This window comes from Peromyscus leucopus, chromosome 18, assembly GCF_004664715.2.
Source record: "Peromyscus leucopus breed LL Stock chromosome 18, UCI_PerLeu_2.1, whole genome shotgun sequence".
Taxonomy (NCBI): Eukaryota; Metazoa; Chordata; class Mammalia; order Rodentia; family Cricetidae; genus Peromyscus; species Peromyscus leucopus.
Window position 1 is genome coordinate 3,192,962 of NC_051078.1, and position 128,635 is coordinate 3,321,596.

At 53.5% G+C, this 128,635-nt stretch overlaps 9 protein-coding genes and 1 long non-coding RNA gene across 28 annotated transcripts; 6 read left to right on the plus strand and 4 right to left on the minus strand.

Annotated features, from left to right (window-relative positions):
• Positions 1-507: 507 nt before the first annotated feature.
• On the plus strand, positions 508-16,590 carry Mars1 (methionyl-tRNA synthetase 1). The gene is given in 23 exon segments (XM_028886246.2): positions 508-543; positions 545-632; positions 1,409-1,499; positions 1,645-1,723; positions 1,801-1,935; positions 2,659-2,734; positions 2,972-3,150; positions 3,306-3,412; positions 6,479-6,595; positions 6,701-6,904; positions 7,762-7,963; positions 10,417-10,491; positions 11,859-12,029; positions 12,163-12,258; positions 12,351-12,468; positions 12,791-13,004; positions 14,330-14,461; positions 14,900-15,004; positions 15,085-15,271; positions 15,808-15,879; positions 16,068-16,091; positions 16,179-16,271; positions 16,375-16,590. Coding segments are annotated over 23 exon segments (2,733 nt in total). The 5' UTR covers positions 508-522; the 3' UTR covers positions 16,522-16,590.
• Ddit3 (DNA damage inducible transcript 3) lies at positions 16,532-21,541 on the minus strand. The gene is made up of 4 exons (XM_028886247.2): positions 21,398-21,541; positions 19,141-19,188; positions 17,340-17,497; positions 16,532-17,102 (listed from the first exon to the last, which is right to left on the minus strand). The coding sequence occupies exons 3-4, from the start codon at positions 17,475-17,477 to the stop codon at positions 16,737-16,739; spliced, it is 504 nt and encodes a 167-aa protein (XP_028742080.1). The 5' UTR covers positions 17,478-17,497; positions 19,141-19,188; positions 21,398-21,541; the 3' UTR covers positions 16,532-16,736.
• A 1,366-nt stretch (positions 21,542-22,907) lies between these two features.
• Positions 22,908-24,437, minus strand: LOC119086180 (serine/arginine repetitive matrix protein 1-like). Its single transcript, XM_037196705.1, has 2 exons — positions 24,370-24,437; positions 22,908-23,365 (listed from the first exon to the last, which is right to left on the minus strand). The coding sequence occupies exon 2, from the start codon at positions 23,352-23,354 to the stop codon at positions 22,929-22,931; it is 426 nt and encodes a 141-aa protein (XP_037052600.1). The 5' UTR covers positions 23,355-23,365; positions 24,370-24,437; the 3' UTR covers positions 22,908-22,928.
• Positions 23,038-30,249, plus strand: Mbd6 (methyl-CpG binding domain protein 6). 6 transcript variants are annotated; one of them, XR_003736316.2, is made up of 14 exons: positions 23,279-23,362; positions 24,367-24,430; positions 24,614-24,750; positions 25,028-25,130; positions 25,256-25,418; positions 25,636-26,706; positions 26,841-27,499; positions 27,684-27,837; positions 27,957-28,126; positions 28,242-28,658; positions 28,742-28,794; positions 29,113-29,176; positions 29,279-29,448; positions 30,038-30,249. XR_003736316.2 is itself a non-coding variant. In XM_028886252.1 (13 exons), exons 3-13 carry the CDS (start codon positions 24,638-24,640, stop codon positions 29,351-29,353), a joined length of 3,039 nt encoding a protein of 1,012 aa, XP_028742085.1. In that variant the 5' UTR covers positions 23,038-23,362; positions 24,367-24,430; positions 24,614-24,637; the 3' UTR covers positions 29,354-30,249. The 6 variants fall into 6 exon arrangements, 5 of the variants coding, with proteins under 5 accessions (XP_028742085.1, XP_028742082.1, XP_037052599.1 ...); XM_028886252.1 differs by having other exon boundaries at positions 23,038-23,362; positions 28,245-28,658; positions 29,279-30,249; XM_028886249.2 differs by having other exon boundaries at positions 23,190-23,362; positions 29,279-30,249.
• Position 30,250: 1 nt separating this feature from the next.
• On the minus strand, positions 30,251-44,493 carry Dctn2 (dynactin subunit 2). 3 transcript variants are annotated; one of them, XM_028886254.1, is made up of 16 exons: positions 44,190-44,493; positions 43,148-43,216; positions 40,018-40,026; positions 37,845-37,850; positions 35,088-35,184; positions 34,900-34,961; positions 34,215-34,313; positions 33,541-33,701; positions 33,293-33,440; positions 32,906-32,971; positions 32,717-32,755; positions 32,479-32,556; positions 32,318-32,389; positions 32,063-32,165; positions 31,888-31,979; positions 30,251-30,808 (listed from the first exon to the last, which is right to left on the minus strand). In XM_028886254.1, the coding sequence occupies exons 1-16, from the start codon at positions 44,223-44,225 to the stop codon at positions 30,722-30,724; spliced, it is 1,224 nt and encodes a 407-aa protein (XP_028742087.1). In that variant the 5' UTR covers positions 44,226-44,493; the 3' UTR covers positions 30,251-30,721. The 3 variants fall into 3 exon arrangements, with proteins under 3 accessions (XP_028742087.1, XP_028742088.1, XP_028742089.1); XM_028886255.1 differs by lacking the exon at positions 40,018-40,026; XM_028886256.1 differs by lacking the exons at positions 37,845-37,850; positions 40,018-40,026.
• A 3,606-nt stretch (positions 44,494-48,099) lies between these two features.
• Positions 48,100-86,378, plus strand: Kif5a (kinesin family member 5A). Its single transcript, XM_028886258.2, has 29 exons — positions 48,100-48,696; positions 66,388-66,475; positions 66,568-66,641; positions 67,057-67,161; positions 67,585-67,633; positions 68,314-68,369; positions 68,490-68,577; positions 68,994-69,118; positions 69,391-69,495; positions 69,795-69,943; positions 70,077-70,225; positions 71,070-71,245; positions 73,156-73,224; positions 74,023-74,229; positions 74,501-74,647; positions 76,160-76,348; positions 76,833-76,950; positions 77,277-77,341; positions 77,489-77,598; positions 78,203-78,304; positions 78,995-79,055; positions 79,295-79,366; positions 79,491-79,595; positions 82,068-82,284; positions 82,479-82,632; positions 82,943-83,022; positions 83,534-83,561; positions 83,969-84,080; positions 85,600-86,378. The coding sequence occupies exons 1-28, from the start codon at positions 48,568-48,570 to the stop codon at positions 84,045-84,047; spliced, it is 3,096 nt and encodes a 1,031-aa protein (XP_028742091.1). The 5' UTR covers positions 48,100-48,567; the 3' UTR covers positions 84,048-84,080; positions 85,600-86,378.
• LOC119086181 lies at positions 81,584-83,947 on the minus strand. Its single transcript, XR_005089401.1, has 2 exons — positions 83,781-83,947; positions 81,584-81,886 (listed from the first exon to the last, which is right to left on the minus strand). It is a non-coding gene; the product is annotated as an uncharacterized LOC119086181 (long non-coding RNA).
• An 11,831-nt stretch (positions 86,379-98,209) lies between the features above and the next one.
• On the plus strand, positions 98,210-113,291 carry Pip4k2c (phosphatidylinositol-5-phosphate 4-kinase type 2 gamma). 2 transcript variants are annotated; one of them, XM_028886271.2, is made up of 11 exons: positions 98,398-98,489; positions 98,692-98,829; positions 101,021-101,118; positions 103,612-103,708; positions 104,464-104,607; positions 109,120-109,266; positions 109,443-109,481; positions 110,009-110,122; positions 110,495-110,762; positions 110,931-111,034; positions 111,185-113,291. In XM_028886271.2, the coding sequence occupies exons 3-11, from the start codon at positions 101,054-101,056 to the stop codon at positions 111,263-111,265; spliced, it is 1,059 nt and encodes a 352-aa protein (XP_028742104.1). In that variant the 5' UTR covers positions 98,398-98,489; positions 98,692-98,829; positions 101,021-101,053; the 3' UTR covers positions 111,266-113,291. The 2 variants fall into 2 exon arrangements, with proteins under 2 accessions (XP_028742102.1, XP_028742104.1); XM_028886269.2 differs by lacking the exon at positions 98,692-98,829 and having other exon boundaries at positions 98,210-98,489.
• A 1,068-nt stretch (positions 113,292-114,359) lies between these two features.
• Dtx3 (deltex E3 ubiquitin ligase 3) lies at positions 114,360-119,590 on the plus strand. Of its 6 annotated transcripts, none has more exons than XM_028886277.2 (6): positions 114,657-114,764; positions 116,123-116,183; positions 116,356-116,426; positions 116,781-117,532; positions 118,357-118,574; positions 118,916-119,590. In XM_028886277.2, coding segments are annotated over exons 3-6 (1,047 nt in total). In that variant the 5' UTR covers positions 114,657-114,764; positions 116,123-116,183; positions 116,356-116,425; the 3' UTR covers positions 118,992-119,590. The 6 variants fall into 6 exon arrangements, with proteins under 6 accessions (XP_028742105.1, XP_028742107.1, XP_028742109.1 ...); XM_028886273.2 differs by having other exon boundaries at positions 114,723-114,768; positions 116,800-117,532; XM_028886272.2 differs by having other exon boundaries at positions 114,360-114,768; positions 116,800-117,532; positions 118,357-119,590.
• A 121-nt stretch (positions 119,591-119,711) lies between these two features.
• Arhgef25 (Rho guanine nucleotide exchange factor 25) lies at positions 119,712-127,389 on the plus strand. 6 transcript variants are annotated; one of them, XM_028886266.2, is made up of 17 exons: positions 120,152-120,251; positions 120,306-120,320; positions 120,368-120,482; positions 122,769-122,983; positions 123,113-123,208; positions 123,804-123,880; positions 124,042-124,108; positions 124,286-124,389; positions 124,620-124,689; positions 124,796-124,885; positions 124,974-125,066; positions 125,197-125,247; positions 125,428-125,505; positions 125,738-125,950; positions 126,071-126,251; positions 126,523-126,734; positions 126,959-127,389. In XM_028886266.2, the coding sequence occupies exons 1-17, from the start codon at positions 120,195-120,197 to the stop codon at positions 127,064-127,066; spliced, it is 1,842 nt and encodes a 613-aa protein (XP_028742099.1). In that variant the 5' UTR covers positions 120,152-120,194; the 3' UTR covers positions 127,067-127,389. The 6 variants fall into 6 exon arrangements, with proteins under 6 accessions (XP_037052602.1, XP_037052601.1, XP_028742096.1 ...); XM_037196707.1 differs by lacking the exons at positions 120,152-120,251; positions 120,306-120,320 and adding an exon at positions 119,712-120,098 and having other exon boundaries at positions 125,365-125,505; positions 126,523-126,638; XM_037196706.1 differs by lacking the exons at positions 120,152-120,251; positions 120,306-120,320 and adding an exon at positions 119,715-120,098 and having other exon boundaries at positions 125,365-125,505.
• The last annotated feature ends 1,246 nt before the right edge of the window (positions 127,390-128,635 follow it).

Consider the following 128,635-nt stretch of genomic DNA (forward strand, 5'->3'; position numbering starts at 1 on the left):
GGACTAAATGCATTGCCGCCAAGCTTGGGCCACCCCGACGGTCAGCCGGACTCCCGGAAGGCGTCCTCCGGCCCCGACACGCACGCAGTGCACGCTCCCATCTCCCCGTGCACACACGCATTAAAACAAACGAAAAAAATCTTATTCATAACGTGAATCGGCGAGTGCGAGCAGCAGCAATCGTGACCGCCACTTTATCGCTCACACCGAGGTCAGAAAACACCACCCCGCGGGGCCCCTCGCGTCGGAGCAGCCGGCTCGCCCCGAAGGCTCGCCGAGCGCCGGACCCAAAAGCGCCGCGCCAGCCCCCACCGCTGGCTTCCGGGTCTCGTCGGTCACCGCTTCCTGTTTCTTAAAGGGTGCATGCTGGGATCAGTAGTCCACGCCCCCGGAGCCGGCCGCGGGCGTCGGGCCGACAGGGAACTCCATTTCCCGAGGTACCTAGCAGCGGGGGTGGAGGGAGAGGCGATCCCGGAGGCGGGAGGCCGGTTCCGGTTGCATCAGCGTGGGCTCCGGGGCGAGATGAGACTGTTCGTGAGCGAGGGGCTCCCCGGGGAGCCTGCCAGTGCTGGCTGCGGCCGCGAGGGCCCGGGGCCAGGCGGAGCTGCTCATCAGCACCGTGGGCCCGGAAGGTACTCGAGTGGCTGCTGGGGGGGGGCGCGGGGCGTTCGTCTCACGGGTGTCCGCCCCACTCCAGCGCCCGTCCCCCCAGTCCCCTCCCCGTTATTGATGGCCACGCCACCCCCTTTCAGTCCTCGATCCTTCCTAAGTTCCTTCCCATGGTGATGACCCTCGCTGCATTCTTCCCGTCCTCGTCTTCGCCTGGTTTCCCACGCTCCGGTCTCACTCCGTGGTCTCCTTACCCTTCCCAACTACCGCGCAGCTCCCTCAACCCGTGCACTCGTGATAACCTCCAGCTAGCTACCGCTCTGTCGGCTTGTCAGGGACCCCCCTCCCTCCCTCCCTCCCTCTTTTAGGGCCTCGGCACAGACATATGCACACCCGGTTTACCTCTGATTCCCAGCCAGTGATTGGGGTGACTTTTTAAGAGTGAGTTCTCTTGTCAAATCCTCTCCCGCTCTCCTCGTGCCGGGCTCCCACTGTGAAGCTCAGGTCAGTTCCGGCACCGCTCTGTTGGGCACTACCTCCTCGGGGTAGTTCCCACCTGTTGTTTCCAGTTGGCGGTCTCAACACTTGCTGGCCTCTCCAGCGTGCTCCAGACCCACCCCCTTCTAGTGTGGCTGTCTTGGAAACCACAGATTGACGCTGCGATCCTCCCCCTCCCCCTACACACACACACACACACACACACACACACACACACACACACACACACACACACACTGTAAAGTTGTCGAATAATGTCTTTCCTTAGCCCTGTTTTCACTCATTTTTCCTCTGTCTCAAGAGTGTGTGGTACCATTCCTGACCCGGCCTAAGGTCCCCGTCTTGCAGCTGAATAGTGGCAACTACCTCTTCTCTACTAGTGCGATCTGCCGGTCAGTATTGGTTCTTGGTGTGGGGAGGTGGCTTCACTGACCTTTGTGTGACCTTATTTGCAAAAACACTGTTTCACTGAGGGTTCATACATGAACAACACAAAAGGACCCCTTCGATTTTAACCTCTATTCTCTCCCTCGGCAGGTATTTCTTTCTGCTTTCCGGCTGGGAGCAGGATGACCTTACCAACCAGTGGCTGGAGTGGGAAGCCACAGAGCTGCAGGTGAGATTCACGGGCCGGGGAGGGCAGGCTGCTCTTCCTCCGTATGAACCTCCTGACCCGTGTCCCCTGCGTTTTAGCCGGTGTTGTCCGCTGCCCTACACTGTCTAGTGGTTCAAGGGAAGAGAGGGGAAGATGTCCTTGGCCCGCTTCGGAGGGCCCTGACTCACATTGATCACAGCCTGAGTCGTCAGAACTGTCCTTTCCTGGCCGGGGTGAGTTGGTTTTGATGTGTGGTTTGTTGAAGGGTTATGGTGTAGGACTTAGAGGGGAGATGGTATTCAGACCCCAGTTATTAGCAGTGTAACACTGACATATCACTTAACTCTATAATCCTTATTGTTTTTCGAGATAGGGATTCTCTGCATATCCCTGGCTGTCCTGAATGGGACTTGATCTGTGGACCAGGCTGGCCTGGAACTCAGAGATCCGCCTGCTTCTGCCTCCTGAAAGCTGGGATTAAAGGCGTGCGCCACCACTAATCCTTGATTTTTTTTTTTTATTCATTTGTGAAATGGAAGTAATAGTTTCTAACTTTATTTAGAGTTAATGTGAGGCTCATGTTAGAAAACGTGCATTGTCTCACCCAGTACTTGGCACATAGAAAGTACATGCTGCATGTGGTGGCACACACCTGCACTCCTAGCTCTTGGGAGGTAGAAGCAGGAGGATCAGAAGTTCAAAGTCATCCATAGGTTCAAGACCCTCTAGAGCTATGTGAGACCTTATTTAAAAAAAAGAAAGAAAGTCGTGGTGGTGGCACGCACCTTTAATTCCAGCACTGTGGAGGCAGAGGCAGGAGATCTCTGCAAGTACCAAGTCAACCTGGTCTACATGTCCGTGTTTCAAAAAGAAAAAGAAAAAAAAAAAGCACGCATTTGCTATTACCATTGGGGAATACATGAGTGCTTCAACTGTGTACTTTTCTCTTTCTCTAGGACACAGAATCTCTAGCTGACATTGTTTTGTGGGGAGCACTGTATCCATTACTGCAAGACCCGGCTTACCTCCCTGGTGAGAACTGTACATGTCACTTCATCCTCCAACCCCAGAAGTTCGGTACAGGGCTGTAGAACAATAGGATATACTGAGTATTCACTTCAGGGTACTGTTTCCCAGGGAACTATAGCAGAGTATGACCAAAGAGCCGGGGAGTGCCCCTGGAGAACCCTTCAGAGGGGAGAGGTCCACGCCTGCCTGCCTGCCCAGTCGCGGTCCTCAAGTTTGTTCTTTTTTTTGCTATGCCTACAGAGGAATTGGGTGCCCTCCAAAGCTGGTTCCAGACGCTGAGTACCCAGGAGCCATGTCGGCAAGCCGCAGAAACCGTGCTGAAACATCAGGGGGCCCAGGCTCTGCGCCCCTACCTCCAGAAACAGCCCCAGCCCCAGCCCCGGCCTCCCGAGGGGAGGGCTGTCAGCAATGAACCTGAGGTATGGAACGGGGCGGGGGCACCTCAGCGTCTCAGGGCCTGAGGGAGGAGGGGGCGAGGAGGTGGATGTTGACTGTCCTCGGTAGAGAACAGGAGGTGAGTTTCTCTACCCTGGGGCCCCCTCATGTGGCAAGGGGTTCTCTTCATTCTTCGTAGGAGGAGGAGCTGGCTACCCTGTCTGAGGAGGACATAGTCATGGCTGTGACTGCTTGGGAAGAGGGTCTGGGAAGCCTGCCCCCACTTCAGCCCCGGCCCCAGCCGGTGTGAGTAGACATCAAGGATGGGGTGTGGCTCATAACGGGAAACGGTTGCTGGGGGACAGCAGGCATCCTCTGTGCTCATGGAACGTTGGTTCCAGGAGGGTAGAGAGGTGTCCCCAAAACTGCTGCAAGTTGTATATTTATGAATTTTAATGAAGTCCCAGGAAGGAAAAAAACAGGACACTGTGAGGGGGAAAAAAAAATCATGAAACCAAAGACCTCTCTGTTTTTGAATATTTTTTTAGCCCAGTCTGTCCTCAGACTCATTGTGCTGAAAATGACATTGAACTCTTTATTGTCTGGCCTCTCCCCTGGGTGCTGGGACGACGACAGTGTACCACCACACCAAGCTAGGCCCCTCTTCTAGCTGAGGGCCCAGCGGGATGGTTTGGTGGGTAAAGCACTTTTTTGGTTTTTGTTTTTGTTTTTTTTTTTTTTTTTTTTTTTTTTTTTTTTTCGAGACAGGGTTTCTCTGTGTAGTTTTGGAGCCTTTCCTGGATCTCACTCTGTAGCCCAGGCTGGCCTCGAACTCACAGAGATCCGCCGGGCTCTGCCTCCCGAGTGCTGGGATTAAAGGCGTGTGCCACCACCGCCCGGGGGTAAAGCACTTTCTGCACAAGCCTGATGACCGGGGTTTGACTCCCAGAACCATATCAGGTGGAAGGAGAAAACAGACCACACGCAGTTGTCCTTTGACCTCCGTGTGTGCTGTGGCACTCCGGCCACACTCCAAAAGTAATCTTTCAGATTTATCTATTTTATTTTATGTGTCCAGGTGTTTTGACTGTATGGATACCACATGCATGCATAGTTCCTATGGAGGTCAGAAGAAGGTATCTGATGTCCTGGGTCTGGGGTAAAGATGGTTATGAGCCACTGTGTGGGTGCTGGGAATCCATCCTAGGTCCTCTGAAAGAGCAGCACACACCTTAACCCCTCATCTGTCCCTCCACGCCCCTATCCCCTTCAAGACAAGGTTTAGCCTTGGCTGGCCTGGAACTCACTGTGTAGACCACACTGGTCTGGAACTCACAGAGCTCTGTCTCTGCCAGGATTAAATATATGTGCCACCATGTCTGCCAAAAGATAAACCTTTTCACATGTTTGTACTGGCTAAGTGTTTAAATGCCTAAACAGAAGCGGAGCCAACCGGCATCGGCCTAACCTGTCATCCCAGCTACTTGGGAGGCTGAGGCAGGAGCCTTTCAAGCTCAAGACCAACTTGGGCAACTTAAGTAGACCTTGTCTGAAAAGGTGAAGCCAGGGCTGGGAGCCAGGTGTGCTGTCCTACGCAGATTAGTCCCAGCGGACAAGGGGACCAGGAGGTTAGGCCGGCCTGGCTGTGTAGTGACCCTGTCGTTCAAAACCGGTTATCCCCTGATCAGACAGGCCCCGGCGATGTCCTCAGTACTGCACAAATAGACTTCATAAGCCAGTTAGGTTGTCTTATTACTTGTGTGTGTGTTGTGTGTGGGAGAGGGAGGGTGCAGGTGTGGACGTGTGTGCTTGGCTTGCTCTGCTCCAGCCCCTGCTGCGTCTGTTCCATTGTACACTAACCCAGTCAACAGCTACACACCAAATTCCTTCTGAAGTTCTGCTGCCAAAGTTTTGCCCAGGTCTGAAAAATTTTAATGGAAAAACTCTGGACATATCCATCCACAAGTCCCTGGCTGTCCTGGAACTTGCTTTTTACCACAGAGATCCGCTTGCCTCTGCCTCCTCCTGAGTACTGGGATTAAAGGCGGGCACCACCACCGCCCGGCCATCCCTGAGTTTTAGATAACTTTTATTAGAGCATGTTGTTAGAACTGTTAGATTGTTAGGTTTATTGACACTGTACGTGAGCTGTGCCAGTTTGCTGTCCTAGGTGAGGGGGGAAGCTAGTAGCTGTAGGCTTGGTACCGCTCGTGACATCAGATTGGAAGTACTCCAGGAACAGGGAGGACAACTGGATAATAGAACCAGGGCACGCTTGTCTGTCACAGTAGCTGGAACACCCGTGAGAAGAGGAGTTTAAGGGTGATGCAGAAGGACCTCTCCACAGCCTGGTGCAGAGTGTGTTTAAGGACCTGGGTTGCCGCAGAGACAGCAGGACCAGTTGTTAGGGAGGGTCCCTGCAGAAGATCTGTAACTTGACCTTCAACAGCTGACGATCCAGTTATGGGAAGACAGGCCAAGAAATGGATGAGAGAGACGATTCTGTGGAGGCAGTCAGCTGTGCAGTGTTCCTGGCAATAGACAGACCACCCGATTGGTGTGCTGCCTCCGCTGGGAAGAACAGTGCGGGCATCGGGACCAGCGATCATGGAAAGAAAGTGCCAGGGGGTGGGGCTGGGGATGTGTGCAGCTGAGCTGCCAAGGGGGGTGGTGAAGCAGTAAAGGGTAATGAGTGACTTCCGTCGGCACACTGAGTGGCATGACTAGAAATGGCTTTGGAAAAGAGAGAGTGTCTGAAGACAGTGTTGGTTCTGCGGGCGCGAGTGCGTGTGTGTGTGTGTGTGTGTGTGTGTGTGCGCGCGCGCGCGCGCGCGCGCGCATGCATGTGTGCATGCGTGGGTGAGTGATGTCTTCCTTGATCATTCTCCGTTTCGTTCACTGAGACCTCAGGGTCTGCTGGTGACTCTGGAGTTCTCTGGTTCTGGCCAGTCTAGCTAGTGAGCTTGACCCAGGATCCCCCAGCTCTACCTCTATGGGGCTAACAAGCTGTAGTGGCTTCAGCTAACGAATAGGGGTCCTAATAACAAAACTTGGTAAGAAGAGGTCAGTACTGGGAAGCTTCTTGGGAACAGTGAATGGCAGGCAGACACATGCTGGGAAGTTTGAGCCTGAGAAGGAGTTCAGGCCATGCGAGTGAAGAGAGACAGCTGTTGGAATGCGTATACGCAGTTCACAGCGCGGTTCGTGAACCTCGCTGACTGAGCAGGGTCCTTACTAGCAACCCCAGGATTCTAGTCCCCTGTGAAGGAAGACTTTGGTCTGGGGCACCTAGTCTGTCGGTATTCTGTACACTTTGCTTTTTATGATATTTGCATCTCTGCTGTGGACTAGTCTCTTTCTCCTTTTTACCAGGTTGCCTGTGGCTGGGGAAAGGAATGTGCTCATCACAAGTGCCCTCCCTTACGTCAACAATGTCCCCCATCTTGGAAACATCATTGGCTGTGTGCTCAGTGCTGATGTCTTTGCGAGGTAGAGCCAGTTGCTGGAGGAGAGCTCTCCAGAGGGAGGCGTGGACCCCACGGGAGTAGGATGGAGGGGCTGGAGGAGTCCTCCCATAACCCTGTATCCTTCTAGATACTCCCGCCTCCGCCAGTGGAATACCCTCTATCTGTGTGGGACAGATGAGTATGGTACAGCAACAGAGACCAAGGCTATGGAAGAGGGTCTGACCCCCCAGGAAATCTGTGACAAATACCACGCCATCCACGCTGACATCTACCGCTGGTTTAACATCTCATTCGATACTTTTGGTCGTACCACCACGCCTCAGCAGACCAAGTAGGTTCCCCACCGTGAGGCGGAAACGGACCGGAAGCTAAGAGCAGGGGTAGTGAGAAGAGACAGAGACAGGACCAGGGTGGCAGACTAGGGACCAGGCTGAGCTTGGGTTCTGACCATTGCCCTGGAATGTCCCCTGGGTGGTTTTCAGGCCTCGAGAAGGTCCCTTGTTTACAGGAGCCCAAGCAGGGCCTGGGGCCTGAAGGAACACCTGAGGGAGGGGAGAGAGGACTTCCCTGCCTTCTGTCCACTGCCTTCCATCCTCTGGCTGACTAGGGGTCTTCCTAAGACAGGGTCTTACTGTGAGCCTAAGCGGGTCTCGAACTTGTGGCAATCCTCTTGCCTCAGATTGTAACTCTGAGGTTGGGAGGGATTACAGGTGTTTGCCACGAAGCCCAGCGTGGAGTCTGTTATGTTTATAGCACATAAATCCATTCTTTCTCTGCCTGGTGAAGTCCTCACAGAAGCTGCAGACAGATGGACAGTTGACGTTGCTGAGCACGTCAGCCCTGAGTACAGACACGGGGGGCTAAGCTGGCTGTGGCCAACCGCTGTAATCACAGCATTCAGAGGTGGAGGCGGGGGACCAGGAGGTCGCAGTAGTGTCAGTGTTGGCCCGGTGAGACCTGCCTCAAAGCCAGATGAAACCCAAACCAAAGAACAGATCTGTAAACAGGAAGTCAGCCCAAGTGAGCTCCTGTGCAGTGCGGAGGGCAGCTGGAGATCCCAGGGCGCCCTGGGCTCTGCGTAGGGAGAGGCGGCCCGCCCCGACGAGTGTGGGTGTCTGCTTAGAGCAGCAGAGGGGGACGGGTCCCCACCCCGGCCCCTCTTCTCACCCTGCTCCCTGACCTGGCCAGGATCACCCAGGACATCTTCCAGCGGTTGCTGACGCGGGGTTTTGTGCTGCAAGACACCGTGGAGCAGCTGCGATGTGAGCAGTGTGCGCGCTTCCTGGCCGACCGCTTCGTGGAGGGAGTGTGTCCCTTCTGTGGCTACGAGGAGGCCCGAGGTGACCAGTGTGACAAGTGTGGCAAGCTCATCAATGCCATTGAACTCAAGGTAAGAGGGAGATCTCAGGGGCCCCAAAGGAAACAAACAACTGTTTATCTCTTCAGAAGAACAGGAAAAGGACACTCAGTTTCGTTCTTCTGTGGGAGTCGTGGGCCCTGGTGGGCAGGCTCCATCCTGGTGGGCAGGCTCCATCCCACCGTGCCCTTGGAGCCGTGGGCCCTGGTGGGTACATCAACTTTTTGGGTTTTTTTTTTTTGGGGGGGGGGGAGTTTGAGACAGGTTTTCTCTGTGTAGCTTTGGAGCCTGTCCTAGAATTTGCTTTGTAGACCAGGCTGGCCTAAAAGTCACAGAGACCCGCCTGGCTCTGTCTCCCGAGTGATTAAAGGTGTGCAGCCACTGCCACCCAGCTTACTCAAAATTTTTAGTTTTATTTATTTTGAATCAGGGTTTCACTGTGTAGCGTGGCTGGCATGGAACTCTCTCATCATATATTAGGCTTCTCTGGAACTCTCAGAGATCCACCTGTTTCTGCTTCCTGAGAGCTGGGATTAAAACTGTGTGCCACCATGCCTGGCCAGGGTTTTAATATTTAGTACCCAGGATCTCATGCTAATTTCTGCGTGGGCAGTTCCTCTGTGCTTAGCACAGTGCAGGGCCATAGACAGACTTAGTTTAGCTTTTGGCTGTCTGACGAGTGCTACTTTAGATGAGTCTTTTTTCTCTCTCCTCATGAGACGGGGTCTCTACGTAGCTCTGGATGTTTTAGAACTTGCTCTGTAGCCCGGGCTGGCCTCCAGGAATGAGCCTTTGGCTCCCAAGTGCTGGTATCACCTGACAGGTTATTCTTTTCTTCGTAAATACTGCTGACTTCTAGTTGTTGATTTACTTATTATTCAGTTATTGAACAAATGTTTTTGAGTCCTTTTAATAGGCCAATTCTAGACTGGGAATGGACAAGACAGGCTTTTATCTCACATGGGGACACTGAGGAAGACATTGAGGCAGTTTAGATATTAGTCTAGTTGAGTGGGAAGCTGCTGTGTGGAAAACTGATGGGATGGAAGAAAGAGGAGTGAGGAGAAAGCTCTGGAGGCTGGACTACAAGAAGATGACGTTAAACTAGTTACAGCAGGTCACTAGTACCAAGAAATGGGGAGAACAGTGGCTTTGGGGTGTGTGTTAGAAAGCAAGCGCTGGATAGTCAAACAAAGGATAGCTTGTTGGAGGTGTAGTTCAGTGGTGCAGTACTTGGCTAATATGAGGGAGATCCCGGTTTTAGGGGGCTTGGGTAGATGGTAGTGCCATCTGTGTACACAGGCAAGATTAAGAGAAGGAGGCTTGGAGCTGAATGCAGCAGTACCGTTTGCTTTTGCTCCACTTAGGTGCCTGCAGACGTCTTAAAAAGCAGTTGGGAAGAGATGTCTCATGTTGAGAACTACAGGTCAGGGTTGGCAGGATGGCTGAGCAGGTAAAAGCGTTTGCCGCCAAGCCTGGCGACCCAGAACTCCATGTGGTGGGAGGGAAAACAGTCAGGAAAGTTGTCCTCTGAGTTCCACATGCTCACACTCACACACCAGATAAATACATCAAAACAGAACAACCCCTTAGATCCGCCATGCAGGGTGGCACACACCGCCGTCCCAGCCCTCAGGAGGTGGATACAAGGCCATTTGGAGTCTGAGGTCAGCCTCTAAGACCCTGTCTCTCAAACAGCACTAAAGAGCTGGGCATGCCTTCAGTCCAAGCACTTGGGAGGTAGTGGCCAGTGAGTCTCTGTGGACGTACCAGATGCAGCCTGGTCTACATACCGCCTTCCAGGACAGCCAGAGCGACCTAGAGAGACCCTGTCTCAAAAAACCAACCCAAACCAAAGAACCTTAGATCAGATTAGCTTCTCCTCTTAATTCCTTCCCTCTGCCGCCATTTTTCAGTGTCTGTGTAGTCTTATACTACAGAATTATCTCTGGCCATTTGGCTTTATAAAGGCCCATGCTTATAAAGGCCCTTTATAAAGGTCCCAGGCACACCACCTTTCCCTTATTGGTTGTAACCTCAAGGAGAGGGGCTGTGTGTCTTTTCCTTTTTCTTTACACAACTGAGTAGCCAGCCTGTGCTAAGAATGCTCATTTCTCTATGGAGTGAACAGTGCAGTGCTCTGTGGCTAACCTGTGCTAAGAAAGCTCATTTCTCTATGGAATGAACAGTGCAGTGCTCTGTGGCTAACCTGTGCTAAGAATGCTCATTTCTCTATGGAGTGAGAACACAGAGACCAGAGTCTCGGGAACAAATATTGCTACAGTGTCTGTGTTGCAAGGAGGCCACATACTGGGGGGGTGGGGGGGGTGGGCTTACTGTGAGCTGCGATGCTAGTCTAGAGGGCAGCTGAACGGTCCCTCCCTGCATGCCCCTCAGCTTGCCTGCCAGTTCCCCCTCACCTCGGCTCTGATCCTACCTGCTCCCCCCCCCCGGGATTACACCCTCTCTGGAATTTATCTTTACAGAAACCTCAATGCAAAGTCTGCCGGTCACGCCCTGTGGTGAGGTCCTCTCAGCACCTGTTCCTGGACTTACCTAAGGTGAGTCAGTCGGTCTTCGCCTCAGTCTGCTTTTCAGGGGTCTTCTTCAGCTCCCTCTGCCTCAGCCGCACTGATAGCCATCCGCTCTCAAGTGGTTTTTGTTTCTTTTAATGTTTAGGTATCGTCACCATGCCCAACTTTTTATTTTAGTTTTTTTGTTTCTATTTTGTGCCTGTGTGTGTGTGTGTGTGTGTGTAACCGAAGAGGGCGTCAGATCTCCTGGAGCTGGAGTTGTAGGTAGTTGTGAATCACCCAGTGTGGGTGCTGGGAACTGAACTTGGGTCCTCTGAAGAGTATTTTCATTTCTAGTAAACCTTTTATACAGAATGACTATTTGGGAATTAATCTTTTTTAAAGACTGAGTGTTTCTGGACCTTACATATTGTAAACCCAATAGCAGAAAACAGTAGGAGGGTCAGGATGTCAAGTCCATCTTCACTTGTATAGTTTGATACTACATCAGTGAGGTCCTGTCTTGAAAAACATAAAACAGTGTTTAGAGAGCTGGCTCACCAGGTAAAGACATCTGCCACATGTCCATGACAACACACACACACACACACACACACACACACACACACACACACACCCGTATGAAATAAAGAAAAATGCTGGGTATTGCTGGGCATGATGATATGTATACACCCCATCACTATGGCAGGCATAGGCAGGAGGATTATGAGTTTGTGGCCAGTCTGGGGTGCAGAGTAAGTTCAAGACCAGCCTGCTCTAAATAATAAGACTTTGTCTCAAAAAATGCAAGGGCTTGGTGCTGGAGAGATTGCTTAGCCCTTAAGAATACTGGCTGCTCTCTCAGAGGGCCAGCATCTGCATGGTAGTTCACTCAGCTGTAACTCCAGTCCCAGGGCCTCTAAGGCTCTATTGTGGCTTCTCTAGGCACTGTGGGCACATGACACATGGATATACATTCAAGCAAATACCCATATTCATAGACAAATAACTTAAAAAGAAAATCCACTAAAAAACAGTCTTGAAATAAATCTACTCAGCATAGAGTGTGTGCCTAGTGTTCACAAGTTCCTGACTGTTCTCTCCCCTGTGCCGCCTGAGTAGCCAGAATTATCAAAGTCCATGCTGCCATACTCAGTTTAGAGAATTATCGAAGTCCATGCTGCCATACTCAGTTTAGTTTCCATATATTCTTGCTTTCACAGACAATATTTATGTATCCATCTTAGCAATCTTTTTGTTGAGTAAGTTTGTTGATCATTTCCTAGATGTCCCTGGTCATGAATCTTTTAATTTTAGCTGTATTTATTACCAACTATTGACAACGTTTGTACTCACTCACTTGGTGCCAGCCCCTTTGGGACGGTCCTGAGTCATCTCCATTTCTCTCGTCTCAGTTGGAAAAGCGGCTGGAGGACTGGCTGGGGAAGACGTTGCCTGGCAGTGACTGGACACCCAACGCTCGATTTATTATTCGTTCTTGGCTTCGAGATGGCCTCAAGCCACGATGCATAACCAGAGACCTCAAATGGGGAACCCCGGTGCCTTTGGAAGGCTTTGAGGACAAGGTAGATACCTTTCTCCTTTGGTCATGGTTTAAGTGCTCAGTCAGGACTGAGTCTGTGGGCTGGCAGCTTAAAAGGCTGATGATGCTTCCTCTCAGCTGAGACTTGGGGCTTCACTCCTGTGTCCTTCCTCCAGGTATTCTATGTCTGGTTTGATGCCACTATTGGTTACCTGTCCATCACAGCCAACTACACAGACCAGTGGGAGAGATGGTGGAAGAATCCAGAACAAGTAAGCAGCCTCAGCCCGTCTGTGGGGACAGGCTATGTGAGAGGTGTTAGAGGTGGAAAGTCTCAGGCTGTCTCTTCACTGCCTTCTCCTAGGTGGACCTTTACCAGTTCATGGCCAAAGACAACGTTCCCTTCCATGGCCTGGTCTTTCCCTGCTCAGCCCTAGGAGCTGAGGACAACTACACCTTAGTCAAGCACCTCATCGCTACAGGTAGGTGCCTGGCAGAGCACAGCGGTGGTGTTCCTAGGCCTGAGGCAATACTTGGAAGAGCCTGGAGAGGGGCTAGGTTTTAGGTTGGATTTGACATGAAATAGGAAATAATTAAAGCATGAGAATTCCATCCAAAATAGGGAAAACAACTTGAAAGCAAAAATCTAAAGCTAAAACTATTATAAGCAAGAATGGAGGCATGGAACTTGGTGACCCGTGTAAGCTATTGAAGGAAAGGCGTTTTGGACGCTCACCATTGAGAGAAAGGGAGAGAGGCAGTGGGTGAGTGAGGGATGTGATTGGAATCCTTCTCTTTGTCCAGAGTACCTGAATTATGAGGATGGGAAATTCTCTAAGAGCCGGGGGGTAGGAGTGTTTGGAGACATGGCCCAGGACACAGGGATCCCTGCTGACATCTGGCGCTTTTATCTGCTGTACATTCGCCCTGAGGGTCAGGACAGTGCCTTCTCCTGGACAGACATGATGACTAAAAACAATTCTGAGCTGCTTAACAACCTGGGCAACTTCATCAACAGGTAGGAAGGGATCGGTGGAGAGTTCCACCCCAAAGTGGAGAGAACTGCTACATGGGAGAAGGCTGATAGAATGGGAATGGGGAGCCAGGCAACGGTGGGGCGCACGCCTTTAATGCCAGTGCTCAGGAGGCAGAGGCAGGCGGATCTCTGGGAGTTCGAGGCCAGCCTGGGCTACAGAGTGAGTTCCAGGAAAGGCACAAAACTGCACAGAGAAACCCTGTCTGGAAAAACCAAAAAAGGGGCTGGAGAGATGGCTCAGAGGTTAAGAGCACTGACTGCTCCTTCAGAGGTCCTGAGTTCAATTCCCAGCAACCACATGGTGGCTCACAACCATCTGTAATGAGATCTGGTGCCCTCTTCTGGCCTGCAGGGATACATGCGGGCAGAACACTGTGTACATAATAAATAAATAAATAAATCTTTAAAAAAAAAAAAAAGAAAAGAAAAAGAAAGAAAGGGAAGGGGGAGTTGTTGCCGTGGACTGGGCTGGCTGCCACGCCAGCACACCAGACTGTGTTCTTGAGGCACGCCAGCAGTTAGATAGGTGGTTGGGCAGAGCTGGTCATAGAGCAGACCCTTGGGCCTTGTGTATTCTGATGTGTTTTTCTTTTCTTTTTTTTTTTTTTTTTTTCCGAGACAGGGTTTCTCTGTGTAGCTTTGCGCCTTTCCTGGAACTCGCTTTGGAGACCAGGCTGGCCTCGAACTCACAGAGATCCGCCTGCCTCTGCCTCCCGAGTGCTGGGACTAAAGGCGTGCGCCACCACCGCCCAGCGAGAATGTAGATTTAAGATTTATTCGAGTTTGAGGGGCCAGGAATTCTCAGGCTTGCACAGGAATGCCACAAGAATGTGGGTTTTTTTTTGGTTTTTTTGTTTGTTTGTTTGGTTTGGTTTTTGGTTTTTTTGAGACAGGTTTCTCCGTGTAGATTTGGTGCCTGTCCCATATCTTGCTCTGTAGACCAGGCTGGCCTCGAACTCACAGAGATCCGCCTGCCTCTGCCTCCCCCGCTCCCCCAGTGCTGGGATTAAAGGTGTGCGCCACTACCACCCAGCTGTAAGAATGTTGTGTTTTGGTTTTTACATTTGTTTGCTGTGTGTGAGGGGTATAGTTGACACACTGTGCAGTGAACAACATGTACAACCTCTTGAGTCAGTTCTTCCTTCCACCATGTGGATCCAGGAATTGAACTCGGGTCACTGGGCTTGGTGGCAGCCTTTATCTGCTGAGCCATCTGGCTGGCCTGAGCTCGAAGAGTTATGGAAGCGGGATGAAATTTCTTGAAGGAAACTGGACAATAACGTTGTCTTTTCTCCCCCGACCCCAAGGGCTGGCATGTTTGTGTCCAAGTTTTTTGGGGGCTGTGTGCCTGAGATGGTACTTGCCCCCGAGGACAGACGCCTGCTGGCCCATGTCTCCTGGGAGCTCCAGCACTACCACCAGCTGCTCGAGAAGGTCCGGTAAGTGACTTCCGGCACAGTCCTGGCAGCTGGGCGCTGCTGTGGGGACAGACAGACAGACCGTCCTGGCGGCCGTGAGCTGCTGTAGTGACAGACAGACCGTCCTGGCGGCCGTGGGCTGCTGTAGTGACAGACAGACTGTCCTGGCAGCCGTGGGCTGCTGTGGTGACAGACAGACTGTCCTGGCGGCTGTGGGCTGCTGTGGTGACAGACAGACTGTCCTGGCGGCCGGGCACTGCTGTGGTGACAGACAGACCGTCCTGGCAGCCGGGCGCTGCTGTGGGGACAGATAGACCGTCCTGGTGGCCAGGCGCTGCTGTGGTGACAGACAGACTGTCCTGGCGGCCGGGCACTGCTGTGGTGACAGACAGACAGACCGTCGTGGCAGCCGGACACTGCTGTGGTGACAGACCCTTGTGCTCTGCCTCCTCCCCCCAGGATCCGGGATGCCCTGCGCAGTATCCTTACCATATCTCGACATGGCAACCAGTACATCCAAGTGAATGAGCCCTGGAAACGGATTAAAGGCAGTGAGGTGGACAGGTGTGTTCAGGAGCTCTGGCTGGCTGTGGAGTCCAGTGGCCTGCTGGCCTCTCGGTGGCCTGACGTCTCTTTTTCCTCAGGCAGCGGGCAGGCACAGTGACAGGCGTGGCAGTGAACATAGCTGCCCTGCTGTCCGTCATGCTGCAGCCTTACATGCCTACAGTCAGCGCCACCATCCAGACCCAGCTACAGCTTCCACGTCCTGCCTGCCATGTCCTCCTCACCAACTTCATCTGCACCTTACCCGCAGGTCACGAGATTGGCACAGTAGGTCTCGTTGATGGTGGCGGAGCTGGCCAACCCAAACTCTTGTTTTTACAGTGCTGCCTTTGGGGTGAGGCCAGAGACCTAAGCATCTCTGGCTTTGAGACAGGGGGCTCTACAGCTGTTCTCAAAATCCCTCCGCAATTCTGCACTTGGGCTTTGGGGGCGGGGGGCGTTCTGAGACAGGGTTTCCCTGTGTAGTTTTGGTGCCTGTCCTGGATCTCGCTCTGTAGCCCAGGCTGGCCTCGAACTCAGAGATCCGCCTGGCTCTGCCAGCGCTGGTATTAAAGGCGTGCCGACCGTGACGACCTGCTCTCTTGATGTTACCAGCCGTTCTCTGACTCTGGGTGATAAGTGTGTACTCGACCCTCTTCGTCTCCTTTGTACCCACTTCCCTTCCACCCCACTCTGAACTCGTCGGGAGCTCTGGGCATTGTCCAGTGCCACACTCCTATTGCTTGTAAAAGTGTCAGAGGGGGTGGGGCGTCTCTGTGCGGTGGTAGAGGTCATCAGTGATTAATTCTGATGTGTTTCCCCAGGTCAGTCCTTTGTTCCAAAAACTGGAAAATGACCAGATTGAAAATTTGAAGCAACGTTTTGGAGGGGGCCAGGTGAGCAAACTAGACTGTGTCCTCCCTTGGCCAGCATGGCAGTGCCACCTTACTGTCCCCATGTCCTCCTCACTGTCCCCTCCCACCTTGGGCCTTGCTCCACCTTACTGTCCCAGCATCCTCCTCACTGTCCCCTCCCACCTTGGGCCTCGCCGCCTCCTCACTTAAGTCTTTCTTTCCTGTCTTAGCTAGAAGAGTCCTTGGAGTTACAGGTAACCATTTCCTCTGAGCTGTTATGTCAAAACTGGGCACCAGAGGGGTTCATGGCAGCAAGGAATAAATGCACTGCTCTGTTCCAGGCCAAAGGATCCCCCAAGCCAGCAGCTGTGGAGGCGGTTACAACAGCTGGGCCGGTGCAGATCCAGATGTTGATGGAGGAAGTGACCAAGCAGGTGTGAAGCTGGTGGCCTCTGGGGACTGACTGCAGGTGTGGGTCCCTGCACGGCTTCTCCAGGCCTCACTGTGGTTCCCTCACTCCCACCCACCCCTCTCTAGGGCAACATAGTTCGGGAGCTGAAAGCCCAGAAGGCAGACAAGAACCAGGTTGCCGCTGAGGTGACGAAGCTCTTGGATCTAAAGAAACAGTTGGCTTTGGCCGAGGGGAGACCTGTGGAAACCCCTAAAGGCAAGAAGAAGAAGTGAGAGGAGGGTGTTCATAGAAAGTCATTTTACTGGGTATGGACAATAAAGAATGTACACTATACATGTATATACACACACACACACAGCTGAGGCCCTTTGTTCTCCCTACTCAGCATGCAGTGGAGGGTCCACCCTCGGCCTTGGTGGGGTGGGGTTCGGTACGCTCCAGGAGAGCCGGGAGGTGACCCGAGCTGGGGAACCGTGGCCCCAATTGTTCATGCCTGGTGCAGATTCACCATGCGGTCGATGAGAGCCCGGCGAGTGGCCTCCACCTCCCTGGTCAGGCGCTCGATCTCCTGCTTGAGCCGTTCGTTCTCCTGGGCCAGCTGGGCCACCCTCCTCTCGTTCTCCTGTTCCTTCTCCTTCATGCGCTGCTTCCCAGCCCGGGCTGGGCACTGACCGCTCTGTTTCCGTTTCCTCGATTTTCCTTCCTCCTCCTCCTCCTCCTGAGCCATAGAACTCTGACTGGAATCTGGAGAGCGAGGGCTCTGGGAGGTGCTTGTGACCTCTGCTGGCCCTGGCTCCTCAGTCAGCCACGCTAGGGATGCGGGGTCAAGAGTGGTGAGGGTTTTCGATTCTTCCTTTAAGGAGGCAGAGAAAGGGAGATGGGCATTAGTTGAGGAGAGGCACACACACTCCCCAGGTTTGTGGAGTTTATTTTATTTTGCTTGTCTTTTGAAGCAGGCTAGACTCAACCTCACCAAGCTTAGGCTGGCCGTGAGGCGAGCGTCCTGCCTGCACCCGGCAAGTGCTAGGACTCCAGGTGTGCACCACCACCACACCTGCTTGCCCACTTTGAGACCAGCATCCTCACTCACCTCCTCATTCCCAGGGGATGGAATGTAGGGACCCCCATTGTCATCCGAGGACAGCACCTCCTGCAGATCCTCATACCAGGCTTCCAGCTCCCAGCTGGATACCGCCTCCAAGGCGAAAGGCAGGGACTCAGCTGCCATGTCTGTGGTTGGACTGGGTTCTAGAGAAGAGCATACAGGGTAAAGGTCCCATGCGTCACGGCTGGTGAACCGGTCTCGTGCCTATTTTAACACATAGGATTTAAAATGTACTAGTCTTGCAGGTCAGGTAGGGGCGTGGGCTGTCGATCTTTGCAAGCCACATTGGTGGGGATGGGAAGTGGAAAACCATTACCTACAAGTTGTTCTCTGACCTCCACATGCACACACCATCAATGAATGTAGGGCAGAGAGACAGCTGAATGACTAGAACTACCTGTCACCAACCAAGCCAACAATCAGGGTTTGATTCCTTAGTCACCTAGTAAAGGGAAGAACTGGTCCCCCAAAATGGTCTAGACCTTCACGTGCACACCATGGCCAGCACCCCCACAACACAAAAATAAATGTAACTAAAACAAAAACAAAAACTAACTAAACCCTCCAGGCAGTGGTATTTAATCCCAGCACTCTGAGTTCGAAGCCAGCCTGGTCTACAGAGTGAATTCTAGGATAGCCAGGGCTACACAGAGAAACCCTGTCTTGAAAAACCAAAATAACAACCCGTAAAATCAATAAATGTAAACAAAATATTTAGTGGCCTTTCTACTCTTGTTTCTGTAACAAACAAGTTTTATGTGTACGCATCTGCTCACGTGAGTGCAGCAGTGTCTTTGGGGGGGGGGGCAGAGGATGGGGGCTGGTGTTCAGCAGCTGTGAACCACCTGAAGGGCACACTGGAACCCAGTTCAGGGCCCCTGAAGAGCAGCAGGGGTGCAAACTGATGAGTTTCCGAGCCTTGTACATGTGCTAGTGGGGCACACTACAGGACTGAAGGAAACACGCAGTACATTCTTGTGTGTGATTCTCGGGGTTAATCACACCTAGTGCCTCACACACAAATATTGAACCCCAGTCCAGCCGGAACATACATTCTTTTTTCAAAAATGTATTTATTATTTGTATATGTATGTGTGAGTACCTTACATGTATGTAATTTCTATGTGCTATGTGTGTGCTTGGTGCACATGGAGACCAGAGAGGCAATGGGTTCCCCGAGAACTAGAGTCATAGATAGTCTTATGCTGCCATGTGGGTGTTGAGAATTGAACCCAGGTCCTCTGCAAGAGCAGCCAGTGCTCTTGACCACTGACCATCTCCAACTCCTAAGAACACACTTTTTATTGAGATAGGGTTTTACTGTAGATAGCTCAGGCTGGCCTTGAACGTCATGATCCCCTTGTCTCTGCCTGTCAAGTTCTGAGATTTACAGGTATGAGGCATTATGCTTGGCTATGCACATATACTCTTACGGGATTACAGTAAAAGTATTCATCTCACTTGGGAACACCACTGGTAAATTCCAGGGGCAATTACCAAACCATCTGTCTTCCTTTCTCCTGGGTGGGAAGCTTGGGCAAAAAGTCCTTGGGGTTTGTCTAACCTTGTGGACTGTGAATCAGAAAGACCAACCAATCGCCATTGTTGAGGTGGCTGAGAGCCAGCTTTCAATTGGGCTGTGCTCTAAAAATAACGTTGTGGGGACAGAGCAAGACATGGTGTGACAGCGAAAGCCTGTTCAGATCAAAGCCTCTTCTGGTACTGTCCCAGCAAAACAGCCCTAAGCCACGGGGGTTGACTTTGACAAGGGGCTGGTGAAGGTTACCTGCTTTCAGGTATGGTGATGTATGAAGATACACTTCCTTCTGGAACACTGTGGAGAATAAAGGTAAATGTTTACTGTTTGAAAGGGAAAGGAACAGGTTCTTTACCCCCAGCCTCCTGCCCTCGAGTCCTCCTCTCTCTGTAGTTCTGGCTGTGAAACTAGCTCTGCAGACCAGGGTATAGTTTTTCTTGAGACACACACACACACACACACACACACACACACACACACACTCCTGAAGCCAATTCCAAGGATAGAGGCAAGCTTGATTTTATTTTTAGTTGCTGACATTTGTAGTCCCGATTACATAATAGCACCGTTCTAGCCAACTAAGCTTTCTCTAAATTCCATATAGACCTCAAATCTGCCAGAGTGAGGGTTAACCTACAGGGAAGAGAAATACAGCAGCAGCACTTGCTACACTCCATTCTCATATTGGCAGCCTCCAGTCTAGACCTGTCCTGGGACCTCCAACTCCAAGTCTACCCGCTATCTCCTTCTGCATGCCCCTTTAAAACAACCTCCCGATGGCCTTTCCTTTCCAAGGTTGTATCCTTCTAAGTGGCTTAATGCCAAAGAAAAAAAAAAGGGCATCCTTCCTTCCTTCCTCCTCTCACATCCCACAACTCAGTCTAAAGCACTGGCAACTTGAAAATATTATTTTTTTTTTTTGTTTTTTTTTCAAGACAGGGTTTCTCTGTGTAGTTTTGGTGCCTTTCCTGGAACTCGCTTTGTAGACCAGGCTGGCCTCGAACTCACAGAGATTTGATTGCCTCTGCCTCCCGAGTGCTGGCATTAAATGTGAGTGACACTATGCTTTAGTGAGACTTGTCTTGTATTACTTTATTTCTGGGGTTGACCATAGAGTCCTCTATATAGTAGGCAGGCAGTCTGCCACTGAGCTACATCCCCAACCCTTTATTTGTGTAGTTACTTATTTTGAGTTAAGGTCTCACTGTGTAGCCCTGGCTGGCCCTGCCTCTCTGAGTGTTGGGATTTAAACACGCGCCCGCCGTGACACCGGACCTCCTCTGCTCAGACCCCTCCAGTGGCTTCCTGTTTCGTGACCGTTAAAGACTCACATCCTGAGAAGGGCTTGCAAGGTTCTACACGGTCCACCACCCTCTCATGTCCACTCCGGTCCAGCCCACTGTCCTGTCCTGCCCTTCTGCATGGCTCACACACTTGCCTTCTTTGGGTCTCTCACTTAAAATCCCATAGGTAATCCCCGACACAGAGCAAAGCCCTAGCCACAGTCCTGAGCGCCCTAGTCCTCTGCATTTGTTTTTCCATGGCACTTCTTTTGCTTTCTGCAGAAATATAAACTGTATTGAGAGCAAGACTTTTATCTTTTGCTCCTAATATACCCTGGGTCCTCCAATGCTTGGCACAGAGTCCGGGCTTACTAAGCATTTGTCAGGAATGAATAGGCAAAAAGCCACTCCCCCAATTTCCCTCACAGAGAATGGAGGACTCAGCCCGGAGGCAGAGCCGGAGCGGCCTATCTCTGGGGACTGGAGATGCAATATTGCCCTGAGTGTTTCTCTGCAGGGCTGTCGTCCTCTGGGGGAAACTCCCTTGGTCTTCCAGTGTGTGGGACCTGGCTTTCATCAGCAGTGGAGCCCCAGGCCAGAGGGCGCGGAGAGGCAAACAGTGGGCTAGCCTGATGCAATGGTTACAGAGGTTAGTTGGGAGACAGGACTAAGAGGCAGAGATCAGTCCTGGGAGAAGCACAAAGGCCCTGGAGACATCCCAAATAATTTCCCACAGTTGAAGGAGCCAGGCTGCTCTCTTGTGCAGAGACCTCTGCGGAAAAGGGGAAAACCCTCACATGCTCCTCCCCCAGCAGCCCCACTCCAAAGGCCTGTCAGACTTAGGGCTCTCCTAAACTTAGGGTCAGCGACTAGAGTGGCCATGCTGGCCGGAGGCGCTGCTGGAGAAGAGGTGGACGCGGCCAGGGTCCCCCGTTGGGGGTGTGTCCCGCGGCCCGCCTCTCCCGGACAGGCCTAGGACGGCCGCCCGCCCGCAGTCCTCCATCCAGAGAACGACTTTCCCAGGGCAGCCAGACCCCCCCTGCCTAAGGCGCAGAGCACAAACCAGCTCGAGACGGGGCAGGGAAGAGGGGTCCCCGCCGTCACCCCTCCCTCGGTGCTCAAGCTCGCTATGGAGGGGTGGGGCGACATCCCAAGAGCGGCCGCCCCAGCTTTGTGGGGTGGCGACGCTGGGAAGGGAAGGGGCAGACGGGGTCGGTACTCGCCTCTCGCCTCAGGTTCCGGCTTTTATTCTGGCTCTGCCGCTGCCACCCGTTCATCTTCAACACGATGTGATCGACGTACTAGACTGGAGCTACTGACCTCCGCGGCGCCCGGCGAAGATGCTTTATGCCGGCCTTCCCCTCCCCCTCGAGGGCGGGCCCAGGCGCCTACCAATCAGAAAGCGGCACGCTGGCACTGGCCCCGCCCCGCCCCTCACGCCCGCCACTCAGGAGCCCCGCGGCCCCGCCCCCATCGCGCCCGGGGGCCGGAGGATGGACGTTGCCTCGGACCCGGAAGTGGCTCTGGGTCACGAGGCTGCGCGGAGGAGGTGAGTCATGCGCGCGCGCGCGCGCGGGGAGGAGGAGAGCGCGGCCGGGGCGGGGCGGGGATGATGCAATGTTTGGCAACCGGTGTCTGCGCGCGCACGCGCGGGGGCCCCCGGCCGAGGGCGGTGGGAGGTGCGCGGGGTGGGGTGGGGGGGAGAGGGGCGGAGCGCCGGCGCCGGCCCCAACGGCCGCAACGGCCGTCCTTCCCGAACTGGTCCGCCCGTCCGCCGGCCCGCCCGGGGTCCCTTCCCGGCCCCCGGGCCCCCGGCCCGACGCCCTCCCGAGTCTGTTAACGCAGACCTCCCCTCCTGTGCCCCCCTAGCGCCTCCCAGGGGCCGGGGTGCTGCACTTAGTCCGCCCGCTCTGCCCAGACGGCACCTGTGACGTGGGCGCCGGGTCGTCCACCCGTGCGCCCCCGACCCCGACCCGTGCGCCCCCGACCCCGACCCGTGCGCCCCCGACCCCGACCCGTGCGCCCCCGACCCCGACCCGACCCCGGGGCGCCCCCTCCCCGGCCGGCCCCGGGAGTCGGGACCTCTCGTGGGGACCGGGCGTGCGTGCATGCCCGCCCGTGCGCGCATGGCTGCCCCGCGCTGGGCTTCGGGGACCCGGGGTCCGCGCATGGCCGCCCCGCGCTGGGCTTCGGGGACCCGGGGTCCGCGCATGGCTGCCCGGCGCTGGGCTTCGGGGACCCGGGGTCCACCCTCCTCGTCCACCCGCTTGCACACTCGAGAACTGCGGTCGGGGGGGGGAAAGGGCAGCGCGGGGCGGCCTGGAGGACGAGCCGGAGCGCCGTGCAGGGCGTCCCCGGGCCGCGCTGGGGCTGGGCTCGGCCAGATGGTCCCCGCCGGGCAGTGACAGGCCGGGGCCACGTGACCGGCGGGCCCAGGCCGTGTTGTGACACGCTGACCCGGAGAAGGCGGGTCAAGGCCCGGCGCACAGCCCCGGGGAGCCCGCGGGGCGGGGCGGGGCAGGGCGCGACTTTCATCTTCCCGGGCCCTGGCATTCCTGGCTCTCCACCCCCACCCCCCCCATTCCCCGTCCCCGCAGACTGCGGCCCCGGCGGGGGGCCCCCTCCCCGGGGAGGACTGGGATTGGCCGCCGGTGGCCTGGGAAGAGGCCCAGATCCTTCCGCCGGGCGGGCGGGCGGGCGAGCGGGCGGGGCGGCGGCGGCGGCGGCCGCGTGGGGTGTTTGTTCTCCTGGGGATTAATGGGGGGTGGTGGGGAGGGGCGCGCGCGCTCCCGCATGCGCACTGCGTCCCCTCCTGTTGGCTCGCCGCGGCCCGCTGGGCGGGGGCCCGGCCCCGCCCCTCTCCCGTCCGGGCAGCGGCGGCGGCGGCTGCGGCGGTGGCGGCGGCGGCAGCGACAGCGACGGCGGCGGCGGCGGCGGCGGCGGCGGTAGCAGCCTGCGCGGTGCCTTCTGGGAACGGAATCCCCAGGGCTGCCCCTGGCCCCTATGGCGCATGCGCGGGAGGCCGCTCGGTGATCCGCGGCGGCGGCGGCGGCGGCGGCGGCGCTTCCTGCTAAGACCGGCCGGGGCCGTACCGGAGGCTCGGGCTCCACCGACCCACCTCCACCCCCTCCCACTCACCCTCTGGGCCGCGACTGCGCAGGGCGGGGCCAGCCGAACCATGGGCCGCGGTGAGTGCGGGGCCCGGCCCCCCCGCCCCTCCCCCTCCCCGCTCTCTCCTCCCCTTCTGTCCCTACCCTCTGCCCCTCCGCGTCCTCCCGGCCCCTTCCCCGGCCCCATCCGCGGCCCCCACCCTCACCTGCCCCCGCCGCCTCTCCCCTCCGGGGCCTGACTTCTGCCTCCCTGACCTCCCTCCCTCCAGCGCTTCGCCCACCCTCCACCCGCCCTCTCCCCAAGTTCCTTCCTACTTCGTGCGGCCGCCTTCCCCTCCTCCCCGAGCTGAAGGAAGCAGTCTGGGTGACAGGGCGCCTTGTTATGAGAGGGAAAGTTTGGAAGCCGTCAGTGTGCGGTGGGAGCGATGGTGAGGTCGGTGAGGATACCTGCAGGGTTAAGGGTCGTCCCCACATGTCAGAGAAGACTTGTTGTTGCCTATTGGAGATGGCGAGCCCCCTTTTCTTCGGCTTGAGAGAGGACCGGGAGCCTCTCAGGATCCTGGAGGAAGACAGAGCTCTGGTTCCAGCCTCTCCCGAGCTCCAAATGAATTAGATCTGAGGTGGTCTGGTGGGGTGGGCATGGGGGGTTTCTGCTGGTACCACCCTGCCAGGCAGTTGGGCAATTGCTTGGTGACCTGTAGGGCACTCTACTTTTTATATGATCTTCCTGGGGGAGGGGACAGCAGTGGCCAGACACTGGGAAACTTCCTAGTGGCCTGGCATTATGGGAATTAGCCCACACTCCTTGTTGAAGTCTTCTGTCCCTAGACAAAGAACTAGCCTTTCATATGTCAAGAAATTAGGGTGTGATTTTGTGGTCCTTGGGAGTGGAGGTGCTGGACTCCTCTGGTTCCTAGGGACTGGGCTTGGAGAGGACAGTTGTGGACATGGCCAGCAGATCTCTGAGGTGCTGTGGGCACGGCGTCATGTTATCTACGGGCCTTTCCTTGCGTGTTCTGGGCTCTGGTGCTTTCTTGAGTGAGGTGGGTTCTGGAGCGGCCTTCCCTCTCCTTGTGTTGCAGGTGTGGGCTAAGCTGGTGGCCCCGGCTCTAGACTGGACCCCACAATGTTTGCAGAGATGTTCAGGTAGCCATGGTGGTGTGGCGGAGGAAGATTCCTCCTCCCCAGCTCTCCGAGGGGGTCCCTTTGCCACTCAGGAAGCCTGAGTTTCCTTGGGTCTCCCACCGCCTTTGCCTCCCTGGAATTCTCCCTCAGGTGCCCAGCCCAGTTTAATCGTCCTGGTGCCCACATGGATGTCTGTGTTATCAGGCGCAAGGGAGCCGATCACACACAATGAATGGGGGCAATGAGACCAGTGGAGCAGACAGAGCTGGGGGCCCTGTGGCCACATCTGTCCCCATCGGTTGGCAGCGCTGTGTGCGAGAGGGTGCTGTGCTCTATATCAGGTATGGCGATTCAGCCCGGCGACCTCCTGCTGCCCGGGGTTGCCCCCCTCACCCCTGCTCTCAGAACTTCAGTTCCGGGGACCTGGTTGCGCCCCCCCCCTCCTTCCTAGGCCCTTTTGCTCTTTATCCCTGGGTCTCTGAGTCCATTCGGTCCTCTTTGTTTCTTCTCGCATCCCTGTGCCTTGCCCGTCCCAGGAGAGCATTTAACTGTCCTTTAGGAAGTTTCTCCAGATTGGCCGACAGTTAACGCCATACCCATGACCCTGTTCTCTCCCAGCCCAAGTGGCACAGAGCTGTCTTCCTTGGAGCAGACCCGGAGCTACCTCCTCAGCGATGGGACCTGCAAGTGCGGTCTGGAGTGTCCACTCAATGTCCCCAAGGTCAGAGTCCTGGGGATGCCAAAAACTGTAGGCATAAGCCAGGAGACTTAATCCAAATGACTGGCCATGGTCCCTTCCTAAGAGTCCACCCCTCAGTGTCCCTGCCCATGCTTTTTACCTTACAGGTTTTCAACTTTGACCCTTTGGCCCCGGTGACCCCGGGCGGGGCTGGGGTGGGGCCTGCATCAGAGGAGGACATGACCAAGCTGTGCAACCACAGGCGGAAAGCTGTTGCCATGGCAACTCTGTACCGCAGCATGGAGACCACCTGCTCACACTCTTCTCCTGGTGAGTTTTCTGCCACTTTAGAGAAGAATGAGGGAAACCTGGGGGTCTGGAAGGCGGAAGGTGGGTGCTCTCTGTGGGAAAGCACAGGGTGGCGTTGGGGGGACTGCTGCTGGGTGACGGACATCAGCTTGGGGACTCGTGGGAGCTGGGACTGGAGAGGACAAGAGCACTCATGGTGGGACCCACAAGCTGACCCTCCATTTCTCATTTATTGCAGGAGAGGGAGCAAGCCCCCAAATGTTCCACACTGTGTCCCCAGGGCCCCCCTCTGTCCGCCCTCCTTGTCGAGTTCCCCCTACAGCTCCTCTTAATGGGGGTCCTGGCTCCCTCCCCCAAGAAGCCCCCTCAGTTCCTCAGTCCTTCCCCCTTCTAGCAGGCCCTGCAGGGCTCTTCCCACCACCCCGGCCTCCTGATCCAGTTCCCTCTGGGGGTAGCAGCAGCCCTTGTTTCCTCCCGAGGGGCAATGCTCCCTCCCCAGCCCCACCTCCTCCACCTGCTATCAGCCTCAATGCCCCCTCCTACAGCTGGAGAGCATCTCTCCGGTCCAGCCTGGTGCCCTCCGACCTGGGCTCTCCTCCAGCCCCTCACGCCTCCTCCTCCCCACCTTCCGACTCTCCTCTCTTCCACTGTAGTGATGCCTTAACACCTCCTCCCCTGCCCCCGAGCAATAATCTCCCTGCTCCCCCTGGTCCCCCTGGTCCCCCTGGTCCCGCCACTCAGCCACCAGTGTCTTCAGCCACTATGCACCTGCCCTTGGTCCTGGGGTCCTTGGGAGGGGCCCCCACAGTGGAGGGGCCTGGGGCACCCCCATTCCTTGCTAGCAGCCTACTCTCTGCAGCGGCCAAGGCACAGCATTCCCCGCTGCCCCCTCCCAGCACTTTACAGGGCCGAAGGCCCCGTGCCCAGGCACCCTCAGCTTCCCACTCATCACCCCGTCCCTCGCAGCGTCGTCCTCGCCGGCCCCCAACTGTCTTGCGATTGCTAGAAGGGGGAGGAGGCCCTCCAACCCCTAGACGGAGCCGTCCTCGGGCCCCTGCTCCTGTCCCCCAGGCCTTTCCTCTCCCGGAGCCTTCCCAGCCATCCCATCCTATCCTCCCCTCTGTGCTGTCCCTGCTGGGACTCCCCACCCCCGGCCCTTCCCGCTCGGACGGAAGCTTTAACCTTTTGGGGTCAGATGCACACCTTCCTCCTCCCCCAACCCTCTCCTCAGGGAGCCCTCCCCAGCCCAGGCACCCCAGTCAGCCCTCTCTGCCTGGGACCACCAGTGGCAGCCTCAGCCGTGTGCCAGGTAGGGGGTTCTCCGCTTGGCTGTAGTCATCCAGGGCACGGTGGGGGAGGTTTGGGAGAGCTGCTTGGAGGTTTGGGGGTTCGTGTTGGGGAGGCTGGGTCTTTGCCTGGAGCTGGATTTCTCTTCTCTTGCAGGTGCCCCTGCCCCACCAGCTGCCTCCAAAGCCCCTGTGGTGCCCAGTCCTGTGCTTCAAAGCCCATCTGATGGGCTGGGGATGGGGGCGGGCCCAGCCTGCCCTCTGCCTCCCTTGGCTGGCGGGGAGGCTTTCCCTTTCCCCAGCCCTGAGCAGGGCCTGGCACTCAGTGGAGCTGGCTTCCCAGGGATGCTGGGGGCCTTGCCTCTCCCTCTGAGTCTGGGACAGCCCCCCCCTTCTCCATTACTCAGCCACAGTTTATTTGGTGTGCTGGCCGGGGGAGGACAGCCTCCTCCTGAGCCCCTGCTGCCCCCACCAGGGGGACCTGGCCCCCCCTTAGCCCCAGGCGAGCCCGAAGGGCCTTCGCTTCTGGTGGCTTCTTTGCTTTCTCCGCCCCCTTCAGACCTCCTCCCCCCTCCTCCTGCGCCCCCCAGCAACCTTCTTGCTTCTTTTCTGCCCCTGCTGGCCCTGGGCCCCACAGCTGGGGATGGGGAGGGATCTGCAGAGGGCGCCGGGGGCCCAAGTGGGGAGCCATTTTCAGGTTTAGGAGACCTGCCCCCCCTACTCTTTCCCCCCCTCTCGGCCCCCCCGACCCTCATAGCTTTAAATTCTGCGCTGCTGGCTGCCAGCCTGGACCCCCCCTCGGGGACACCTCCCCAGGTAAGGCCTAGGGTGTGAGTTGGTGGGGCAGATGAGAAGTCAGTCAGGATGGGAGCTCGTCCTTGAGGCCCCTAAGGAAGGTTTCCTCTTGGCTGGGGTAGGGTGGGTACGGAAGGGAGTCTGTATCTAATAAGCACGGCCTACCTCACTCGAGGCTTCACCATGGCTGTGACCTTCTCCACAGCCCTGTGTCCTGAGTGCCCCCCAACCTGGACCACCTACCTCCAGTGTCACCACGGCAACTACTGACCCGGGGGCCTCCTCTCTGGGCAAGGCCCCCTCCAACTCAGGGAGACCCCCCCAACTTCTTAGCCCTCTGCTGAGTGCCAGCCTGCTGGGTGAGTGGTAGGACACGCAGAATTGGGAAGAAACTGGGACCGTCTCGTCGTCGTCGGGCCGAGGGACTGGGCCAGCTCAGCCTGCCTAGGGCGAGTCCCTGACCCGAGTCTCTCAACAGGTGACCTGTCTTCACTGGCCAGCAGCCCTGGAAGCCTCCCCGGCCTGCTGCAGCCTCCTGGCCCTCTCCTGTCCAGCCAGCTGGGACTGCAGCTCCTCCCTGGGGGGGGAGCGCCTCCCTCCCTGTCAGAGACTTCTAGTCCCCTTGCCTGCCTGCTACAGAGTCTCCAGGTGAGCCAGTGGGTGGCTCTCTGTCAGGAAGAACAGCTTTGTGAAAACTGGGAAGGTTTTCTGAGTACAGACGAAGACTTTGGTTGAAATGGAGATTATTTTTTTTTTTTGCCAGCAGATCCCTCCAGAGCAGCCAGATACCCCCTGTCTGCCCCCCGAGAGCCCCGCCTCAGCCCTCGAACCGGAGCCTGCCCGGCCTCCCCTCAGTGCCTTAGCCCCACCCCACGGTTCTCCTGACCCCCCAGTCCCTGAGCTGCTCACTGGGAGGGGGTCAGGAAAACGGGGCCGGAGGGGAGGAGGGGGGCTTAGGGGCATTAATGGTGAGACCAGGCCAGGCAGAGGCCGAAAGCCTGGCAGCCGCCGAGAGCCTGGCCGACTGGCCCTCAAGTGGGGGACACGTGGTGGCTTCAATGGACAAATGGAACGGTCCCCAAGAAGGACCCACCACTGGCAGCATAATGGGGAGCTAACTGAGGGGGGTGCTGAGCCCAAGGATCCACCCCTTTCTGGGCCCCGTTCTGAGGACCTTAAGGTAAGTGCGACGATGTACGGTTCAGCCTCTGCACCCTGGGACCCGCTTCTCACTTCCCCACGTACACTGTCATCTTTCCTCAGGTGCCCCCAGGGACAGTCAGAAAGTCTCGTCGTGGCCGGAGGAGAAAATACAAGTGAGTGTGAGGCCACCCCTGTGCCATCTGTCTGTTGGGACTCTAGAAATGTCCACATAGTGGCTTGGTGTCATCTTATTGTTGTGGTGTTGGGGATCAAACCCAGGGCTTTGTGCATGTCAGGCCAGGTGTTCTACCACTGAGCTATATCCCCCCCTGGCCCCAAGTAGTGGCTTGGTTTTCAAAAATGGCAGCTATTTGAATATGAATAAGGATATTATGCCTTTACTATCCAAATGTAGACAGTTTCTCACCCAGCCTTCTGAAATTCACCTGGTGCTTGGGAGCTGTTCCTGATCATCTGTACCCTTATTGCAGCCCTGCCCGGAACAGCAGTAGCTCCCGCCAGGACGTCACCTTGGAACCCAGTCCTACCACCCGAGTAAGTGTGGGCTTGGGTAGGTGTGGGCTTAGAGGCCGGAGGAGCGAGCCAAGAGGGAGAGGACTCCTGTTACCTTCGCTAATGGTCACTTCTCTCGTACAGGCGGCTGTCCCTCTGCCTCCCCGGGCCCGCCCTGGACGTCCTGCCAAAAATAAGAGGAGGAAACTGGCCCCATAGCAGCCATACCTGGAGCTGGATCTGACCCTGCCTGGGGAGAGCTGAGTGCTGAGCCTTGGGAGCCCCTGCCGGCCACGCGCACCTGTGGACAGTGGGTGGGGGCACAATTCCCCACTCAGAGCACAAATGCAACCCCTTCCCCTACAAATCCCATCCTGAGCCATTGCAGGGGGTAGGGAAGCTCCCCCTCCCCCCCAAAGCCATGTCACTGAAGAGGCCTGGGGGGGGTGGTATATGGCCCTCTCCCCATCAGGCGCTAAGGGGAACACCCCTTCCCCAGGTCTTTTATTTGTTTAAGTTATTTTTGCACAAATGACTCTTTTATATTTAATTGGACTTCATTGCCTCCCTTCTTAAAGCCAGCAGGCTCAGTTTACAAGCCTGTGAGCTACTGTTGGCTGCTGCCCTCCTTCCCAGTGAAAGGTACAAAGCAATAAGCATCATGCATCTTCCCTCGCCCTCTAGCACCCCTCTGCCTCTGGCTCAGGTTGCTCAAAGCACAGATCCCCTCTTACCCCTGACCCCAGGATTGAAACACATAGCCTCATTTCAAAGTGTAGCCAGGTTCCCTCTGCTTTCCTCTGGGATATAAAAAAGGGGGTAAGGGGGCACAGAGGAAGGACCTTGTGGATCTCTCCTCCCATACACACTACACTGCCCCTTCTCCCCCATCAAAACGCTCAGAGACATGCGATGATGCGACTGAGGATTATGCAACGTGGTCCAACCGGAGCGGCCAGCATGACCAGCTGTCCAGGGGCTGCCTCCTGCCTTTTTTTGTAAAGACAAGACCCTTGGGAGTTTTAATTCTGTTTTGTACTTGCCCTGTGGGGCCTCCACTGCTTTTCTATGGGAGACACTCTTAATTTAACAGATGAGAATATTTTGAAACTCTGGTTCTGGCTCTGTATCATTTTTATTTAGTTCTTTGGTAAGAACAGATTACAACTGAAATAGTCTCATAATAGTGTGGCTTGGACTGTTAGGCTCTGCATGTCTGTCTCTGCTTCTTCTTTGAAACCCAGGAAACAGCAGAGGCTACACAGTACAACAGCATTTAATGTCAGAAACAGTTGTACAGTATCCTAGTCGGCCACAGAAGCTGTTAGAGGACAGGATCCAGTCCTCCCCCACACCAGGCAAGGAGTCATTGGACAGGAGCTGGCCTGTGGCTGGGCCTGAGGACAGCCTCCCATCTAACAGCCCCAGCTACCACTCGGTTGTCAGGGGAGGGGTCTACACCCCACATGCAAGACCCCTCCCTCTGTCAAGTGGGATGGGGCTGGGGGTTATGGTGAAGGGGAAGCCCCGTGGAAGCCTCTCACAGAGCTCGGGCACGGGTTACCCTGTTCTCAGCTCTCCACACGCTCACTTCCCCAGCCTCCTCATCCGCTCATCAATGCTGGCAAAATTCCCCTCAACCGTGGCCAAGTTCTCACGCATAGTTGTCTGCACCTACAAAGGGGAAGACATTGGAGATGAAGAGCACCCAGAAGAAATTCTCTTTAAAGGAAAAAGAGACAGCAGCTAAGACAGATCTCAGTTGGTAGAGTGCTTGCCTAGCAAGCACAGACCTGGCACGGTGGCCCACGTTTATAAGCCCAGCACTTGGGAAGCAGAGGCAGAAGGATTTCTTGAGTTCGAGGCCAGCCTGGTCGACAGAGCGTGTTCCGGGTCACAATAAAAGAAACAAATGGAGGCACAGCTTTGGCGCTCTGGCTTTGAGAGGGCTGGGTGGGTGGGTGGGTGGAGGGAACGTTTGTAGCAGCAGTTTCCACACTCTCCTCGAAGTACTATGGACTTAGGTCAGGGTCTGCGTGACCAAGAACTATTCACCTGCCTTCAGAACTGCTGACTATGGAAGGGAAATTGACATGGAAAACTGATGGAATCAAGTTTTCACAGTTCAGAATTTTAGGAAGCTACAAGAAAAATTACAAAATACTTTATTTTGTTTTGATACAGGGTCTCTTTCTACATAGCCCTTACAGTCCTGGAACTAGCTATGTAGCCCAGGCTAGCCTCAAACTCAAAGACCCTCTTCCCCTGCCTCCTGAGTGCTAGGATTAAAGGTGTGCACCTGGCTTTTTCTTTTCTCCATTTATTTCATTTATTCTGAGACTAGGTTTTATGTAACTGTGACTGGCCTGGAACTCACTATGGTGACCAGGCTGACCTCAAACTCAAGAAATGGCTGCACCTGCCTTGGAAGTACTGGGATTAAAGGCTTTCACAGTCAAGCACGGTGGCACATTTCTGTGACCCCAGCACTTGGGAAGAAGGTGAAGGAGGACTGCCACAACTCTGGGGCCAGCCTGGTCTACAAAACAAGTTTCAGGCCAGCCAGAATGAGACTCGGTCTGACATCCCCCCACCTTCTGCCACCAAGCCCAAGGTTAGAGAGAAAGGTTAGACTGGGCACAAAGGTCCTACAACTATGAACACAGAATGACAGTCACAGCCCTAGACAAAACCCTGCGAGGAAGGGCTGGAGGACCTCTGGGGTCTGCGACGGGAGCAGAAGATTGGCGCACCTGGCTCAGGAGAGCGGTGTTGTCCTTAAGGGAGGCGGCGATCATCTGCTGCGTGGTGTCCAGGTGTGTCAGGAGCTGACCAAACTGCATAGCTACAAAAGAAGAGAGGCAGGGCTGAGAGCAGATCCAAGGTGACGAGGACAACAGGCCCCACGCCTAGGGACCAGCCTCACACCTTGCTCATGGAGCTGCTTGATGGTGACGAGTCTCTGCACCAGCTCGGGGAGGGTAGAGGCAATGGGGCTCCAGCGCTGTATGGTTTCATAAAGCTGATGCACCTGAAAGAACATGGCGGCCCAGAAAGGACGGCTCAGGCTGCAGACCAGCGCCCTGCCTTTCTCTCACACCCAAAGACCCGAACCTCTGTCTCTGCACTCAGAGGATCCCGGGGGAGCACAGGGGCAGAGATAGGAGGGAGGCTCTTCCTGACCTTGCTCTGCGTGTCTGCGTCCTCCACAGAGGCCTTGTGCTTGGCGATCTCATTCACCTTTCCCAGGACACTCTGAAAGCAAAGGTGTTAAGGGTGAGAGGGCACCCAGGGCTTCCCAAGTCCCAGGCCACTCGGGACCCGAGAGGCACTCCGCTTAGTACCTGCAGCCGGGCCTCTACTTGGTCCAGAACTGCGAGGTCCAGGGCGCTCACCTTGGCCTGCAACAGTTCTACAGTTTCCTAGAGCGTGGGGAAGGAAGGGTTTGGACAAGTGTCACCAGGAAAGAATCCGACTACAAAGAGGTCCTTTACATTGCCCTGGAGTTAATGATGTCCCACTCTACCTAAAGTAACTGCCACACGAAACCCACTCCCTAACTAACCTCCCTTTCACACTCACCATGAGACAGGCTCCCTGCAGACCTGCAGAAAGGGGATTCTGATGGGAAACGGATGAAGGAGAGAAATCAGCGGTCTTCGTACCTCCACAGGATTGACCACCTGGCACCCACTAACCCACCCCTCCCAGATGCTGGGGAGCACTGGACCTGAGAGCTCAGGGTGTGGCTGAGCACAGGCGAGCCCTGACCTGAGCATCCTGGTCACAGCGGACAGTGGCCTCCAGCTCCGTCAGGCGCTTCTCAAGTTCTGCAACCTACAGGGCAGGAGGAGGTGAGGTTTGCCACCCCCACCCCCCCTCTCCCGTTCCGAGGGACTCCTTTCCTGGAACACATCCCTAGCCACATCCTAAGTTTAAATTCCAATTAGATGGAGCACTTGGGAGGTCGAGGCAGGAGGATCTGGAGTTCAGAGCCAGCCTAAGCTACATCTTGAGTCCAAACTAGCTTAGACTACAGGAAACCCTGCCTCAAAAAACAGACATGCAAGGGAGGCGAGGACAGCGAGACCCCAGGGGAGTCAAAGCCTTCCCGGCAGCACCCCGTCCCCAGGCCTGATCCTCCAAAAGGACACTTACTTTGGCAGCCTGTGAGAACTTGTCCTGCTCAGGCCGAGAGTGGAGTTCGTAGGTGACAAGGCTGCTCTCTGGGGGGGCCCCGCCTGTGGTCCTTCCCCCTGAAGTCCCTTTGCTGTTCCTTGTTGCTTCCAGCTGCAGCAGTAGGCGCCTGGGTCACGAGAACAAAGCAGCATGAGCTGGGGTGAGGACCACAGGATGGAGAGGCTGCCGCCCGACTTGGCGCTGCTGTCCCCGAGGAGGGCACTCACTTAGCCAGGGCTCCGTCCGGGTCAGTGAGGTTGATGGCAGCATCGGGTCCCAGCAGCTTCTCCAGGTGGGAGGCGACCAGCTGCTGCTTAAGGGCAGCCAGCTGCTTAGCCAGAACCACAGGGGTCAGCTTCTCCTCGGTGGCTGCCTCCTTCACTGTGGTCTGACGGACAAGAGGTGGGCAGTGAGGGTGGCAGGAACAGAGCGAGAGAAGAGCACGTCCTCAGGGAACGCTGTGGGTGTTGTGACTGTGTGTATGTCTGTGTAGCGCGGCAGCTGGAGTTACAGATGCCGTGAGGACCCGGTGGGGGCTGCGAACAGAACCTGGGTCCTCTGAGGAGGAGCAGCCTGTGCTTAGTCTCTCCAGTTCCCACACATCCCAGGACGGAGTCTAGAACAGCAGACTAGGAAAACTGCTTTACATGTTCTGTGCACTGGTGGTTTCCCTGCATGGGTGTCTACATGAGGGTGCCGGAACCTCTGGAACTGGACCCACCCATAGTTAGCAGCTGCCATGTGGGTGCTGGGAATCAAACCCAGGTCCTCTGGGAGAGCAGCCAGTGCTCTAACCACTGAGCCATGTCTTCTGCCCCCAGCAGACTGATTCAACAGCACTAAATACAGACTTGCAGCCCCACACTCTGAAGGCAGAGCTGGCAGAGAGGCCGCTAGTTACCTTGATCCTCTCCACCTCCGTCGTCAGCTCCTGCACTTCGTGCAGCAGTCGCTGGTACTTCTGCTGAGGCGTCTCCTTCACCCCCAGACCCTCTCCAAGCTACACAGAGAGAGAACACAGAAGGTGTCACAGCTCCCATTAGAGGGAGCCTCGAGAATTTGTCCAAATCTCGGACCTAAGTCGTAGGAATCTCTCCAAACCCTGAATCCTCAGCGCCCTAGGACAGAAGAGAAGGAGCCAGAGGCCTGGAGACTCCAGGGCAGGAGCGGGGGGCAGAAACCCCCAACTGTATCCTGCTTGGCTCCTCAGGAAATCAACCAGATGAACCCAGAACAAGACTATCTCCCCAAGCTCAGCACTGGGAGCACTGGCCGCTCTCACAGGAGGCCTGAGTTCAGTCCCCAGCACCCACATGTGGCTCACAACCGTCTGTAACCCTCTTCCTAAGGGATCTGATATTCTCTTCTGGTCTCTCCAGACATCAGGCACACGCATGGTGCACATACATACATGCACAAAGTACATACATACATACATACATACATGCACTCATGGTGCACATACATACATGTACTCACGAGTACAAAATAAAAATAAATAAACCCCAAAAAACAAAACCGAACACCCCTCCCTCTCCAGCTGCATGCCTGCTGTGAGCTCACCACCCGCCCATCCACACACAAACCATCTCATAGTCTCCAGACTCATAGCCCGTCCTCTTGGTTTTTCCAATGCGATCTGAGAAATCTGCCAAGAAAAGAATAGAGACTGAGTGGCCTGGCCTAGGCTCACTGCAGTCACACCACCGAGTGCTGGGACAGGAAACCCTGGTGCTGTTCTCCAGTACTCCCACCCACCGCAGCCCAACCTTACCGAGTCCCTTTGTTCCCACTCTCTTGTCCTTGAACTTGTCATAGGCAGCGTTGGGGTTGACAATGATGTGCTCCACACTCGTGCTGGTCAGCTCCTCCTGAGGGAACAGGAGTCTAGGTCAGGGCAGCCCATTCCCACCCTAACATTTCACTGTCCCGTAAAATCACATAAACCCCCAAGCTACTAAGGCACTGGGCCCTATATTCCAAGGAGAAGTAAGAGTGGTTCCATTCCAGGCTGCCCACACAGGCTCAGGCCAGGAAGAGAAGCTTCCTGGTGAAGCTGGAGCCTCGGCAGTATAAATATTAACGCCCTGGTTGAGCTGGGGAAGAGGCAGCGTGACCCCGCCCCTCTGCACAGACACCTCCCTCTCTCAGGCACACGCCATGCACTCAGGGAGAGACACCGTCCTGACCTCTCTTAACTGCCTCCCCACAAACACAAGTCTCCTTCCCTGGCTGAGCAAGTCCACAGCAAGCTGACTCCCCATCCTTGCTGGAAGGGAGGGAGGAAGGAAGGCAGGCCTCCAGCGGGGCCAATAATCTGAGTGTAAACAGCAGGCTTCAATCCTGCTGAAGGTAAGACACCAGCTCTCGGATGTAAAAGGAGGTTGGCAGAGAGTGTGCCTAGAAGCCTGGTGTCTGGTTCCCGTAGGGTGGGACAGCTCAGGGCGAAGCGGCAAGGCTCGGCGGGTTTCTAAGGGACACCTTGCAGGTAAGGCACATGAGCTGCTGCTTCCCTGGAACACCTCAGGGAAGGGCCACACGACACGGAGAGCCCGGCCCTCTCACAGATGTCTGCTCTTGTCCCTGAGCTCTCCGCTGCACTCGGGGAGGGACTGGCGGAGGGGAAACAGTGCCCCAGAACTGAGGTAGAGGCTCCCAATAATTACATCAAGACAGCACTCAGGATGCAGGTCCCTGCTCCAACCAGGGGAGGCCACTAGGGTGCTGAAGGGAGGGAGGGGCCCAGCAGTGCTCTTTTTTGTTTAGGGCGTTGAACCTCTCTACTGCACAGCAGGAAGACAAGGCCGGTCCTCAGTCCTGAACCCAGGCAGATGACTCTCCACTCCAGCTGCACATTAGAGTTACTTAGAAAGCTGTTCCCTCTTCTAGCACCATCTCTTAGGTGCTCATTTAAATGAACTGTTCTGGGGTGAGGCTAGCTGCCCAGGCAGTCCCATCTGCATCCAGACAGAACCTCTCTCTGCCTGTGTGTGGGTACGTGGGGAGCAGGGAGGAGGAGAAACAGGACGGGAGAGCAGGCAGCAGCCAGAGGCAGGCTCCATCCTTCCCTCCACTCTGAGTCACAGAAGGAGCCGAGTGGGCGGCAGCTTTGAAGACAGGACGGGAGAAGGGTGACTGGGAAGGAAGCGGCGGCCCCTTCTCTCCCTTTGCTTCAGGAGTCTCTCGGAAGGGAAAACAGGAGGGCTCAGTGGCCCGTGCAAGTCCTGTGGGGAGGAGACCTGGGAGTCCCAGCCGCCCTCTTTGCCTGAGGCCCAGGTGCCGAGCAGCTGTGTGGTCTCTGGCCTCTAGACTGTCTGAGGACTCCACCTCCAGCAAGGGAGGCCCCTCCTGTGAAGCAGACTCCTGGAAGCACACCGCCTCTCTCCACAAAAGCCAACAAGGCAGAAATGTCCTTTTTAGACAAGCACAGAGGCATGTGCTTGTAATCCCAGCACCCAGGAAGATAACCAACTCCAGCTAGACTGGAGAATGGTACAGCAGAAGCCTGTCTCAAAAAACAAAAATAACGCCAGGTAGCTGGTGGTACGCACCTTTAATCCCAGCACTCAGGAGGCAGAGGCAGGCGGATCTCTGTGAGTTCCAGGACATCCAGAGCTACACAGTGAGACCCTGTCTCAAAATAAATGAATTAATAAAATAAAAAGACAAGCTGGGCCTGGTGGCTCACACTGTAATCCCAGTACTTGGGAGGCTCAGGAACGGGGGTGAGTTCCAGGCCAGCCAGGGTCACAAAACAAGACTCTGCTCAAAAACCAAAACCAGACCAAAAAATTCTTAAAAAAAAGATGGCCAGATGTGGTGGCACATGGCCTTAATCCTAGCATCTGGGAGGCAAAGTCAGGTGATCTCTGTGACTTCCAGGTCAGGCTAGTCTACACAGTGAGACCCCACCTTAATTTAAAAATGAGAGGAATGGAAGGCTGATGTAACTGATGGCAGAGTACCAACCTACCATGCTCAAGCCCCTGAGTCTGACCTCTGGTATCACATATAGGTAATAGAAAAGAGAGAAAAAAAGAAAAAGGTAGGGGAGGCGAAACCTGAAGAGTAAGGACAGTCAAATCACAGCCCACATGCACTCAGCCCTCACAGATGGATGCTCTGCAGGGGAATCTACGTGCTGACTTCTGCTCTTAAGCAGGGAAGATGGGAGCAGCCAAGGGTCAATACTAAGGAGGAAAGTTTCAGTGGTTCTGAGCGATGTTCTGCTGCAGAAGCAAGGCCTGGGCAGGAGGGCTACCCAATGCTGCATCTTCTCAACATCTCAACATCTGGAGCAGTGGCCCCAGGAGGGTCAGGATGGCTGCACATGCTGGTCTTCAGATAGCACCTAGTCCACCAGTATCTCAAAGATCTGCCACAGCACCACAGTGACTTGCGAGACAGGAAAGGGTGCCGGGAATGGGGCAGACTAGGAAGTCCCAAGATTCAGTGGAGACAGAAGGACAGAGAACAACTGCCCACCCCAGCACACCCCGTTAGAAAGCAGACCAAAGGTAGGGCTTCTTACCAGCTCCTTGTGGGTTCCCCAGAGGTGAGAAAATCAAGAGTTAAAAAGGAAAAGGTGTGGGGGAATAGGGATGAGGGAGGGAAAAAAAAAAGACAAAATTGTTATTAGCAATTGTCACATGCACTACATGACAGTCTTCAAACACTGCACCACAGGGCCCCAGGGGAGCCTAGCAAAATTTGGGGGCCAAGAATTTTAGCTGAGGTCAGAATATGCCCCAAGAGAAAGAAGACCATGAGACCCTTTCCTCTCTGGTGGTGAAGATGTCATGAGGCTTAGCCATTTAGCAGTGGTCATGGAGGAGTGTTGGGGCATGAGGAGTTAGATGTCACAAGCTGGTGCAGAGCAGGAAAAGTGCAGGAAGAGAAGGCCTAAGTGGCAGGGCGGCTGCAGAAATGGCAGGATGTGAAGCAGAGAATGTGGAGATGCTGAGGGCCTGTCACTGACTGAGGGCCCATTAATTCCCAAGGGGGGGATCTCCCTCACTAGTTTACAGGGTTGGAGCCTGCTTTCTCTAGGTGACTGACTGGCAATTCATTCTGTGACAGCTCTGTCACAGGGGACTCTGCCACTATTCGATAGCACAAGAGCCCAGAGGATCCCGAGATCCACAGCCACCAGCCCTGACCACAAGACTCACAGAGCTGGACATGGAGAAGGTTGAATGCACTTCAAAGAAGTCTTACTTTAGCCCAGGCCACAGAGACAAGGCCCTGTTTCCAAGCATGACTGGTGGGCTCTGTCCTGCCAGAAGGGAAACTCTAACGGCGTGCGTGCTCTGCCCTTCTAGCTCTGTTGATGGGTGGGCCGACAGGTGGAGGCTGACCGCCATTGTAAGTATAGAAAACTCAGGGTAAAGGACAGCGTGTGCCTCCTTCCTAACAGTTCATCCAGATACACGGGACAAACCCAGAATCCAACCCAACCACGCTCCTCTTTCATTTTAGCCTCTCTTTTAGCCCATGTTTGAAGTGACTCTGGGCCCTAAGATGTCATCCACAGGTGACATGTGCAAACACAAGAGAAGCAATGGGTATTACACCTGTCTCTGATTTTGGTCTCACCAAGCTCAAAGCAGCATGGGAGAAACTCAAGGACGGGGGGAGACCATTGGCCGTGAAGTTGAGTTCAAACCAAGAGGGAAGGGCATAATGGAGAAGAACAAAAACCAAACCAAACAAAGAACAAAACAAGGATGAATAATGGTACAGACAGTATTATCAATCTATGCTATGAGTAGGTTGAGGGATGATGTTTAGGGCATTAGCTCCTATAATATGGAGTAATACCAGTTACCACAGAAATATACCACAGAAAATTAGAAAATTCTAAGTGCTCTGACCCTGGGTACCAGCTGACCTGGCCCATGACTCCCACTCCCTCATTAATGGTTGTTTAGCTAAGTGGCTGTGCCTCAGAGAACAAGACCTGAGGTTCTCAATCAGACAGGAAAGGGGCCACCTCTCGGGATCTACGCCAATACTTCAGCCAGGGGGACTTCGGACCCATGGTGACAAGGAACACCGCGAGAGCTGTAGAATAAAACTGTCCAGGATGGGCCAACATGATGCTGACCACCCATCCACTTCTAAAAGAGGAATACAGAAACAGAAAGGCTCAGAAAACGCAGATAACCCAAATTATCATCCTAAAATTGCATACACCACCTTCCACCCTGCTTTTCTCCAAGGCTTAGCACAGGAGAATATTCAAATGAGTGCTTTCTCTTCCAGTTATCCACCAACAACTAGGAAATGGGGTTTGCCCTTCCCCTCTGTCCTCCACCTCTATGGAGAATGGCTGAAGGCCAGTTCATAAACCTCTTTCTTGCAACCCTTCCAAGTCTACCCCGTCCCGTCTAAAGGCCTCCATGTTTCTATTCCCTCCTTCATTCAGTTTTATTCTGCAGACCTCACAAGGCGAAGAGACAATGATGATTCATAGTGATTCGTGCACCACAGCTGCGATTCTACTTTGATTAGTGATCTTTAAACAGGAGGCCGCCAAGGCCCAAACGGGACTCATTGGAATTTGAAACAATCAGCTACAAAGATGGCAAAGTGACCGAGCACTGAAACAATTAGCTACAAAGATGGCAAAGTGGCCGAGCACGAGCACCGCATGCAGGAGGACAGACGGACACAGCATGCAGAGAGGAGCGTTGAGGCCTTACTTGTGCAAACTAGCGTCCAGGCAGGGTGGTGAGGAGGGAGGAAGGGGAGCGTTAGGAGAAACTCGGGTAAGTTCAAGTGTGCCAACAGTCAATGATCACATCAAGCACATTCTATGATACTCTAAACCTCCGCCAGTCGGGGCCCCACCCCACTAGACCCAGGAAATCTTCCTTCACCCGGCACTGGGAGTAGTTAGTTCTATGACACAGGAAAAGCTGGGTCCTCTTCTACTGAGGCTTTCTTAATTTTCTCTGCTTAAGCCATGAGCAGAATGCTTTACTGACCCAAGGCAGGCTGTGGCCCAGGGGAGGGCATTCCATTTGGGAAATAGCTTTCCAAACATTGTTTTAACCAACCCAAGAGTGGCTGAAATGCATATTTTCCCATACTGTGAAGGGAAGGGCTGCTGTTTTCCTGTCCATTCCTGGTAAAGTAGTTTACATCCTGCTAAAATTGTTCTAAAGGAATATAAGAAAAATTGCGATCATCTGGAAAAAAACAAACAAACCAAATCTCCTACTTCTTTCCTGCCCCACCTTTCCCACTATGGGAATCATAATACTTTAAGTTAAACTAGCAATCAAGGTCTGAAGAATATTATTTCCTTCTACATGAAATTCCTTTAAAGGAACACCTGGAATTAAAGGCATGGTGGTAAATGCCTTTAATTCCAGCACTTGGGAAGCAGAGAAAAAGACAGGTGGATCTCTGAATTCCAGGCCAGCCTGGTCTACATAGGGAGTTCTAGGCCAGACAGGGTGAAATAAGATACCTTGTCTCAAAAATAAAATAAAAAATAAATTAACATTTGCAGATCTCCCAAATTGTTTACAACTTGGCCATACTGGTTGTCCCCAGAGAAGAGAACTGAGTGGCAGGCAGTGGTGGAGACTTTCTTACTACACAGCCTTAAATGTTTTTTTTTTTCTTCCATGCATGTATGACTTAATTTAAAAACAAATAAAATTAAAGTTGAAAACAGTCTGGAGATTCCAGCAGAGGCTGAAGACCTCAGGCTCAGCCACAGGAGATGAAGTGGACGGCCCCAGCCAGCACGCAGGCCCCCCAGTCCCAGTTCTAGGTGGGTGAGGCCCATAGCTGCAGTGCTCCTCAGGGTGCACATTTAGGTCAGGGTTATGGGCGGCAGCAGAGCCATTATGCAGCTCACTTCCCGAAAGCCGCCTTCCTAAGGCCCACAGGGACATGAAGGGGGCCAGAGACATTAGCTGACGTCAGGAAACAGCTCTCCGGGCTCTCCGGGCTCCTGAAGAGCTGCTGACGGTCTCCACATACACTCCTCCACCAAGTTAGCTGAGCCACGGTGAGGAGAGCAGCTTCACATCACCGGTGTTGACCACCCAGCTTCCTGGGTGATATGCTGCTGCTGGAAACCAGCTCTCTGGGTGTCCTCCCTCCACAGCCATGAGCTGCTACATCAATAGGCTGCTCAGGCCCAGTGAGGACAAGGGGCCAATGGGAGCTTCATATTTAGGCTCCACATAACGGGGACCATCTTCTTGTTATTAAGAGCTACCTCTGTACCTCCAAAAAGAAAATGATGATGCATTTGTTTGTGTGGAAACAGGGTTGCTGTGGTACTGTCCACTAGCAGCACAGTGAGTGAAAGGGAAAAGGGACAGAGTTCCACTCACCATTCCCGACCAGGGCTTCTGTAGACCAGGCTGGCCTCGAACTCAGAGATCCGCCTGGCTCTGCCTCCCAAGTGCTGGGAATAAAGGCGTGTGCCATGTCGCCCAGTGAGGGCTTGATATTTTATAGGCAGGTTTTAAGCCATCTTTGATTGATGCAGGACAGGAATTCCTCATTATGTACTATGCTACTCTATGAGGACAGGGTTAACTAAGATACCTCTTGGAGTGACAGGTTTACATTTAAGTATTTGGGCTATGACATTCTGCATTATCTCCAGATACTCAAGCTTGAGGGAGGAGGGAGAGGTGGACTGGCATGCCAGCAAACACAGAAGCCACGAGGAACACTGTTGAGAGAAGGGACAGGCAAGCCATCCCACAACGCAGGAAACGTTCCCACAGGGGAAAACAAAATAAGTGAGTACGCCAAGCCATGTCATTGTAAGCCAGCCACCACCGCTGCCCAGAACTAACCAGCCCCACAGACACGGCCACAGGACTGACAGACACACAAACCGGGCCTGCTAACAATGTCCCCATGGCTTTCTGGCCACACCTTCTCTGAAATCTCACAGCATTATTGTGAGCCAGCTCAGCTTTCTTCGGAAATAAGAAAACAAGATCTATACCAGGCACTGCTGGGCCTTTGTCCCCATATAGCACTATACTGACTTTTCTGTTCCTTCACTTCAGGCTTCTTCTCATGTTACCTGCATGTATCCTAACTCTTCTAGTTCCTGTGTGCATGCAATTGCCACAGTGGTCAAGGGCTCCTTAGGGGGAGGGATGTATGTCTCTTCCTCTGCACCGGGCAAAAATCAAAACAGAATGAACATATTCTGTTAAATGATACAAAATAACTCCCTTCCTGCTTAACACGTGTCCACATCAACTCCTCAGAGCTCACCGAACAAACCTAACATATTACCACGGTCTCTTCGCGCCGCTGATTATAAGATTTAGGCTTTTCCTCCAAATGACTTTGGTCTAACTAGGCCTCTCTGAAGTCTCCAAGTCATTCGTTTATTAATGTCTACTGACAGTTCAAATTCAAGTGCTTGGCAAATACTAATGAGAAGGCACTGAGTGACATGTATTATAACACAGAAAGCCCGACTTCAACCTTAAGCAATTTATTCATGTTCAAGCTTTCTAACTCAAATTAGAACCCAGGGGCCTAATTAATCACTAACCCAGAATGTAACTGTTTTGAGATATCTCGAGTGTATTTAGAAAACCTAAGACTTGGGTTTCGCTAGCAAGTCTAGCTAACTCTGGTCCCACTGGCTTGACCCGCCTTCCTGGCACTGTTCATTGGTGGCTGCTGGTGCAGCAAGGCCTCTGAAAGCCCTGAGACCTGCGTACCACCCAGGCTGGGGTTGGCATACCCACTTATTGCTGTGGCTTGCTAGCTGAGGGGGTGGGGGGGGGGAGTGGTCAGAGTCCAGAGGGATCCTGAGGCATCCCATGGTCTTACCGCATCGAACTCTGCTTGATCGTCCTCAGGTAGGTCGCTGGTTTCATAAACATCTGGCTCGTTCCTGGCCTGCAGGTAGAAGCAGTGACCATGCAGTCTCACTACCCCAGCTTTCGCCTCTCGCCCCCGCCCCAACCCCACCCCGCTTCCTTTGAACAGGCTAAGGCAAAAAGCAGACTGTGATTCAAGGATTCTGTCGGTCTTCCGCTCCCCCTGCCCACAGTATATGTCAGCTCCCGTAGCTCAGTGGGATAAACTCAGGTACAAACTGGGACCTGGGGTGATGATAAATAAATGACCAAGGTGAAAAAGAGAGATGTTACCCTGGACATGGCTCAGAGGCCAGCCCTTGGTATAACTATTTTGTCCTAAGCAGCTGAAGGTCCCTGGAGTCAGGCCCTGCACTAACCACTTCCACGGCTACAAGGGTGGAGAGTGACTCAGGTCCTGTGCGCCAACCTCCCGACCCTGAGAATGCGGACGGAGCAGCAGCGCGCACGGAGCGTTAAATGCCGGCTCGTGCAGGGGGGGCAGGCACCGCTGCTCCCGAGGGGCAGAGCTCCCCACGGGCCGCAAGGAGCTCAGCGCGACCGTGACCTCCTCCCTGGCGAGGTGAAGGCCACCATCAAGTGGCCTAGTGAGCTAGCTAGGGCTGGAGGAAGGATGCGCGCGGGGGAGGGGGGGGGACGAGCAATCGGGGCATGGGGGGCGACAAGGGCAGTGTTGACATGGGCGGCATACACACTCGGGCGCAAGTGGCAAGCGCCCGGGGGCGATCTCTGGGCGGAGGAACCGGCTACTGCCAGAAAAGGGGGGGGGGGGGCAAGACGCCGAGTCCAAAGGCCCGGCCCGGCCCGGCCCGGTCGGGTCGGCCGTCCAGCAGGCGCTGCAGCCGTGGATGGGCGAGCGGCGGTAACCCTCGGGGCGGAGAAGGGGCGGCCAGCGGGAGGGGTCGCGGGCGGGCTGGCTTCTGCTGGGGGGTGGGGGTTCCTCGGGAGGTCGGGGGCGCGGTCTGGGGAGCCGGGCCCGGCCCTGTACTCACAATGCCGGGGAGGTCGGCGTACTTAGGGTCCGCCATGGCGGCGGCGAGGCGGGGCTGGGGGGCCGAGGCCTCGGCGGAGCCGGGGCCGGTGAGCGGGTTGGGCGGGGGGTGGGGGGAAGAGGCTGGGTCCGGGTCCCCGGCTCGGGCGGCGGTACAGGGAGCGGCGGAGGAGGAGCGGGAAGTCTCGCGACAGGAGCAGCGGCCCGGCAGAAGCGGGAGGGGGGGTGACGGACGACAAGCAGAAGTCGCGAGGACGAGGCGGCTGCCACACCCCTGGAGCGGCTGGGATTGGTGGGAGCGACGGAGAATGAGGTCATGGCGAGGGGACGCCGCCTAGCATTGTGGGGTTTGTAGTCCCGGCCCGCTGGGGCTGGGAGCGACAATAACATACACACCTTAGGGAGCTATTTCATGCAATTTACTTTCTTTCTTTTTTAAATAGTCCGTGAAAGGGGGTTGCATAATTCCTATGTTCGAACATCTAGGAAGGAGGGGCTAGATGAAATCAACAACAGCTCGGTCGCGTTGTGAATAACAGTAAGATTTAGTAAAAATGTTTTGTTGTTGTTGTTGTGGTTTGGTTTTTGGTGTTTTTTTTTTTTTTGTTTTTTTTTTTTTGAGACAGGGTTTCTCTGTGTAGTTTTGGTGACTGTCCGGGATCTCACACTCTGTACACCAGAGGCTGACCTCGAAGATTTAGTAAAAATGTAAGGAATGGAAAAGTGAAGCGGCCTTTTCAGATTAGGGCTGCCGGACAAAATAGAGGGCTTCGGGTTGAATTTTAATTTCAGCAGCTGGAGAGATGTTTTCAGCGGTTAAGAGCACTGGCTGCTCTCGCTGGACCCGGGTTTGATTCCCAGCACCCAGATGGTGACTCAGCCATTTGTAACTCCAGTTCCAGGTGATCCAGTGCTCTCCTCTGACCTCTGAGGGCACCAGACACACTCGTGGTACACAGACAGAGATGCAGGCTAAACGTCATATACATAAAATACATAATAATAATAAATATTTTAAAGTGAATTTCAGGTAAACAACTAGCAATTTTTAGTATGAAAGCATGCATCTTATATTTGTGATATACTTATAGTAATCTGAAATACAAATTTTATCTGGGTATGCTATTTATGGATTTTTTTTTTTTCAAAACTTGGAAATCTAAGTGATGGATCCAAGTCTGACTGAACACTCCATGGTGGTTATCATCTCATCAATAGTCCACAGAAATTAGGAGGAAGGAATTCACACAGGGTCTCAAAATGTAGCCCAGGGTGGCCTGGAACTCACTTTTCAGTGCTGGGTATTGAACTCAGGGCTTTGCACATAGGATTTTGTGTCCAGGCTAACAACAAACCCTTCTGGAGAATAGACATAGTATAGGTACTCTTTTCACTTTCCCAAGTAAATATATGATAATAGAAACCCTAATTTAATTTATTGAATTTATCTATTTGTGTGTGTGTGTGTGTATGTGTGTGTGTGTGTGTGTGTGTGTGTGTGCGCGCGCGCGCGCGCGCTTGCGCGCGCATTCAAGTGCCTCTACATGAGTTTGGAGGTCAGAGGACAACTGTTACTTGTCTGTTTTCTCTTCCCACCGTGAGGGACCTGAGGATCAAACTCCGGCCATGGTTTGTTGGCAAGCCCCTGTACCTGCCCAGGCATCTCACTGACCCATTTTTAAAACACAAGAGAAGCCGGGCATAGTGGTGCTTGCCTTTTATCCCAGTACTTGGGAGGCAGAGGCAACCAGAGCTACACAGAAACCCTGTCTCGAGACAACAGCCGAAGAGGAGGAGAAGGACGGACAAACAGATATAAAGCCTACTGTGTACTGTTGCCATCGTTATCTGGTAGAGAAATACAAAGACATACCCAGGATAAAAAGTTCTCAAGCCAGACATGGTGGTGCTCACACATACTCCCAGCGCTTGGGAGCTTGAGGCAGGAGGAATGCAAGAACAGCCTGGACTACACACATACCAAGTTTCAGGCTAGCCTGAGCTACATAGAGAGGACCCCACCCCCACCCCATCTCAAAAATTAAAATAAAAGAAAGTTCTTTGAAGATTGATGCAGCTACATAAGAACTTATGGGGGGGGGGGATGTGCGTACCCACTGAACTTGTCTCTGACCAGGGAGCCTCCTTTTTGGTTTTTCCAGGCAGGCTTTCTCTGTGTAGCTTTGGTGCCTTTCCTGGAACTCACTCAGTAGCCCAGGCTGGCCTCGAACTCACAGAGATTTGTCTGCCTCTGCCTCCCGAGTGCTGGGATTAAAAGCATGCGCCATCACCACCAGACTGGACTGACATTTTTTTTTCTTTTTCCTTTTTTTCTTTTTTTTTTAAAGAAGAGAGAAAGAGAGGTCGAGGGGTACACACATGGAGGGAGGGAGGGGCGGGGGAAGGGAGAGAGAGAGAGAGAGAGAGAGAGAGAGAGAGAGAGAGAGATAGAGCCTGGCAAGGGGCAGGATCAGAATATTAACAATGTATGGTTGCAGGCCAGAAGCAGGCGCCAGATCTCATTACAGATGGTTGTGAGCCACCATGTGGGTGCTGGGAATTGACCTCAGGACCTCTGGAAGAACAGCCAGTGCTCTTAGCCATCTCTCCAGCCCCTGGACTGGCATTTTTAAAGCCATTTCACTAAGGATGCCACTTTTTTTGCTTCTAGAGGCTGGATGTTGGTATATTTCCTGAGCTGTCCAGATGCTGCAACCCTCAGAAATAGTGCCAGACAAGGGACCGTAGAGTTCCTGAGTTAGGACTCATCGTCCGTCATTCTCGTTCCTGGCTTGTGCCCAAGCCTTGGCCTCTGTCGCCATGATCCCGAACTCTCCTATGCGGCCTCTGACTCCTTTTCTTTGGTTCCCCTGAGAGTCAAGGTGTCTGATGGTGGAGGCCCAGCTCAGGTGGTTCCTGGCCGGTGAGGGTTTGTTTGTCTAGGCCACTCGTCTCGCTCCTGCCCCATAGTGCCTAACTGACCCTAGACACTGGCCAATTTCTGAGCGAAGGCCTCCACCCCCTCCTGCCTTCTCCCATCACCCCGCTCCTCCTCTTGGCTAAAACCTCAAGTCCCGCAGCCTCCTTCTCGGTTGGCGAGCGGAGGCTGTGACATTGAGCAAAATCAATTTGGCCGGCTCTGGACGTTTCTGTTCAGGGGCTGCAGTGGAGCTTGACCCGACGGGAGGACGGACAAGAGCTCTCTGGGCCTGGCTTTTTCTTTTCTTCTCTTTTTCTTTTCTGACCAGGAAACTGGGAGAAGAAAAGACTGGCCTGAGAAAGGGACTGGGTTGTTTGGAGTCTACCCAAAGGGAAGTAGGACAGTAAATACACACAGATACCTAAGCCCGTCTGAGACCCAAGTGTAGCTGCTTGCCCTGGAAGATCCTAGCACAGTACCTCTGAACTTTTGTTCTCCTCATCACCCTTCCCTCAGGCTTTTAGACTCCCTTTCTCTTGTGAAAGCTACCCCTGCCGGTTGGTATCCCAGCCCCAACCTCAAAGGCATCATTGAGGACTCCATCTGCCTGTGAATGCTGATGGCCCAGAAGATAGTTTTAGCTTCACTCTATTTGGGGACCTGATTATCACCAGACGGTGGCACTTTCTGTGAAGAAAGGGAAGGGAGTAAACTAGACCTTCCAGCCAAGGGATGGGACCTGGACACCATTTCCCCAGACGCACGCCCAGAAAGCCTGGGAAGCCTGGCTGGCTCCTGTGTACATCTGGGCAGCGGGAAAGAGGCGGGGGTGGGGGGGGGGGGGGTGGGACGATGACAGGTGTGATTTAAATATGGAAAGAGGATTGTAATGGGTCTGGGGGGGATGCTCTGGAATAAAGGGCGTGCAAGGCCTGCTGGTGCTCTTCCCCAGGCAGACCACAGGTCCACCTTAGTCTCCTTATCCGTTCCTGTAGGTGGGGTCTGAGAAGGAGCACTCGGGGTCGCCTGCCGCGGGGGGAGTTGTGCAGGGACGGGGTGAGGACCTGGTTGTCCGCGATCCTTAAGGACCGAGGACCCAGGTGAGCCAAACTCCACCTTTGGGTGGGTCGCTGTCCAGCGTGGATCACCCCCTGCGAAGGAAACCCCGCCCCCGCTGCTCCTGCGCGCCCCGCCCAGGCCCGCAGCGCGGCTGCAGCGCGAGGGGCGGAGAGGCACAGCGCGGCGAGAGGACCAGACGCCCAGGTCGCCCGCCCGCATCCACTGCCGCAGGAGACCCAGCGCGCGCCTTCGCCCGGGCGTCCCGGCTGCTTCCTTGGCCCCCGCGACAGATCGCCTGCCCTCCGCCTCGACCCCGGCTCAGCGCTCCCTCCCTCCGGAGCACACGCTACACCCCGTGCAGCCCCAAGACCTGCCCCCCAGCCCCTCGTCGGCGACCACCATGGCGGAGACCAACAACGAATGCAGCATCAAGGTGCTTTGCCGATTCCGGCCCCTGAACCAGGCGGAGATTCTGCGGGGGGACAAGTTCATCCCCATTTTCCAAGGGGACGACAGCGTCATTATTGGGGTGAGTGCTGCCTGCATCCGGAGGAAATTAGAGGAGGGGGGCGGGATGCCAGCATCTTTTCACCTTCCAGACGTAGCCCCTTACGCCTGCCATTCTGCAGCAGCGGCTCCGGGCTGCTCACCCTCCATCCGCCGCAGCCCCTCCTCTCTCCCCTGCATCAGGATGGCTGGGTGTGGCCTGCCTAGGCCCGCAGCCAAGTCTCTGCGGAGTGGGAGGGGGCTCCTTCCTCGTCATCGGGAGCCCCAACTTGTCTTTGCCACTCTCTTGGAATGTTCCCACCCCTTAGAGCCAGTTCCCTGCTTTGGGAATGTTTTCCCCCTCCCAACCCCCCTCTCCCCCACCCCACCCCCCGCGGGAGAAAGCGCGTTTTCCCTTTGTTATTGGCTGGCATCTCTACCCTAAGCTCCACCAAGGGAGGGGAGGATTAGTGGGTGGGCTAGATCAGAAATGGGAAGTCTAGGGTCTCCATGGAGGAATGGCCGGGAGTGGATTCTAGGACCAGCCCCTTCATCATCACCTGAAGTCGTCGCTGCCTGGACTTGGGGGGGGGCGGGGGAGGGTGCAGGTCTGATGAACGGTTTTCTGGGAGAGAAACACATCGATGCCACACCCAATCGAGGAGGTAGCCTCTAGAACCCTAAGGACTCGTCTGCCTTTCTATCTCAAGTATAGTGTCAAGAGAAATTCAGACTCCCCAAACCCTGAGCTCATTCATACTTGCTTGTTCGTCTCAGTCTTGAAGATCCAATAAGATGTAGTAGTTGACTGCTACCTCATCATGGCGGCCCTTCTCCGTGGAAATCTTCAGGAGCATTAATACTTACGGTGTACTTGGTAGTCTGTGTTTAGTGCTGAATTCTCAAAACTGTAGTCTGAAGTAGTGTTCATATTTCCATTTTACAGATTAGGAGATTGAGGTCCAAGGAAGTTGAGTGACTTTCTCAAGGTCATGCTGAGAACCCATGGTTAAGTCTACAGAACTGGACTCAAGTCTGTGATTCCAAAACTCACATGATTTCCCTTTGTGCCTGTCACCTTGCCTCCCCAGATTTCTGTTCCAGACCATTGTCTGTGATGGCCCAAAGGGACTTCAGGCTGTGAGTGGGGTGAGAGGCTCTGGGGCTGAGTTCTGCAGGGTTTTTCAGGGTCCTGAGCCAAGAAACCGTGGCTGGTTTTGGAAGGGAGGGGGATCCATGAGGGCACTCTTCAAGGTCAGGGTGGTTCTTCTGCATCTTAGTCCACGGTGCTGGGCGTAACGCAACCAGAACGGCGGCAGACACCTGGACCTTCTGAGTTCGGGAAAAACATGTTTCTGAGGAGGCCCCAAGCTCCTACACTAGCCTGTCATCCTCTCATCACACAGTGAGCTCAGCTGGCCACTTTCGCTGCAGGAGGGCACTCTGTTTGTTTTGCCTTAGGGACCTAGGCTTTGTTTGGTCAGTGTGGCCAGGTTAAAAGAAAGCCCCGATCAACTCTGGGGATCTCTCTCTGTGAGTAACCTGGCCAGCAGGCTTTTGGGGGGGGGGGCTTTGCACTCTGAGGCCCCTTTAAGTTGTAAAGACAGGAGGGGGTGGTCCTGGGAAGCAAATGCACTAAGGGCATCTACTTTCAAGCTGACTTCATTGTTGTGGGTTTATCCATTATACAAAGATGGACTCCTTAGGTTCTGTGGGCCATCTTGGTGTGTAGGGTGGGGTCCTGGCCCGTGCGGTCGGGAGGAAGGGTTGAGGAGATCATCTGTCCACTTAGTCCAGCGAAACAGGAAAGACACCGGGAATGGGGAGGGAGAGAGTCAGGCGAAAAGAAGTCCGTGGTCCCCTGGTAATGCAGATTCTAGCTCAGCCCTGGAGCTGGCCTCCTCGCTGGCCTGCTGATGCTGGTGGGGCTGCACCTGTCTCCTTCTGAACCCTCCCTTGCCCAAGCCCTCCTGCTACAGCCTCTTACTCAAGACGTACGTTCTCACGGGGGGGGGGGGGGCATTTTGTCTGAGGCAGCCTGCCGAGAGCTGCTGGCCTTCTGGACTTTAGTTCTTCACCCTGCCGAAGGATGGTTTATCGGGGAGGGGATTCCGAGGAGGCCCTTGGAGGTTCCAGTCAGGCAATGGCAACTCCCGCCCCTTATTTTCTCCCCTAGCTCTCTTTGGGAGCCAGTGTGTGGGGAGCAGCCCAGAGATCAGTGGAAGAAGCCACTTCGGAGTGTCTGGGGAGGTGAGGGAAGGCAAGTCGGGTTGGCTGGGAGAGGATCACTCCCGAAGCCAGCGGCCTCTGCTCGCTCCTGTGCGGGTCTCCTCCCAGCACTCCAGCTTGCCCTGGGCTTGCTTGCCCTGGGCTTCCGGGGCCCTTCTGTCCCTGGGCTGCTTCGGCTTGCGGACGGACGGTAGAGCAGCAAGATGGAGACAGTCCCGTGGGCCTTGTCTTTGCCCCCCACTCTGTACTTCTCTGGGGAACCTCGAGGGTGGGATTCGAGAGTCAGCAGCCTGAGTCACAGTAGGAGGGTGCCTGGGGTGCGGCCTCTGCTCTTCTGCCTTGTTTTGTTCTCTTCACACTTAGAATCCAGTCTGACTTTTTTTTTTTTTCACCTGAACTCATTTAGGTGTCTCTCTGGCTTTTCTGGTCTTTGTTCCAGCCTGGGCCACTGCCAGATGTGGGGGGAGGGGAGGGGGTGACGGCAAGGGATCAATCAGTTTCAATCAAAATCTCTCTCTCTCCTTTTCAACTGTCCAAAGCTTCTTTCCTCGGGCCTCCCAAAAGTTAGGTGAATTCTGTGTTCTGTTTGTTTGTTTTTTGTTTTTTGAGACAGGGTTTCTCTCTGTAGCCTTGACTCTCCTGGAACTCACTCTGTAGACCAGGCTGCCCTCAAACTCAGAGATCCACCTGCCTCTGCCTCCCGAGTGCTGGGATTAAAGGCGTGTGGCTTGTTTGTACTTTTTTTTTTAATGACATTATTTATTTTGTGCCTGTGATGTGGTGGTGGCTGTGAGTATACCACAACACACACCGGAGGGTCAGAGGACAGCTTTCAGGAGTCGGTGTCCCGTCCCCATCCCCCATCCCGTGCCCCCCGTCCGTCCGTCCCCCATCCCCCTGTCGTTTCTGGGGGTTGAACTAACACCAGACCTGGCAGCACCGTCACCCACTGAATCATCTCCCTGACCCGGTTCTGGTTTGGTTTTGGTTTTGGTTTTGTGACAGGCCTCCCTATGTGTCTCAGGATGGTCTGAGACTCTAGGTATATTCCAGGCTGGACTCAGGCTCTCTCTCCATCCTGTCTCAGCCTCCTGAGCGCTGAGATTGCAGGCAGGTACCACCATCATGACTTTGAGGGTCCTGTGGTCTCTGAAGGGAAAGCAAGGATCTCTTTAGCTTTGAGGGGAGGGTCATGAAGGAAAATGGAGAGCTGAGGCGATGTTCACTGTGGCTAGTGTCTCTCTCAAGCATTGCCATGGCAACAATACCCAGGGGTGTCACTACAGAATAGGGCTTCAAGTTTGGGTTCTACCGGGTGCTTTCTTGACGACTGAACAGGTCTTGGAAGCCCTAATCTTGTGCTCCCCATGAGCATCAAACAGCACATGTGATGGGAAACCATAGCGAGGTGCTGGGACCTCTCCTGGGCCGGCTGATGAAGGCAGGCTCAGAGTGGGTTCCGAGACAGCATGGAGCCCTGGCTGTGGGACTTTGCAGGGAGAGCCCCTGGGGAAGGAAGGCTAGGAGGAGCCTGCAGGGCTGGGAGAGAGCAGCTCAGAGGTGGAGAGACTTCTGCAGGGGTATTTCTAACGGAGTGGGTATTTGGCTTTGGAGGCTTTGCCGTTAGCCGAGTGTGCAGTTACCTGGAGGAGGAGAGGGGAAAATGGCGCTCTGAAAGGATTCGGGGGAGAAGGGCTTCTGAAATGGGGTTGAGGTTGGACAAGGGGGTGAGGAAAGGCTCCAGTTCTACTTGAAAACACTTTGAGAAATACAGACCGGGAGAGCCTGAGGCAGTAAGGGCAGAGCCATGAGGAGGATCCAACGTGGGGATGACGTTTGCAGTTCCTTGTCCACTTTGGGTACGGGTGTGCAGTCAGAACGTGTGGGTTTGAACCCGTGCTCCCTGGTTCATAGCTGTGTGACTGTGGGCAAACAGCTCTGACCCTCAGTTTCCTCATTTATAAAGTGAAGAGAATAAACACTTACCTCCAGCTACCCCAGCCGGGCGGTGGTGGCGCATGACATTGATCCCAGCACTCGGAGGCAGAGGCAGGCGGATCTCTGTGAGTTCGAGGACAGCCTGGTCTATAGAGCGAGTTCTAGGACAGACTCCAAAACTACACAGAGAAACCCCATCTCAAAAAAAACATAATAATAATAATAATACCTCCTAGGATTATCAAATAATACCTCCTAGGATCATCATATCCATTATTTTTAAATTTTTATTTGGGGAGTGGGAGTATATGTAGTATATGTATGTGTATGTACAAATATGTGTGTGAGTGAGCGAGCTTGCACATTTGTCCACACACAGAGGCCAAAGGAGGACAGCTGTGTCTTCCTCTGTTGCAGGTCACCTATTCCCTTGAGACAGTCTCTTCCTGAACCTAAAGCCTACCATCAAGGCTAGGCTGGTGGCCAGTGATGCCCGGGGATCCACCTGTCTCTGATTACTAAGGTCACAGGCACACACACACACACACACACACACACACACACACACACACAGCCACGCCCAGGTTTTCTGTGGGTGCCAGAGCCATGAACTCAGGTCCTTGCACAGCGAGTGACCTTCCTGAGTCACTCCCCAGCCTCTGTTCCTATCGTATTTTAAAATCACGCTGACTTATTTGCGGGGCAGGGCACACATGCCAGAGCACACCAGCGCAGGTCAGACATTTGCAGCTCTTTCCTTCCACCAAGTGAGTCCTGCACATGGCACTCAGGCCTGGCAGCAGACGCCTTTATCCGCTGAGCCATCCCACCAGCCCGTTCGTTATTTTTTGAAACAGCTTTTTACTGTGTGTCCCTGGCCGGCCTTTTAACTCACTGTGTGGTCCAGGGTGCTTCAAGTCCAAACTTGAGGAAACCTTCATGCGTTAGCCTCTTGAGTGGTATTGCAGGTCTGTGCCCCTGTGCCCCAAATAAACTCCTGATAACAGTTAAAAGTTAGCCGAACACACCCTGTGGTACACACCCTGTGAGTCCTAGCACAGGCAGGAGGCAGGAGGATTGAAAGTTTGAGGCCAGCTTGGACTCCACAGAGAGACCGTGTCTAAAAAAAACAAGTGGGGAAGGGCATTGCTGGAGAGATGGCTCAGAGATGAAGAGCACTAGCTCCCGTTCCGGGGAATCAGCTGCCCTCTTCTGGTCTCTACACGCACTGGGCGTGCACGAGGTACACATACATACATACATACATACATACATACATACATACACACACACATGTAAACACTCATACACACAAAATAAAAACAAATCAAAGATGTTATCTTTACGCATTTTTGTCTCTGCACAGTGAAATTTGAAGCGCTAAGCACTCTGCCCTCTCATGGGTGGATTCATCCAAACCACTAGTATCTATTTCTCAGCAGTATCTGTTTATTCAACAAACATAAAAAGTAGCTTGTGCTCCAGAGACTTCTGTTTGGCGTCGGGGTGGTGACATGCAACTTAAGGAGGGGCCGGGGCGGAGGCAGCAGTGGACGTCAGGAATGGTTTTCCAGCAGAAGCATGGTTGCCATGGTTCTCATTACAGCGCTTGGAAGACTGGAGGCCGGAAGGAGGACTAGCCTGGGCTACCTAGCAAGGTCCTGTCAGAAACAAACATGGGGCTTTTTACCAGCTCTGGGCTTCCTTACTTTCCGATGACTGTCCTTTATTACACACTACAGGGTAGGGGGGTGCGTTCAGGGAGCAGGGACAGGCAGAGCTCCACGGTGGAACCCTGCTCAAAACAAAACAAAAAAACAAAAACAAAGCCCCACAGCATGCACACGAAAACGATACGTAGCTCAGATTGACTTCAAATTCTTGGTGATCCCCCTGCCTCAGGTGCGTAAGCACTGAGATTGTAGGCATGGACCACCGTGGCTAGTTGACGAAAATCTTAGGATTCGGCACTTAGAAGATGCATTCAGGAAGATTGGCAATTTGAGGCCAGGCAGGGCTACTGGGCTACATACAAAACAAAACAAAACAAAAACCCAAAACAACAAAAAGAGAGCTAGAAATTGGAGTTGATGTGGAGCTGAGGGCCCGGACAAGAATAAGGAAGCAGCCGGCAGCAGTGGCCCACACCTTTGAGCCCAGCGCTCAGGAGGCAGAGGGCAGGCAGATCTCTGAGTTCGAGGCCATCCTAGTCTACAGAATGAGTTCCAGGACAGCCACCAAAAGCTACACAGAGAAACCCTGTCTCGAAAAACAAAACAAACCAAAGAATAAGGGAGTCATGAAACTATAACATACGTCATGGCTCATCACAGGAATGGTCAATGCACCCATTTCTTAGCTCTTCTGTCCTCACAGACCCAAGAGCCCCTCCCATCCTGGACTCGGGAAAGAGGGATCCCAGGCACTCCTCGGCTTCAGCACTTGGAGAGCGCCCTCCATTTTATCCATCCAGCGCTTTCTGTAATCCTACCGCTGGGAATGTTTTGAATGGAGTGTGTGTAGATTTGAGTTCCGGGGGTGAGGTGGGGGGTGGGGGGTGGGGGGTGGGTGGGAGGGGCCAGGCTGGCTGGAGGGTTATATTTAACCCCCTTGGCTGCGTGCCTGGCTCTAGGCAGCATGGCCAGAGATCATTGGTGGAGAAGAGAGGAGCGTCATTGGTCTGAGGTAGACAGGCTTTGTTTCTGTTTCTGGCCGCTGGGTGGGGGAGACATGGATGTGCGTTACAGTTAAAGAATTAAGGTAGATTTTTTTTTCTTTAGTAACATTGGAAACTATATAACAATAAGCCTAATACATTGTAACTGTTGGCAAAGTTACAAAGAAGAGCTCCGCATAGAGAAACACCCAATCTTATTAACATTCTAAAAAAAAGAATAACTATTTGACGTTTGTTTCTATTTTTTTTTTTTTTTTTTTTTTTTGGTTTTTCGAGACAGGGTTTTCTGTGTAGCTTTGTGCCTTTCCTGGATCTCGCCTTGGAGACCAGGCTGGCCTCGAACTCACAGAGATCCGCCTGGCTCTGCCTCCCGAGTGCTGGGATTAAAGGTGTGCGCCACCACCCGCCCGGCTGTTTCTACTTTCGTTATTGTTGTTCTTTGGTTCCTTTGCTTTTTATTTTTTATTTTTTTATTTTTTTTTTTTTTTGCTTTTGTTTTGTTGTTTTAGCTTTCTAAAAACGTTTCAGTTACATTTTAGTTTTATTCTGTGTGAAAGTGTGTGTAGGCCTGTGTCTGCATGCCACAGCAGCCAGGAGGTCAGAGGACCACTGGCGGGAGTCAGTTCTCATCTCCTGGGTGTGTCCCGGGGACCGAGCTCAGATGCTCATGTTAGCGGTGTGGCGCATGTCTTCACCCAGGGAGCCAGCCCGTTGCTTCCCCGCCCCCACCCTTGAGAGGGGGTCTCCCTCTGTAGCCTGGGCTAACTTCAGGCTCACAGAGATTCTTCTGCTGCAGCCTCCTGAAGGGCTAGGATTAAAGGCATGGGCCACTATACCCAGGATTCCAATTATTCTTGGCATACATATATATGTAAAGTTTATTAAAATTGTATCATAAACTGTATGTATTTATATATTTTTGGAAGGTGCTAAAGACTGAGTCCAGGCCCTTGCACATTAAGCTTGCATTCTACCCCAGAGCTATACTCACAGCCCCGTTAAATATTTCACATAACTTTTTAATCATTTTACAACAATTGCTTTCATTTTTATTTCTTATTTTTCAGACCACCTTAATATGTAGCTTAGACTGGTCTTGAACTCATGGCAAGCCTCCTAGCTCAGCCTCCTGAGTACTGGGGTTACAGGCGTGTATCACCATGCCTTATCATTTTTTTCCGCTCAAGACAGGGTTTCTCTGTGTAACAGCCTTGACTGTCCTGGATCTCGATCTATAGACCAGGCTGGCCTCGAACTCACAGAGATCCGCTTCTTCTTCCTCCCGAGTGCTGGGATTAGAGACAGGTGCCGCCACACACATGCTCATCTTGTGTTAATTAAACCTTTCAATAAGTCTTACAGGAACATGTAACAGACTTCAAATAATAGAAAATTTACAATGGAAAGTAATCTTTGTACTTCTTGTCCATAGACTTCTTCTTTCAGAAAAATATCACTGCCAGTTTCTGTGGACACTTCTTTTTTTTTTTTTTCCTTTTATTTTATTTTACAATACCATTCAGTTCTACATATCAGCCATGTGTTCTTCTGTTCTTCCCCGCTCCCACCTCCTTCCCTTCCCCCAGCCCACCCCCATTCCCACCACGTCCAGGGCAAAGCCCGCCCCCCTCCGAGGACTGCGATCAACCTGGTAGACTCAGTCCAGGCAGGTCCAGTCTCCTCCTCCCAGACTGAGCCAAGCGTCCCTGCATAAGCCCCAGGTTCCAAACAGCTAACTCATGCAATGAGCACAGGACCTGGTACCACTGCCTAGATGCCTCCCAAACAGATCAAGCCAATCAACTGTCTCACCTATTCAGAGGGCCTGATTTCTGTGGACACTTCTAAAAACATTATATATGCTTAAAACCAAGTACATGCATACATGTATGCATTATATACACTTACAACCAAGTACATGTATACATGTATGGATTATATACACTTAAAACCAAGTACATGCATGCATTATACACCCTTACAACCAAGTACGTGTATACATCTATACATTATATATACATTATATTCGCTTAGAATCAAGTACATATGTACAAGCATACATTATATACATTTACAATGAAGCACACATGTACATGCCTACTGTCTTAATTAGAGTTACTATTGCTGTGATGAAACACCATGACCAAAAGCAAGTTGGGGAGGAAAGGGTTTATTTGGTTTACACTTCTGTATTGCTGTTCATCACCGAAGAAAGTCAGGGCAGGAACTGAAACAGGGTAGGAACCTGGAGGCAGGAGCTGATGCAGGGGCCATGGAGGGGTGCTGTTTACTGACTTGCTCCCCATGGCTTGGTCAGCCTGCTTTCTTATAGAACCCAGGACCACCAGTCCCGGGACAACACCACCCACCATGGGCTGGGCCCTTCCTTCCCCAACAATCACCAATTAAGAAAATGCCCTACAGGCTTGCCTACAGTTGGATCTTATGGAGGCGTTTTCTCAGTTGAGGTTCCCTCCTCTCAGATGACGGTGGCTTGTATCAAGCTGACATAAAACTAGTCAGCACGTATACATTTTTCACACATATGCTAGTATATCATACATGCTATTTTGTGCTTTTTAAAAAATTACCTTTGAGCCTTGGAGATCTTTCCATATCAGCACATTAAATTCATTTCATTCAACATGTAAGCAACTGTGTGTTTGTTGTCTGGGGAGAGTCTGGGAGGGGGGCCTCTCTCCGGGGCACTGAAACCTCTCCCCCGTGTTGAAAAATAAGGATATTAATCTCTTCATTTAAAAACTTCAGATTTTCTGGACTGTGTGTGGTAGCTCACACCTTTAACCTCAGCACTATGGAGGCAGAGGCAGGAGAATCTCTTGAGTTCAGGACCAGCCTGGTCTACATAGTGAGTTCCAAGCCAGTCAGGACTACATAGTGACTGTCTCAAAAAATAAAAACAACAAAACCCTTAGATTTTTCTGGTTTAATATTTTTAAACCCTGTCTCAGAAGAAAAGAGAAAAAAAAAAAAGAGGTCTTTTTATTTTGGAAGAAGTTTCTTGTTGTAGTTGTTGTTATTGTTTAGACAGGGTCTTACTATGTAGCCCTGGCTGTCCTGGAACTCACTCTGTAGACCAGGCTGGCCTCGAACTCGCAGAGATCCACCTGCCTCTGCCTCCCGAGTGCTGGGGTTAAAGGCGTGCGCCACCACCCTGTACAACTGTAGAAGTTTTAAGTCAAAAACCAAACAGCAACAACAAAAGCCAAAGCTTAAAATCAGTGATGCATGGTAGCTGCAGTCCCAGCCTCCTGGAGACCGAGCCAGGAGCTTGCCATGAATGCTGGCTAGTCTGGACTACAGCGTGGAGTCCTCTGCCCCCCAAACAATCAAGTGAAACAAAAACCCGTACGGACCGAGGATAACTACTGTTAGCATGTTCTCCACATGCTGCATATCCTGTGTTTATACCCACGGATATTGACAGAAATAAAACCATTCCTACATAGTGTTTATTTTACACTGGTATTTTTACTTTCACACACACACACACACACACACACGCACGCACGCACGCACGCGCACGCACGCACACACACACACACGCACGCACACGCACACGCACACACACACGCACACACCACACACACACACACACACACACACACATGCACGCGCACACACATACGCACACACACACACACACACTTTTTTTGTTTGTTTGTTTAGCGGTATTTTTGTGCTCACTTTCTCATCACTGCGTATTCTCCTGTACCATTGTCTTGTAGATGAATTTTTCTTTGGGTTGCCAGCTCACACACACACAAAAAACCACAGAGACTTATTGATTACGAAAGCTTGGCCTATAGCTTACGCTTGCTCCTAACCAGCTCTTATAACTTAAATTAACCCATTTCTATTCATCTGTGTTTTATCACGTGGCTTTTTACCTTTCCTTGATTCCGAACCTCCGACTCTCTCGGTGTCTCCTTGGTGTCTCTTCTGTGCCCCGATTATCTCCTCCTACTTCCTCTCTCTGCCCGGAAGTCCCGCCTATACCTCCTGCCTACCTATTGGCCTTTCAGCTCTTTATTAAACCAGGCACAGCAATATATCTTCACACAGTGTACAAACACCCCAAAATATCATCTATACTTTTGTTTTCATTTTTGAGACAGGGTTTCTCTGTGTAGTTTTGGTGCCTGTCCTGGAACTCACTTGGTAGCCCAGGCTGGCCTCGAACTCACAGAGATCCGCCTGGCTCTGCCTCCCGAGTGCTGGGATTAAAGTCATGTGCCACCACCGCCTGGTCTCATCTATACTTTCATATTTTTAATTTAACCTGTAGTTAATCAGTAATGGTTCCATTTCTGGCTCTTTTATTTCCCTCCTTTGTTTCCTCCTCCTCTTCCTCTAGAGACAGGGTCTTATATAGCCTAAATTGACCTTGAACTTACTGTGTAGCTCATGTTAGCCTTGAATGGGCATCCTCCGGCCTCCACCTCCCCAGCACTGGGATTCATCATGCTGGCTTCCATATCTGTTTTCTAAAGCTATTCTATCTATATACTCTCCTGACCCCTACAAGACTTAGTTTTTGTTACTGCACAAAAGGCACAATCTCCCCACATTTTATCTTGCCTACCTTCTCTCTCCCCACCCCCAGAGAATTGTACATGGTGTTTAGGGAATGACTAGGAGGCCTTTGTCCCACATCTTACCCACAAGCGGAGCCCCAGCTCACACACACTACTTGGTAGAATTCAGCTTGGGGGAGGGGCCGGGTGTATAAATCGTGCACAGATTTGATTTCATTGTCAGGAACGGAGCAAGAGAGCCGCTGTCTCCTAGGGACCACAGCAGATGCCGTCTGGCCAGTAAAGATGGCAGGCCAACTCACACTCAGCAGTCATGGGGGTTGGGATTATAAAGGCCTGTGACATCTGATGACCTTCCAAGAGCACGCTGCCAAGGAGGCGGAGCCCGCTGTGATGAAAAGCACACCTTCAGTCATGGCTTGATGGGTCTGCTTCACCGTGTCTCCCACACATCACGCGCACACCACACCCACCGTGGCCACAAGCATTGTCAAAAAGCCTGCTGTCTTCAGGGCCCAAGTGGACTTCACGGCCATGGGCAGGAAGAGCACGGACTGTACATTGGCAGCTCAAGAAGCAGGTGCTCTGAGTGACACATTCCATCCACAGCCCCTGGCACACAGCTCACATATGAGCTCATCCGTCATAGATCTTCTTTAAAAATGTAATCTCAATCGACAGTGTGTGTGTGTGTGTGTGTGTGTGTGTGTGTGTGTGTGTGTGTTGCTTGGGACTGAACTGTGTCCCCAGCCCCGTGATAGACATTTTTATTTTTTCAGTTAAGCAGTCTTAGACATGTCAATATATAGAAACTGTATGTTGTTTGTTTTTGTTTTGTTTTTTTCTAGACAGGGTCTTACTATGGATCCCTGGCTATCGTGGAACTCACTCTGTAGACCAGGCTGGCCTTGAACTCACAGAGATCCACTTGTCTCTGCCTCTCAAGGGCTGGGATCAAAGGCGTGCGCCACCATACCTGTCCCAACATCCCTTGTTTTAACGGAGTTGTACCTCACCTCCTCCTCCTCTTCTTTGATAAAATGACATGCATCTGTTTATGGGTGTGTGCACTGGTGTTAGCATGCCAAGGCACACACACGTGTCAGAGGACAAGTTGTGGGGTCACTTCTCTCCTTCCACCAGGTGAGTCCTGGGGACCAAACTTAGGTCAGGTGTGGCATCAGAAGGTTCACCTGCCAAGCCATCTAACCCAGCATCCCTTCTTCCTCTCCCCTCCTTGCCCGCCCTCTCTTTCTTACTGTCTGTACCGAGGATTGATGGGAACTCAGGGCCTCCTGCACGCATGCGGAACACACTCTCCCAGCCACAATACAACTTGCCATTGCCCATGTTCGACACTTTCTTCTGTTTTTTTTTTTTCTTGAATACAAACCACTGAAGTGAACGTTTTTTTTGCTTTTTGATTTTTTTTTTATATCCATCTTTGATCATCACATCAGTAAGTGTTTTGCAAACTGCATTCCCAGCCCCGGAATCTTGGTATGGAGTATAAATATTTAAGTACTTAATGGAATAGAATGACTTGCTAAAACCGGTTCAGCGCACCCCATTAAGGAGTTCCTTCCTCACCTCCTTTCCTGTGTGAATCCTGTTTCCTGGCTTTATCTTTTTAGTGTAACTTAATGCTTTGTTGATTGGATCAAGCCCAGGGCTTTGCCCGGCTCTGCAGGTGCCCAGCACAAGCGTCTGTCCTCACCCCGGCTGTTTGGGCTCTGGATTAGGGAGAGACCAAATAAATACTTCCAGCTGGTTTTAACCAAACCCCAGATTTAGTTAAAAAAAAAAAAAAAAAAAAAAAAAAAAAGATTTTTTTTATTTTTTTATTTTTTTTTTAGTCCAGAGTCCTTGGCCTTGAAGTCTTTAAGCTGAGGATGACCTTGAGTTTCTGACCCTCCAGCACCCCCCACCCCCACCCAGGGCTTTGAACACGGTAGGCAAGCATTCCACCCCACATTTCCCACCTTAATTTAAAAATTAATTTTATTATTAACGTGTGTGGGTGTTTTGCTTGCATGTATGTCTGTGTGCCCTGTGCATGCCTGGTGCCAGCTACCATGTGGGTGCTGGGGATTGAACCCAGTCCCAAATATATGTGTATATATATATTTGAGACATGATCTTAGTATGTAGTCCTCAAACTTCCAGAGTTCCTTCTACTTCTGCTGGGATTAAGGTGTGCACTGCCACGTCCAGCCTATAGTTTTTAATATCTTTAAGAAAAAAATGAAATAAAGGCCAGCCTGGGCTACAGAGTAAGTTCCAGGAAAGGCCCAAAGCTACACAGAGAAACCCTGTCTTGAAAAACCAAAAAAAAAAAAAAAAAAAAAAAAAAAAAAAAGTAAGGAAAAAGACATTATGTCACTTTTGAAAGTAATTTTATCGCTTTTCTTTCTTGAGAATGTCAAATGGTCAAATGCCATACATGTACACAATTTAATAGAATCATATCTATCCTCCACTTCCCTCCTCCAACTCCCCCGTCTGCCCCCCTCCCCCGCCCGTCTCCCTCACATCTTTTGGTTGGTGGTGATGGTAAATTCAATTAGTCCTGGTCCAGTGGAGCCTGGGAAAACCTGCCTGTGGGGAGACCCTTAAAGGAGACTGATTCGCCCTTCCCCGGCAGCTCCCCAGTAAGGGCTGGGGCCTGGAGCGCCTCCCCCATCCACGCTGGAGTGGCCGGCTCGAGCTTCTGTGGGTCTCGTGGTGGTAAAAAGAGCTGTGTGAGTTCATGAGTGAGGCATGTTATGTCCAGAAAACAGTATTTCACAGCACTCCTTCCTGCCTCCAGCCCGTCTACCTTCTGTCCCCTCTTCCTTGAGGTTCCTTGAGACGTGTGTGTGTGTGTGTGTGTGTGTGTGTGTGTGTGTGTGTGTGTGATAAAAATGTCCCACTTTAGGCCGGGATGTGTATGGTGGAGCCGGGGTTGATAAATATGTCCCATTTAGGGATGAGCATTCGGTCGCCTTTTCTTAGTACTTTGATTATACACCTCTGCACTAACTGATGCCCACTGCAAAAGGAAGACTCTGTGGTCAGGGCTGGGGGCAGCCCAGGTCTATAGGTGCAAATGTAAACCTTTAGGACGCAGTTGAAAACATGTCCACTGAGCAAAATAACGAAAGAGGTTTCACCCTAGTGCCGTGGTTCCCAGCCTTCCTAACGCTGCGGCCCTTTAACACAGTTCCTCATGGTGTGCTGACCCCCAACCATACATTGCTACTTTTAACTGTCATTTTGCTCCTGTTATAAATTGTAATATAAATATCTGATATGCAGAATAACTGATTTGTGACACACACCACCCAAAGGAGTCTCAACCCACGAGTTGAGAACCACTGCCTTGGGGTCTCACTCTGTAGCCCTGGCTGTCCTTGAACTCACAGAGATCCGCCAGCCTCTGCCTCCCGAGTGCTGGGTTAGCGATGAGCTTTTGACTGGGAGGATTTCTGTATCAGGTGTGAAATCCACTCCTGTGGAGTAGGCCCCACGTCCAGTCAGAAAGTAGTTGTGTACCCGGTGACAGCTGTGCCCTACTGCTCCAGTGGACACACGTTGCCTGGCAGATCAGAATTGTAACATAAAAGTTCGAGTACTGGGTAAGAAACTGAGGTCTTTTCTCCTCCGGAAGCCCACATAGAGCCTTCTATCACAAGAGCCAGCTAGCGGGGAGGAAGTTTCCTGCACGGTTTGAGGTTGATTTCTCTATGTTCTGCAACCAAAGTGTGCTGTAGGGTTAGTATGTAGTTATGAGACATAAAGACATTTCAAGTTAAAAAATACTTTTACAGCCGGGCGTGGTGGCGCACGCCTTTAATCCCAGCACTCGGGAGGCAGAGCCAGGCGAATCTCTGTGAGTTCGAGGCCAGCCTGGGCTACCAAGTGAGCTCCAGGAAAGGCGCAAAGCTACACAGAGAAACCCTGTCTCGAAAAAACCAAAAAAAAAAAACCAAAAAAAAAAAAAAAACAAAAAACTTTTACATTAAAGAATATAGAGCTGGCCCGGCGGTGGTGGCGCACGCCTTTAATCCCAGCACTCGGGAAGCAGAGGCAGGCGGATCTCTGTGAGTTCGAGGCCAGCCTGGACTACAGAGTGAGTTCCAGGAAAGGCTCCAAAGCTACACAGAGAAACCCTGTCTCGAAAAACAAAAACAAAAACAAACAAACAAACAAAAAGAATATAGAGCTCAGTGGTTTAGAATATATACTGCTCTGGCAGAGGACATGACCACATCTCAAAAGCCCCTTAACTCAGCTCCAAGGAACCTGATGCCCTCTTCTGGATTCTTTGGGCACCTGCACTCACAGGTGCGCCGCGCGCACGCGCGCGCACACACACACACACACACACACACACACACACACACTTAAAAAATAAAAATAAGGGGGCTGGAGAGACGGCTCAGAGGTTAAGAGCGCTGGCCGCTCTTCCCGAGGTCCTGAGTTCAATTCCCAGCAACCACATGGTGGCTCACAACCATCTGTAATTTGATCTGGCGCCCTCATATGGTGTGTAAGCAGAATACTGTATACATAATAAATAAATAAATCTTAAAAAAATTAAAAATAAATCTTTTTACTATTGTATTTTATTTTTTTGAGACAAGGTTTCTCTGTGTAGCCCTAGCTGTCCTGCAATTTACACTGTAGACCACAGAGATCCTTCTGCCTCCCCCCTCCCAAGGGCAGATATTACAGCTGTGTGCCACCATGCCGGGCTAAAACAAATCTTTTTTTTTTAAGAATATAATCAAGGTTATGCTTTGTAATCCCAGCACTCGGGAGGCAGAGGCAGGTGGATCTCTGTGAATTCAAGGCCAGCCTGGTCTACATAATGAGCTACAGGCCAATCAGGGCTTCATAGTGAGACCCTATCTCAAAAATATACATCAAAAAGCCGAAATATCAAATAAACAAGACCATTGGTGACAAAGAGCAAACAATAAAAAGTGTCCTCTCTCCCTGTTCCTCTTACGGAAGTAACCACAGTCGACTCTGATGCCGTCCTTCCCAGAGAGTCATGCCGAGCACGCAGCGCTGAGCTACAGAACGGTGCTTACGGCTGAGGGACTGACTCCCGCCACCTTGCCTCCCTTTTGGTCGAGGTGGTAGGGCTTCCTTTCATTTGTTGAAGCTCGCCTCCCAAACTCCGCCACGGGTGGATCTCGAGGCTCACATTTCAGCCGGACATGGGCAGACCCTCGGAAAGTAATCCAACAGATAGGTCTGATCGGCAGGGAGACACAGCCGAGGCGTCCGTCACTGACGGTGGCGGCGGCAGAGAACAGACCCTAAGTGCGATTAGAAGTCCTTTGCTTAGCTCCCTGGATTTTAGACGGTTGACAGTATGTTTTGCCTGGGCTAGGCCGAGTGCTTGTGGGTCTGCCTCAGTTTCTTCTGCTGTCCTTGGCTTCGTGTACCATAGACACGTGCTCTCCCACCGAGCTGTGTTCCTTAAAGGGGCACCCCCATTTCTGATTTCATATATTTCTTTCAAAACCAGGGGGCTGTGCCAATGTTTTGCAGACATGTCTCCCTCACACCCTGGGGGACATTCTAACCTGTGTTACCAATTTTGCATCTTTCATTTAATACGTCTTTAAAATAAGTTGTTTTTTTTTTTTTTTTTTTTTAATCGGTATATGAGTGTTTTGCTTGCATGTAAGTGTACTGCGTGTGTGTCTGGGGTTGGGAGGGGCCAGAAGAGACGACCAGATCCCCTGGAACTGGAGTTAAGGTCTCTTGTGAGCTGCTGGGAACCGAACTCAGGTCCTCTGCAAGAGCAGTATATAGATATACACTCCTGGCTGCCCAGCCATCTCTCTAGCCCCTTTCTTGGCATGTCTGAAGAAGTTCTCCACCAGACATTCATCTCTGCAGAGGGAGATATTTTTAAACTCAGGTTCTTGTCACTGATAATGAATAATTCCTCACTTTCCATTTTCCTTTTGTCTTTTTCTGTCTGGCTTCCCAGGAAGGCGTTTGGGGTTAGCGGAATGCTAGAACCTCGCCTCCAGAACGGGGACCCCCTTACATGGCCTCACTGTGCAAGACCCCTTAGTGACACTCTGTCTCACCGCTCCTCTTCCGCTGTCGGATGTAAACTGCTTCTCCCACTGTCGGATGTAAACTGCTTCTCCCACTGTCGGATGTAAACTGCTTCTCCCGCCGGGCTCTCTCATGTCTCAAACACCCCGGGTGTTTTCCTGTCTACAGAGTAGGATGCCTTTTGCAGGCTGATGGAGAGGTCTGCGGCGTTCCTCTTCTATCTCACACTCTGCGGACGTCTAACGTGTCTTATTTCCCCCTCCAGGGAAAGCCGTATGTCTTCGATCGCGTGTTCCCCCCGAACACGACTCAGGAGCAAGTTTATCATGCGTGTGCCATGCAGATCGTCAAAGGTCAGAGACTCCTCTCCTGCATGTATTTTCCCAGGTTCACCATCCCCCACCCCCACCCCCTACCCAGTCTCTTTCTCTGCCTTCTCTTCCAGACGTCCTTGCTGGCTACAATGGCACAATTTTTGCATATGGACAGACATCCTCAGGGAAAACACATACCATGGAGGTGAGGGTTCTGACTCGGGGGGGGGGGGGGGCGCTGAGGGATGCTAGGAAGGTTCACAGAATAGCAAAGGCTGGATCCAGGAATCTGAGGGTGGGCGGAGTCGGCGGCAGATGGGTCTGGAGGATGAGCAGCAATGTGGTAGGGGAGGTTTCGAGGAATCCCTTTAGCCTGCCCACATTCCCTCCCTCTCATGACCCCAACTGTCCTCCCTCTCGTGACCCCGGCTGTCCTCCTTTGATCCATAATAGCGTCATCAATGGAAACCCAAAGGCTGCTGCTCAGTTATCAGCTTCCCTTCGAAGGCAGACATACATGGCGGTGACCACCTCCTAACTGAGGGTGCTCTCTCTGTGTCCCCTGCCTGCCTCCGAGTGTCTCACCGTGAGCCTTACTCTGCTCTGCCTTCTCTCCTCAGGGAAAGCTGCACGACCCTCAGCTGATGGGAATCATTCCTCGGATTGCTCGAGACATCTTCAACCACATCTACTCCATGGATGAGAACCTCGAATTCCACATTAAGGTGATCAGCACAGGACTTCTGGGGGGACTTAGATGGAAGAGCCTAGAATGAACCAGCCAAAGCTTACTCTGCCCTCTGCTTACCTCAACTTGTCACCAAGATGTCCTCCCCTGCATTTTCCCAGCCACCACCCTCCTTGAGCCTGTGTTAAATTTGAGATCACCCTCTTGGGGCTGGAGAGATGGCTCAGAGGTTAACAGCGCTGGTTGTTCTTCCAGGGGACCTGGGTTCAATTCCCAGCATATACATGGTGGCTCACAACCATCTCTAACTCCAATTCCCTGGGATCTGATGGGCTCCATACATGGAGCTTCTTGCACCATACATGCACATGATAAACAGACGAAACACTCATACCCATAAAAATAAAATTAAAATAACAACAACAGAACATCTCACCTCGTCCCCTTTCTTCCCGACCAGGTTTCTTACTTTGAGATTTACCTGGATAAGATCCGAGACCTTTTGGACGGTGAGTGCTTGGGCTTGGCGGGTAAAGGTATGTGAGGAGGCTGGGCAAAGAGAAACCACCTTTATCCAGGGTCTGGTGGCAGACGGGCATCCAGGACATGTCTCCTCTTCACACCAGAGTCCTCTGGCTCTGCTCCTCAGGGATGGTGGTGCTTGCCTATAAATCTAGCTACTCAGGAGGCTGAGGCAGGAGGATTGTGATTTCTGAGGCCACCCTGGGCAACTTAGCGAGGTTGTGTCTCAAAAGGAAAAAAAATAAAAAGGGGTGGGATGGAGGAGAGTGGTGGAGCCTGCCTAGCGAGAATGAGGCCTGATGGCCAAACCCTAATCAATAGGGCAAAATCAGAGACCGGAGGAGGGAGGGGGTGGGAATAGAGGGCAGGAATAAAGAATAAAGGGCTTTCCTGGCATGAATGAGATTCTGCGTTCAATCCCCTAGACTACAGAAACAAACAAAAACAAAAAAGAAAAAAAAAAATTCCCCAAAGACGAGCTTAAAGGCCGTTACACATTATGGAGCCAGAAAAGAGCGGGAGCCCTGTGGGGAGGCGTGAATGGCACCTCCCTGCGGACGTGCCTTTGGGTCCCCCCCCCCCCGGGAGTCTTCCTGCAGGATACCCAGGGTGGGTGGGTGGGTACGGTGGGCACTGGCTTCTCTCACCCGGCTCTGTCTCGATTCAGTGACCAAGACAAACCTGTCTGTGCACGAGGACAAAAACCGGGTGCCGTTTGTCAAGGTGAGAGCCCTGTGGGTTCCCGCGGGCGGTGGGTCACCTCCTGACAGATCGCGTGGGTGGCATGTGGGCAGCCTACCCTGGGGACCAAAACGAGTGGTGCCTGCTGTTTGCCTCCCGCAGGGCTGTACCGAACGCTTCGTGTCCAGCCCGGAGGAGATTCTGGATGTGATCGACGAAGGGAAGTCGAACCGTCACGTGGCCGTCACCAGTGAGTGGGGGGGGGACGGGGACAAACAGCTCTGGGGTCTGGAGGTCTTCTTGCTTCTCTTCTGTGCGCCCTGAGGGCGAGCAAGCAGGGCGGGGGCTCCAGCCTGTTAGCCCAGTGCCTGGGAGATGTGGTCGGGAAGCCTTTTCTCGATCGGTGGGCGCCGTGGCCTGGAGTGTCCGCTAGTGGGCGCTGTGGCCCGGGGTGCCTGGAGTGTCCGCTAGTGGGCGCCGTGGCCCGGGGTGGCTGGAGTGTCCGCTAGTGGTCGCCGTGGCCCGGAGTGGCCTCAGTGTCCGCAGTGTCCGCAGTGGGCGCAGTGTCCGCAGTGGGCGCCGTGGCCCGCAGTGTCCGCTGAGGCCCAGGCTGCACTCCGCAGGGGTTGGTAGGTAGAGGACCCGCGTTTCCCTGCTCTCCCGCAGACATGAACGAGCACAGCTCTCGGAGTCACAGCATCTTCCTCATCAACATCAAGCAGGAGAACATCGAGACTGAGCAAAAGCTCAGCGGGAAGCTGTACCTTGTGGACCTGGCCGGGAGCGAGAAGGTTGGGGATCTCTGGAGGAAGGTGGGGGGTGGGGGGGAAGGTTTGCCTTTTTAAAAATTAAATTTGAGACCGGGCGGTGGTGGCGCACGCCTTTAACCCCAGCACTCGGGAGGCAGAGCCAGGCGGATCTCTTGAGTTCGAGGCCAGCCTGGGCTACAGAGCGAGCTCCAGGACAGCCGGGGCTGCACAGAGAGACCCTGTCTCGAATAAGCCAGATGAGGTGACAGCGGTTGCGGCTCCCCCTGACCCCCTGTTCTGTAACCCTCTGACAGGTCAGCAAGACTGGCGCGGAGGGGGCTGTGCTGGATGAGGCCAAGAATATCAACAAGTCGCTGTCGGCCCTGGGGAACGTGATCTCCGCCCTGGCTGAGGGCACGGTAAGTGATCCCCGGGTTTCTCACCATGCCCCGGCCCATGGCTGCCCAATCCCTAGTGGGAACCAGGTACCCTCTGCTTCCCACCCTGTTGAAGGGTTTTCTTTTGTTTTTTAAGATTTATTTATTTATTATGTATACCAAGAGGGCACCAGATCCCATTACAGACGGTTGTGAGCCACCCTGTGGGTGCTGGGAACTGAACTCAGGACCTCTGCAAGAGCAGTCGGTGCTCTTAACCTCTGAGCCGTCTCTCCAGCCCAAAGTAGCTTTCCTCATTCGCGGTCTGCCCCCTGCTCTAGAAAAGCTACGTGCCCTACCGCGACAGCAAGATGACGCGGATTCTCCAGGACTCTCTGGGAGGGAACTGCAGGACAACCATGTTCATCTGCTGCTCGCCCTCCAGCTACAACGACGCCGAGACCAAGTCCACCCTGATGTTCGGGCAGCGGTCAGTGTCAGGGTCCCCAGAGGGATCCCGGGGGGCCCTGCCCCTGCCTCATCATCCCTTGCTACCACCCCCCCCCCCCCCCCATCGCCAGAGACCAGCCTGAGTCTCGTCTTCGCCTTCTCTCTTCACTCAGGGCAAAGACTATTAAGAACACTGCCTCGGTGAACCTGGAGTTGACTGCTGAGCAATGGAAGAAGAAATACGAGAAGGAGAAGGAGAAGACCAAGGCCCAGAAGGAGACCATTGCGAAGCTGGAGGCCGAGCTGAGCCGGTGGCGCAATGGTGAGAGAGGGGACCCCCCCCCATGGGAGTAAGAGGTGTGGCTTAGGGGACGGCCCTGCCTGGGAGTGTTCAAGGCCAGCAACAGTCTCGAGGGAGCCGGGCTGTGTTTCTGGAAGAAGTGCAGAGGAGAGGCCGTGAATAAGCCGATTGCCGCCCGAGGTCCCCCAAAGGCGGGGGAGTTGAGGTCCCGGAGACCCTCGCTCCGAGGGGTCGGGAGGGTGGACTTGGGCATGCAGCTCCCTCTTGTCCACCTGCAGCCGCTTTTCTCAGGGCGGTGACGTGACTCCTTAGCTAAAGCAGCTTAAGGGTGAACGTCTAAGGTGTCTCAGTCTGAGGGTGCAGGGGCGTGGTGGTGGTGGCCGTGGTGGCCGGGGCCGGAGATAGCTGCTCACATTCCACCTACAGTCAGTAAACAGATGAGGGCCGGTGTCCCACTCATTTCCTCCTTTTCTTTTTCGGTTTTTTGAGACAGGGTTTCTCTGTGTAGCTTTGGAGCCTGTCCTGGATCTCGATCTGTAGACCAGGCTGGCCTCGAACTCACAGAGATCCGCCTGCCTCTGCCTCCCGAGTGCTGGGATTAAAGGCGTGCGCCACCACCGCCCAGCCATTTCCTCCTTTTCATTCAGTCTGGACACCAGTCCAGGAAATGATGCTGCCCACATTTAAGGTGGATCTGTCCAGTGGGCCCACATTTAAGGTGGATTGGCCCGCTTGAACCAACTCAGCCTGGAAACCCCCTCGTAGACCCCCTCCAGAGCTTTGTCTCCTGGGTGAGGCTGGATACTGTCCCCTTGATAAGATCAGCCATCACACTGTCTTTCCTCTCCGTCTGTCCCTCTGTCAGGAGAGAACGTGCCTGAGACCGAGCGCCTGGCTGGGGAGGATTCAGCTCTGGGATCTGAGCTCTGCGAGGAGACGCCCGTGAACGACAACTCATCCATCGTGGTCCGCATCGCCCCGGAGGAGAGGCAGAAGTACGAGGAAGAGATCCGTCGCCTCTACAAACAGCTGGACGACAAGGTGAAGGCAGCTGGGCGGGGCGCTGAGGGCCGCGAGGTGGCCAGAGCTGGCGTGGGGCTGGCAGGATGGCGCAGTGGCAGGAACAGGTGGCTGCTGCCAAGCCCGGTGACCTGCACTGCGTCTCCAGGGACGAGAACCGACTCCCACAGGTTGTCTTCTGGCCTCCGCGTGAGCCCCGCATGCACACCCCACACAAACACATGCACACTGTGGTTTTTTTTTGTCCCATAGATCCAGGGAGGCTACACAGCAGGGGGGACCCTAGGATGACTATGGCTTATAATAAGTTTTGGTTTTTCTCAATCACTGGGCAAGCTTCAGCGAAACATTTCACTATTAGGATAAGAATTTGTACTGTATCAAGCTGATAATAGAAAAAAAATTAAAAAATAAGACAACCCCCCCCCCCCAAAAAAAGTTCCAGGCCAACCTGGACTATATGAAGAGAACCTGCCTCAAAAATAAATGTAGTGTCTGTTCTTAAAAAAAAAAAAAAAAGAGGGGCTGGAGAGATGGCTCAGAGGTTAAGAGCACTGGCTGCTCTTCCAGAGGTCCTGAGTTCAATTCCCAGCAACCACATGGTGGCTCACAACCCTCCATAATGAGATCTGGCGCCCTCTTCTGGACTGCAGGGACACATGCAGGCAGAATATTATATACATAATAAATAAACAAATCTTCTTTAAAAAAAAAAAAGAAGAAGAAGAAGTTGGTTTGTGCTGCCATTATGCTGAGGAAAATGAGTTTTAAAAGCAGAAGAAAATGGAAGAGATTGGTCAACTATCACTAGATGTAACACTGTTAACGTTTTACTGTTCTTTGCACATTGTGCAACTGAGGTATACAGGAGAGGTAGTTTGCATCTTATTTTTCCTTTAAAAAAAATTTTAATTTTTTTTAAGATTTATTTATTATGTATACAGTGTTCTGCCTGCATGTATGCCTCCAGGCCAGAAGAGGGCGCCAGATCTCATTACAGATGGTTGTGAGCCACCATGTGGGTGCTGGGAATTGAACTCAGGATCTCTGGAAGAGCAGCCAGTGCTCTTGACCTCTGAGCCATCTCTCCAGCCTCCTTATTTTTCTTTCTTATAGATAGTCTCGTATTTTAGGTGAGCCCCAAACTCCTGGCTCTCCTGCCCCAGCTGTTGGGGTTACAAGTGTGGCCACCCTGACCGACTCCAGTTTTTTCGGTTAGCATTACATTACAACTAGTTTTAACAGTTCTTCATAAAAAGGTCTGTTTAGGGCTAAGGGCATAACTCAGTTGGTAGAGTGCCTGCCTGGCATGCACAGAGCCCCGGGTTCAATCCCCAGCACCACGTAATGCCAGGCATGGTGGCACATAGCTGTTATCCTAGCACTCGGGCGGAGACAGCCACATCAGAACATCAAGGTCATCCTGAGTCACATGGGGAGTTTGCAACCAGCCTGGAAACTGTCTGGAAAACGAAAAAAGTTTCTTTTAAATAGATGCCTGAGAATCCATTTATCAAAATGTATTTGGCTGTTATGAATAAACATTCGCTTTTGAGGCTGGAGAGGTGGCTCAGTGGTTGAGGCCACCGGCTGTACCCCCAGTTTTTAATCTGATTTTTTTTTTTTTTTTTTTTTTTTTTTTTTTGCTTTTAAATGATTTGGCTAGACTGGAGTGCTAATGTGAGAGTTCTAGGCTACAGGGTACAGATGTGCAGACTTTTGTTGTACACTGCCATGGTGGTCCCAAAGGAATTTAAAAGTGACATGCTGCAGTCCCAGAAAGAAGCCGGGGACCAGGCTTCCTTTTTATATGTGAGCTTTTCCAACTCACAGCAGCACTCCGATTTTTTGGGGATCTTGCTTCTTCCTCTGGTCCCGGCCCTCTAAAATGGGAGAAGTAGCCCCTCACCACCCGCTCTTGCCTCGGACAGGATGATGAGATCAACCAGCAGAGCCAGCTCATTGAGAAGCTGAAGCAGCAGATGCTGGACCAGGAGGAGGTAACAGCCCGAGGGAGACCCCAGATGACGCTTTGCTTGTCTTCCTCCCTGCCAATCAAAGCAGGCTTATTTAGCCCAGTGGGGGAGGTGCCGAGGAGGTTGGCAGAGTGTGAGCGTAGCATGCCCGAAGCCCTGGGGCTGATCCCCAGCACAGCATAAACCAGATGTGGTAGCACATACGTGTAATCTGGTCACGCCTATAATCAGGATTGAAGTTCACACGTCGTTCTTGGCTACAAAGACTTGGATATATGAAACTTTATTCAAGAAAAAAAAAAAGTGCATGGAAGAATGGGCATGCTACCTACTGGCTAGTGACCCACGAAGACCTTTACAATCTGGAAACTTCACTTAGGAGGTTGAGTCAGGAAGATCAGAGTTCAAGGCTAACCCGGGCATGATAGTGCACGCCTTTGATCCCAGCACTTGGGAGATAGAGGCAGGTGGATCTCTGAGTTTGAGGCCAGCCTGGTCTACAGAGTGAGTTTCAGGATAGCCAGAGCTATACAGAGAAACCCTGTCTCAAAAACAAACAAACAAACTAAAAAGAGTTCCAGTCTATTTGTAGCTACACAGTGACTGACCAGGTTGTTCTTAAAGTCCCGGATGACTGAGTCTAGGTGCTTTTACATTCTAGTTAGTGAAGCCTGATGCTCAGGTCCCTTTGACTTGTACTTCAGGCATGTGCCGGGGGTGTGGGGGTGGGGTGGGGGTGGGGGTGGGGTTGGAGCTTAAGCTCGCACAGACCTGGGGGCCCAAGAGGCGGAGTGAGGTCTCGCGTGCCCTGCCTCTCCCCAGCTGCTGGTGTCTACTCGGGGAGACAATGAGAAGGTCCAGCGGGAGCTAAGCCACCTGCAGTCCGAGAACGACGCCGCCAAGGACGAGGTGAAGGAAGTTCTTCAGGCTCTGGAGGAGCTGGCCGTCAACTATGACCAGAAGTCCCAGGAGGTGGAGGAGAAGAGCCAGCAGAACCAGCTGCTGGTGGACGAGCTGTCCCAGAAGGTGGTGAGTGGCCGGCGAGTGGCCCGAGGGTGCCCTAACCTCGGAACACCTCCGCTTCCTGCCGCGGCTGCACTGCTGTCCAGTGAGTCGCCCTCCCCTGCCCGGCCCCTGCCCTCCCCTGCCATGTGCCCCTTCTCTCTTCCAGCGGCTTCTGCAGGGTCTGTATTCTCTCCATAGAAGCCCCCAGAGTCTTACCTGATATGAGAGAGAGGCTCTGCTCAAGCTGGGAAGGGGAGCAGGAGGCAATGGTAGTGACCTTGGGGGCTGTCTCTAGGCCACCATGCTGTCCCTGGAGTCCGAGCTACAGCGACTCCAGGAGGTCAGTGGACACCAGCGAAAACGGATCGCCGAGGTACTGAATGGGCTGATGAAGGACCTGAGTGAGTTCAGTGTCATCGTGGGCAACGGTGAGATTAAGCTGGTAAGTGGCGGGGGGGGGGGGGGGGGGGGGGGGGGCACTCTTGCTCTGGGCACTGGAGAGGGCGGCGTGGTGGGACAGTCCATCCTTTTGGGGTACGGAGAAAGGCAGGCCAAAGAGCCAGGAAACATCCCCTACAAGAGCCAGATGTGCTACCTCACATCTGTAATCCCAGCATTTGGAAGATCAAGGCAGGGAAAACAAGAGTTCTAGGCCAGCCAGGGCAAGCAAGATCAGTTTTGTTTTTCTTTTTTTTTTTTAAGTTAACAAAAAAGGAGGGGGACCGTGCCTCAGATTAGACACAGAAAGACAGATTTGTAGGAACAACCGAGGGGACACATTCTAAAGGGGAGAGAGAGAGAGAGAGAGAGAGAGAGAGAGAGAGAGAGAGAGAGAGAGAGAGAGATATTCCTGTGGCAAGATCTAGAGGTGGCACAGGGTAGGAATGATATCTGTGCATAAGAAAATGACCTACTGGAGGCTGAGCAGTAGTGGTACACACCTTGAATCCCGACACTCAGGAGGCAGAGACACGCAGATCTCTGAGTTTGAGACCAGCCTGGTCTACAGAGCAAGTTCCAGGACAGCCAGGGCTACACAGAGAAACCCTGTCTTGAAAAACAGTCAAAACCCAAAGCAAAACAAAAAGAAGAGGAAGAGGAGGAGGAGGAGGAGGAGGAGGAGGAGGAGGAGGAGGAGAAGAAGAAGAAGAAGAAGAAGAAGAAGAAGAAGAAGAAGAAGAAGACCTATTGGGGTTACCAGGCAGAGCTGGTCTATCTGCAAAAGGAACTCCATCGGGGAGTAGGGTGCAGCTGTAACCCCAGTCCTCAGGAGCTGGGACAGAAAATGCACCCAGGGGTTTGGCACTGGCATGGGCAATATCGCAAACAAAAGAAGACCCATTGATTTTTAAGGGGAAGGCTATCAGCATCCAGTATCTGAATGTCCACAGAGGCTTTGAAGTGAAATGTTAGTTGACAGGAGCGTGTCTTGTTAGGGCTACATTGCTGTGGTGAAATACCAGGACCAAAAGCGACTGGGGAGGACAGGGTCTATTCTGCTGGCATACTCCAAGTCACAGTCCGCCGAGGGAAGTCAGGGCAGGAACACAAACCTGGAGGCAGGAGCTGATGCAGAGGCCGTGGACGGGTGCTGCTTCCTGGCTTGCTCCCCTTGGCTTGCTCAGCCTGCTTTCTTATAGAACCCAGGAGCACCAGCCCAGGGATGGCCCCGCCCACCATGGGCTGGGCCCTCTTCCATCAATCACTAATTAAGAAAATGCCTACCGCTGGATCATATGGAGGCGTTTTCTCCAAGTTCCCTCCTCTCAGATGACTCTAGTTTGTGTTAGGTTGACAGAAAACTAACCAGTACAAGCTGACAAAAGGCGCTCGGGAATTGCCCGCCTCCTTGGGTCCCTTCGAAGGGGTGTGATGCAGGCGGAGGGTGAGGGATGTAGGCACGCGCTGTCTGCCTCAGAGAGAAGCAGCTCTCACTTCCTCTGCCCACCCTCAGCCAGTGGAGATCAGCGGGGCCATCGAAGAGGAGTTCACCGTGGCCCGACTCTACATCAGCAAAATCAAATCGGAGGTCAAGTCTGTGGTGAAGCGGTGCCGGCAGCTGGAGAACCTCCAGGTGGAGTGTCACCGCAAGATGGAGGTGACTGGGCGGGAGCTGTCGTCCTGCCAACTGCTCATCTCACAGGTGAGTGTCTGAGGAGGAAGACCCCGAGTGTGAGAAAGGCTGGTCTGTGGATATAGAAAATCTCCCGGCTGGGTGGTGGTGGCGGCGCAAGCCGGGTGGGTCTCTGTGAGTTCGAGGCCAGCCTGGTCTACAGAGTGAGTTCCGGGACAGACAGAGCTACACGGAGAAACCCTGCCTGGGGAAAACCAAAAGTCAAAACAACAAAAACTTCCCAACACCCACCCTGATGTCAGTGTCTTGGGTCAGTGGAGATCAAGGACTGGAGAACCAGGGTGATAGGGGGAGGATCCAGGCCAAAGACGTGAAGCTCAGGGGGGTACTGTCCTCGGACCCGATTGTCTGAAGGGAGAGTCTCCGTAGCAATGGCCTCTGGCCTTGTATCCTCGTGGAAAGTGCAGCAGGAACGGCATGGGAGGGAGCTGCAGTTTACCGTGCTAGATCCTGGTACCTTGTCTCCTTTGTGCCATGGCCCTTCCCTTACCAGCATGAGGCCAAGATCCGTTCGCTCACGGAATACATGCAGAGTGTGGAGCTGAAGAAGAGACATCTGGAAGAGTCCTACGATTCCCTGAGCGATGAACTAGCCAAGCTTCAGGCGCAGGGTGAGGCTTCCTCAGGTCTATCCCAGCCCTCCTTGGAGCTGAGGTCCCAGACGGGACTGGAAAGGAGAGTCACACACATCGGAAGAAAGGTCCTGATAGCGTCTTGCTTAGCATCGGCTCGAGTCCCGAGGGTCAGCTCATAGGCTACTTAACACGGAGCCTGGCTTTTGCATGTAGCTCATTTTTCACGAACCATAGACCCTGGGTTGTTCTCCATCCCTGGTGAATCACATGGGACTGTCCCAACCCAGGACATCCCCAGGCACCCGTCCCCTGTGGCCTGGAGCTCTGGGATCATGGAAGCTGTCTTCCTCTCTTTCACTTAGAAACTGTGCATGAAGTGACCCTGAAAGACAAGGAGCCAGACACACAGGATGCAGAGGAAGTGAAGGTGAACTGGGAAGCTGCGTGGCGTGCTTGGTGGGGCGGGGCCGGGGCAGGGGCGGGGCGGGGGCGGGGCGGGGCGGGGGCGGGGCGGGGGCGGGGCTGGCTGTCAGCCTGGGCACTGGCTCTGAGCATGGGTTTGGGTTGTTTGCAGAAGGCCCTGGAGCTGCAGATGGAGAATCACCGTGAGGCCCATCACCGGCAGCTGGCCCGACTCCGGGATGAGATCAATGAGAAGCAGAGGACCATCGATGAACTTAAAGAGTAAGGGTCCCAGAGGGCGGTGTCACCTCCGCCCTTGAATCTCACGATGGCCACTCCAGTGATCCTTCTGGATCTTTAATGTCCAAGGTCCTTTCCTCAACAAGGACACACGTTGAAGCCCAACTTCAAGAGACACGGGGAGGGTTGGAGAGGCGGCTCAGTGGTTGAGAGCACTCGCTGCTCTCACAGAGGACCTGGGTTCGATTCCCAGCACCCACATAGTGGCCACAGCCATGTGTAACTCCAGTCCCAGGGGAATCCAACACCCTCTTCTGGCCTCCTCAGGCATCAGGCACACATGTAGCGCAAAGACATACAGGCAGACAAAACACCCATGCACATAAAAAAAAAAAAAATTAATGGAAAAAAAAAAGAGACAAGAACTTAGAATTAGTCCTGTCCTTGGGGCTTTTATAATTGGGGTGCTCAGGGTCCCATGTTCTCATGAAAAAGGGAGTGGGGTTTATCCCTGATACCTGAGGGCAGACACATCAGGTCTCACTGGAACACCCTCTTCGGAGCGGGCTCCTATGTAAGGGGCGGGGCTGCCTCTTCTCCGTTCAGTGCCCCTTCACCTCTTGGGTGTCCCCCCTCTCCTCCCCAGCCTGAACCAGAAGCTGCAGCTGGAGCTGGAGAAGCTTCAGGCTGATTATGAGAGGCTGAAGAACGAGGAGCATGAGAAGAGCGCCAAACTCCAGGAGCTGACGTGAGTGACGCTAGCCACCGGCAGACTGGGAATCTCTGGGAGGGTCACTGGAAGCAGGCTTGAATGGGGTGCGAGGAGCAAGGAAAAGAGACCAAATGACTGCCAGGCTGGGCGTGGTGGCGCTCACCTTTAATCCCAGCACTCGAGAGACAGAGGCAGGGGGATCTCTCTGAGTTCGAGGCCAGCCTGGTCCACAGAGGGAGTTCCAGGGCAGCCGGAGCTGTCCAGAATGGAAATCAGATTTTGAAGTAGTGTCGGTGGTATGGTTTCAAGAAGCTTTGTATGTGGCTGTGCATAAAAAAGAGGTGGCAAGGATGGCCACCTGTAGATCATAGAATCGTGGCCTTTCATAAAATGTCCTGAGCTTGCCTTTCAGGATTCCGTTCTGATTACTTCATTGCAATACCTCAAGTAATTTGTATAATACACACTGATGGGCTGGAGAGACGGCTCAGAGGTTAGGAGCACTGACTGCTCTTCCTGAGGTCCTGAGTTCAATTCCCAGCAACCCCACGGTGGCTCACAACCATTTGTAATGAGATCTGGCGCCCTCTTCTGTATACATAATAAATAAATAAATCTTTAAAAAAAAACCACACTGGTAAAGTAAAGATAAAGGAATGGTAGGGAGGAGCCTCCTGAGGGGTCTGTCTTTCTTATCCGTCTCTCCCCTTCTTTCTCTTGCTGCAGATTTCTCTACGAGCGACATGAGCAGTCCAAGCAGGACCTCAAGGGGCTGGAGGAGACAGTCGTGAGTGGTTTCCTCCTGTGCCACATTACCACAGTAGGGGGCGCTTCCCCACCCTCCTCAGTTCCTCCTAGTCTGTGTCTCCCGCCCTCTTACTGTGCGTCTGTGGCTCGGCCGGGGCGCGCCTGTTCATCGGGAATCCCAGACCCACTTGGCTATGTAGCCTGAAGGTTTCGATGACTGTGCAGGGGGAGGGCAGACCCGGTATCCAGCCGTCCCCAATTCTGAGTGACTCTTTGCAGGCCCGGGAACTCCAGACCCTCCACAACCTTCGCAAGCTGTTCGTTCAAGACGTCACGACTCGAGTCAAGAAAGTGAGTGGCGTCCTCCAGCCTTGCCCGCTCCCTCTCCCCCTCAGGGTTCTCCAGCCTGTCGTCATCCCCGTGGGGTTGGTTTGGTCTCGGACAGCCATGTCTTTCTTCCCTTCCCTCTAATCAGAGTGCAGAAATGGAGCCCGAGGACAGTGGGGGGATTCACTCCCAGAAGCAGAAGATCTCCTTTCTTGAGAACAACCTGGAGCAGCTTACTAAAGTTCACAAACAGGTGCGCGTCCAGGAGGGGGCGGAGAGAACCCGAGGCCAGGACCCTGCGGTACCCAAATCCCGAAAGGCCCCTCGGATTTGGGAAGAGCTAGCTGCATGCGGTCCTTAGCTTTCTCTTCTCTTTCACTAATTCCCTTCTTGGTACCTCATCTGGATCCACGTGCACACTGATCTTTGCTCTGTGAGTGTTCTGCATCCCCCCCCCCTTTTTTTGGCCTTTATTTTTAAAGATTTATTTATTCATGTATATGGGTACTTTGTCTGCATGTACATCTGCACACCAGAAGAAGGCATCAGGCAGTTGGGAGCTCCCATGCGGGTGCTGGGAATTGAACTCAGGACCGATTGGAAGAGCAGTGAGTGCTCGTAACTACTGAGCCATCTCTCCAGCCCCTCTGTTCTCCCTTCTTCAAAGGAGCCTGTCTTTGCTTAAAGTGGAAGTCGCCAGCCCTACCTCAGAGGAAGAGGTTGAGATGTGTGGGAGTTGTGGAGACACTGGAACTGTAACCACAGAGGAGGGCTGTGAGGCCACTCAGTGGCAGAGCTGACCTAGCCTGCACAAGCCCTGGGGGGCAATCTCCAGCACTACAGTGGGGTTGGGGTGTAATAGAACCAGACTTCAGATGGGATGTAAGAAAAACAAGGGAACTGGGCTTTTTCTTAGCAAAAAAAATCTCCACTTGCCTCCCTGGGGCAGGTGTGCGGGACATTAAATGATGTTCTTCCCATGAGCCACCCAGGCCCTAGTGGGGACCCGTCAGAACCCTGCCTTGAGTTGCCGCCTCTCTGTCCCCTCTTGCCGCCGCCGCTGCGCCGTAGGTGGAAGACTGGGTTTCAAAGGTCTGGGCTGCTTGGGTGAGAGCGCAGCCCAGAGGACGGAGGACAGGAAGTGTTTGGTGTCCGCTGCAGAAGTGTCCTCATCCATGCCAAGGAGCCAACACGCTCCAAAGCCTGGCTCTTCAGTGGATTCCTAAAATGAGCCCCTCCCGGTCAAGTCCACCTTTGGATTCCGTCTAGACTCATTCTCCCTGGCCGAGTTCACCTTTTCCTCCCAGCCTGATGCCCGTGGTGCCATAAAGATTCAGTGTGCATCCTTCTGAAAACTTACCAAACCTGACGGGTCGTAGCCTGCTGGGTTTGTGTTCTTTGGGTCTGCTGAGGCCTTAACTATTATCTTTCCTTCCTTCTCTGACTATGAAATGGTATAACATCTTCACCAAAAAGTTGAGTGACAGCTAGGAAATAAAAATAAATAAATAAGTAAAAAAGGCAGGCCGGGGCAGGGGCGGGGGCGGGGTGGGGTAGCCTAGTTGAGCGTACTTGTAGAGTCTGCACAAAGCTCAACCCCAGGACACATCAGACTAGGGCCAGGCATGGCGGCACACGCCTGTGATCCCAGCACTTGAGAAGCTAGAGTTTGAGGGCAGCCAAGGCTAGAGTTCTGGGCCAGCCTGGGCTACATACATAGTATGACCCTGTCTTTTCATCCTTCCTTCCTTCTTCTCTCTCTTCTCCCCTGCCTTTCTTTCTACTTTCTCCCTTTTCCTTTCCTCAAAGCCTGTACTTCTGTTCTAAATCCCACACCCCAAAAAATTGCTCCCCTAAAGGACAGACAGGATAAGCATGATGTCCTACCTGGAAGACACAAGTCTATGAAGGAAACAGGGTTGTTGAAAACTCAGCATTGCCCCAGTTAACCTAAACCGGGACCCCCTCCACACACTGTGTTCTCTGCTGTGCTGATCAGCCTGACTGCCCCCCTCCCTCCTGGCCCCCAAGACCTTGCACCTTAGCAGTCTCAAGTGCCCCAGTCCTTGTATGGACCCTGCAAAAAGATCCGTGGGCCTTTTCTGTCTGCGGAGTGGTTGCTATCACACTCTAGTTTAATTTAAGTGGGGGGTGGGGGGGGGTTGGGGAGGATGGCCCTGGGAGGTCCTTGGACGTGAAGGTAATGAGCACAAATGTTTGTACGATCCGATGGCAAACATTTTCTTTCCTTCCTGGGAGGCTCCGTGTGTGGCTGCGAGGGGGTCCTGGGTTCCAGCTTCTGCTTTGCACGGGCCCACTGCACTTCTCAGCCGTGTCCACCCCCTGACCGTCATGCACCCCCCTCGCATGCTCACACAGCCATCTCATCCCCCCTGGGGCCTGGAGCTGTCGGTCTGGCTGTGACGGCAGTGGAGGGCGTGCCCAGGTGGATGGAGCCTGAGACAGGGCTGGCGGTAGAGGAGGTTTTGCTGCTGAGGAAATGATGGCGGGAGCCGGAGAGAACTGGACAGAACTGCATATTGCCTAGAAGGGAAGGGAAGGTCTCTCAAGGAAATGCCACGATCCTAATTTTCCTTTATTCTCTCTCTTTACTCCCACCCCCCACCCCCCACTCCGCTGGGTGACTCTATTCTGGGTCACCGGCTTTTCTTTCGGCGGCGGCGGCGGCGGCGGCGGCGGCTTCTGTGGCACGCGCTCCGAGCAGCTGGTACGTGACAATGCAGATCTGCGTTGTGAGCTTCCAAAACTGGAAAAACGACTTAGGGCTACGGCTGAGAGAGTTAAGGCCCTGGAGGGTGCACTGAAGGAGGCCAAGGAGGGCGCCATGAAGGACAAGCGCCGGTACCAGCAGGAGGTGGACCGGATCAAGGAGGCCGTGCGGTACAAAAGCTCCGGGAAGCGGGGCCATTCCGCCCAGATCGGTGAGTGGATGTCCGTAGGTGATAACCTGCACCAGATCCAGCCGGGTCCTCCGTGCCAGACAGCTCGATCCTTGCTTCTGGCCCCCGCCCTCCCACCGAAGGACGATGAGGTCATTGTGCAAGGGGACCTTAGGGACCAGGGGAGACTCAGGGTAACCAATAGCTTTCTCACGGCTGTTTCTTCTCTTTCATAGCTAAGCCTGTGAGGCCTGGCCACTACCCGGCCTCTTCGCCCACCAACCCCTACGGCACCCGGAGCCCCGAGTGCATCAGTTACACCAACAACCTCTTCCAGAACTACCAGAACCTGCATCTGCAGGCTGCACCCAGCTCCACCTCAGATATGTAGTGAGTGACCGTGGGCGTGGCTGGAGTTCCGGCCCGAGGCCGTCTGGGCCCTCGAAGGCACAGGGTGGTGTCAGCTCTTGGCTTATTTAATTTTTCTTTCCTAAGTCCCGCGGCCTCTAACCCTTTCCTGGGCTTTCCGCATGTGATTAGGAGATGGGTGCCCTCTTCCCCGTCTTACCCTCTCCCCCGTCTCCAAGGTTACCGGTTTCGTTCCTGGGGATGGACGGGATGAGGGGCAGGGAGGAGTGTGGGCGTGGCGGTCCCCAGAACGGTTAGAACAGAGGCTGCCTCTCTATTCTGTTCCTCTCAGCTTTGCTAACTCCTGTGCCAGCAATGGAGCCACATCCGGCGGCCCCTTAGCTTCCTACCAGAAGGCCAACATGGACAACGGTGAGCGACAAAGATCGGGGTCCCCGGGGCAAACTGAGAGGGGTTTATGGCGGACGCTAACAGAACCTTTCTCCATGCCAGGGCGTCCAATGCAAAGATAATGTCAGGGGTGGGGCTCACTGGCAGAGCACTTAGTCTGGTTGCTGCCCTGCGTCCTAGCCCTGGTTCAGGGTAGGGAAGGTGGGGGAGGGCAGGGTTACACCCACATGGGCCCACTGACTGAGCCTTAGCCTGATGTAGATGTCCAGCCTGGACCAGGCTGTCCTGGAATCCCTCAGTAGCCCAGGCTGTCCTGGAACTCAGAGATCCGCCTGCCTCTGCCTCTGAACGCTGGGGTTAAAGGTGCGCACCACCACCACCTCTGGCCCTGCTGGCACAGCTTTGGGGAGCTGAGGATAGAGCGCCCGGGTTCACCCGGGTCTTAGAGGCGTTGGGACGGGAAGGGTTTTGTGACGTCCGCTCCTCACACCAGCCTTTTCTGACCGAGTGCTCTCAACGGTGGTCTCTTTAGGAAACGCCACAGACATCAACGACAACAGGTACCCAGACACCACTGACCCGGGGTTCTCTTGGTGGGGCCGGAAGAAGTGACCAACGTTTCTCCACTTGGGCTAACTGGAGCCTTGTGGGGAGGGAGGAGCCAAGGAGGCTCACCGTGGTGGTCACTTCATGTCATGTCATGTTCCCCCTCCCCCACACCCCCTGCATCTCCCCCGCCCCTCCCCCGCCTAAGCCCTTCCCCATTCCAGTCATGATACCTGGGGGAGAGTGCCATGGGTGTTTGATATTTTCTCTCCTACTTTGGGGGACTTTCTGACCTTGGGCAAGGCCGTAGTTTTCGGAGAAGCATGCATCTTCTCTGCCCTGCCCTTTCTTATCTCATGGGCATGCTATCAGAGCATGCCAGGCATGGAACTGACTGTCCTATGTCTCTTCCTCCTCCCAGGAGTGACCTGCCATGCGGCTATGAGGCTGAGGACCAGGCCAAGCTTTTCCCCCTCCACCAAGAGACAGCAGCCAGCTAACTCCCATGCCTGGCTACGTATCTGCACTTTCAGGTAGCTGCAGGCAACTTCTGTCTCTGGCCCTGGCCTCTTCTGTTTCTTTTCTCTTTATCGTGTGTGTGTGTGTGTGTGTGTGTGTGTGTGTGTGTGTGTGTGTGTGTGTGTGAGAGAGAGAGAGAGAGAGAGAGAGAGAGAGAGAGAGAGAGAGAGAGATGCGCACACACGCACAGGCCAGAGGTTGGTGTGTGTGTCTTCACATAACACTGCACCTTATCTTTTGAGACAAGGTCTCTCTCTGAAACTGGAACTTGGTGTTTTGGCTGGCTGGCTGCCCACCCTGCTGTTTGCCTGTTTCTGTCCCCCAGTGCTGGGGTAACAGACAGACAGACTGGCTGTTATGTGTGTGCTGGGGATCTGAACGTAGTCCTCAGGCCTGTGCAGAAACACTGTATGACTGAGCCATCTCCCTGGTCCCAGTACCCCTTTATTTTTTTCTTAAACCATCTCAAAACCTTTCAGCTCCTGCTTAGCCGGGTGTGGTGGCACATGCCTCTATAATCCCAGCACTCAGACAGAGGCAGGAGGATCATGAGTTCCAAGGACTCCTGGGTTAGTGAGACCTTGTATCAAAACCAAACAAAAACATTTACTAAGAACCCCAAATCACACATCAGCTCAGGCTCTCCATTATGGAAGCTCCACCCAGCCCTGACCTCCCATGCACCCTGACGCTGGGGCCTTTGGGGCTGGTGGTAACCACAGTACTGATTTCCACCACTAGGGGTCACTGTCACACAAACAGCTAGGGCCCACAGGTCACAGACCTTGGGTACCAGGAGAGCGAGGGAGAACATCCCATCCCGGCCTCTACCTCCACTATAAAATGATCACAGATACGTGGAGATGTTTTGAGCCAAGATGCCTCGTGTAGAGGTGATGATCTCTGCCTTACCGTTCCCAGATCTGCCTATGCTACCAAAGACGATGCTGTCGTCTGACCCTTGGTCCCTCTACCTAGTGGCCACAGTCCTCTCTGTACCGTGCACTGGAAATGAACATGGGCTGCCTCCCATCTCCAACCCCTCCGGCTTCCACACCTCCCTCTTGCCAAGTCCTTGGCAGCGGCAGGGGACACCTCCCCCCCTCCAGCCTTCCTTCCCCCCTCCGCCTTGTGCCTGGTGTCCCCAGGCTTCAGGCTTCTTGTCATGGTTGCTTTAGACCCCAGGTGGACAGTGGCACCTCTTTGGTTGCCCACATTAGATCCTTGGCTGACTAGGATCAAGAGAAAATAGCCAGTCTCTCGCTGGGCCGAGCCCCTCCCAGGCTTTTCCCGGAGAGTGGTCCAGGCCGAGAGGCATGAGAAAGAGAGACCTGGAAAGGGCGAAGAGGATGCTGGGAGGATGTAGGGTGGAGAAGCAGGGGTTGGACTGGCTGGGAGTTGAGGGGTGGGGTAGGCTTGTCGGTGTTCAGGGAACAGAACTGTAAGCCAAAGTGTGTGCCTGTGCTGTGTGTTCCTGCACAGAGCCTGGGCTCCGGCTGCTTCCTCACGCCTTTCTCTCTCTTTCTTCCCCAGTTTCTAAGAGGGACTGAGGCCTCTTCTCTCAGCATGCTGCACACCCTGTGGTCTCTGACACTAGCTCCCTCTCCAGCCTGTGTTGTTGGACTGTCGATGTCCTCCTCCTCCTCCTCCTCCTCCATATCTTTGTACTCTGTATCTATACACGAGAAGCTGCTGCTGTGTCTCCCTCTCTGTCGTCCTCTCTGAGTACCTGGTGATGTAGGTAGCGGTTTTTATGCCTAGCCTCCCCTCCTCGTTCGGTGTTAGGGAGGAGGGGAATGTCTTCTTCTTTCTCCCATACACTCGTTTCTTACACCGAGTGATGTTCGTCACCGAGTAGAGGTCACAAGATGATAAAGGAAAAATATGAGCTAGGAGGCTGTGATCCTTCTTGCTCACAAACACACACACACACACACACACACACACACACACACACACACAGTGTACATACAAAGCCTTAAGCAGAAGAATGTCTTAGCATCTACGAAAAGAGAGAAACAGAACCCCCCCCCCCTTTACAGAGCACAGAGGAGGACCCAGAGGAAGGGTTGGTAGATTATCCCGGCCCCCATACGCCCTTCACCCAAGTCAGGAGACAGCGGGAACTTACTTCCGTCCTATGGAGTCTGCCTTTTGCTCCCTTCCCCCCCAGTCTGGGAGCGTGGATGGCTCTAGGGACTATTCCCCTTTCTGCCCCGAGCCTCTTTTGATACCGTCTACTTTAGAAATCACAACCAGAACTTAGAGTCGATATAAAAAAAAAAATATTCTGAAAAGTCAAGGAGGCAGACCTCTGAGAAACGACTGCTCATCTGTCTGTGTCGAGAGTTATAAGCAGGCGGAGTTAGAGCGGTGGGTCCCCTGGGGCTGGGGGCTGCCTTGTGACTCTCTATCACAGTGCCCTCCGTTGAAGCTGGGAGCTCACTCTTTCTCCCTTCTGGGCTGCCCGCGTTTCCCACCTCTGATTCTGGTCTGGGGGCTTCCAGTTCATTTATTGGCATAAGAGCTGTTTCTAGATGCCCCTGGCTGGACCCTGGCTTTTCCCCAGAATACCTTCTTCCCGTAGAGACTTCCCTCTGCTCTCCGTCTAGTACCAAGCGCACTTTAAAGACAGAGCAGGAAGTCCAGCGCAGTGGCAGACAGCTTCCCCAGCACACGAAAAGGCCCTGGGTGGATCCCCAGTACCTCAAAAGCAAAAGCTGGGTAGGGTGGCTCACATTTGTGAATGCTGCTCTCAGGAAGCTGAGGTGGGAAAGTGGCTAAATTTGAGGCAAGCCTGGACTAGAGTCAGTTTCAGAAAAGCTTCAGGTGCAGTGAGAAACCCTGTCTCAAAACAAAGAAAAAAAGACAGGGACTGGTCAGATTTTTTTCAGAGCTGATGGAGGCAGAGGCTTGAACTTAGTACTCACCCCACAGCTATCTCAGCCCAGGCCCCCCCCCTACAACCGTCAAGGGGACATCGTTTGAGCTCTGATAGTCCTTTCCTCCCACCTGGTAAGGTGATTTCCCCAGATAACTGCAGGAATGAGGGTCACTAGCCAGACGAGGCCAGGAAATACAGCCGAGCATCCAGATACCCAGCTTACCCCGGGGCGGGAGACCAGACTTTGACAGCAGGAGCAGGGCAGACCGTCTTCCAGCTTCTAGGACGAGAAGGAAAACGGTGTGGGTGACAGCTGGTAAACACGGGCCGGAGCGGCCGTGACGCCTTCAGGGCAAAGTGTCTGCTTTCTACCTGTGAAGGGATGACGAAGATGCAAACTGAATTAGAGCGGTGTGCGAGAAAGCCAGAGCGGCAATTCTCAAACACTTTTGAACCTAAATCTTATGTAGGAAGACATAAAAAGTAACACAGGGTTTAATGGTGACTCAGTGGCCTGTGCTCGCCTGTGGCGCTTAGTGTGATAAGGGCTAAGGGTCTCGTGTGTCTCTGGAGCTGCAAAAAAACAAGAAACAACCAAAATGGTCAAGTAATTCAGCCTGGGAAGTTGTTTTTTGTTTTTGTTTTGTTTTTCGAGACAGGGTTTCCCTGTGTAGCTTTGGAACCTGTCCTGGATCTCGCTCTGTAGACCAGGCTGGCCTCGAACTCACAGAGATCCGCCTGCCTCTGCCTCCCGAGTGCTGGGATTAAAGGCGTGCGCCACCACCTCCAGGTCCTGGGAAGTTTATATCATCTTTCTTTTTGCTTAACTAGTTGAAGGGCCCCGAAACAGTCCTAAGAGTCTGAGCATCACTTATTTGCAAGAGGGGTCCAATGTGGTTCCCCTACCCTAAACCCCAACTCAAAAGGAAGAACAGGCAGGGCCACGTGAGTCACCGCCTCAGAGCCGGTGGGCGAAGGAGGAAGACAGCATCCTGTCTGCGGCTTCATGCCAGCCGGACACCTGAGAACCCGAGGGAGTTTGTAACGACAAGGAAAGGGGAAGGTACCCGCAGAGCAGACGAAGGGAGGGCGACATCCTTCTCTGTCTTCAGCAAGATGTAAGAGAAAATGCCGCTTGCTTATGTCAGCGAGAAACACGAACTTCACCAGAAGCCTCTCACTCCACTCTCCCTCCTTCCATTCACTCCGTCCCTCTCCGAGAGCCAGGTCACCAGGAGGGCCGCCCGGCCTGCCCACTCACATCTGCCAAAATGTTGCATGCCCTCGAGGAAGACAGACCAAACTGCACAAATCCCAGTGTGTATTTACTTGGTGGACACAGATACCTTTAAAATAAAATAAATCCAAGACGGCTGTGTTGTTGCTTTTATTTATTTACTTTTTTAAAAAGGGTTTTTGTTTAACTGTTTTGCGACCACATATGTATGCTCGTCATAGGTGTGCCTGGTGCCCTCAAGAGGCTGGCCTAGGATGTCAAATCCTCAGGAACTGGAGTCACAGATGGTTGTAAGCTGTGGTATGGGTGCTGAAAAACTGAGCCCTGGCCGGCTAGAAAAGCAGCAAGTGCTCTCAACCACTGAATCATCATACTAGCCCTGTGTAGTGGTTTGCATGAGAACGGGCCTTATAGCCTCAAATGTTTCAAAACTTGTCCCCCAGCCGGTGGAGCTGTTTGGGAAGGATTAGGAGGTGTGGCCTTGTTGGAGGAGGTGTGTCCCTGAGGGCAGGCTTCAAGGCTTCAAAATGCACAGAATTCCATTAGCTCTCTCTGGCTCAAGCTTGCTGACCTGATGTGATCTCTCAGTTACTGCCCCAGCTCCATGCTTTTCTGCATACTTGCCACATTCCCTGTCCCAACTGTCATGAACTCTAGCCCTCTGGAAACATATGCCCCAAATTAAATGTTTCTTTTATAAGTTACCTTGGTCATGGCGTGTGGTGATATTTTGTTGCACTCTAATAAAATCTGCCTGAAGATCAGAGGACAGAGCCAGCTGCTAGATTAGACATAGAGGCCGGGCAGTGGTGGCACACACCTTTAATTCCAGCATTTGAGATCTCACGCCTTTAACCCCAGTGTTTGGGAAGCACACACGCCATTAATCCCAGCACTAGGGAGGTTGAGATAGGAAGAGAAATGGCTGGGCAGAGGAAAGCATATAAGGCGTGAGGAGACAGGAACTAGAGAGACTTTTGGCTGGCTGAGGACTCAGGCATTCAGTCAGAGGATCCATGGAGGAGTCATCGAGGTGAGAAGTGGCTGTGGCTTGTCTCCTCTGATCTTTCAGCATTCACCCCAATATCTGGCTCTGGGTTTTTGGTAAGACCATTTAGGAATCATGAAACAATGGTGTTTTGTTACAGTGATAAGAAAGTAACTAAGACACTCTGTTTGGGTTTACTGAGACAGGTTCTCATGTAGCCCAGTGACCTCAGACTCACTATGTACGTATCAGAACCTGACCTTGAACTCCTGACCGTCCTCCCAAGTGTTGAAAGGACACCTATGTGCCACCGTGCCCGGCTGAAAATCTTTCTCTCCAACCTCCCTCCTCTCAAATTTAGTAGTTAATATAGATATATTACACACGTATGGACACAAACACACACATATGAAGTGATATTTTATTTGTGTACCCCAATACAACTTATCTGGGGATCAGAGAACAGAGTCAGCCACCAAATTAGACAGAGGTCAGGGGTGGTGGCACACACCCTTAATCCTATCACTGGGAGGCAGAGACCAGTCTGGATCTCTGTGAGTTCAAGGCTACACTGGGAACAGAGCCAGGCGCAGTGGCAGACACCTTTAATCCCAGCACTTGAGATCTCATGTCTTTGCTTGGGAAGCACACACGCTTTTAATCTCAGGAAGTGATGTCTGGACAGAGAAAGGTATATAAGGTGTGAGGAAACAGGAACTCGTGCTCTGGAGGCTGAGGAGTTGGTGAGGTGAGGTTGGCTGCAGCTTGTTCTGCTTCTCTGATCTTTCATTATTCACCCCAATATCTGGCTCCAGGTTTTTTTTTTTTTTTTTAAGATTTATTTATTTATAGCCGGGCAGTGGTGGCACATGCCTTTAATCCCAGCACTCGGGAGGCAGAGCCAGGCGGATCTCTGTGAGTTCGAGGCCAGCCTGGTCTACCAAGTGAGTCCCAGGAAAGGCGCAAAGCTACACAGAGAAACCCTGTCTCGAAAAACCAAAAAAAAAAAAAAAAAGATTTATTTATTTATTATGTATACAGTGTTCTGTCAGCATATACACCTGCAGGTCAGAAGAGGGCACCAGATCTCATTACAGATGGTTGTGAGCCACCATGTGGTTGCTGGGAATTGAACTCAGGACCTCTGGAAGAACAGCCAGTGCTCTTAACCTCTGAGCCATCTCTCCAGCACCCCCACTTTTTTTTATTAATAAGACTCTTCAGCAATTCATGTTACACATATATATTCACACACATGTTTCTAGAATATGTGAACATCTGCCCCCACTCCTTGGCGATGCATTCTGGAGAACTTTTCATGTCGATATATACCTACTTAACTTAAAAAAAGTATACAAATACATATATCTATACTCTAGTTTATTCACCCATCCCACTATGGATGTATCTCTAGTTGATACGTCTTTCAACTTTAGCAAAACCGTATCCGGTTCTCTCCCTGTTTTCACCAAGACCATCACAGTCCTTTATCCGTTCTTTCCCCTCCAGCCTGTCTGTCCTTCCCTTGACAACAGCTCGATTCTGTGGGTTCAAGGCCAGCTAGCACAGGCATTCTCCCAACCTCCCCTACTATTGCTGCTCCTCTCTCAAGGCGTCTACACTGGAGGAAACTGTACAGTCGGAATGTTGGGGCCACTGAAGATGCTGTGTTTGCGGACTCATCTGGCCCTCCGGGGCAGCTCCCCCACCCACCCACACTGTGTTCCTGTCTAGTTCACCTGCCTGCCTTCCAGAGCACCTGGCTTAGATCCCAAGTCTCCTTGGTCCCCTGCACTCTTCTTGGAGACAACTTTGCTTCTGATTTAAAGGGAAGATTAAGGGAACCACATGCCAAGTCCTCTGTTGCATGACAATCTCTGGGGAGACATGAGCAAGTGTCTGCTCACCCCAAATAGGGAGCCAGAGACAGACCAAAGTAGTTACCACCAATGTCTGATCGGGCAAACCAATGCGCTTATTGGAGTTACAGGAATACGGGTGAGGTCTTACTTACAGGAGCCAAAATGACTCAGAGACAGCCGCATCACCAAAAGCTCGCCCTAGCTCATGAATCCTGCAGGCAGCTCCACAGGCCGGAGGGCGTCTCTTCCAGGGAGCTCAGCTCATCTGAGAGTGATTCCCAGCAGTCCTTATTGCTTATATATGCTTGGGAGGAGCCCAGTGCATCTGCTCAGTTTGGGGTACTGCCTGAGCCTGTTTCTCCTCGCTTTAGAATGGGCATCCTGTCTTAAGGAGTTTCTTTCCCAGATAGAAGGTTTTTACCCTGAGAGGATTGCTTCAGAACACACCCATGCAAACCTCTACATGCTTATATGTGCAGGTGCTATGCTGCTATTTCCTCCAAATTCAGACATTGTCTCTTTGGGAGAGGAAGGAAGGTAAGTAATTTATTAGGCTCAGAAAACTGTAAGAAAAGCCTGGCACTCGGGAGGCAGAGGCAGGCAGATCTCTGTGCATTCAAGGCCAGCCTGGGCTACAGAGTGAGTTCCAGGACAGCCTGGGCTATGCAGAGAGACCCTGTCTCACAAGAAACAAACAGAAAAGAAAACTGAGGAAAAGTATAAAGGAATCTGGAAAAGCCACAAGGTCTCTTCCCAAGGTTGTGTCAGCCTCAGAGAATTCCTCTGGGAGAAGAGACTTCTGGGGTTTGCCTGTAGGGAGCCCCTGAGATGCGGCCTCTGAGTGTCACTGCTTAGCTTCTACCTGTGAGTCACTCCTCACCCATGCTTCAGTAAGCTGCCCTCCGAAAAAACAAAAACAAGCCGGGCGGCGGTGGCGCACGCCTTTAATCCCAGCACTCGGGAGACAGAGGCAGGCAGATCTCTGTGAGTTCGAGGCCAGCCTGGGCTATAGAGTGAGTTCCAGGAAAGGCACAAAGCTACACAGAGAAGCCCTGTCTCGAAAAACCAAAAAAACAAAACAAAACAAAAAAACCACATCATTAGTTCACCAAGCTAGACTTGGGTGGAATCATTTCTTCAGTCTACCTAGAGTGAGTGACTAGGCATTTGTTCACATCCTGAAAAGTCATACAGCGTGTGCCCCAAAAGGGGCCAGCAGAGCCAAATGTAAGTTGAGGAGGTGGGAGAGGAAGGAAGGTAAGTAATTTATTAGGCTCAGTGGTCCCAGTCAGGGGTGGTAAGGCATGTGGCCAAGGATGATCTGAGGTGCAAGAGTGGGGAGGAGACCCTGAAACGTGTACCTTTTCCCCGCCACGGTTTGGGGTGATGTGTGTCCTGCTTGTCCAGCACTGTGTACTTTCTGTTGTCTGTGATGAGATGCGCAACCAAGGCTAAGGCCTCTGACAATGAGGCATCACTGGGAGGGGAGGGGAGGTCCCAGGGTGCCTGTCTTCCTCCCGGATGAGTGGGGACCTCTACATGAGTATAGGGGTACCCCCCAAATGGCCGATGTGATGTGTATATTATAATCCCTGAAGTAGCATGATAGAGCAAAATCGTAAGCGGGCTGGTGTGGCAGTTGCGTGGCTTTTGCTGGGGGTGATAAGCAGTGCAACTATGGTTTGTCTGTCTGTCCAGAGAGAAGTTACCATGTAAGGGGGTTAATGAGAGAGAGAGAGAGAGAGAGAGAGAGAGAGAGAGAGAGAGAGAGAGAGAGAGGCTATCCTCTCTCTGCAGAGCTCTGATGCAGCAGAGAAATTGGAAAAAGGGGTGGATGAGATGGAGCATTGGCTTGCCACTTCTTACAGAAGGTGGGCCCGAAAGGGAAAGTACAATTTAAATCTGACTGAAGAGCTTTGCCTAGGCCAAAAAAAAACCTGTCAGGGGAGAACCAGACAGTGAGGAAGGAGAGTGAGAAGCAGGGGTAGAAGATGTTCCCCGATCTGACCCTTAATTCAGAGGAAGGGCAAATCCACGAGTCAGCATGAAGATGGGGTCCTTCCAAACGTCGCCGTGCGGGAGCTCTGGTAATGGAGGAGGGCTGTGCAGCTGAGTGGCTGGAACTGGTACAGATGTGTCAACAAGAAATGAAGGTGCGGGTCACAGCCTGGCTGGTGAAGCCGAGGGACATCCGGGGAAGCATAATCCGAGGCAGTAGTTTATAACACACACACCCACCCACCCACCCACACACACACACACACACACACACACACACCATTATATATTTATATAATCTATAGCGGGGTAAATATACAATATGCATATAATATACATATTTACTTACTTTGGCTTTTTTTTTTTTTTAAAGAATCTTTTTTTTTTTTTTTTTTTTTTTTTTTTTTTTTTTTTTTGGTTTTTCGAGACAGGGTTTCTCTGCGTAGCTTTGCGCCTTTCCTGGAGCTCACTTGGTAGCCCAGGCTGGCCTCGAACTCACAGAGATCCGCCTGGCTCTGCCTCCCGAGTGCTGGGATTAAAGGCATGCGCCGCCGCCGCCCGACTTTACTTCGGCTTTTTGAGACGGTCTCGCTGTGTAGCCCTGGGTGTCATGGAACTGTAGACCAGGTTTGAGGTCACAGCGCTTTACCTGCTTCTGCTTCCCGAGGGCTGCGACTGTCATGACAGAGGGCAACTCAGTGCGTGTGAATGGCTTGCACTAGTGTGCAAACTGGACTTGTAAAGTGATAAAGCAATTTAAAAAAAAAAAAAGGAAGAGAGGAAAGGTGGTGCAGCCATTAATCCCAGCGCTCGGGAGGCAGAAGCAAGTGGATCTCTGTGAGTTCAAAGCCAGCCTGGTCTACAAAAGAATTCCAGACCATCTAGGAACTATGTGGTGAAACCATACGTCAAAAAAAGGGTTGGGAGGGAGGCGTGTGAAAGGAAGAACAAGTAGACGAGGGGTGTGTCTCTGTCACTTAGGCAAAGGTCGTAAGATTTGTGAGGCTCCACAGTTCCTGGGGTCGGGGGAGGCCTGATCAGAAGGCCAGGTCAGTACTTGTGAGTCAGTACTTGTGAGTCAGTACTTGTGAGTCAGTACTTGTGAGTCAGTACTTGTGAGTCTCTCGGCTAGAAGTTTACCAAAGGGATGGAAGAACAACAGATCAGTACAGAAAGAAGTGAAGCGTGTCCAAGAGGCGGCCAGAGATAATTCCTGAGTGTATCCGCATACATTTCCCCTCAAATGATGCGTTCCAGGGGTGGAGACTTTGTCTAGCTGGGGGCCCTGTTAGCAGCCAGGAGTGGCTGGTGGAGAAGCCGTGGCCACCGTGCAGTCAGAGCTGCGGAGCTAGCTCTGGTGGCAGGCAGCGGTCCTCCAGGGTAAGGTCAGATGGCTCATGGGAAAGGACCGTGGACCTTGGAGGGCTAGGTGGGGATGTGTCCTCCATCACATGCCACTGGACCCAGCACTCGTTTTGATGGCGATATTTTCATGATATGTTGGTCCTGGCTAACAGTTTAGAAGCGTCCTCCCTAGCCACCCAAGGCCAGCTGGCACTTCCTTGGGACAGATGGTGGTGGGCTTTCAGAGCCTCACCCTCCTGAGAAAGGCTTCACTGCATCGTCATGCTAACCCTGAGTGTAGTGCACATTCGGGAAAGGCATCTGGAAGAGTTAAAACAGCAGTTAAAGAATTTAATGGAAAGTATCCTGCGTGGGTGGTGTCTTAGGGTTACTGTGGCTGCGATGAAACACCGTGACCAAAAGCAACGTGGGGAGGAGAGGGTTTATTTGGCTTACATATCCTGAATCACAGTCCACTGAGGGAAGGGAAGGCAGGAACTAAACGCAGTGGGAACCTGGAGGCAGGAGCTGATGCAGAGGCCATGGAGGGGTGCTGCTTACTGGCTTGTTCGTCATGACTTGCTCAGTCTGCGTTCTTATAGAACCCAGGACACCAGCCCAGGGTTGGCACCATCCACCATGGGCTGGGCCCGCCCCCATCAGTCACTAATTAGATATTATGGAGGCATTTTCCCAGTTGAGGCTCCCTCCTCTCAGATGATTCTAGCTTGTGTCAAAGTAACCTAAAACTAGCTGGTACGGGTAGAGAAGGGCATTCCCAGAAGCGGTAAGGTTATTAAATAATCTGCCAGTGGTAGGAATGGGATCCCTCCTTACCAATTGAGGCCCCCAAACTTAAAGGCTATGACCCCTGTTGCTGGCTGCATGCCAGAAGTAGATGGTAGGTCCTATTACTGAAGACACACTGTGTGCCTTGGCTACAGGGCACAGGGAAATCCAGCTGGGACTGGTCAGCAAGCTACCTCCCCGATGGCTGGGTTTTATGGTTCCACAAGGCACTGTGCATTCTCCGAGGGCAGTTCTTTACAGATCCTGTGTTCTCTGTTACCGATGTGCCAGGGAAGACACACCCACGGCTGCAATCGTGGTATAACTGTTAGGGATGCAACCAAGTGCTTTCTTGTGGGAGGGAATCAAGCGTTGGTACTGTTAGCAAGGCAAAGATCTGTGGCTGGAGCGTTCAGTCTTCTCAGAGGGAAACTTCCCCTTCCCCTAGTGGCTACTGCAGAGTCATAATGGATCGAGCTTTGAAAATCAGTAACTGCTGATGTGGCGCAGTGACCCACCGCTCCGTGGTAAATAGGGGGGAATTCACAATCCATATCAACCCCTCCAAGACTCAGGCACCATGACCGAAGAAAGAATCCAGTAGTCAGAGGAAGGGATGGAGTCTCATGTAACTATTTCTTCTGGAGGTGGGAGGGGCCTCGTAAGACTGGAACCACAGAAAGTTCTGGAGGAACAGTTCTATTGAGTCTTTAACAACCTCGGCAGGGGAGGAGACTCTACTGTGCAAGGTAGGAAGGGAGATCAGAGATGTGGCTGTGTCACCCATGGGGATGGGCCCTTGGGTGACACAGCTTCGCTCTGAGTCCCTTATACACTCCTGTAACTCCTCACTCTCGCTCCTTCGGTCTGTTGTTAAGTTCTCCCAGAAAGCCACACAACAAGACATATCCTTTCCATCCCCTTTCTGGCCAACTATGTAGACCACACTGGATTTGAACTCAGAGCTCCACCTACCTTTGCTTCCTGAGTGCTGGAGTCGAAGGTGCGTTACCACACGCACAGTTGAACTTGCTTTCTTACGGCCTCCTCTAAGCAAGTCCTTTCCCCCCACTTCCTCTCGCTTTTCTAGGGCCGGGGTGTCCATCTGTAAGCCCAAGGCTGTCCTGACACTCAGGATTTTCTTGCCTCTACCTCCCAAAATGCTGGGACTAATGGTTTCTGGATTCCATCTCTATTTCCTGCCTTCCTGTTCATTCCTCGGTCTACACTAATCTGTTCTGTCCCTGCTTAAATCATTTTTTTTTCAAAGGCTAAAATTTACTAAGTGAAACAGGTGTTTCTCAGCTCTGGTCAAGTCTTACCTGGCCATGTTTGTCACTCCTTCCTGTAAAAACTCTACTCTTGCCGGGCGGTGGTGGCGCACGCCTTTAATCCCAGCACTCAGGAGGCAGAGGCAGGCGGATCTCTGTGAGTTCAAGGCCAGCCTGGGCTACCAAGTGAGTTCCAGGAAAGGCGCAAAGCTACACAGAGAAACCCTGTCTCGAAAAAAAAAACCAAAAAAAAAAACCAAAAAAAAACCAAAAAAAAAAAACTCTACTCCTCAGGTTTCTGCAACCTGGCTTTTATTTTTTTTTTGGTTTTCCGAGACAGGGTTTCTCTGTGTAGCTTTGCGCCTTTCCTGGAACTCACTTGGTAGCCCAGGCTGGCCTCGAACTCACAGAGATCCGCCTGGCTCTGCCTCCTGAGTGCTGGGATTAAAGGCGTGCGCCGCCACCACCGCCCGGCGCAACCTGGCTTTCTAACCTCAGCACATCCATCATCCCTTCTGAATCTTTCACCAACCTCTTTTGAAGTTTTTTTTAGATTTATCTTTCCTATTTTTAAGTGTGTGTGTGTGTGTGTGTGTGTGTGTGTGTGTGTGTGTGTGTGTACACCACCCTCATGCCTGGTGCCCGAGGAAGTCAGAAGAAGGCATCAGATCTTGTGGGGAGCAGATGAAGTCCTGAGTAAATATGTATTGTTGACACAGGCACAACCACACCAAGGACTCCAGTGCCTCAGGCTTCTGGAAATGGCGAAACCTTGCCTGGGTGAGGCTCAACAGCATGACAAGCCTTCCTTCGGTCTAAGTACAAGTGTTTACAAGTTATTGACCAGTGTGTGCAAAATGAGCAGCTGCAGCTTCCTTCTCCGGGGACTAGCCAGCCCCTGATCTTTCTGCTGCACGTAACAGTGTTTCTGATTGTCGTCCATCAGAGCGGGCACAGCAACCTGATCCCAGCTTTTTTTTTTTTGCATGCCTATTCTTCAGTGGGGGCGGGGGTGGTGGTGGTGGTGGTGGTGGTGGTGGTGGCCTGGTCTACAGAGAGAGATCCAGGACAGGCACCAAAACAACACAGAGAAACCCTGTCTTGAAAAAACAAAAACATGACAAAACAAAAAAAAAAACCCACCAAAAAACAAAACAAAAACAAACAAACAACAACAAAAACCAAAGCACTGGCTGCTCTTCCAGAGGGCCGGGTTTAACTCCCAGCACCCACACGGTGGCTCCCAACCACCCACCACTCCAGTTCTAGGGGGTCCGACGCCCTCCGCTGGCCGCCGCGGGCACTTCATTTACAGCGTGCCGGCCAAACACCCATATCCATAAAAAACAATTAAAAAATAGACATATACATTTAAATTTGCCACGTCCATTCTTCCGCAATTTCATGGAGGCGCCACCCACCCCTCCCTCCGTAAGACCCACACTCGGTGTGAGGACGAGCCGGGGCCAGGCGAGGAGACCGGGCCTCCGACAGAAAAGCGCCTTGGGCGTTCGTCCTCGGGGCAGACCTCACTCGCTAGAAACCGGACAGGACCGGAAAGGGAAGGAGCGCCGCCCTGCACAGAGCCAGGGAGGGTGGAGACCCCGGGAGTCCCGCAGCCGCCCTCCCGCACCTCTGCGAGCATCCGCGCCAGGTGACAGCGCCGCGCCGCCCAGGGGGCGGGGCCAGCCCGACCCTGGCCCCGCCCCGCCCAGGCCCCGCCCCGGCTGGCTCCGCCCCCGCCCCGGCCCCGCCGCGCGCCCGCGGGCGGGCCTCCGGTCACGTGACGGCGGCGCAGGTGAGCACCGCTTCCGGGTCGGGCTTGGGAGAGTCGCGGCCGGCTCCCGCTTCCACTCGCTGGGGTGCGCGGGAGACTATGGCGTCCTCCTCCGTCCCTCCCGCCGCCGCGCCCGCCGCAGCTGGAGGCCCCGGCCCAGGGTTCGGCTTCGCCTCCAAAACCAAGAAGAAGCATTTCGTGCAGCAGAAAGTGAAGGTGTTCCGGGCCGCCGACCCGCTGGTGGGCGTGTTCCTGTGGGGCGTCGCCCACTCGGTGAGAACCGGCCGGACCCCCAGCTCCTGCCCCTCCATCGGGGGTGGTGGGCTCCCCGGGCCCTGCGTCCAAAGCTCCTGGCGCTGCCACCTCGTCCCCTGCCCCGGCCTGGTTCCCCGCGCACCCTTCCCCGGGCTGCCCCTCGGGCTGTCTTCTGGTCGTAGACTCCTGTCTCTCCCTCTGCCCTTTACTCCTGCCCTAGAGTTCCATCCTCTCCACCTGAAATCCAGCTCTGTGCCTTGACTCCTTCCTGCCGGGTCCGCCCTCGGGCTACGGGGACTGGCCAGAATCCGGCTCCAGCCAGAGGGACCTTAAGGGGAGTGGCTCTCAAGGGTTGTTGGTGAGGTCCGGGTGCATGAAGCGTGTCGGGGTACTTACTCCTCCTGCCTGGCGCAGGAGGTAGTTCGATTCCCTCTCCGCCTTGCTTTCTAGCCTCAGCCCTTGACTTTCCAGCCTTGGCTTTGTCTGGGGGGATAGCTCTAGGTTTTTTGGATCTTCTAACCCTGCTTGCCCTTTTCCGGGGACACAGCATTTCAGAGAAGCTACCCAACTCTGACCCTAGGGGGATGCACTCAATCGGGACGTAATGCATAGATGCCTTTGGTCTTAGCTGTATGCCCACTTTTGGCTGGTGTGGTGGTATTTGGTGTAAATGGAGTAAATTGTAACCCAGGAAAAGGCTGGGGAGCTGTGGCCCCAGGGTCGTTGTGTGTGTGTGTGTGTGAGTGAGCTTTGGGAGCCTGAAAAGGGCTCAGGAGGGTGCAGCTTGGGAGTCCGGAGGAGGCCGATGGTCCAGTACACCTCCTTTCTTGAGGACGTCTTGGAGACAAAGTTAGGGAAGTGTAGCTGGTTTTTTCCTTTCTCAGATCGGGAGTAGGAGGGATGCAGTGATCTTCAGCTCGAATGCAGGGGACTATTTTGGTTATCAGCTTCTTTGAGTTGCAGTCTTGATACATGGTCGTGGAGGTGTGAGGGGGTGAGGCAGAACGCTGCATGCATTCTTTATTTGTAATTGGAGCATCCCTGGTGGTCAGTGAGCCCGCCTTTGCCTCTGCTGCTCTCTCAGCGGTGATATCTTGAGTGAGTATTCCATTTGAGGCACTTGTGGGCCAGACTGACGGGGGTAGCGCTTCACTAGAGGAACCTTCCAGGTGACGTACCCATCCCCGTGGAACACACACCGGGGAGGGTTCCCCTCTGGTAAGAATTGGAGGAGTTACCTGTAAGGCCCGCCTCACGCTCTTGAGGTAAACTACTTTATAGCTTCAATGCCCCACTTCCCAGCCAGCACGCATGTACCTCAAGTGTGTAGCACAGAGAAATTCCTTGAACATATGCCTTCGTGATGATTCAGCCTGCTTAGCAGGTGGCGAGGAGGGGGCGGGAAGAGTTAAAGCTGACTTTTAGGCTGGGAATCTCAAGTGGCTCTTTTTTTCTTTCTTTCTGGAGGAATATGTTCTGTCCTCCTTTCTCCTGGGGACAAGAGCAGATGCGCGCACTGCGGCATGTGGGATTTAGGTTAGACCATAACCTCTGTTGAATAATGATCACGTAAGCACAGACAAGACATGCATCTATCGCTTTGATAAACAGTTGGGGACCACCGCGTTGCCAGACACCATGCTAACTGAACAGCTGAAAGACAGCATTTGGAATGGGCCCTTGCCCTTGAGGAGCTCAGAGCTGGGGGAGGGACTTAATGTAAGCTGGGGATTAGAGTCCCCTGGCAGGCAGATGCTCTCTTAGAGGCAGGTGGGGGTGGGGAGAGGGGGGCACAGTAACACCGAGGAGGAGAAAGAATGAATAAAAGAGAAAAGAGCCCTGAACTTGTGGGCTGCAAATCTCGGGGACTGAGGAGAGCATGTGCTGCCCCCCCCCATCCTTCCTCTCCTCTCGCTGGTTGACTGACATACACTTAGGGAACAGACACCTCCTGAGCATACAGACCCTGCAAGTGTTTATTTCCTCAGAGAGCAACTGTTCTTCCTTGACTTTTGGCCTAGGCCGGTGGGCACCTACTGCCGAGATCTGGGTCAGAGTGATCTGGAAGTGTCCTCTTTGTAAAGAGTTACTCAGGGTATACAGACATTTCATTCCCGACCACTGTTGAGCAGCCCCCCCCCCACGCCCCCCAAAGTCCCATTAACTCTCTGCACTTTAAAAATACCTTTTCTTTCCCCTAACAAAGCATGTAACTGTCTTGGGTTTTATGAGGTTTTTATTATTTTTTTTCTCCTAATTTTTTTTTTCTAGAATTTCTCACAGCTTTAAAAATAGTCCTGATTGCTTGCAGGGCTTGCCAAATATAAAGTGGCTGTTGTGAGCATGAAGTTCCTCGGGGGTGGGAGTGTGAGGAGCCCTGTGAGGGTGACTGACATCAGTTCTTGGGCAGCGGCTGGGGTAGGGTACCTGCCTCACTTCTCACATAAGTGCCGCCATCGTTGTTGAGGAGTCGGGTTTGAGTTACTCTTTCTTGACGCTGGCCTAGACCAGGTGTCTCACGCCTCCCTCCCTGTGCTCTGGCTCCTCAGATCAATGAACTCAGCCAGGTGCCGCCTCCAGTGATGCTCTTGCCAGACGACTTTAAGGCTAGCTCCAAGATCAAGGTCAACAATCACCTGTTCCATAGGTAGGTGGTCTGCACCTTCTCACAGAAATCGAACAGGAACGGCAGGGGGGCCGGTGGACAGCTCAGTGGGTAAGGAGTTGGCTGCCAAGCCCGAGGAGAAGAATTCAATGTGCGGAACCCACACGGTGGAAGGAGAGAACTGTCTGACCCTCCAGATGAGCTTTGTGACCCACACCACCCACACTCACACAAACTAAACATTGAAAGAAAGAAGCAGTGCCCAGGCCTGGTCGAGCACACCTTGAATTTCAGCACTTGGGAGAAAGAGATCTCTGTGAATCCAGCCAGGGCTACACAGTGAGATCCTTTCTCAAAAAAAGAAAGAAAGAAAGAGAACAGCAATAGTTATAAAATGCTAGGTGAGTTGAAGGTTTCGGGTATAGATGTTAATTACAAGTGTTACAGTCTCACATTCATTCTAAAGCAAAAATTCAGTGTTGTGGGAAAAAAAAAAACAAACAAAAACATCCGAGGGCCAGCAGATGACTCAGCAGGTAAGGGCTCTGACTGACCAAGCCCGACAACCTGAATTCAGTCTCGAGGACACGCGTGGTGGGAGAAGAGACCCAGCTCCTGGAAGTTGTCTTCTGACCTCCATGCACACGCCTTGGCACACACCACCACCACCCTCACCCCGCCCAAACACACAGGAGTAAATAAATAAATAGCTGCATGTGGTGCATTAATCCCAGCACTTAGGAGGCAGAGGCAGGAGGATCTCTATGAGTTCCAGGCCAGCCTGGTCTACATACCGAGCTGCAGGACAGGCAAGACTACATAGAGAGAACCTGTCTCAAAAATAACCAATGAATTAATTAATTTAAAATTTTTAAATGTAAGCATTTCCAGAGTATCTACATTCATACACACACACACACACACACACACACACACACATACATATGTATACACACATACATATATATATATACACACACACATATAAATACATACATACATACATACATACGTGTGTGTGTGTGTGTGTGTGTGTGTGTGTGTGTGTGTAGATGTAACCAACCGTCTTATTAAATAAGAAACACAGAAACAATGTAAAAGAGAAAGCCGAGAGGTCAGAGCTCAGAGCTAAAATCTCACCCTTCCTCCTGCTGTCCCAGCTTTCCGAAAAAGAGAGCTATTTCCTGTGTGTAAATCGTTTCCAAGTCATTCTGCCTTCTCATTGGTTGTAAACCCAAACACGTGACTGCCTCGTCACTGTCTGTATGCACAACCCTCTAGGTCTTAAAGGCGTATGTCTCCAATGCTGGCTGTATCCCTGAACACACAGAGATCTATGGGGTTAAAGGCGTGCGCCACCACCGCCACGCTCTGTCTATGGCTCTAATAGCTCTGACCCCCGGGCAACTTTATTTATTAACATACAATCAAAATCACATTTCAGTACAATTAGATTACCACCACATGTGTGTGTGTATACCTGTTATCTTTTAGTCTGTTCCATCAAATAAAAACATTGGATTCAGCCAGGCAGTGGTGGTGCACACCTTTAATCCCAGCACTCTGGAGGCAGAGCCAGACAGGTCTCTGTGAGTTCCAGGCCGATCTGGCCTACAGAGTGAGATCCAGGACAGGCATCAAAACTACACAGAGAAACCCTGTCTCGAAAAACCAAACCAAACCAAAATAAAAACCAAAAAAAAAAAAAAAAAAAAAAAAAAATTCAGATTCAGGTGCCTTTATTATTACTTTCTGGTAGGGAAGGAGAAAAATGATGGACACCTCTAGTCCCCCTTTAGTACATTCAAAGTATCAGTAAATACTGTCAGTTTTAGGATATCTCTGCTGAGCTTGAGATGTAAGGAATGGTGCTGTGTAGATGCATAGTGAGCTCGTGCTGAACTTGAACCACTTACCAGCCACACGACCCGACTTAGGCCACTCGGTCACTCTGAGACAGTCTTCCTTTCTATAAAATGACGACAGTATGTCTTTTAATGTACCTGAAGGAGCCAAGTACGGGAATGAGAGGATGAGGCAGGAGCATCAGGACCCAAGGCCCGCCTCTCACCAAAAACTAAAACAACAGCAACCGCAAAGTTGGTGCGGGGAGACGGCTGGAAGAGCACTCACTGTAGAGCATGCCTTGAGGCCGCATCCCTGTCACCCACATAAAGGAGCTGGCATGGCTGTTCCCATTTTCCCAGCCTTGGAGAAGGCAGAGGGAAGCGGAGCCTGGGAACTACAAGATGCTGGGCTTTGGGCTCAGTCTCAAAGCAGTGAGGTGGGGGGCAGGTGATAGAGGAAGGTACAGGACATCGCCCTCTGTCCGCCATATTTGAGCACACAGGTGTACCCACACACTCAAGTGCCTGCCTCATACATGCACACACTTGGAGCGCACACTCCACCTAAAGAAAGGCAGTAACTAACTAACGAACTTCTTCACAGGATTTAGGGAGCTAAATCAGGCAGTAGGGTGGTGATTATAACAATTGTTTATAAAGTGAGTGTTCTGTTTTCTTACCTTTTCAGAGAGAATCTTCCCAGTCATTTCAAGTTCAAGGAATATTGTCCCCAGGTCTTCAGGAACCTCCGTGACCGATTTGGCATTGATGATCAGGATTACTTGGTGAGAGTCTATTGTGGGGTGCGGGTAGTCCCCAGCAACTAGAAAGTCTGTTAGAGAGTTAAGTTTAGAGAACTGAGAGACTTGGTGAATATTGTCTTTGAGCATGAGAGAGAGAGAGAGAGAGAGAGAGAGAGAGAGAGAGAGAGAGAGAGAGAGTGTGTGTGTGTGTGTGTGTGTGTGTGTGTTGGTCATGGGCATCTTTGAAAATGTAATGAGACTAATCAGGCTCTTCTGGGGAGGCAGGATGTATATATGTTTAGAGTTTTACATTCACATTCATTCCATCATGTGAGGTAACCAAATTAAGAACCTGTTAAAGGGATTTGTTGCATCTTAATTTGTTTTTTTTCCGAGACAGGGTTTCTCTGTGTAGTTTTGGAGCCTGTCCTGGATCTCGCTCTGTAGACCAGGCTGGCCTCGAACTCACAGAGATCTGCCTGCCTCTGCCTCCCGAGTGCTGGGATTAAAGGCCTGTGCCACCGCTACCCATTTATCGTGGTTGTGGGTGGCTTTAGTAGATGTGCATATGTGGGAATCAAGGGAGAACTTTCTGGAATTGGTTTTCTTCCACCATGTGGGTCCCGGGGTTTAATTCAGGTCGTCAGGCTTGGGAGCAAACACCTTTCCCACTGAGGCATCTCAGTGGGCTCGACTGCAGTTTCATCCACTTTGAGAAGCAGTGATTGGGCCGTTATCCTCGAATCTTCCCACAAAACGGAAAGTATCCGGGCTCACAGGCTGTTCTCTGTCTCTAGGTGTCCCTTACTCGAAGCCCCCCAAACGAAAGTGAAGGCAGTGATGGTCGATTTCTCATCTCCTATGATCGCACTCTGGTCATCAAGGAAGTGTCCAGCGAGGACATTGCTGACATGCACAGCAACCTTTCCAACTACCACCAGGTCAGGCCTCTCCAGCCCCGTCCTGTCCTCCTCAGCCGCCAGAGCACACCAAGGTCCTGTTCTTTTTCTCCCTGTGAGCTGTGACACACACACACACACACACACACACACACACACACACACACACACACCCCGGCAGCGCTGGCTGTCGTCTTTGTGAAAACTTAGAATGGCAGAAACGCTAACAGGGCCTCTGCATGCCTGCTCTGTTTGATTTGACAGACACGTGCCATGTGTCCCTTCCCATTGACACCAGCATCCCAAACCACCGTCTCTTTGTTCATTTCCTCCAGCATGAGACCTGAGGTCAGAGGACAGCTTTCTGGAGCTGGGCATCCTCCCTTCCGTCATCTGGGTCCCAGGCATCAAACTCACTGTGCTTGTTGGCAAGTGCTGTACCCACTGAGCCACCTCACTGGCCGCCAGGAATTGTTTTTTTTTATTTATTATTTTTTTTATGGTTTTTCCTGATGTTTGCCGGTGCGCCGTGTGTGCACCTGGTGCCCTCAGAGGCCTGATGAGGGCGTCAGGTCCCCGGTACTGTAGCTACAGACAGTTGTGAACTGCCCTATAGGTGCTGGGAGTCAACCCGGGGAGTCAACCGGGGCCTCTACAGGAGCAGCCAGTGCTCTTAACTGCAGAACCATTGCTCTAGTCCCTGATATTTTTTATTAAAATTTTTATTTTTAAGCTGGGTGGTGGTGGCACACACCTTTAATCCCAACACTTGGTTGGCAGAGGCAGGCAGAGCTATGCCAGCCTGGTCTACGGAGTGAGTTCCAGGACGCCAGGGACAGAGAAACCCTGTCTTGATGAATCAAAACATACATTTGTTGTATTTTACATTTGTTTGTTTACTGGGAGGTGCACACATGCCACAGTGTGCCTATGGAGATCAGATAGCTCCGGGCAGTTGATTTTCTGTGTTTCTCATCATCTGGGGTTCCAGGGACTGGATTTAAGCTGGCAGGTTTAGACAGAAGCACTTGCCAACCACGGACCCAATTTGCCAACCCCAGAGCTGGTTTTTGAGTGATTAGAAGTAGAGGTTAGGCATTGGACAAGGTGGCAGAGAGCATGTTAGGCAAAGGGAAGTGGTATTTGCTAAAGCATGGGACCATGAAAGTGTTTGGTGCTGGGAAATTGCAAGAACCCTAGTGTAGCTGGGCTGTGTGGTGTTAGGAAAACTAAGCTGGAGCCCACCTGTGAAAGGGCCCTTAAGTCACAGAGAAATCCGGGCTTTGTCCTGAAGCTGGTTTTCAGGGACCTGGAATGTGTGCTATTTAGAAATAGAGGGCTGGGCGTGCAGCACACACCTGGCGTGTGTGAGGCCTGTGCTCTGTCCTCAGCACCACAAACAGAAGAAGAGAGGGAAGAGGTCTGGAAACGTCCCTCTGACAGCAGGTGGAAGACAGACCGGAGCGGGCACACTGAGAGTGGGGGTGCCAGGTTTAGTAGTGTGGGTGAGAGTGAGGAGAGTCCGGAGAGAATGCCGCGGGCGTGAAAGACCTGTGAGGACATGTGGGAGTCAAGGCAGCGGGGCCTCTGAGTGCCTGGCACCACCTGTCAACACCCGGGACACAGAGAAAGGGACGGGGGTCTGGAGGAAGATCGTGCGGGTATGGAGACGGCTTCTGCAGTTCATCCCAATTTCAGTTGTCCATGAGATGACTGGGGTGTGGCAGAGAGAAAGGAAAGAATAGACTAGGAGTTTATTAGTTAATAGACTAGTTTATTATTTAATAGACTAGTACATCAGTAAGTACTCATAACTCCACTTATCGCCACTGAAAATCACTATGGTTTGAAAGGAAGACTGTGGACACACACACACAAATACAAATAAATAAAAATAAAATCTTTCTTAAAAATACTAATTTTTCCTGGAGGTGGTGGCGCACACCTTTAATCCCAGCACTCGGGAGGCAGAGCCAGGTAAATCTCTGTGAGTCCAAGGCCAGCCTGGTCTACAGAGCAAGATCCAGGGCAGGCTCCAAAACTACACAGAGAAACCCTGTCTCAAAAAACCAAAAAAAAAAAACAAAAAACTGATTTTAAGCCGGCGGTGGTGGTGCACACCTTTAATCCCAGCTCTTGGGAAGCAGAGGCAGGTGGATCTCTGTGAGATACATAGTGAGTTCCAGGACAGCCAGGGCTGTTACACAGAGAAACCCTGTCTTGAAAAACCAAATGAATGAATGAATGAAAGGAAGGAAGGAAGGAAGATAACTTTTGAGGGGCAAGAAGTGCTCCTGAAGGAGATTAGGTATGGGCGGGCAGTTTGGCTTATTAATGCCCCAGGTACGTCCAGAAAGGATTTAAGGGACCGGAGGACACTAGAGGGGAGCGCAGTGGGTTGTCAGTGGATCAAGTGCACAGCTGTAATAATTTAGTGACTGTCGTCCCCACCAGGTTAGACAGCTGAGGAGTTGAGGGTTGAAATCGGGTGTCAGTGATTTTAGGGTATTTCCCTGCTGAAGGGCTTATTTATTACTTTTTTTTTTTTTAATTAAAAAAGTGTATGTGTACAGGTGTTTTGCCTGAATATATGTTTATGCACCATGTGTGCCTGGTGCCCTTGGAGGCCAGAAGAGTACATTAGGTCCTCTGGAACTAGAGTTACAGACAATTCCGACCACGGTATGGGAGCTGGGAATTGAACTCAGAACTTCGACAAGAGCAGCCAGTGCTCTTAACCTCTGAGCCACCTCTCTGGCTCTCTGTCGACTGCTTTCCTAAGGCTGTCTTTTAAGAAAAATAGGCAGAGAGGGAGGTTTTGTTTAGTTTGAGTTGGGGTCTCATGTACCCCAGGGTGGCTTTGAACTATGTAGCTGAGGATGACCGTGGGTCCTCAGGATTCCACCTTCCGATGCTGGGATTATAAGGTGTGGACCTCCACACAAACACTCTGCCTGCTGAGCTCTATCCTCAGCACAAGAAGTACATTTTAATTAGGGGACAAAACCCAGGACCAAGTACCATACCGCTCAGCTAGACTTCTGGACCTAGATGCTTTTTTTTTTTTTCCTTCTGAGACAAGGTCTCAGGATGACCTTGAATTTATGCCCCTCTGGCCTCAACCCCCATGTTCTGGAATTATAGACATCCATCACCAAACCCAGATGATGAATTCAAACTGTGGGCAGAGAATGTAGCTTATCTGGTGCTTGCCTAGTGTACATGAAGACCAGCACCATACAAATCAGGCAGGGTGACACATGCCTGTAATCCTCGCATTCAGAAGGTGGAGGCTGGAGGTTCAGAAGTTCAAGGTTATCCTTGGCTACATAGTAAGTTTGAGACTAGCCTGGGCTACCTGAGACCCTGCGTCAAAAAGAAAAGAAAAAAGAATTCAAATTGCAAGCCGGGTTCCTGTAACGCCAGCTCTTCGGGGGTGGAGAGAGGAGGCCAAGTGTCTATTTCATTGTATTTTTTTAGTCACTTAACAATTGTTCATACTTTATTGTTGTATTTTATGTGTCCAGGTGTTTCGCCTGCATGTAAGTTTATGCACCACATGCATGCCTGGTGCCCTCAGAGGTCATAAAGGACCTTTGGATCCCCTGGACTGGTCTTACAGGTGGTTGTGAGCCACCATATGGGTGCTAGGCATTGAACATGGTCCTCTCGAAGAACTGTCTCTCCACTCTAAGTGTTTAAGGTCAGCTTTATTTGAGGCCAGCCTGGTGATGTCTGACCTGACTTAGAGATGGCTCAGCAGGGAAGGACACTTCCCTGAGGATCTGAGTTCCAGTGATGTCGAGTGGCTCACAACTGTCTGTAACTCTAGTTCCAAGGGATCCTTTGGCCTCCTGGGGCATTCACACAGACACATAAATAAAAAAAAAATAAGGCATGTGGTATGGTTCATGCCTTTAATCTCAGCATCTTTGAGTTCAAAGCAGATCTGTGAGTTTGAGGCCAGCCTGGTCTACACGGCGAGTTCCAGGATAGCCAGGGATATGCAGAGAAACCCTATTTCGAAAAACCAAAAAATAAAAATAAATTAAATAAATAAGTGTTTATTTTAAAAAACAAGACAGTCCAGATTAATTGCAGGTCTCCTTGTAGACATTTCTACTAGCCCACCACGAAGCATTGGTTTAGATAAAATCATTTTATTGATAAGTAAAAGTTTAACCCTGGTTCTGTGGCTATTTGCACAGAGCCTAAAATAAGGATAACAACACTTACCATCCTCATTTTGAAAAAGGCAGAGGTAGCCAGGCACAGTGGCTCATTCCTATCATCATAACATTAGAAGCTAGAGACAGAGAGGTGAGGAGTTCAAGACCCACCCCAGCTATGTGAGACCCAGACTTTAAAATTAAGAGAGAATTGTAAATAGAAGAGACCAGGAGGCAGGGTTTCAGAAACTGGGTGACGTCTCTTGACTCTGTAACCTCTGTGCTTAGGATTCCTCCCGGGCCCTGGAGCAGCTTGGATTCCTGTCCCGAGCTGTTTGTGTGTCCCTCCATCCTTTCCTTATCCTTCTCTCGCTTTCTTCCCTAGTACATAGTGAAGTGTCATGGCAACACACTCCTGCCCCAGTTCCTGGGCATGTACCGAGTCAGTGTGGAGAATGAAGACAGCTACATGCTTGTCATGCGAAACATGTTTAGTCACCGTCTTCCTGTGCATAGGAAGTATGACCTCAAGGTAAGAACAGGATAACCTGCGCTAAAGGAAAGGCTGCTCTCGGCCTGAGAATGGGGGAGGCCTTGGGAGGGCAGTGCCTGACGGAGAGACATAGATTTGACTGTTCACTGTAGGAACCAGGCTTCTGGTTGTCCCTGTTAGTTTTTCCTTCTGACTTAGTCTCGGTCTCTCCACAGGGCTCCCTAGTGTCCCGGGAAGCCAGCGATAAGGAAAAGGTAATGTTCCTTTCAGGTGATGCCGTGAAGGATGGGGTGGGTCAAAGCAAGTGCTTAGGATAAAGAAGCAGTTCTCCATAGTGGATACAGATCACCAGCTGTTAATTCTTACCTTAAACTACTGGAAAGAAAAAGAGATAATCAGCCACTGATCTGGGGGAGCAGTGGGGTGGCTGTGTTGTTGTTAGTATTGGTTATTCTGTGTTGAAGGTTTGGGGGTAGGTGGGATGCCAGGTATGAAGAGCAGAGTGTTGATTTTCCCGTACCTCATTCAGAGCTCTTGTGTTCAAGTAGCTGTTTTTACTGAGGAAGAAGGAGGAAAAGTCAGTGTGGAGGGTGTGGACTATGTCCATAAGCAGACAGTGGTGGATGTAACGAGATGCAGCTGACTGAGCCCAGGCATAGAGCCACGAAGGGCTGCTGCTGTCTTCGAAGCTCTGGGGTAGAGAGAGCCCTGGATGGAGGCAAGGTTCTCTGAGACCTTGGGTAAGGGAAATGTTCCCAGGACATTCTTTTCCCTATTCTAGGTTAAAGAACTGCCTACTCTTAAGGATATGGACTTCCTCAACAAGAACCAGAAAGTGTATATCGGTGAGGAAGAGAAGAAAGTGTTTCTGGAGAAGCTGAAGCGAGATGTGGAGGTAACGATCGGGGCCTCAGAGGCGCCCTATCTAATAAAAGAGAAGGAATGGCTATTTTGTTCTTTAAATATTTTTGCTTTTTGTCTTCCATTCGTGGTACAAGGTTTTTCTTGAATGAAAGGCTGGGGATGAAACAGGAGAAACCCTAGGCCCATTGGTGGGGTAGTGAATGGGATGGGGCACTGGCTGGGGGTCGTCAGAGGGTGCTTTTAGATTTCAGGACTCAGGCACTAATTTGTGGTGGTACACCGTGACCTCAGTTTATGCACTCCTTTCCCTAGGAGGGCCCCGAAATCGAAGGCAGGAGACGGACGGGTGGTGTCTGGGATTGGGTGGGAGACCTGGGGTTTCTGACTTGTCAGTGGGTCTCAGTTTCTAGTGCAGCTGAAGATCATGGACTACAGCCTTCTGCTGGGCATCCACGACATCATCCGGGGCTCTGAGCCAGAGGAGGAGGGGCCCGTGCGGGAGGACGAGGCTGAGTGGGATGGGGACTGTAACCTGACCGGACCTCCTGCTCTGGTGGGCTCCTATGGCACCTCCCCTGAGGGCATTGGAGGCTACATTCATTCCCACCGGCCCCTGGGCCCAGGAGAGTTTGAGTCCTTCATCGATGTCTATGCCATCCGGAGTGCCGAGGGTGAGAGAGACCCTGGAAATGTTAAGGGGGGTGGTGGGGATCCTTGGGGGACAGAGACCAGGGTGGTGGATGGAGAAGCTGATTAGCCTCTAACAACAAAGCTGGCTCCAGGGGAAAAGGAATTGGGACTGTATGTACCCGGTCCTCATTGTTAGCCTCTCTCCCCAGGGGCCCCCCAGAAGGAGGTGTATTTCATGGGCCTCATTGACATTCTAACACAGTACGATGCCAAGAAGAAAGCAGCTCACGCAGCCAAAACCGTCAAGCATGGGGTGAGAGTCCCCCAAAGCCTTTCCTTTCTTGGCCTGACTGTCCTCTGGAAAGAGAGCCTCTGGTCGGCCGGAGCAGTGGGGTGGCCAGGGAAGGCAGAGGTGGGAAGGTGGTGAGGCTCCTCACACATTGTCCCATATTTCTTCTCACAGGCGGGGGCAGAGATCTCGACTGTCCATCCTGAGCAGTATGCTAAGCGATTCCTGGATTTTATTGCCAACATCTTTGCCTAAGAGCCTGACTCTGTGGTGGTCACTGCTTTACGTTGAAGGTGGTGGGTTCTGAGAGTCTTAGGGGAACTGGATTTGGCCACTACTTCTCTTCTTTGCTAAATTCAGGCTGCAGGCTCCTTCCATCCAAACCATTCCATCTTGGTGGACAGGCTTTTCCTGCCCGAGAAAGACACCGTCCTCCCTCCCCGTGTCCGTTTCCTGCCCGCGCTCCTCGCTCCCACCGCGCCCTCTTGCTTCATTAGAGTGTTGTTGGTGACTCTCCTAAGTGCCTTGATCTTTGAAAAACATCTTGTTTCTGTGAAATAGGAGGAGCTGGGGGTAGGGTTGTTTGCCATCTTCGAGACCTGACTGGACAGTGGATGTGGCTCAAGCAACGACCCCAGATGCACTGTGCCGTGTGGACGAAACTGAATGTCTGGATTCGCTGATACCATTGCAGGGCTTTGTGGCATGCTTCCTCCCTGTAGGCCCTGGAATGGAGGGCTCTCAGGAGACTCCCATGTGGGTGCAGGCATTCACACATGGACAGTCTGCCATGGAGGTGAGGTGGAGAGTGGTCAGCAGGCTGGCACCTCACAGAGGCAGGACCTAAGCGGACTTTTGTGACTATGCAGAGAACGGAGAAGGTCCCTGTCAAGCATTGACTACTGTCCATGCTCTTCCTCCATCCCACCCCACTTTGATCTGTACCCATGAGTACTTCTGGATGCAGGAGCCCTGGCATGGCCAGAGCGTCCAAGCCTAGGGCCCGGTGTGGGGCTTCTGTGCTGCGCCTCCCCAGAACCCTTCAGCAAGGGGGGAGAGCGCAGCGGAGGCTGGGAGGACTGGTCAGAGTGAAAGGCTCATTCCTATGTGAAGTTTCCTGTCTTCCTGTCCAGTTACTCCCCAGGGCCCTTTCTAGTAGGAGGGAATAGCTGCATGTGGGTTTCCATCATTTCGAGAGGATAGAGATCTTGAGTGTGGGAACCCCCCATCCCCTGGACATGGTACCTAGTGCGCTTCCTCCCCTCTCCTCAGACATTCTCTGCTTGGATTGTTGTCCTGTTCTCTTCTGTCCCATCTTTCCTGCTACTGTGTCTCCCAGGGGACAGATGGCCTTCTCTGTCTTCTTCACTTTCCACCCCCAGAGAGGAGTCAGAGCCATAACTCAGTCACCCAGTCCCTTCCAAAGATAGCTGAGTTAATTCGTGATATCCTCAGAATGGAGAGGAGCTCAGGCATGGCAGGTCATGCCTGTAAAACCCAGCGCTCAGGAGGCTGTGGCAGACTGAGTGAGAGTTCAAGGCTGACTTGGACAGCCTGGGCTGCAGAGTGAGACCTGGTCTCAGGAAAACCCAGAAAAGGTATGGGTTTGAGCACTGGAGATTATAACTCAGTTGGTGGGGTGCTTGCCTAGCATGTACAGAGCCCGGGCTCACCCCAACACCACCTAAACCAGGTGTGGTGGTGCAGTCCTGGAGTCCTAGCGCTAGGGAATGAAGGTAAGGAGGATCAGGTATTCGAGGTCATCCTCAGTGACAGAGCAAGTTTGAGGCCAGCCAAGGATACATGAGCCTGTCTTGGGGAAAAACGATTCTAAGATGAGATAGATTGTCGTCTCTGCCCAGAGCCTTTGGAACCAAGACACTCTTGCTGTTCTGTCCCTCTTCAGCCCTCCACACTCTGGGGTGGAGGGTGCGAGGCGGGCAGTGAGGGCCAGCAGCTGCTCTGCTGGGTAGCTGGCCTGACCAGTCAGTCTCCTAAGAAGCCACGCAGGCAGTCCTCAGGGAGCAGCTCCCTTTCACCTTTAACCAAAGGGGGCCACGAAAGGAACAGTGGTCGGAGGGAGGGACCTACCTGCCAGGTCTCTTCATCCCACAGGCGACCTTCCCTGTTGATGCAATAAAGCCCCATGACACCAGCAGCTGTTCATTGGAACTGGATTCTCTAACCATGAGGTTGTGTATTATGGGCAGTATGGTCATCTTCATTCATTGCTTCTGTTTTCCATCATTTTGTTTTATTAATAAAAAAAAATCTGTATTTACTCCCGATATCACAATAAAATAAATTATTGGATCCAAATCATTCACAAAAATGGTTTTTCCCTTTGAAAATGCCGAGAAATCCTGCGTTCACAGGATGCAGAGGCCAGCTGAGGAATACTGGTCTTCAAGGTGGTGATGGGCTCCTGAGTATGTGGGAGGTTCCTGAGATGGTGTGGACTTAGAGGTGTGGGGTGGAGACACGGGAGTGGAGACATTCCTCAACTTTGTGGGACTTGCACAGTGATGGTGGGCAGGGAGGAGGGGCTGATGCGGCCGGTTACTCCATCTCTTAACTTCAGTGGGCCTCTGCATACCAGCTGTTTGGGAAGGAACTCGGCTCACCCAGGCTTCCTGGGAAAGCGATCTACTTAGAGGGCAGGAAGAGAACAGCAGGGTCCTGGGAAAGTGAAGGAGTGAGTGAGTGACCAGGCCTCCAGTCCAGGGGGGAGGGCATGGAAGGGGAGGATGACGTGGTTGTTGCTAGTCGGGGAGACTCAGGAGGTCTCGGCTGAGGTCTTGGCTGGTGGAAAAACCTGGCTTGATGTGGCCCCAGGGAAGTGAGCGCAGGAGGCGGAGACTGCTCTGGTGGGAAGCAGAGCAGAGATTTTTTTCCCCCTCTTTGGGAATTTTTAACTCTATTTGAGCCACGTACTTGACACCAACACCACCCCCAAGCCGTTGTTTTTTTTTTTTTTTTTTTTTTTTTTTTTTTTTTTTTAAGGAACTATTCACTTCCCATCCTGCACCGACCTGTGTCCCTATTTGTGGGGAAACCAGTCACCCGTCCCCATCTGGCCACAGGCTGGTGGGGGGGGGGGGGTCACCGAAGGTAACACTCGAGGAGGAGGAGGCCAGAGTCGAGGGAGGGGATGGGAGGAGTCGTCCCAGGGTTTATTTTGTAGTACCGATGTTTTCCTCCCCCCCCCCAAACTCTTCCCATCCCACATCTCTCCTTTACAGCCTAAGGTCTCAAAAAAATCGCCCTCCCCCCCCCAAATCCGCGCACCCACCGAGGCGGCTCCCGCACCCATCCCCGCCCGCACCGCCGGTTCGGAGGTGCCACGCTGCTGGGGTGGGGGGGAAGGGGAACCGGGGAGCCGGTCCCTCCGGGAGGGGGCAGCCGGAGCGGCCTTCCTAAGGGATCTCACCTCCTACCCCCGGGGCCACCCCTCCCTCCCAGGCCCGGATCCCTCGGCGCCTCCATTTTTGTTCCGGGCCCCGGGAGGCAGGGGCTCCGGGGTGGGCAGGAGGGGTCCGAGGGATCCGGTAATTGTCGCCCGCCCGCCGCCCGCCGCGGGGAGCGGGGCGCCGCGCCCCCTCCTCCCTGCGTCCCTCCTCCCGGCCCGCACCCCGGCATCCCCTGCCACCTTCCTCGGGGTCTCCCCCCCTCCCGCCCCTTGTTGCTAAGGCCCGGACCGTCATCCCAGCAACAGCCTCAGTCATGTGACCGGCAATGGCGGCGCGGACGGGAGGTAGGTGAGCCCGGCGCCCCCACACCCACCGCGTGCCCCCCACCCTCCCCGATCCCACCTCGCCAGCGCCCCCGATCCCCTCCGACACCCCCCTCCACGCGCTCGCACCCCCGCGCGCGCACGGGGCGCTGGCCCGGAGGGGGGCCGCGTCCGCGTCCTGGGCCCCAGGGCCCATCCTCCTCCTCCTCCTCTTCTTCCTCCTCCTCCTCCTCCCGGCACCTCCAGCCCCGGCCTCCACGGCGGCGGCGGGGTGGGGGGGTTCAACCTCCTCCGGGCCGCGGCCGGGTGGACCCACGCCCTCACCCAGCGGCGGGGGACTCCGGGGCTCCCCCGAGTAGGGATGCGGGAGTTGGTGTCGGGTTGGATGGATCTGGGGGCAGGTCTGGGGGGGGGGGAAGGAGGGTGGGGGCGCCTCCGGGGACCCTTGCCCTTTCTCGCCGTCCCTTGCCAGGGGCCCCGCGGTCGGGGAGGGAGGAGACGCTGGTCCCGCTGTCCGGCCTGGTTTGCCCCGGAGGAATGCCAGACCAGACTCAACTGTGGCCCCGCCTCCCTGCGCCGTGCCAGCAGGGCTCGGAGCTAGGACACCTCGGTCCCGGGTCCTCTCGAGAGGCTGGGGTGGGGGCATTCCACCGTGCAGTCCACGGGCCCGGGCCCCGCGGCCTGGGACGCCAGGGTGGCATCCTAAGGGCCCTAGGGTGGAGGGAGGCACGCACACGGACAGCGGCTCCTTCTCGGGATGAGTCAAGGAATCGAGGTCACATCAATGGCCCCTCTTCCTGATGGAGCCGCACTTTGTTGTGGGCACAGACCTGGAGCTGGATGTGTGACAGGCCCGGGGGTGTGGGGGTGTGTGTGGTGGAGACGCGGGGTCCCTCTGGCTGTGCTCCTGCTTGAGCCCCGCCCCTCCTAAATGCAGACCCAGGAGCTGACAGAGCTCTGCGGGGCCCTGGGTTTAAAGGTGACAGGGAGAACTTTTGTTACCGCAGGGACGGATACCACTTTGCTGGCGTCCCTAGCAGACCTCGGCTCTCCAGGAAAGGCCCCTGTCGGCAACAGGGACTTGAATTATTTGAGGATGTGGAATAAAGAGATGAGTTGAGGAGCCTAGGAAAGATATCTGTCAGTGGCAACCTGAGGGAGGTGGCAAGTAAGACCTCCATCCCCGAGGGCCTTTATCTGCCCCTCGGATCTCCCTCTGCACTGGGGGAAAAGAAGAGGAGTTAGCCTGATGAAGTTCCTGGAGCAACTTTGAGAGGCTGGGCCTGGAATTCTGCAGGGGAGGCGAGGACACAGAAGTGTTTTGTTTCTGGGCTGGCTGGGGAAATGCTATCGTAACTCTTTGCCTTCCTCGTCCCCAGCTCTGGCCAGCTGAATGTGGAAGTAGAGAGACTTCTGGCACCACTCCCATGGTCTTTTCAGGTACCTCTGCACCCCCAAGAGAACCCCAGTTCATGTTCCTCCCATGTTCCAAGGAATCCCATGCCTGGTAGCCCTGCTCAAGGTTCCTGTCTGTTTCAAGGGCTCCTGAGTTGGGGCCTGGAAGGGTTGGAGAATCTGTTTCTGACTTCCTTTTTTCCCCCCATCACACTAGGCCACACGATCTCCAAGTAGCAGGGAAAAGGAGCAAGCCTGCATGCCAATTTTAAGCTCTTCCGGATCAAAGTGAGCACAAAGGGGGGGTGGGTGGGAAGCCTCCCTCCCCATTTGAAGAGCCTCCCCCCCCCACCCTGAGGGGTAGGGACAAGCGGTTGTGGTCAGGGGAAAAATGAAGGAGGCAAGCTTGACTTAGATAATAATGAAATATGGAAACTAGTTCCCCAGCAGGTGCTGGGACTATGGGAGAGAAGGGGAAATAGAAAAACAAACAAACAAACAAACAAACCAGTTTGCGGGAGGTGTTGGGGGCGGCTTTGAGGGGAACAGAGGTGATGTGGGGTTTGGAGGCACCTGAGTGGGAGGCGCGCCTGCGCGTCAGGTGGGGACTCCCCACTCTGAGTCCCTTCACCCTGGGGGCAGTGTCGTTCGTCCTGTCCAGAATGGCAGCCTGCGGAGGCACCTGCAAGAACAAAGTGACCGTCTCCAAGCCTGTGTGGGACTTCCTGAGCAAGGAGACCCCAGCCCGGCTGGCCCGGCTCCGGGAGGAGCACCGAGTGTCCATCCTCATCGATGGAGAGACTTCCGACATCTACGTGCTCCAGCTTTCCCCACAGGGCCCTCCCCCGGCCCCTCCCAATGGGCTCTACCTGGCCCGCAAGGCTCTCAAGGGGCTACTGAAAGAGGCCGAGAAAGAGCTGAAGAAAGCCCAGAGGCAGGGGGAGCTCATGGGCTGCCTGGCTTTGGGGGGTGGTGGGGAGCACCCTGAGCTGCACCGCCCAGGTCCGCCTCCTCCTCTTCGGGCAGCCCCGCTCCTGCCCCCAGGAGCACGCGGGCTCCCCCCTCCCCCTCCCCCCCTGCCCCCTCCACTCCCTCCGCGTCTTCGGGAGGGGGCCGAGGAGCAGGAGAGCATCTGCCCCATCTGCCTGGGGGAGATCCAGAACGCCAAGACGCTGGAGAAGTGCCGCCACTCCTTCTGCGAGGGCTGCATCACGAGGGCCCTGCAGGTGAAGAAAGCCTGCCCCATGTGTGGCCGCTTCTACGGGCAGCTGGTGGGCAACCAGCCCCAGAATGGGCGGATGCTGGTCTCCAAGGATGCCACCCTCCTGCTACCCAGCTATGAGAAGTACGGCACCATTGTCATCCAATACGTCTTCCCGCCCGGTGTCCAGGGGGTAAGAAGACCACAGTTCTCCCTGATCGATGGTTTCCTCCGCGTTCACTTTCTGACCTAAGAAAAATAGGTGATGTGGGCAGTGTGTTTCGAGGCGTGACGGGCTCTTGCTGTCACCCAGGATGCCTTGGGATGTGCTCCGGAGCTGGGGGGAGGGGGGGCTCCTTGAGACCCAGCTTATTATCTCCATGACCCAAAGGCACATGTAAAACTCAGGGATGAGGGCTGGCGTGTAGCTCAGTGGTAGAGCACACGCCTATCCTATGGGGAGCCCTGAGTTCAATCCCTGCCCCCAAGAAAACCAAATCAAACAAGGAAGAACAAAAAAAAAAAAAAAAAAAAAAAAACAACAACACCCAAAATCGAATATGACAGAAAGGCTTGAACTAGTAACCTGGCTCATGTGGATATGACAGACATCCTTTGCAGAAGGAAAGTCTGGAGTTGGTACAGGGACCTGGCCATTCTAACAGCTCGGGTGCCCCTCTGTGCCCGGTTAGGAGACAATAAGGTCTTGATGAAAGTTAACTCTGACGAGCGTTAGTATTTGAGGTAGAGGGAATGCCAAAAGATAAGTTTTTCTTGTTGTCGCATTTTTGCTGACTTGTCTGGAAAGTAACTTCCATCACTTCCGAGAGTCCATTTGTCCCTGAGTTGAGACTTGAGGGATTAACAGTAAATTGTGTCCAGATACAGGCTCTGCTGCCCAGACCCCAAAGCCACCCTCCCCCTGAAAGGCTGTCAGTCTGTTGGGAATGACCCTCCACCGGGATCCAGGCCTTTGAGACACTGCTGTCTGCCTCCTCTGCCTCCTCCCCCTCTCAGGCTGAACACCCGAACCCCGGAGTTCGGTACCCTGGTACCACACGGGTGGCCTACCTCCCGGACTGCCCCGAGGGCAACAAGGTGCTGACCCTGTTCCGAAAGGCATTCGACCAGCGCCTCACCTTCACCATTGGCACGTCCATGACCACAGGGAGACCCAACGTCATCACTTGGAACGACATCCACCACAAGACCAGCTGCACAGGGGGACCCCAGCTGTGCGGCTCCTCCCCATTTCCTTCCCCCTGGCTCCTCCCCTTCCTCCCATGTCTGCTTTGGGAGAGTCATCTGCCCTCTCCTCTGGGAGTCTCCTTACTGGAGAAGACCACCCATCACTTGCTCAGTCTGTTTTCATCCTGGTCCTGATGTGTTCAGCTTAACAAACAAAAACAAAAACAAAAAGCTGCAGACTCTGGCTTACCTTGGTTTTGGAGGTCCCTCCTCATGGGAAGTGGGGAGGGGTCTGAATCTGGCCTCTCCCGAGTCACTCAAAATGAGGGTGGGTAATAATGAGCAAACCCCCTCAGCTAACTCTGACCCTCATCTCTCTCTGCCCCAGGTTTGGGTATCCGGACCCCACCTACCTGACTAGGGTGCAAGAGGAACTGAGAGCCAAGGGTATCACAGATGACTGAAGGCCACCCACCCCCTTTGCCAAGGCCCCTGCTGTCCTCTTCCACTAGGATCCAACGGAAGCCTCTGTTCTCCTCTCTCTCTGCCCCCACACCACCCACACGAGGGGATTTGTGCGACTGAGGTGGGAGTTCAGGGGGGAAGGGGACCGTCCCTTCCCCTGCCCCCCATTGGCCAAGTGCTTCTGTGGCCTGTGAGCCACGCCCTCTGCAGCAGAGGCTGGTTCGGGGCTCCCTCCCTGCACTCCGTGTACATACTCTATACCCTGCTCCTCCAGCGTCCTTGGCTTTTCCTCGTATGCACTGTCGTCCAGTGACTGGGCTGAGAAAGGACCTGGGTAGGGGGCGGAGGTCTCGAGCCCCGGCCCCTGGATACTGTACTGTCTCACCTTGGACTGAATTAGCTGCCACCCCCAGCCAGCTGTGTGTTAAGATAACAGTAGTCCTACCTTAACGGATCCTTTCTCTCCTGTGTCTGTCTGTCAGTCTGTCTTTCTCTCGCTCTTCTCTACCCCTATAAGGAGCCTCCTCACCCTGTTCTGGAATTGCTGCCAGACTGTAGCTTTTAATTTAATAAAAATAAAGTAAAATATGCAACTCTATGCCACACCCGTTTTCTGTTCCTTGGGCCGGGTGGGGGTGGGGAGCTGAGAAGGAGCTGGGGGAATGGGGGGGAATCCTTGCGCTCCTGCACAGTCCCTTTACCTCCTGGGACCCTGGGGACCGGGTAGAACCAGTGCTGGGCGCCGCAAGAACCCTGCAAGGCCCTAGGCCACATCTCGAGGGATGGGGTCGGGATTGAGAGGAGTTGGTTTGTTGTTCAACTCCGTTTGCGGAGCAAGGAACAACCCTACCCCTTCTGCGAAGTTTGGCCGAGGTGGGAGTGGGGGCGGAGCCCGGCAGGGGGGCGGATTCGGCCGCAGCAACACCCCGGACGCAGACAGGCCTCAGAGCCCCCCAGCTTCCGTAGCCCCTCGGCCCTGAAACCTGAAGCAGGGTAGGGGGTCCAGCATGAAGCCCCCGGACCGCCCCACCCCTGGCCGCACTGACCGGATACTGGGGGTCATGGGGGGCATGCTGCGCGCATGCGCCGTACCCGGGCAGGAGGGGGTAAGAAGGAGGGACCGCGGGTGGGGTCGGGGGTCTTTAGGGGGATTTCAGGAGAATTGCACTCCACGACTCAGTTTACCCGCAAACAAAAGTTATATGGAGCAGTGGCAGGGATCCTTAAGTTCGCTTATAAAGGCCATAGGCCAGGTTCTTGTTGAACCTCTCAAAATAATGCGCATTTTGACAGGAGGGGGAGGGAAGGGGGAGGTCAAGGCAGCCCGCGCGCGGGGCGGGGGGTGGTGGTCCTTACAGTGACTCTGTCCCAGCAGACCCCGAAGAGAGATCCCTTAGGGCCTGGGAGTACCGGGACAGAGAGTGATTGTACCGAGAAGGTCCAAACAGGGGAGCGCGAACCTGAGGTCCGCGCCTGGGCTCTGCAGCCGGGTAAGAAGCTGGGCTTGGGTGGGGCACAGTTTGCCATCCTGCGCCAAGTGCTGACTTCCGACAGATCCTGTCCACAGTAACATAAAGGTTTGCACCCAGTTTGCATGGGACCATTTAATCGCAGACACCACGCTTCTCTTCGCCTTCTAGCCCGATGTGTGTCCTCACTTCGGCGGGTCCCCAGCCCCCGAAGGCGGAGTGGAGTGTCCCCGCGCCCCACCCCTGGCCCTCGGCCAGCTCAGGCGCCTGGACTTCGCCTTAATTGGTGATTAGTTTTAGCTTGGAGTTCTGGGGCCTGGAGGAAAGAAGGGTCGGGGGAGAGAGGGCGGCACCTGGGTTGTGTTCCTCACAAAGTGTTCCCCATACACGCATGCCCTGCGTGGGGCGCAGGGGGTGGGGTGGGGGGAGACAGCCAGAACCCCAGAACGTTTCACACGAGCCAAGACCCCTTCCAGAGAGAGAGAATCCTTCATCTCAGGGGCCAGGGGGCGACCGAGGCAGATTCCCCCCCCCCCCCACCTCCAGGCTTCTCGCCTAACCCGGCTCCCCGCAGTCGCAGCTGGGATGCCAGAGGGCGCAGGAGCTCGGGCGGGGGAGCCCAGGCCCGGGAGGAGGGGTGGAGGTCTCGGGACGTGGAGTGGGAGCTTGGTGGAGCCCGGGGGAGGGGCTGGGGCAGCGGGAGGGGGGGAGGCGGAGCTGGGCCGCAGAGGCCCCTCCCCGCGGCAGCAGCTCCGCGGCCCGGCCTGCTATTCCGCTCGCCGCGCGGCCCGGACCCGCGCACCTCCAGTGGCTCGGGCCGTCGGCCCCCGCACCACCCCGCCCGGGCCTAGAGCCACCTCTGAGCCGAGGCCGGAGACGGAGCTCCTGGAGCTGCTGTCGCATCCCGGCCGGGCCTCCCCCACTGTCCCTCCCCCTTTGGCTGGACATCTGGACCCCGGCCCTCCCCCCCCCACCCCCGCACCGCCAGGGTTCCGGAAACCCTCCCCGCCCCACTCGGCGGCCCGGCCCCGCACGGCCCTCCCTCCACGCTCCCCTGCCCCGACTTCCGTCTACTCCTGGACCCCCCGCTTCCCATCCCTTTCCTCCCCACCCCCCCACCCCCACCCCCGCATCCCCAAGCCTGGACCCCGGTGGGAGGGAGGGGGGTGTGCGCCCTGCGCCGTCCCCGCCCCGCCCCCCGTGATTCCCCCTGCATGGCCGGCCCGGGTGGGGGGTGCGGGGGGGCCCGGGCGCCATGCGGGGGGGTCACAAAGAGGGTCGCTGTGCCTGTCCCCGAGTGATCCGGAAAGTGCTGACAAAATGCGGCTGCTGCTTCGCCCGGGGGGGACGTGGTGAGTGTGAGGTCCTGGGGGGCAGCCTTGAGTAGGGGGTGGGGGTGCCTTGAGCTGGCGTTTGGGGCATCTGCTGGCTCCGGCCCGAGGGATTTAAGGTTGGAGCCTCTGTGTGTTTCCAGGAAAGCGATTTAACAGAGACGATCTAAGGTCCTTCCCGCTAGGTTTCTACTCGTCCAAGTTGAGGGAATTGGGGAAGGGTCAGAGGACTCATTGCTATAATCAGCTGGCTAGGAGGAAAAAATTCTCTCACGATCTTCTTAGGCCCAGCACCATGTATCTTCGCTCACATCACTTGGCTGAAAAGTATTCTGAGAAGAGAGCAGGGGAATGAGAACTGGGGGTGGGGTGGGGGGGTGGGGGGTGACTGTCTGTAAGGGGCTTTGAAAGAACTCAGAGGGCAGCTTTTCTCAACTGCTGACCAAAGATGACCCCCTGCCGCGCTCTCCTCACGGCCTCTCTGTTGGGTCTGTGCACGTGCTGGAGAGGTGGGCAGTCCAAAAAAAAAAAAATTATATAGTAATGACTGGCGCTGGAGGAGGAGGGGTCTGGGGGTGGCAGACAGCCGAGCTCCCCTGTTCTCACCCCTCTCTGGGAGAATGGTCTGTACCTATTGGAAGGGGGAGTGTTGTAGGAAAGCAGATGGCTCCCCCCCAGTTTCCAGTATCTGCCCAGATGGCTGCCCCCACCCCCATATCTGTGCTGTGCTCAGGGTATGGGGAACCTCCGCGTGGAACTGGGGGAGTACAGGCCTCGGAGCCAGGTGTTTTCTGTCCTTCCGCCCCGGGGTGCCCTTGCAAAGATTTCTATCCTGGCAGGTTCAAATGAGAGTTGGCAAAAGACCCTGGAAGACAGGGTCTGCACATCACGGAGAGGACAGCCTGGGAATCCCCCTAGGACCCCAAGTCTGGCGCTGGGGCAGTGTCCCTCAACTGCTCTCTTTCTCTCCGGTTAGAATCCTACTCCATTGCTGGTAGTGAGGGGAGCGTGTCAGCCTCCGCTGCTTCGGGTCTGGCTGCCCCGTCTGGCCCCAGCTCTGGCCTCAGCTCTCACCCCTGTTCTCCGGTCCCCCCTGGGCCAGTGACTGGCCTGAGGAGATGGTTGGATCACTCCAAACATTGCCTCAGTGTGGAAACCGAGGCAGACAGTGGTCAAACAGGACAATACGAGGTGAGCAGCCTGTACCACAGAAGCAGGGCCTCCAGGAACGACCCCGGGAAAGAGGGAGCAGGTTGGGGGTCACTGGTCACTGGGGAGCCCATCTACTGTGCATGACCTCAGTCACCTGTCTGGCCTTAGAACTGGATGCTGGAACCAACACTAGCCACAGGAGAAGGGTTGCCAGAACTAACCTTACTGACTACATTGTTGGAGGGTCCTGGAGACAAGACACAGGTATGGAGACATAGAGCTGGGCATGTGGCATGCACCTGTTCAGGGCCAACTTCAGCTATGTATCAAATTCCAGGCCCTCCTGGGCTATAGGAGGTCATGTTTCAAAATAATCAAGTAACGGCTGGAGACGTGTGGCTCAGTGGTTAGGCACACTTGCTACTCTTCCAGAAGACCCAAGTTCAGTTCCTAGCACCCACATCACGTGACTCACAGTTACCTGGATCTCCAACCCCAAAGGACCCAGTACCTTCTTCTGGTCTCTGTGGGTACCAGCACATACATGACGCCCCAATACCTTAATAATAATAAAATAATAATAATAATGATAATAAAAATAAAATAAATCTTAGGCCAGGTATGATGACCCACACCTTCAATTCCAGCACTCAGGAGGCAGAGGTAGGTGGATCTCTGTAGGTTTAAGGCCAGCCTGGGTTTATATAGCAAGTTCCAGGACAGCCAGAACTACATAGAGAGACCCTGTCTGAAAACAAACAAACAAACAAACAAATGAATATAGATCTGAAAAGGCGCTCTTCACTGAAAAGGTTTCCTCCCCCCCCCCCCCCCCGCCCTGGATGCTCTTACCTTCTAGCCACCTGAAGAGGAGACTTTGTCTCAAGCTCCCCAGAATGAGGAAGAACAGAAGAAGGTCGCCCTGGAAAGGAGTATGTAAGTTCACAGCACACTCCAGTTCCCGAGCTCCCACAAGATTGGCCCTCCGGGGGTGGCTGTGGGGACGGAGGGTCATTTAGTCCAGGAAGAACTGGCTGAGCTGAGGATGTCTCTGGACTCGGACATGATGGCATCCTCGCACGCCTTGTACTCCCTAGGTTTGTCCTGAGTGAGCTGGTAGAAACAGAAAAAATGTACGTGGATGACTTGGGACAGATTGTAGAGGTAGTTCTCTCCTCTTCCCGGCCACGGTCCACTCACCCCTTCCCTCTGCCTGGGGACATCTTCCAGAGGTGGTGCTCCTCTCTACCAGCTTCCTAGGGCCCTTACTTCTGGACCCTGTGTTGGGGCTGCCCAGAGCCGAGGTTACAAGCTCACAGTCCCCTCTCATCCTCCCCACAGGGTTACATGGCTACCATGGCTACTCAGGGGGTCCCTGAGAGTCTTCGAGGCCGTGACAGGATTGTGTTTGGGAACATTCAGCAAATCTATGAGTGGCACAGAGAGTGAGTGATGGAGCCCTGAGCCAGGTGCTGGGGGAGGGCGTCTGTCTAGTCATCTCTCTATCCTAGATTCTGCATCCCAGCCATGGGTCCCCCGGGACTCAAGGAGCCTTGGGGTTTTGTAGGGAGAGTGACTGGGGCATGTGACTGAACACCTGGGATGTGTGAGGAGGGCTGAGTGGTCTGAGGAGTGTTCGATGTGATGTGCGGCCCTGTCTTCCCAACTCTTCCAGCTATTTCCTGCAGGAGCTGCAGCTGTGTTTGAAAGATCCCGATTTGTTGGCTCAGCTGTTCATCAAACACGTGAGGCCGGGCTCTAGCCGGGGAAGGACTTGGGATGGGTTCCGGGCTCAGTGGAGATGTGCCCTGGGTTGCCCTGCCGTCATCTGCTCAACATTACCCCTGTTAGGAGCGCCGGCTGCATATGTATGTGGTCTACTGTCAGAATAAGCCCAAGTCAGAACATGTGGTGTCAGAATTTGGGGACAGCTACTTTGAGGTCAGTGTTTGGGGTGCCTTGGAGGGGAGGGGGGAGGGGAGCAGAGAATCAGCGTGAACAGGCTTTTCAGGCCTGTCCTTGTCCCCAGGAGCTCAGGCAGCAGCTGGGACACCGTCTGCAGCTCAATGACCTCCTCATTAAACCTGTGCAGCGAATTATGAAATATCAGCTGTTGCTCAAGGTCAGGACCACCCTAGGCCCCGGGGACACAGCTGGCTGGGACAGGCATTTCCTCAGTCTTCAGGGCTGGATGCGAGCACTTCTGAGGATGTGCTCACAACCTCCCTGAACATCTCTTCTTTGTGTCCTAGGACTTTCTGAAGTATTACAGCCGAGCTGGGATGGGTACTGACGAGCTGGAGGTGAGGTTCCCAGGAACCTTCTCTCAGTCTCTGGGTGGTGCAGGGAGGTCTGGTTTTTAGGGAGAGGCCCCTCTGGTGGTGATGTGTGGAGAGGCAACTGTCTGCCTCTCTCGAAAGGAGGCCTGTTTGCCAGGAATGGCCCTGTGTGTCCAACAATGCCCCTCTCCACCTCTATCCCAGCAAGCTGTGGAGGTCATGTGCTTCGTACCCAAGCGTTGCGATGACATGATGTCCCTGGGGAGACTTCGAGGATTCGAGGTATGGGAACGGGGCAAGAAATGGCAGTGCAGTGTTCTAGAGTTCAGGTCTTAGCACTCCGGATCCTTATAAGGAATCACCTTCTGAGACTCCACCAGGGTTAGTTGGGAGTGTCGGGGGGGGGGCGGGGGGGGGGGGGCGGGGAGGGTAGCCGGGGAGGGCGGGAGAAGCAGATGCTCTGTTCGAACCCGTGCTCTCTCAGAGGCCAGCTGTGTGTGTCCCTTGGTTCCAGGGAAAACTAACGGCCCAGGGGAAACTCTTGGGCCAGGACACATTCTTGGTGACAGAGCCCGAGGCTGGGGGTCTGCTTTCTTCCCGGGGTCGAGAGAGGCGTGTCTTCCTGTTTGAGCAAATCGTCATCTTCAGCGAGGCGTTGGGAGGAGGAGGAGGAGGAGGAGGCCGAGGCGGTACACAGCCTGGCTATGTGTACAAGAGCAGTATCAAGGTGGGGGGGGTGCCGTGGGGAGGGGGCAGACGGGGTGGGGTGACGCCTGGCGAGACCTGACTCCTGGGGTTGGTGGAGGGGCCCGCAGAACCTGAGGACCGTTCCTGTTTGCAAATCCAGGTGAGCTGCCTAGGCCTGGAGGGAAACCTCCAAGGCAACCCTTGCCGTTTCGCGCTGACCTCTAGGGGGCCGGAAGGTGGGATCCAGCGCTACGTTCTGCAGGCTTCCGACCCCGCAGTCAGTCAGGCCTGGATCAAGCAAGTGGCCCAGATCCTGGAGAGCCAGCGGGACTTTCTCAATGGTGAAGCTCCCACCATCCCTCCGCAGTAGTTTGACCCCCTGAACCCTCCCCACGACTCCCCCCACCCCCCCCACCCCGCCAACCTCCAACCCTTGGTTCTTTGTGCCTGGCTTCTCTCCATTCTCTCTCTGCCCACCCAGAATCCTCTAAGAGTTCCAGGCACTTTACATTGGCTGACTCCGGAGGGAGGGCAGGCCGGTGGGAGGAAGGGGGAGGCAGGGGCTCCGTCTGCCTCCCCTGTTACAGCTCTCCTCCTCCTTACCTTGCCCAGCACTGCAGTCCCCCATCGAGTACCAGAGACGGGAGAGCCAGACCAACAGCCTGGGGCGGCCAGGAGGGCCTGGGGTAGGGAGCCCTGGGCGGATGCAGCCTGGAGACCTGGCCCAGGTCAGCATGCACACACCTGTCAATGGCTCCCTCCCTTCCCTGCTGCTTTTGCCCAAAGGGGAGGTGCCCAGAGCACCCTTGCCCCTGGATGTAAAGGTACGAGAAACAGCCTCCTACTAGGGCAGGAAGGGGAGGGCATTTGTTCCTCCCACCCCATCTCCCCCCTTCTGCCACGCTCCTTTCGTGTGACTTTCCATCCTTACCCTCTCCAGATTAATTCCGGGGCAAGAGGAGGGTGGTCTGGTTAGGGCCTTTAACCGGAAGAGGGGTGAGCGTCGGCTGGTGGCCTCTGCTGATCCTCAACTTGAATCTTCCCGCAGGCTCTCAGTGATGCCCCCCAGATTCCTCACAAGCCTCCAGCCCTCCCAGCTCTGAGCACCCCACCCGGTCAGGCCAGGCTGGCCAAGCTGGATGAAGATGAGTTATAACTGGTGAAGGAAGGCCTTGGGAACGGTGCTGATTCAGCCACTGGGCCCTCGAGGAATCGGAAGAGCATCCTGGCGATGCGCCAGGGTCCTTTCTTCCTGGTGTGTGGAGGATGGGCAAGGCTGGGAGAGAGCTCAACACCAAGGGGAGTGCCTAGACCTGAAAGGACTCTTCTCTGCACAAGGAACACAGGATCCGTCCGCTCCACTCCATGCATGGTTCCCCTCAGATGGAGGGAGGGCTGGGGCAGGGACCAGATAGACATGGTTGGTTTTGTTGTGGTTTTGTTTTCCAGTTTCCTGTGAATAAAGGTTTTGTTACATCACTAGGCTGCTGTCTTGGTGGTAGGAGATGGAGGGGCTGTGGTGGGGATGAGATTTGCTGGCCCTGGGAGGAGGGATCTGAGGAGAGGAGAAGGTAGAAGCTGGATGTGGTGGCGCACACCTTTGATCCCAGCACTCAGGAGGCAGAGGCAGGCAGGTCCTTGTGAGGCCAGCCTGGTCTACAGCGTGAGACCTTGTCCAGCCTGGTCTACAGCGGGAGACCCTGTCTCAAACAAAGGACAAATGAGAGGGGTAGATGATCAAAGGAGACTGTCTTTGTCATCCACCACAATGACAGCGTCGCTCGGTCCCCGCCTGGGGCTCAGGGGAAACTAGAGTTACCTTAATGTAGTCTCCCTTTATTCAGTCCTTCTGGGTTCTAGATTTATTCTTCGGTTCAAACTCCACCAGAAGGCTCACTTGTGACCTCCTACTACCCGCCACACACACACACACACACACACACACACACACACACACACACACACACCTAGATACTAGTGTATAAAATACCCAGGGTACCTTTGTCTGAGGCTTCCATGTTCTGCCGAAGAACGGGATGGTGGAGAGGATCCAGAGTCTCCTTTGTCCTCTTCTGGGGGGTGGGGGGGAGGTATGTCCACACTGAACAGGAGTGGGTTCTTCAAACCCAGACCTAAGAGTGGAGCGCCGAAGAGGTTGTTACCCCTCCCAGCTCCTGGCATGGCCCCTGGGACAGGGACAGCCAAGTGTACAGAGACCCAGATGGCCTCTGGGTCCCTATGTGTCTGTGTGTCCACTGTGTCCAGCAGTCCCCTGGGCTCAGTCACGTGGGCTGGAGCTTCCTCAGCAGACAATAGACTCCAGGGGTGGGAGGGTGTGGAGATGCTGGAGCCTCCCCACGGGCCCCAGGTCCCTCTGGCTGACAATGAGGGGAGGGATCCACAAGGGAGGGGGGACAGGACGTAAGGCCCAGATAAGATTTCTGGGGAACAATGGGAGGAATTGAAGAGGAGAGGCCCACCCTCTCTGAACCCCACCCTGGGCTTTGGGGTCAGGGACTTGGGGAACCAGAGTGATGGGGGGGTTGCTAAATTGTCTTTGGATGGAAGGGGGGATGACCGCAAACAGCAGGAATGTGTGTCTCTTCGGGGACCACGGGTACATGAGGTGGGTGGGTGGCCCCTTTGCGCCCCTGGGGCAGCCAGGCTCACCAATGCCGGCTGTAATGGGGCAGCCGGGCCGGCAGCGAGGGGCGAGCCGTTAGTT

Bases quoted from the DNA above. Each gene is read 5' to 3' on its own strand.
- Ddit3 (XM_028886247.2), bottom strand. From the start codon at position 17,477: ATGGCAGCTGAGTCCCTGCCTTTCGCCTTGGAGGCGGTATCCAGCTGG. The intron at 17,103-17,339 runs GTGAGTGAGGAT...GCCTCCTTAAAG, and splicing joins CATCCCCTGGGAATGAGGAG to GAAGAATCGAAAACCCTCAC.
- LOC119086180 (XM_037196705.1), bottom strand. From the start codon at position 23,354: ATGGTTCGGCTGGCCCCGCCCTGCGCAGTCGCGGCCCAGAGGGTGAGT.
- Mbd6 (XM_028886249.2), top strand. From the start codon at position 24,638: ATGAATGGGGGCAATGAGACCAGTGGAGCAGACAGAGCTGGGGGCCCT. The intron at 25,131-25,255 runs GTCAGAGTCCTG...TTTACCTTACAG, and splicing joins GTCCACTCAATGTCCCCAAG to GTTTTCAACTTTGACCCTTT. The intron at 27,838-27,956 runs GTGAGTGGTAGG...GTCTCTCAACAG, and splicing joins GCTGAGTGCCAGCCTGCTGG to GTGACCTGTCTTCACTGGCC.
- Dctn2 (XM_028886254.1), bottom strand. From the start codon at position 44,225: ATGGCGGACCCTAAGTACGCCGACCTCCCCGGCATT. The intron at 43,217-44,189 runs GTGAGTACAGGG...TTCTACCTGCAG, and splicing joins ACGCCGACCTCCCCGGCATT to GCCAGGAACGAGCCAGATGT. The intron at 32,756-32,905 runs GTCAGGGCTCGC...GTTTCCCATCAG, and splicing joins GCTGTGACCAGGATGCTCAG to AATCCCCTTTCTGCAGGTCT.
- Kif5a (XM_028886258.2), top strand. From the start codon at position 48,568: ATGGCGGAGACCAACAACGAATGCAGCATCAAGGTGCTTTGCCGATTC. The intron at 66,476-66,567 runs GTCAGAGACTCC...CTTCTCTTCCAG, and splicing joins TGCCATGCAGATCGTCAAAG to ACGTCCTTGCTGGCTACAAT. The intron at 71,246-73,155 runs GTGAAGGCAGCT...TGCCTCGGACAG, and splicing joins ACAAACAGCTGGACGACAAG to GATGATGAGATCAACCAGCA.
- Pip4k2c (XM_028886269.2), top strand. From the start codon at position 98,316: ATGGCGTCCTCCTCCGTCCCTCCCGCCGCCGCGCCCGCCGCAGCTGGA. The intron at 103,709-104,463 runs GTGAGAGTCTAT...CTCTGTCTCTAG, and splicing joins TTGATGATCAGGATTACTTG to GTGTCCCTTACTCGAAGCCC. The intron at 110,123-110,494 runs GTAACGATCGGG...AGTGGGTCTCAG, and splicing joins AGCTGAAGCGAGATGTGGAG to TTTCTAGTGCAGCTGAAGAT.
- Dtx3 (XM_028886272.2), top strand. From the start codon at position 114,746: ATGGCGGCGCGGACGGGAGGTAG. The intron at 116,184-116,355 runs GTACCTCTGCAC...CCATCACACTAG, and splicing joins CACTCCCATGGTCTTTTCAG to GCCACACGATCTCCAAGTAG. The intron at 116,427-116,799 runs GTGAGCACAAAG...CGTCCTGTCCAG, and splicing joins TTAAGCTCTTCCGGATCAAA to AATGGCAGCCTGCGGAGGCA.
- Arhgef25 (XM_037196706.1), top strand. From the start codon at position 120,000: ATGAAGCCCCCGGACCGCCCCACCCCTGGCCGCACTGACCGGATACTG. The intron at 123,209-123,803 runs GTATGGAGACAT...CTTACCTTCTAG, and splicing joins GTCCTGGAGACAAGACACAG to CCACCTGAAGAGGAGACTTT. The intron at 125,248-125,364 runs GTGAGGTTCCCA...CTCTCTCGAAAG, and splicing joins TGGGTACTGACGAGCTGGAG to GAGGCCTGTTTGCCAGGAAT.